The following is a 106,690-nucleotide window of genomic DNA, read 5'->3' on the forward strand; positions in this document are numbered from 1 at the left end:
AGTACTCTTGCAATCATTACAATTACACAATGAGATACATCTTCAAAGAAAAACTTTGAAACTCTTGAATAGGTTGTATCGCTCATTCTCTTTAAAGTGCTCATGCCGTCTAGAAATTCGTACCGTCTCTCTCCTTTTTTTTGTGTCGTTATGAAACCATTAGTCAACGTGGGGGTTTAAACAAACTTCAAATGTCAATATTGATGCATGTGTACACAGGAAACACGTGACTCTGTTCCTCTCCCTTTTACTAATGTTCACACCCAGCATGGAATGTCTGCAATAGTCTATTCATAGCCGTTAACTGAGATTAAATTATTGAGTTTTTATTAACTGAGATCTGGGTTTAAAACTATAGCGTTTGCGATGTAGCAATACCATGTAGGCCTAGTTGGAAAAATTGAAATCTTGTGTTTAAACTTTAGTGTCTTTCCTCTCTATTGCTTTCACACGCCCTTCCTGAAGTAGTGTTTGTCGTACGTTAAAGTAAATGTAAATACAGACTGCTATTAGCACAACAATGGCATCCCATTACTTTAGATTTTGTGAATCATTTGATCATAAACTTATAATCCATTGTTACCCAGTAGATACAGTAGTTTTGGACGAATTAACCAATTAATGAGGACAAAGAATAAAAGAAAAAAACTTATAAAACTATTGACTTCTAAAAGAGAGAGAGAGAGAGAGAAAATAGACACAAATGAACATTCCATTGATGAATACTGTTACCTCCCCTTCTATTTGTTTGCTCTATAAACTTGATCTGGTCAAGATAATTTTATTTTGTCAGGAATTTTCGTCTGTACATTTGAAAATCATTAGAGCATATTTAAAAACATTGGGTTCTTGACGGTAACTAACACCTTCCATTATAGAATGTAATCTACAACTTAAGAATTGGACATTTGATTGAGTGACTATAAAGCACCTCACTTTCATTCTGTGACAGACCAGCGCCATCTCCAATCTAACAGATTGATACCAGACAGACGAACTCAATGATTCTACAACTGGCGATGGTTTGGTAAGGTCAAGCGAACACGTGAAACACCATTTTGAACGTTTGTTAGCCAGTCAGATCCTTTCTACTCGCCGATGAAAAAAAAAAGGGGTGGGGGGGGGGAAGCTAATACTTCCGACTTTGACCAACACTGCACTAAACTTCTGTTAAACTTTCTGAATCGGACGAAGCCAAATAACTACTAAGGACGTCTCAAGGGATCATTGCGAATCCACACAGTTGGTAGACTACTGATGAAATAATTAAGAATACACAATTTAATTTGTATGTGCAGTTAATTACAGTTTGGCGCTCAGCTTTTATTAATTAAATGCATAAAATGTATGTTACAACAGGGCTAAATGTCTAAAAGCGAGCAACTCGTTTTGTCATCTCTCGAATATACACAGCGCCATTCTATTGAATTCTGGATAGCAGAAAAGTGAAGCCTGTTGAACAAGTTATGACTTAAAAAGACGCTTTTCACATTTTTCTTATAGTAAAATACTTATATTATTATTTTTCATTTTTCAATGATTAGACCTATTACTCTCTTTAAGTTTTGGATGGGTTACAAGAAATAGACATTGTGAAGCTCGCTGAGAATATAAAGGTTTTCCTGAGAGGGATTAACCCTAACAGGGCCGCAAACACCTGGTAAATAAAGGAATTCTGCCCATGTTGAAACAAGCAGATACAATTAACATTGCTTCCCTAGCAGGTCAATGGAATGAGTCCCAGTTCACGCGATCTAGTTAATTACTAAAGGATGGCACATCTAGACTCCGTTGTGCTTTTTTAAATTTAATTTCTGGACATAGCTTTCCTTTTTTTTTAAATACGATCTCCAATGTAGAGACAAATTGTAATAATGACTCTCTGTTGTGGACATAATGCATGAAGACAAGATGGCAAGCAAGATTCCAATTACTTTTTTTTTATAAAAGATTAGAAACACATTTTGACTTCAGCTAAAAGTTGACAGTGTTTATATTTTCTTGTCTTGTATATAAGGATGAAGAACTAACAGGGAAATGCAGCAGAGAACTTTGTTAGAGGTAAGGTACAAGAAACGTTTTTTCTTTCAAAATTTCAAATAGACATTCTTTTAAATGAAAGACTCAGATTGTATGGTTTTATTTATCGCTGCTCAGTTCAGGTTTGTTTGAATAATGTACATTTTTTTTCCTTATTATACATGTGTATACAAAAATGATGATCTAACTTCTTAACAATTTTAGTTTTAATTTTATGAAAATAATTTAAAAACTGTATGCAGTATCATTGATATTCAAGTTAAAGTGCTTTTTAATTTTATGATTAACAATTGGAATGAGGATCATATTCAATCAGGTGTTTACATACATTGTTATATGAAGGGAGTAGAGTCAACATGCAATCCCTTGCTATACACAACTGGTCATGGCGACTTAACATGTGCTTCTTTTCATATTTCATTAAAAACAACTTTTTTGTCCTGCAGGACACGAGTGACCAGGTCCTGATATCATCCCAAGCCAGACATGTTTTTAAAGCTGCTGTCCAGGTTGATTGCTGTCGCTATTATTGCGGGACTGTCTATCGCTCAAGTTGAACACTACTGGGGAAGTAACAAAGGTTAACATACGTTTTGTACCCTTTGAAGACACGAAACGTTCATGCTGTGGATTGATGGCATGGATGGATTAGAGAGGAAGTATAGCGACCTGACTTTGTTGGAGATTAGTGTGACAAACTAAACAATATCAGGGACGCTAAACTTCTGTGTAGCCAATTAAATATAAATAGATTGTAATTTTAACAATATCTCTAGTTGATCTTTATATTAAACTTTCTTTCGATCTATTACTGCTTGTTTTTATATACGTTTATAGACATAGAAGGAATGGTTCGAAGAAACTTCAAGTGGACTCTGAATTTAGAATCTACATCTACCAGGAACATTTAAACGGATCTTTACGTTTTTGAGGAACATAATAATAAGCCAAAATGTTTGTTTAGTAGAGAATGTGTGGCTGTTTTAAAAAACAAAAAAATATATTCGACATTATAAAACAAATCTGACGGCATTTTGGTTTGAGCCGTGAATTAAAATCTGCTAAACTACGTCTAGAGATTGGAGATTCGATGGGAACCAAATAGAGACAAGAAAATGAGTCGTTAGCTAGCTAGCTTTAATGTTGTTCACATTTTAATTAGAAAAATAAAGCCATTCTCCTAATGTAAGTTCTAGATCCTCAGGTTCCTAATAAAAATGTTTCAGGTCAATTTCATTTCATTTTTAGCCAGCAGGTTGAATTGGGTTCGGAATCACTTATCTATATGTATAGGCCCACTACTTCTGACACGATTCTTGTGTGATTAGTAGAGAAACCATCCATCACATTTTGACATTCATTTTCTAGTGTTGACTTATCTTTAGCACCTTGTCTTGTCTATTCCATGATCATTTGGGTGAATGATCACCAGTTGGGCCATTCACAAACGTAATTATCTGTCTCGGTACTCTGTGTTACGCAGAAGTGGCCATTTGGCACCCGGGATAGAAAAATTCTGTATTCTGCCAAGGATAGCCATTCCAGTCTTTTGGCTAATACTCATTATACAAGTTTGTCACCAAAAAATTACAAGACGAGTATTTTACACAATTTTGGCCATTTTTTAAAAAGCTTTTATAAGCTCACTCTATCTGACTGTCAATCTGTCTGTATGGCTGGCAAAAAGTTTGAACATAGTTTTCTCCCATTTCCCACTCTCGAATCAAGTTGAAACTTTGGACAATTATTCGTTGTAGCTAACAAAACTTGAATTAACTAAAACTATTAATCATTTAGTTAATTAATTATTAGTAATGAATTATTTTGTTTAATATTACAATTAAGGGAATAACTGCTACTTAATGAGAGATCTGGATGCATATATGGATTTATTCCCCTTATTACGATTTGTCACGTTTTTTTCTCTCCCTCTGTCCATTGTCGGATCAAGTTGAAATTATTCATAATTACTCATAATCGACGACAATATACGAATCAATAAAAAAATAACCAATTAAAAAATCAATTGCTAGTAATTAATTAATTTTGTTTCATATAGCAGAAAGGGAGTAAAACCCTGCCATCTTGAAATTAATGACAGTTATTAGAGTTCTTTCCCTTAAATAAGCTTTGTTTTTACAACAGTATTCTCCTTTGTTTTTAAAGTGTTAAAAATGAAATCCGTAGATGACGTGAAAACTTTGAAGTTTATTGTTCCACTTGAACACATTTCTTTCTTCTTACAGAATACAATGCAGCGTGTCCTCCAGGAGTTCTATTTGTGGCAGTCGGTTTCCCAGCTCATTTGTGTAACCCAAGAGGCTTTATCATGTGTTCTAATGGTAAGTATGTATTAACTGTATAATTTTTTTTATACAAAAGATACATTTATCTACAGAGAGAAAGAAACGGATAGAGAAAAAGGGAATGGAAAATGAGAGAGAGAGAGAGAGAGAGAGAACGGAGACATAGTCTAATTTAAAAAAAAACAACAGAGTAAGACAAAAAAAAAACACAAATACAGACAAAAATTGTGAGAATAAAGTCAAAAGACAAGGCTGATCGAGAAATAAAATGTTTATTCTTTGGCCGTTATCTATTCTATCATGAACTCTAACTGATCAATTGAGAGACATATTCATGCCTTTTTTTTTGCCAGGTAAAGCGATAGCCGTGAGTAAGTGTGGTATTGGTGAAACATTCAATAACGTCACTGGCTGGTGTGACCCAACAACCGACTTCAGTCTGCCGGCTGGATGTGTCAACGCCACCGCAGTGAAAAAATATCCAGGTAAGATACTGACATGTACAATCCCATAACATATGTCCGACTATGTTAATACCTGAGTCGTAGTTACTATATATAGCTGTTTAACCATTCGACATAATCTGTTTAAGGCGGGGATGGGGGGCTGTCCTTTGTGTAGCTTGAAAGACAGTTCGGTGCATGAGTCCTTTCTCGGTGTTTCATCATCTGTATTTCCTCATATTTTGGTTTACGATTTTGGGGTTGCAAACTGGTGGCCATAAAGCCCCTGCTCCTGATGGTGACCTAGGGCTTGACGGGGATCTGGTGTTTAACAAAAATATGTATGAGACTTGTACGAACGCTCTGTTGCGACATCACTCAAAGCCTCAGAAATTCTTATTTTGCTAAGAGTTCCACATTCTTTAATATCTAGCGCAGGTCTTTGCCCTAGAATATTTTGAAACATTTTAAAATAAGGTAATTTATAAATCAGTGGTTCCCAAACTCTCCTTAACGGGACTCTTCGTACATTCGGAGTAGTTATTTTTTAGAGAGATGAACTCACGTGGTGGCCTACTAGTTAATCATTCCAGTAGTTTGTGGAACACCTAGTCAGGCCTCGCGGTACACCAGGGTTCCTCGGTACACAGTTTGGAAAACATTGTTCTAAAGGATTTAATGAATAACAGAAAACAATTGCAATGATTTGTTGGTTTACAGTTAAATGCAGTGACCCAGGAGCAACGTACGTAGCTGCCAGAAATACCTGCAAAAAGTATGTTTGGTGTTTACAAGGGGGAGTGAACTATACAATGGATTGTCCAAGGTGAGCTGTACTGATACAAGTAGAATTGTGTACATAATGTTTTGTCAACAGGCAGATCTCATAGCAATAAAAACAAAACGTGGCGTCCAAATGAATTAAATACAAAATACATTGAAAAATTAAGTAGGGAAAATGTCCTTTATGGGCCGAACCTTAACACAAGCTCTAGCAACTTATCTAACTGGCCATATTGTAAATGATCTAAAATAAATACATTGATCTAGAATAATCTAGATGTATAAATAATAAGCCCAATTAAATAAATGGAAAATTGAATGGCCTTCAATTCTTGACTTGCCCATTTAAGGTAAACAAATTATCGAAGTAATCTAGTAATTAGTGAAGGGATCTGTCTAAAATTTTAATAATTTTTTTAGTGCGAAATTTCAGCTCGATAGGGTAATGAAAAGTATTTCATTTTTATAGTTTTAAAATGAGTAGAGTAATAGAAAGAAACTCTGGACAAAGAATGAAACATTTGGATACTTCATTCTCCAAGACAGAGCCTTTAAAACTACAGAAACTGCTCAATCTATGTGTATGTATATATGTTACTTTGTGTAATTGTTATGACCCTTGACATACAAGCAAAATTACTTGGCAATTTATTGAAATAAACCCCTCGGAAAACAATTGTTGGAAATAAAAAAAATTGTTTTGCTAGACGGATTAATTAGCTTTCTCACAGTTGCGAATAACATACAGTGCCGGGTCAACCAAAAGACCTTCTAAGTAACCATAAGGCTTACTTCTGCCCACTTCTAACTGACAATTAAGAATACTAATCAACTTTCAGACGTAATCAACTAATGGTAAATTTCGACTTCGAGAGTAATGTCCCTGCAATTGACTTGTCTGTTTCAGCATGTCTCTCTTCATCAAAGAATATGAACGATGCATGTACGTGGTCGAGCCATACCTCATAGAGATCCCACCTCAAAGTTTTGCTGAATGTCAGGCGTTAGATCCCATTGATTTCAACAAGACACGAACTTAAATGTTGGAATTAAACTATTTTATATGCTATTACATTTGATAAGTGGTAAATGCAATTGTTTTTGTTCTTATTATTTCAAATAATGTTAATGGAATGTCCATTTTCACACCAACTATTAGAAACTGATCTGTTCGTTGAGTGAATGATTCTCTTTATGTGTTTCGGACTTGTAATGAAGCTTGGAATAAATAAAACAACTCACATTTAAAAACTAATAGATAGAACAACTCACATTTAAAAACTAATAGATAGAACAACTCACATTTAAAAACTAATAAATAGAACAACTCACACTTAAAAACTAATAAATAGAACAACTCACATTTAAAAACTAATAAATAGAACAACTCACATTTAAAAACTAATAAATAGAACAACTCACATTTAAAAACTAATAGATAGAACAACTCACATTTCAGAAGTAATAGATAAAACAACTCATACTAAAGAAATAAAAAAAACATGTTATAACTCCATTCAGTAAGTACATTTGTAAATAGAATGAGTTGATTGCGCCTTCTTAGAAGACCTAAACTATGTGAGCACCAGCTGGAAAGAGGTGGAAGTCGCCTACGACCGATCTCCGTTGAGAGATCTTGCCGCCCTAAGCGCCAGAAGTGCTTAGTCTAAGTAAGTAAATTATTTGATGAGGTTGACTACAATTAAATAGTCTGGAACCAACCAGCACTGAACTATATATCTCTAACATTTTGTACAGCCTTCACTTCGTTCCTAAATGCAAATTTGATGTTTTTAATGTTTTTGTTATTTGCACTTGAAGTAGAAAAGAAAGAAAAAAAAGAGACCACAAGAAAAAAGTAGAAACGAAAAGATCAAGGAAAGAGATTTTGATATCATGTAGGAAAAGAGGATTCGAACTCGACCATCCACCGTCTTAATTTCGAAGCAAAAATTAATTTATAACCCTGATGTTGGTATAAATTAAGGAGTTAAAGGTCGATACTTTTATCAGTGATTTAAATTTATCAAAACTCAAAGTCTGGAAGAACTTAATGAGTTCCTATCCTATCAAGATTGTTGTGATTACAAATGGACCTTTTAAGTACAATGTCTAGCAATTATAAATGTTTTGATTTTTATGTCAAGAATATTTCCTATTGGACATTCTCATACGTGGCGGCTAATCCATAAATAGCCAGATTTGTTGGTGTCTCCGGTGTCCAGACTAAATGAAGGGTAGATAAGTCATCAGCTAGTCAGATGATTAATTTCTGTGCCACTTTGTAGCAGACTCCAATGTTCTGTCCGTCACGTTAGTAAAACGTGATATTGAGTTGGTCACTTTTGAAGTTCAATTTAGCGTTCTTGACCTGGTTTGGTTTTGAGTTGAAATCTCCAATAAGTACAAGTTTTTAAATTTGTTTTATTTGTATTTATTTTAACGAGATACATCGAGTACTAATCAGAATGTAAAATAATCTAATTAGCGCATGTACAGTGGCTGAGCTGTTTTCTTTACCAGTTTGGCGTATATGGTTTTTATTTAAGAGAAATATATTTTCTACCATATTGATCCATTATTATTTTATCTTATTAACAAATATGATTTATAATCTACAAAAAAAAATTGTGTACACCTAGCCCTCCTTCTTGATCAGCCATGTCCTTGCATACTAATCGTATGTTGTATATGCGAGTGTTTGTTGTCACTAGGTACTTGTTCACATATTTCCCATACATATGTAGATCTAATAGTTTTCAAAGAAAACCTACATCCTTGATGTGAGAAAGAGAAAAGACGCTTTGAAGAAAAGCATTCCCGCCCATCTGCGCTGACTTCCTTGTCCCAAGAACCAACAGACTCACTGACATAGACTGCACAATGAGCATGATGTCTTTAAACTACTGAAAAAGTCCATTTATCTTGATGCTAATCTAACTTCTTGTCTATTTGAATAGTTCACAAGACATTTTTTTTTAAAACGTAAGCATGACCTTTGCGTTGTAAGTCTCACTGTGTGTGTAAATCTGTTGTGTGTGTGTGCATAAGGGATAGTCATCAACAGAAGCAGAGTTTAGAGTTAAAATCAATGTCTAATAATATTTAGCTGCATTAAAGAAAACTGAAAGAAGATTAAAACATTTTACATCGCCTGTCTAGGCCTAGTTTAAACAAAAACAAGGTTACAAAAGACAGTTTGTGTGGAAACACAAACTCAAAATCGGCCCCCGAAGAGGTCCACCCAGGCAGGCTTCAATATTTTCAGAAAGAACATCCAAATAAAATTATATCAAAGACAAATGAGAGATAAGAATGGAGAAAGAATGTTAACAGATCTTGTGTAGTGCCCCAACGGTCCCGCAGATCAAAGCATAGGTGTAAGTGAATGTAAAGTTAGATGTGAACCTGGCCTAACTAGTTCCCCTTTTAGACCTTGTGGTCTATAGGGCAGATGTTGTAAAGTTCATCTGTTTTTGTGGCCTACGTTTAGCGAGGGTGTCATGTAGCCAGCACAACGATCAACCGCCTATACTTTTCCCCAACTAATGTCAGGTACCCATTAGAGCTGAGTGGACTCAGAGGCGCCCAAAGATTCCAAAGTTGAAAATCCCAGTCTTCACCAGGATTCGAACCCGGGACCCCCGGTTCGGAAGCTAAGCGCTTTACCGCTCAGCCACCGCGCCTCCCCTGGCCTAAATGATGTCTTATAATTGATCTAATAGTTTTGAAAAGTCTCAATCTCTTATTCGAATTCTCAAAAAAAAAATATAAAAAAAAAATTCCGCAATAAAAAAAATGTTCAGAAAAATGGAGTTTATAAGATTACTATTCAATTTAAATTAGGTCTAGCTTATAATGCATACTAATTAGCTTGCATAACTGATTTTAAAAATTAGATTTTTCGTTTTAAGAAAAAAAAAAGTAGCCGTTGCATCAGAACTTTGAATGGTCTAAAATATTGTGATGTCGGATTTTCAATATCTTTTCTAGTTTACGAGATCTAAATGGGACGGACGGACAGACGGACAGACGGTCAGACGGACAGACGGACAGACATTTCGCACAAAACTAATAGCGTCTTTTCCCCTTTCGGGGGCCGCTAATAAAAACCCTAGATAAAACAAGTGTAAAATATTCGTGTTACACAAATAACAAACTAGTGTTTAAGACGGAAGACATATTAGGAACTCCATTTATTACGTAAACACAAGCGGTGTTGCACTGACGCGCTAGTGTGCAAATGTACATATAATACTATTATGTTACATCTCTCCTCTTTAATTCAGAAAATCTATTTATCAGAATAACTAACAAACTAGTCAACTAAAAAGTCAATTCACAAATCAAGTCTCTTGGGTTTGTTAACTATTCTGCCTGAGTGTGTTACGTAAGGTTCATGTGGTTTAGCGGTGTTAGAAGAAGCAGTGTGTAGTGGCGGCTCAAAATCCAGTGTATTTTGTAATCTTGGACTCTCTAGATCTAGTGGTTCTGGTTGTTCTGAGATGTCATCTGGAAAGTCATAATTATTGTCAAATCTGTTTGCTTTCTCAGAAGACTTTCTGATGTGTTTTCTGTTTCTTCTGTAGACCTTATTTCCACTTTTGACATTATATGATCTAGGCTTAGAATGCTTCGAAACTACTGTTCCTGGTTTCCAATTAGAATTAAGTTGCATTCTGACTGCCATTCCGTCTTGTAGTGGATTATGACTCTTAACTCCATTCCTCTTATCATAATAATGTTTCTGAGACTGTTTCTCGGAGTCAAAGTGTTTCTTCACCACCTTGAGATCTGGTGTCTTAGGTGTGATTATTTCCTCGCTCGAAGGTAACAAATTTCTGGGTCGGCGTCCCATGAGTAATTGTGCTGGCGACAAATTAATATTACTCAGTGGAGTAGTTCTGTAGTCTAATAGAGACAGAGATTTGTCTTCGCTTTTCTTCCAAAGTTTCTTCACTGTTTGAATAGCTCTTTCAGCCTCGCCATTAGAACTCTGAAAATGAGGACTCGACATTTCATGCTCTATTCCGTATGATTTACAGAAATTCAGGAATTCCCTTGAAGAGAACTGTGGCCCGCTATCTGACCTTAACTTTCTAGGTATTCCATGGCATGCGAATATACTCTTCATTGCTTCGATGATATCTGATGTAGTTTCCTGTGACAGTTCTTTGACATCAATAAACTTTGAGAAGTAGTCAACTAGAAGCACATACTTTTTACCCTCAAAGTTAAACAGATCACACCCAACCATGCTGTATGGAAGGTCTGGTGTCTTGGTAGGCATTAGCGGTTCTGACACATTTTGATTCTGATGTTCAGCACACCTGCTACAATCCCTAACTGTCACTTCAATGTCTGCATTCATGCCTGGCCAATACATGACTTCTCTGGCTCGCTGCTTACACTTGACTATTCCTAAGTGAAACTTGTGAATCAGATTTAGCATGTATTTACGTAAGCTTGGTGGCATGACTATTCTCAGACCTTTGTATATAATACCATCAGAAGTTGATAATTGATAATTGGTCTCTTGAATCCCAATATGGCCTGACTTCAATTGGAGTCTCGCTTCTTGTGTCTGGCCAACCAGTCATAATTACTTCCAGAAGCATTGAAAGTTCCTTGCTTGTACAGTCTTTAATTTCACTATATTTCGAATCACTTACAGAGATCATATGCACTGAATCATCTGTAAATTCACATGTCTGTGTATCAGTATTTGGTAGATGTCCACGAGAAAGTGTATCAGAGATAAACATTTCCTTGCCTTTTCTGTAACAGACTTTCAGATCATACCACTGTAGTCTTATTAACATCTTCTGTATTCTCATTGGTGCTGACAATAGAGGTTTCTTGAAGATTTGCTCCAGAGGTTTGTGATCATTATAAACTGTTACTTCTTTACCAAATATGTAGCAGTAAAATTTGCTTGTACTATAAACAATTGAAAGCATTTCCTTCTCAATCTGAGCATATCTTGTTTCTGTATCTGTGAGAGCTCTTGATGCGTATGCAATTATACGACCTTCCTGGAGTAATACTGCTCCCAGTCCATCTTTACTTGCATCACATTCTATCTCTACGTTCTTGTTGACATCATAATATGCCAATACTGGAGGGTTTGTACAAAGATGTTTCAATTCTTTGAAACTCTTGTTTTGTTCATGGTTCCATTGAAATTCTACATCATCTTTTAGAAGCTTTCGTATTGGAGCATCTGCTTGACTTAGATTAGGAATAAATTTTGCTAGGTACTGAATTAAACCTAGAAATCTTCTGATTCCATCTTTGTCTTGAGGAGCTGGCATGTCAATAATTGCCTTTATCTTTGCTGGATCTGGTTCTAAAACTTGCTCTGACAAGATATGACCCATATAAGGTACTCTGTTTTGCCTTATCTTGCACTTGTCATAGTTCAGCTTTAGATTGTACTCCGTTGCTCTTTGCATGACTTGTTTCAAAATGTGATCATGATGTTCAACATCTCTACCAGCTACTAGAATGTCGTCTATGATGACATATGCTCCTTCAATACCTTGAAGCATTTCATCCATAATTCTTTGGTAAATTTCTGGCGCTGATTTGATTCCAAAAGGTAATCGTAACCATCTATATCTTCCCAGAGGTGTGTTGAAAGTTGTGAGAAATGAAGATTCTCTTTCAAGCTTTATATGCATAAACCCTGACTTGGCATCGAGAACTGAGAATATCTTCGAATCTGGAATATTAGTGATCACATCTTCAATAGTTTTCATCGGGTGATGTTCCCGTCTGATTGCTTTATTGAGATCTTTTGGATCAATACATATTCTCACTTTGTCATTCCTGAACGAAACAACCATGGAGCTAACCCATTCAGTAGGTTCATGTACTGGAGTAATAAATCCATCATCTTGCATTTCTTTAAGTTTTTCTTCAACTTTATTGCGTAGTGATGCTGCTAAGCGACGTGGTGGATGGATAACTCCTTTAGCATTTTTCTGTAACTGAATCTTGTATTCTCCTGGCAGTGTTCCAGTTGTTTTCAGCATTTCAGGAAACTCTCTTTGTAACTCGTCTTCTGCCTTGGATTCTATGCTGTCAATCCGTTGTAGTAGTCCTAAACATTCTGCTGTGTCACCACTCAAAATGTTCTCTTGACTAATGTCTACTACCTCAAACCTTGCTTTCACCTCTTGGATATTATTTTTCAAAGGTAGCACTACTGCTCCTAAAGTCTTAATAACATGATTAGAGTAAGACTTGAGCGACTTTGCTGAATAAGCAAGTTTTACTTTGTCTTTGAGCTTTTCAAACTCTGACTTGACAAGAATGTTACATCTTGCACCAGTGTCGATACGAAAAATTAATGTCTTGCCATGCACGACTAGTTTTACAGTCCACTTGTCTTCAACGACATTGTAAACTTCACGGCCTTGTTGACCTATCCACATTCCCAGCCATCCGGCTTTTTGTTTACTATCGGCACCAGCTAACGGTCCTTTGAAACAAAAGCTCACCTGCTGTTGAAACCTTAAAAACTCTTGATACAGATCTTTAGCATTCCAATTCAAGATTGGTTGCTCAAAATAAAAAGAAGCCATTATTAGATTAATAAAAACCTTTGTCTGGACAGCTTTTTAAGTTTTATTCTGACACCATGTAGAATATTCGTGTCACACAAATAACAAACTAGTGTTTAAGAGGGAAGACATATTAGGAACTCCATTTATTACGTAAACACAAGCGGTGTTGCACTGACGCGCTAGTGTGCAAATGTACATATAATACTATTATGTTACAACAAGATAGAAATAGATAGTAAGTAACTACACAAAATTTACATCCATTCTCATAGCAAGTGCTGGATGATCGTTCCCAAAGATAGGCAATCATAGAAAAGATAAATGTTTCTATCTTGTTGCTTAATACATACACATTCGAAAAAGCCCATTTTTGGGGAATCAAAGCGCAAGGCGCCACATAGTCCCTTTGACCCCCGAGAAGGATTTCTCTCTGCGAACTCTTGATCCCCCCTTTCCTCTCTGAGGGTTCCTCGATGTATGAGAACAATTACACACCATTATGCATAGAACGGACACAGGACACTTGCCCGCTAATGCGTAGGACGTAATCATCTTCTTTTTTGAAGTAACGTCTGCATCATATAAGATAATGGACAATCTGATATTTTCCCTATTATGTCACCGCCACGCTACCTGTGAGGACCACTCCTTCTGTTCCGTGTCTAAGAGCTGAGCCGAAGGCTCTTCAAGCTCTAGGTTTGAGAAACAAAAAACCCTGATTGAACAGGGAAAAAAAACCTGTGTGAACACACAGTTCTGTCTGGAAGAGATCCGAGCCAATGCCTATGTAAAGCATTGCTATTTCCGATATATCTGGCACTCCGGGCGCATGGGCTAGAACGCATGGCCGAAGGCCTAGTATACCAGGAACCTCCGTCATTTTCCTATGTTGTACCAAGCTAACCGTGTAGGACACGCCATTAATGTAACGGCCCCTTGAAGAAAGGCGCATGAATTATCGACAGCACCGTAGGAGCTCTCTTTTAACTCCGCTCCGTGCAATGGGTCCACTCTCGCGTACCCTTGGACACTCCCACGGGAGTTTTGTTTTGCTATTCATTTAGCCTAACCACTTCCTTTAATGGTCGTTTCCACACGAGCGCCACGTTGAGGCAGAATAGCCTGCTCGCGCTCCTTCTGTTCCTGCATCTGATGTTGGTCCCCTTGTAAAACAGTGTGGCAGATTTTTTTGGTCTGGGCGACTGGGTCTGTCGAGTTTCCACCCCGGAATTCGGATAAATTTGCTTCGAATGCATTAGATTTCAGGTTACCAAATTCCGCTACCCGTTGTTCGTTTATCCGCTAACAGTAACGCACAGGGCCGGATTTAAGGGACAGCAGGTGGGGCTAGTGCCTCTGGGTCCCCACAGAACAAATATCCACATATCGACAGGTCAGATACTTGAAGGTTTAAATGCTCTAAATGTTACGGTTGACAACACTGTCGTGGTTAAGATGTCTCCACTTGTAGCGTGCTCGTAATATATATAAATACAGCTCCGGGTTTACGTCAACCCTCCACAAACTCAACAATATACCTTTCTTTTACTTAAAAATACATTCTAATTATTATAAAAGGAAAATAAGATTAAATATACAAATACTCTATTTCGTTCTTCTAGAATATGGCTAGCTTTTAGCTTTTAATTATTATTAATTAATAAGTGGATTTTATTAAGGCTCTCCAAAAGGTAAACTGGTGGAAAGCGTGGTCGAGAGGCTAAGTGCATTTGAACTTGGCTTGTCTTGGCTACCTAGAAGGGGGCACAGTTGCTCTACTGCTGCAGCACGGAAAACCAACTCCTAGATACCCCCCCCCCAACTGGTCCACAAATGAGATTGGACCAAAACGCTCAGAGCATGCTATAAGCATGAAAGTAGCGCTATATAAAAGCTATAATAATAATAATAATAAAAAAGGTGTAGTGGCCTTCACAAAAATCTGCCCAGTAACCTACACTCACTTAAATCCGGCCCCGGTAACGCACGTTTCCACGAGGCACCACAGACAAAACACACACACACAACCAGATTAAATTCCTTAACAAGGAAAACAATCAAACAAAAATTTTGTAATGGTCACTATTTTATTTGAATTGTTATTTATAGCCTAAATGTCGATTCCTAATTCGATGACCCCATTATCCTTACTTTTTACTAAATACTACATCAGATAAATCTGATGTGGTCTGTAAAATATGATTGAAATATTTCAAGATATGGGAATTAAATATTTAGTTTTGCATTTATTGTTCCTTAAGGGTGAAAGAATACTTTTTGGCGGCCCTGGGAGGATGCACAAAGCTAATTTACTCTTCCATCCGCACACATTTGTGACTCCCTATTGTTGCTTTCTGCAATGCAGCATCTTCTGGCACGCCCATGTATTAATAGTATCTAGGTATAGATTTAGACGCGATTATTCTCACTAATGAATGCCGTTAAATTCACGCGTTATGAAGGAGGTTGGGAAAGGATTGTTCTAGTGTTGACTGATCTACGATCTTTGTAAATAGTCAAGTCATTTACCGTCTTCTTCCCTGTCAATAGACCAAGCTAGGTCGTAAAATAGTTGACTGTTGAGAAGCATTCAATCAGCCTGTCATCTGAAAGGATGCCGAGAGAACTGGTTTTGTGACAACCGGTATGACGTCAGGGTGGCCTTAACAGCGTCATGTATCGCAAACTTTAAAAACTAAAAAGGAAATGTTTCAAACAATGAGTCCTATTGAAATGTCTAGACTAGCTCACCTTAGGAATGGGTTACTTCGCTGTTTGCATTCTACAAAATAAATGTTGATACTGTCAAAGTGAATAGAATTATCTACATCCAAAGTAAGACATAAAATAAAGAAAAATTGAATCTTCTGTTGAATGTCTTTTGTCTCTTTGTGTCTTGGTCTCGTTCATTCACGCTTTCCTAAAGACCTATATCTGGTATATGTTACAAAAGCCCAAGTTGAATGACTAAGGACTCGTCACTAATTCTCCTACTTGGGCTGGATAAAAAAAATATGAAAATCGAATCTGTTAATTAATTGCCTTATGCCTAGAACAACCAAGGACCTTTCATGATCGAAGCGGAAGTGGTTAATTTTCCCCCAAACTTAAAATCTAGTGGCAGCTCTTCCACAACCACTGTGTCTCTGGGGCGCAACAGTACGATAATAGCACCTTCTTCACCTTCACATATCCTTTAGTCTGTTGAACTGTTGGGGCATCACACGTGATCTGTTGACCGTCTTTCTCCATTAATCTGTCTTTTAACTTGGGAAGAATCTCTTTCATTCTTATCCATTCTTTTATGTTGTCTTCCCATCGCTTTCTCTGTCTGCCTCTTCTTCTTCTCATTACAAAGCTTATATTAACTCACTCTGTCTGTCTGTCTGGTATTTCTCCCACAGCCATTCTAGGATCAAGTTGAAACTTTGCAAAATTATTAATTGGCAAAGACAAAACATGAATTAATAAAAGAATTAACCAATTATCCAATTAGTTACTGGTAACTCATTATTTTGTTTGATACCAACTAGGGAAATTAATACTTCAGTATTCACAGATACGACTGTATATGTTGGGCTTCGTCCCCTTACATAATTCAACACGTTAATTCTACTACACCCATAGTCAGATCAAATTGAAACGCTAAGCAATTTTGTATTGCACCTAACTAGACATGAATGTATTAAAAAATTAACCAATTGATAAAAAAAAGTAAAGTTCCCCTTTCAGACCTTCTGGTCTATAGGGCAGATGATCATCTGTTTCTGTTGTTTAAAGAGGGTGTCATGTGGCCAGCACAGCCTTTACTTTTCCCCTACTAATGTCAGGTACCCATTAGAGTTGGGTGGACTCAGAGGCGCCCGAAAATTACAAAATTAAAAATCCCATCTTCACCAGGATTCGAATCCCGGACCCCGGTTTGGAAGCCAAGCGCTTTACAGCTCAGCCACGGCGCCTCCCTAATCAGTTAATTATTGGTAATTAATTATTTTGTGCAATATCAAATAAGGAAAATTACTTCTACATTATTGAGAGATATAATTGTTAATTCTTTCCATTAGATAAGTTTTTTTTAAAAAATTAATTATTAGTTGCTTGTTGCTGATACTGTTCCTTGAAGGAAGGTCTTCGCTAGCCCTGAGGTAATCGTGGGGCCCAATTGCCGATGTTATCCTGTTTCTAGTCTCTTCGTTTGTGTTGCGGGTCTTTGTATGTGAGACCTAGGATCTTTCTGTAGCTACAGAAAATAACAGAAGTTGCAGAAGAATAAAAATTCCAGAACAAGAGAGGCATGTCCAAGTGTAGCTTCAACAAAGAATGCATACCACAGACTTCAAAACGGATTTTTGTTTTTAGGAGTTCCGAACAAGTGACGGGCCTCACAGCCGCGCCAGATCTCGACTCAGAAGTTAAATCGATAGAACTGCCTGACATAAAAACAATAGGGCAGCCGTGGCACAGGCCATGACTAATGCTGTCTGAGCTCTTCATAATGAAGGCGAAAAAGAAAGTAGTTCCCTTCCACTCTGTCACACAAGCACACACACACACAGCTAACATCATGTCTTTGAAATTTAGCTTAATTTGTTTTTCCTTCATACAACATATGTTTTTGAAAGGTTAGGCTCTGTTGATTTCTTTTTATCTTTAATTTTTAACATATCATAATTTAAAAAAAAACTTTTAATGTTGAGAAATATTTAAACAAAATTCTGTACTAATTGTAATCTACTACTTGTGTTAAGACATCCCCACACCCATGACAAATTCAGCGTCTACAAATAAACACTAATGTAAGACGCCTTTTTAAATTGAGCCCAGAAGACGTAAAGGCTCTCAGTGTGCACATCATCTACGCCTTATTGATTCATCAATTTGCCCATTTCATGTTTACCCAGGTGAAGAATGGGATGGGAAGAAATCTTGCCTTGCCTCCCCACCCGGCACCCACACACACAGCCACATTAGGGAGCCGCACTCTGGTCTACCTATATGACACCTTACGAAAACTGATGATATAAAAGCGGATGGTGTGGCCTGAACGAGGTAACGTTAAGCAGCACCACCCGAGGACTAACAGAAAGAAAGGTAAGGATACTAACGATCTTCATGAGGTGTCTAATCTCTAAACAAAAAACTTGAAATCTCTCTGATCTGTATAATCACCAAGCAATAACCAAACATATACAATTCTCTTGGCTTTTTTTATCTCGAAGTAATAGAAATAATTCTTACTAAAACTACAGATTTCAACGAGGTCGATAATCTCTAAGCAATTACTAAAACTACAATTTCTGAGTTGTGGCATGTATAAACTGGTGAAAATGATAATATCCAAATATTGCGAGTCGGCGACCCTTAGGCAGTTTGCAGTACCTAATGTTACAACCTGGCAAAGCCTCCGACGCCTCTGACTCAAAACTGTATTGGCACTAGCAGTTTCTTAGGATACATTAGCTGCGTGGAGAGGGGGAAACTGATGTGTGTATGACATTGTTTCGACCACAGCTAATCCCTAAGCATTCACCTCTTTTCCATGAGATGATCCATAGTCGCTTTGCAACTGAAGGAGGCCATATGTATATATGAAGGAGGCTATATGTATATATGAAGGAGGCTATATGTATATATGAAGGAGGCCATATGTATATATGAAGGAGGCTATATGTATATATGAAGGAGGCTATATGTATATATGAAGGAGGCTATATGTATATATGAAGGAGGCCATATGTATATATGAAGGAGGCTATATGTATATATGAAGGAGGCTATATGTATATATGAAGGAGGCTATATGTATATATGAAGGAGGCTATATGTATATATGAAGGAGGCTATATGTATATATGAAGGAGGCTATATGTATATATGAAGGAGGACATATGTATATATGAAGGAGGCTATATGTATATATGAAGGAGGCTATATGTATATATGAAGGAGGCTATATGTATATATGAAGGAGGCCATATGTATATATGAAGGAGGCTATATGTATATATGAAGGAGGCCATATGTATATATGAAGGAGGCCATATGTATATATGAAGGAGGCCAAATGTTTATAATTAATTTACTAGAAAATCTATAGTTAAAGACCTTAAAGAATAATTCGGTTCTTTTAAACTTTTGAAAGTTTAAACTATTGAAAAACCTGCCATTTCACGCCTGTTTGTCCAAAACTCAATCGTTCCTTCAGAGATGTACATTATAACGCCCTAGCACAAACGTCATCGATAGAGGAGTGTCTTTAGTTTCTAATTTTTAGCCTTTAGGAATTTCAAAATCAGCTTTTTAACTATAATTATTAAATTTGCCAGAAATATAAAGTTTTCGATTTTATATCTCAAGCCTCTTACTGTGATATAAAGATGTAGCTTGACTTGAAACCCCAATCTCGACTTACTGTGATATAAAGATGTAGCTTGACTTTAAACCCCAATCTCAACTTACTATGATATAAAGATGTAGCTTGACTTGAAACCCCAATTTCGACTTACTGTGATATAAAGATGTAGCTTGACTTGAAACCCCAATCTCGACTTACTGTGATATAAAGATGTAGCTTGACTTGAAACCCCAATCTCAACTTACTATGATATAAAGATGTAGCTTGACTTGAAACCCCAATCTCAACTTACTGTGATATAAAGATGTAGCTTGACTTGAAACCCCAATCTCGACTTACTGTGATATAAAGATGTAGCTTGACTTGAAACCCCAATCTCAACTTACTATGATATAAAGATGTAGCTTGACTTGAAACCCCAATCTCGACTTACTATGATATAAAGATGTAGCTTGACTTGAAACCCCAATCTCAACTTACTATGATATAAAGATGTAGCTTGACTTGAAACCCCAATCTCGACTTACTATGATATAAAGATGTAGCTTGACTTGAAACCCCAATCTCAACTTACTATGATATAAAGATGTAGCTTGACTTGAAACCCCAATCTCAACTTACTATGATATAAAGATGTAGCTTGACTTGAAACCCCAATCTCGACTTACTATGATATAAAGATGTAGCTTGACTTGAAACCCCAATCTCAACTTACTATGATATAAAGATGTAGCTTGACTTGAAACCCCAATCTCAACTTACTATGATATAAAGATGTAGCTTGACTTGAAACCCCAATCTCGACTTACTATGATATAAAGATGTAGCTTGACTTGAAACCCCAATCTCAACTTACTGTGATATAAAGATGTAGCTTGACTTGAAACCCCAATCTCAACTTACTATGATATAAAGATGTAGCTTGACTTGAAACCCCAATCTCGACTTACTATGATATAAAGATGTAGCTTGACTTTAAACCCCAATCTCAACTTACTATGATATAAAGATGTAGCTTGACTTGAAACCCCAATCTCGACTTACTATGATATAAAGATGTAGCTTGACTTGAAACCCCAATCTCAACTTACTATGATATAAAGATGTAGCTTGACTTGAAACCCCAATCTCGACTTACTATGATATAAAGATGTAGCTTGACTTGAAACCCCAATCTCGACTTACTATGATATAAAGATGTAGCTTGACTTGAAACCCCAATCTCAACTTACTGTGATATAAAGATGTAGCTTGACTTGAAACCCCAATCTCAACTTACTGTGATATAAAGATGTAGCTTGACTTGAAACCCCAATCTCGACTTACTATGATATAAAGATGTAGCTTGACTTGAAACCCCAATCTCAACTTACTGTGATATAAAGATGTAGCTTGACTTGAAACCCCAATCTCAACTTACTATGATATAAAGATGTAGCTTGACTTGAAACCCCAATCTCGACTTACTATGATATAAAGATGTAGCTTGACTTGAAACCCCAATCTCAACTTACTGTGATATAAAGATGTAGCTTGACTTGAAACCCCAATCTCAACTTACTATGATATAAAGATGTAGCTTGACTTGAAACCCCAATCTCAACTTACTGTGATATAAAGATGTAGCTTGACTTGAAACCCCAATCTCAACTTACTATGATATAAAGATGTAGCTTGACTTGAAACCCCAATCTCGACTTAGTTGCACTGAGCAAGTCTAGGGGACATTACTCTGCCTCCAGTTACTTCCTTTCATTATAAACTACAAAATAAAATTCTAAAATATTCAACAACACACAAACTCTATTCAATATTATATCATCATAGAATATAACCTGTAGGAAGGGTTTTAAAGCAGCAGCGAGACAGCATAGAACCCAATTCAAATGACTATTTTTTAAAATAAAAATAAGAAACGTATAAACGAAATCTCTTAGTTACTTCTCGGTTTTAAGTTCTGTCTCGAAAGGTTCTATATTAAAATACAAATAAGATTGATTTAATTAAACTATGTAGTCAATATTTAAAAATTGGGTCAGCACATATGACAGTGTGTAGACCCCATCACTAAGCACTATAAGCTTACGTGCCCTATAGTGTGTTATTTGTGAGATGTGGACATCTGCTGTTTTTGTCATACAGATAGTTAAATTTCTGTTATTGTACACTCCATTATAGTAGCATACATTAGTAATGTGATAAGTGTGAATTAACAAGCAATATATACAAAAATCCTTTAAAAAAAATAAAAAAAAAAAAAAAAAAACTTTATGTAAAGTGGAAAAACTTCGTCCTTAAAACTATATTTACCAATTATGTATAGTTATTTCCCTTATTTGATTTCAAACAAAATAATTAAATTACCAATAATTATTTGACTTATAAGAATTTGTGTTTATTGATTCATGTTTTGTTAGGCACAATAAATAATTGTGTTAAGATATCAATTTGATCGGAGAATACGAGATGGAGAAATAGTGTTAACAATTATTTAAGGGGACAAAAGCCAAAACTTTTAGCCATATCTGTGAATACTGAAGTATTACTTTCCCTTGTTGCTAGTAAACTAAATAATTAATTATCAGTTATTAATTGTCCACTTGTTTAAAGTTTTTTTTTTTAATTGATGCTTGTTTTGTCTATGTCAATGAATAATTGAGCAAAGTTTCAATTTGATCCGAGAATGGGTGAGGGAGAAATATCGTGTACACACTTTTTACCAGACAGACAGAGTCAATTGACATAAGCTCTGTTTAAATGACTGACGTTCCCTCATAAAATAGTTATTGCGGTTAATCATTCGCTTATTTTAAGAGCATTTACAGGATTATTTTGTTTTTATATTTCCAATGAAGTTCATGCAACCGTGTGTTGGCTTTCTTTGTCTAACCAAGTTTTTTTTATCTTTAAAATGTATTGTATTTCTCAACTAAATTATTTATTTATGCAGCCATACAGTTAGTTTTTATGATCTAAATATCTTCTGAAATAAAGATGACAGCTTAAACTAATTGTATCTATGCATATATCTTTTATGACTTATATACATACCCACTTCTGTATATGTCTACATTTGATTGTTTTACGGTAGAAACATCGAGAAATAAGAAATAAAGAAAATCTAAGTAAGAAACAAAAGCAACAAAGTCCAACGCAAGAATGGCGACATCAACACTCCTCGCTCTCCTGATGGTAATAGTAGTGATGGGTACATGTGAAGGAAGAGGAACAAGATATCTAATAGGTCTAGACCCACGTGAGTATATTAGACACACTACACAGACACACTTTTAGATTGCATTGTATATATGCATACATGCATCACACCACACCATGGGCGTCAGCAGGATTTTTTGCAGGGGAGTGCAAGTTGACACCTACGGTTCAACATAATAGATTCAATTTCCTTGATACGCAGAATATTAAAGAAAATAACTGGTACACCCTCCCCATCCATTTTAAGTGCACTGTAAATAGTTGTTCAAATAAAACATCAACCACGTGAACAAACTCTTTACTGTACACGCTGTTAAGCTTATCCTGGTCCCTCCCTGCGGTCAATTAAAACAAAAATTGCAATTGTCGACTGTGACTGCCGAAACTGTCAATAACTTTAGTAGTGAATTGCGTGTTGGACAAGCTGGCCATGAGTGCTTATCATGCACAGTGCTGATATTCTTCTTCACGTTCCAGCTCTTGCATCGTTTTAGATAAAGACAAAACCATATGAGCTGAGCATTATTAATACCTAAAAGTCGAGACGCAAAGGAAAACAAAATCAAGTTATGGAATGAAAAACCAAGTTCTGTAATAGCTGCTAAACTCCATATATGTGATCTTTGTTCGGCAGCATCCACACAGTATCAAGTTTGTCTGCCAGCAGTCTCGCCTTACAGGATGCCATCCCTTCAGTGTTTCTAAGCAAAGTCAAGTTGGTTTTTGAATGAGTCAATGAGACTGCTGCTGTTGAACTGCCACTATGTTCAGTTGGTTTTTGAATGAGTCAATGAGACTGCTGATGTGCTGTTGAACTGCCACTATGTTCAGTTGGTTTTTGAATGAGTCAATGAGACTGCTGATGTGCTGTTGAACTGCCACTATGTTCAGTTGGTTTTTGAATGAGTCAATGAGACTGCTGATGTGCTGTTGAACTGCCACTATGTTCAGTTGGTTTTTGAATGAGTCAATGAGACTGCTGATGTGCTGTTGAACTGCCATTATGTTCAGTTGGTTTTTGAATGAGTCAATGAGACTGCTGATGTGCTGTTGAACTGCCATTATGTTCAGTTGGTTTTTGAATGAGTCAATGAGACTGCTGATGTGCTGTTGAACTGCCCACTATGTTCAGTTGGTTTTTGAATGAGTCAATGAGACTGCTGATGTGCTGTTGAACTGCCATTATGTTCAGTTGGTTTTTGAATGAGTCAATGAGACTGCTGATGTGCTGTTGAACTGCCATTATGTTCAGTTGGTTTTTGAATGAGTCAATGAGACTGCTGATGTGCTGTTGAACTGCCATTATGTTCAGTTGGTTTTTGAATGAGTCAATGAGACTGCTGATGTGCTGTTGAACTGCCCACTATGTTCAGTTGGTTTTTGAATGAGTCAATGAGACTGCTGATGTGCTGTTGAACTGCCACTATGTTCAGTTGGTTTTTGAATGAGTCAATGAGACTGCTGATGTGCTGTTGAACTGCCACTATGTTCAGTTGGTTTTTGAATGAGTCAATGAGACTGCTGATGTTGAACTGCCACTATGTTCAGTTGGGCAGACTGCAACACTTGGCAATAGATGCACACTTGATGTAAAGCGTTAAGACATTAAACGTAAACCGGCACTTATTACAAATGTGCAGTTTGGTTTCACATGCAGTCGTTGGTTTAATATCCGCCAAATCATCTCCAAGTTGTGACTGGGTTTTTATTTCTCAGTACATCGTGTCTCACACAAAGATGTCAAATGGAACTGCTACGGGAAATAGATAGTCTTCTTGATGACACCAACAGCATTACGTACATCTAAAACGTCATTCGTGTCATTGATAACACGGTTAAATCTGTGAGACGCGCTACGGACAATGGCTGCTTTTGGATATTTTTCACGAATCCTTGCCTGAACATAGTTCTGAATGCTAGCAATCACGGAGCAGCAATCGTAGCCTTGGCAGAGAAGTTTGTCTATGTCTATACCGTACATCATGTATTCGCTAACAATGACGTTAGACACACCATGAACAACAGGAACAAAACTAACGAAGTCTTCTCAAATACAATCGCCATTAAGGAACCGAAATGTGTCTGAGATATCTGCAGTTTCATCACCAAAATACTCAGCCAAAGCAGCTTATTCATTATTTTTTTGCTGCTGCTGCCAGTTCTTAGTTAATCCAAACCAACGTTTTGACTCGAACTATGGCTGCGCAGATTAAACCAGATCCGACCATATTGGACTACGGGACCAACCAAAAAGCTATCTGATGCATTCACACTCTTCCATATTCCTGATGACAAAATGGCAAAACTGCAGCGAATTCAGAACAACGCTACTCAAATACTCTTACGGAAAACAAGACAAGATTCTGCTACTGCTCTCTGGCATGAAATATATAGAAACAAATAAACAAAGTCTTGGTCGCCACATTGAAAGCGAAACATAACTGTTGCTTACTAAAGGATTTTTTTTTTTTTTTTTTTTGCTACAAGCGAAAATCATATACACTAGACTCTCATGTGCTAACAATTTCACTCAAATTATGTATGTAGCTTATTAAAATACTTCACGTATCGGTGCTTCCCTAGTCTGTACACTTGGATACACCAAACAGCTTGCTATTCATGGAGCTGTCTCCAGGTCTGAAAATACAAATTTATATTTAATAGTTTTGTTTAGCTAAACTTTCATGCTTATAACATGCTCAGCGTGTAATTGCGCCTTATGGTTTCGTCACTTTTGTAGACTGTTGGAAATGAGAGGGAGATATCTGGGAGAATGTTTCCATGCTGCCCTTTTCAAAAGCAATTTTTAAAAAATTCGAAATCAAGCCTCCTCGATGGATGGTGACGTGCTATTCACTCAGCTACTCAATTACTTCTAAAAATAGAAAGTTTTAATAGTATATCGTTTGTTTAAAATTCCTAATTATTGTTAGCCCTCTCTCTACACATGGATTATCTTCTCTTAGCTTAGTACATTTTCTAAATAAAATAAAATTGATTTCAACTAATTGGTTAACAAATTTTTTTTCAGTTGATTGATTCATATGTTGTCATAAACAAGGAATAATTATGCAAATGTTCCACTTGTTCCAAAAACGTGGGCGAAATAACGTGTACAAGTTTTCACCCAGACAGACAGTGAGTTGATATAAGCTTTGTAAAAAAAAAGGTAGATGACCAGTCTTCTGCTCGATTTAACTCGACTTATTAGTAATGTCAGAAGTCACCAATCGGACTATCATTACTTAAACAGACGAAGCGATCCTTTAAAATTTTACATTGAGTATTACTGGTAATATTATAAATAATATAAAATTACATTATATCACTAGCGGATCCAGAACTTTGGAGTGGGGAGGGGGGGGCGATTTTTTTCCAAACCCTAACCCTAACGCCCAGTAAACCCTAACCCTAAGCATAAACGTGCGTTTAGCAAATATATATATATATATATATATTAGAGAAAAAAGAGCAGAAAATAAAGTCATGTTGAGGCCTTTCTCTTGACTGCTAAGGGGTCTGGGGGAGCCGTGTAAGCCCTTCCCCCAGTACCCCAGTACCCCGACGCCAAAAGCGGTTGTTGTTTTTTTTTTTGCATTATTCACTGCAGAATCATATTCTCCCGACATCTACAGCTCATTATTCATTATATTCAAAAAAGGATCTTTGAATAATGTTTTACTTGAAAAATATTCTAATATGAATTTATAGGCCCTTACTACATTGCAAATACAATCGATTTGTTCCACGAAAAAATAAGATACTTCACATATTTAGATTAAGGCTTTGAGGATCGCCGCCGAAAAAAAAATTATTCGAAAAAAAACAACAAAAAAAAAACAGCCATGTCGAGGTTTTTCTCTAGACAGCCAAAATCGTTTTCTTGCATTCTTCACTGCAAAAACACATTTTCCTATTAAGATAGGACCTTTTGAATAATGAAAAAATATTCTAATATGATTTTAAAGGCTCTTACTACATCGCAAATACAACCGATTTGTTCTTGAAAAGATAAAGATACTTAATAGATTTAAATTAAAACTTTGAGGAAAGCCGCCGAAAAATAATATTTAAAAAAATCATTGTAAGTGATACATTTTGTTCAACAGACATGTTTGTAACTTTGTTTTGTTACAGAACTATAATTCAAAGCTCTAAAAAAAAACATTTAGGAAGTGGGAGAAGAAATTAAGTGAACCTATTAAATCTACTCTAAATTATTTGCATTTTTAGGATTCAAGCATAAATCGTGAGTTATTGTCCCAAATTATTTTATACAACAGAAAAATATCATTATTAGTAAAGGTTGAAAAAGATGACTAGGAAAATAATATTTGGGTTCAGAACTCATCTCAATTGTTACTCTTATAATGAAAATTTTTGTATGAATTCTAAATTTACCAAAAGCAAGACTTTCTTAAAATAACTCAGATAAATTCGTATACAATTACATATACTCTGTCGTCATATTTGACTTTTCTGTTTTAAAACGTCATCTTTTCGTCAGGAAAGGGGAGGTGGCGATAGAGTGAAAACGATTAATCTTCGTCCCTTTTTATGAATTCTGCTAATGATTGCATTTTGGCATTAAAGAATAGGGATGGAGCGATTTGATAAAAGAATTTAATTTATAGCATATATAAATTATATTAGTGACATTTTTTTTGTAATTTCTTAACTAATATACAAAAAGAAAAAAAGTATTTGTTTGTTCTATGGGCGGAAGGCGATTGCATGTATCGCCCCTCCCACCTGGTACAACCCTTTTTCCTTTTATATTTACTAATGTTAAAATTTTTTAGATCGGAGTGCACACGTTGCAAAATATACCAATGGATTAAAACATCAATATTTACCTTATATTATATAGATATTCAACTAATTATGTTCACAAACTATAATTTCTCCATAAAAATAGGACCGCCCCCCCCCCATTCAGAGAGCTAGACTGGGGAGGGATGCAGAAGCAATCGCCCCCCACCCCACCCCACCGAATCGGCTATGATACCAGAAGTGTATCGACATAATATAAAAATTATATTGGAATTCAACTAATTTTGTTCACAAACTATGATTTCTCCATAAAAGTAAGACCGCCCCACCCCACTCAAAGGGTTTAGGTTGGAAGGGCAGTAGATGTATTCGCCCCCCCCCCCCCCCAATCGGCTAACATGGGAACGACATAATATAAAGATCGGTTAAAATATCAATAACAAGTTTTAATTATATAGATATTTAATTGATTACATAAACAAGCTGTGATTTCTACAAATATATTCGACCGCCCCCCCCCACTCGAACGTTTATGGTGGGGGGGGGGGGCGGTTTTGATGCCATCACCACCTCCCAATCCCACCTAATCGGCCAACATACTAGAAAGGGGGGGGGCGAAATAATCTAAAAATAAGTTGAAATATAAATAATTAGTAACATAACTAATAAATTCGTATACAAATTTTGTAATTTCTTTCCTAAAATTCGTCCGCCTTGGGGGGGGGGGGGGTGGTCAGCCGAGTGGATCACCCTTACCCCCCCCCCCCCATTCTTCCTAGATCGGCCAGTGCATTCTATATAGTGTAACTCTTTTGTGTCAGTCTCCTTCAGTCGTGGAACACATTTGGTGCATCTGTTAGAAATGAGTCAAATCCTGACATTAGCCTATGGTCTGAATGTTGTCTCCCACACAGACACAGCAGTTTCCCCCCCCTCTTTCCACGCATCCAATGTGTCCAAAGGAACTGCTGGTCCTTCAGACAGTTTGAGATCAGCGGCCTTGCAGCTTTTTTTCCAAGATGTAGCAATGTGTGCTGCAAGCTGCTAAAGGGTCAACGACTCCTGATTTTTTCATCAGGGTTTACTCCAGACAGCTTTCTCATGTTTGGGTGTGGCCGCCGAGATTTCCTTCTAGGTTGGTAGCGCAGATTTAGTCCTACATTAAAACTGTTTTTATATCTCTAGTTTACAACAAGCTGTGTTATTCATCCAATGAAACCAACAGAGTGGTGGGTCTACCAGAGAACGAATGTGAGCAGGAAAGTTTTTGCATCTGCTTTTACAGTAAGTAGGGCAAACAATTTCGTTTTTTTTAATAGAAAGTAGGGCAAACAATTTCGTTTTTTTTAACAGAAAGTAGGGCAAACAATTTCGTTTTTTTTTTACAGAAAGTAGGGCAAACAATTTCGTTTTTTTTTTACAGAAAGTAGGGCAAACAATTTCTTTTTTTTTAACAGTATGTAGGGCAAACAATTTCGTTTTTTTTTTAACAGAAAGTAGGGCAAACAATTTCTTTTTTTTTAACAGTAAGTAGGGCAAACAATTTCGTTTTTTTTTACAGAAAGTAGGGCAAACAATTTCTTTTTTTAACAGTAAGTAGGGCAAACAATTTCGTTTTTTTTTAACAGAAAGTAGGGCAAACAATTTCGTTTTTTTTAACAGAAAGTAGGGCAAACAATTATGTACATGTTAAATGGAATATTATGAACTTTCTTTTTTCACTGAAAGATTTTTTGTTTATTAGAGTTTGAAAAAATACACTACATACAAGTCTAGTGGAAGTTTTCTTGACAAACAATGAATTCAATACATTCTGGGAAGTTGTAATTTTTTGGCACTAAAAAAAAATCCAAAAAACTATATAGTGTTACAGAACGAATTAGAGTTGAACTTTTCATTCTAGTTTCTGTTTATTAGACAGTTGTCACAATCATACAAGCCAAAGCTCATTAAATTCCAATTCATAACGAGAGAGCTGATGGCATAGAAGCATTAGCATTTTATTGCAGCAATTAAGTATAGATCACAAAATGAAGCATCATGGAGATAAATGGCTATATCAAATATATATATATATATATAATGATAGATAGATAGATATTTCAATACGTCGATACTTTCATTATTTCATATTCTTATCTCCTCAGAGGAAGCTTACGCAATAATGTCTTGCAGAATTGGAAATAGGTTCGATCCAAAAGATGGTTTCTGTAAAAATGAAGGTGAAGTCCCCCTGCATCCTAATTGTCAAAGCAAAGGACCACCTAGTAAGTCATAACATGTGGTCTTCAGTTGAACATTGCCTATTTCCAGAATTTTGAGATCTTAGAGAATGTAACAGAATACGAGACCAGAGTCTTATACATTATGTATCTAAAAAACACAAACTTAAAATCGGCCTCCGAAGTGGTCCACCCAGGCAGGTAAAAAGGCAGGTTTCAATATTTTCAGAAAGAACATACTAATTAAATTCTATCAAAGACAAATGACAGAGAAGATTGACAGATCTTGTGTGGTGCCTCAGTGTTCAAACAGACAAAAGGATAGGTGAAAGTGAATGTAAAGTTAAATGTGAACCCGCCCTAGCTAGCCTGTTGTAGTGTGCAGTTCAGGAGAAATATGAAAACCTACTTATTAGTTGTTGTTTTAAATTATGTCTTACTTATATGCATATATGCATGCTAAATAGATTTTTTTCTCTTAAAAAAAAGTAAACATTATTTTTGGGTAAATGTAGTAGTTAGTAGGACAGAAATTACATAACGTAGCAATACAGATGTAAAAAAAAATATATTTTTTTAACAAAAAATCTAAAAACCGTTTGCATACATGTGCTAGAAATATGGTAAATGGTAATCTCCCCTACTAAAGAGCCTCCTGTGTTGAATACTATTAATAGTGAATAGTTTTAAAAGTGGTGTATTTTTATGGAAAAAAAACTGCTAGTATAAGTGATTTAAAAAATTCAATTTTTTACTTTTAGAAAAGAAAAAAGTAGCCGTTGCATCAGAACTTTGAATGGACTAAAATATTATGATGTCGGATTTTCACTATCTTTTCTAGTTTACGAGATCTAAATGGGACGGACGGAGGACAGACGGACAGACATTTCACACAAAACTAAGAGCGTCTTTTCCCCTTTCGGGGGCCGCTAAAAATGTGAAGCACTACTTTGCAATTTGAAACTGTCTATTAAGTAGGCCTAGTGCATTGTTTTTATTTTATATTACTTAGTATTAGCCCTTTTAGGAAATCTTGAACTATAAAATCAAGACTCTGCTGTATGCAAAAAATAAATTTGAGCTTTTGGTAATTTGAAAAACAAGAAACCCTTATTAAATGTGTATCTTTATATATATATATATATATATATATATATATATATATATATATATATATATATATATATATATTTAAAAAAAACATAAAAAAAACACATTTGCGTGATCTGTTGTTTTGTCATCCGTCCCCCGAATTTGAGTTGTGGCCGAGTGATATATAGCTATGGTTGTAGTCTCTTCCACAGCATAGGCTCAAATTCAATTTCTGCCTAAAAATGTATATTGCCTTTTTTTTTTCAAATCAAACCAGACTGGACAGATAAGGGAGACCACTACAAATGTGTAATAAGAATGTAATATGAGCAACCAGTTGGTTTTATACATGTAATTAATTGTTTACTTTATTCCTATTGAGCGGTTATTGGTCAAACTTTTTATTTATTTACAGATGCTACCAAATATATTTTTTTTTTACATTTGCATCACAATTTAATTTCGCATGTCATATTGTCTGTCTGGACTACATCTAAGTCTTAACTTTCAGCATCCTGTGAAGGAATCGATTCTTTCTACTTGCCCCACAATGAGACCTGTACCAAGTATGTCTGGTGCGTCAACTCACGACCTTACACAATGGACTGCCCACTGTAAGTATATTGGAAATGGTCATCTAACGTACATTGAATGTTTATATATATGTGTTAAGATCCCAATTTAAAAAAAGCTTCACTGCGTGAGAGATCAAACATCCACAGGATCGCGAAACATCAAAGAAATATCTAAACCAGAGGCTGACTGGCTATATGGGCAACCGGGCTAATCGCCGGTGGACCAGTACCCAAATGAGCCTGTAGTGTCGCCGAATGGGCCACTTTGAATGACATTAAGAACCGTATATTTGATTGACTTTCTTTAACCTTTCATAAAAAAACTTCACAGATTTTACTGTGTCATACTCTCTTAATAATGGAATCGCCTAGATCTATAAACATATACCATGCTACTGGTAATTTATAATCCTCTATTTACAATTAGCGATTTTAACATATATATTTTGTATAGTCCAGTAGAAGTTAGTTTGAACATAATCGGGCGAAGCTATTACGAGACGCTGAGCTTATAAATTAGTAAAGAATCTCGGTTACATTAGGGGTATTATTGCATACAGTAATCTATAGATCCAATTTACAAGAAAAAAAAATGACTCCAATAGAGCGTGTCCAGTCCAACGTGCATTCTATTTTATTGGGATGGAACATTACAAGATTCCAGGATTTCCACGCTACGAATTTTACTCCGTTAGGGCTAGAGATTGGTGGAGATGAACAGAACGATGTGAGAGATGGGAGGTGAGAGCTAAGAGAGTTGTCTTGTGAGAACGGGTCAAATGGTCATTACTGAATTTTAAAGAAGTACAATCAATTTATTGACAGGGGGCGTGTTTTGTAATCTTCAGTTTGGTTTTTTTTAAGTTAGCGCTTACTCAAGTAACTTGTGAAAGACGTTTCGGCACGTTCAAATGGTTAAAGAATAGGCTTACAGCACCTTAACACAAGAACACTTGCAACTTTCATGTTGATAAAGTTTGTTGATGGGGGACCTTTTATACCTCATAAATTAATATATTACAAGAACTTTCAAGTTGCTCACTTGTCAAGTGTTATGCTTCACTCTTTTAAATATATCTAATAGTTTTAAAATCATGTTATAAAATTCTCTTTTCTAACTATTCTATCCAAGTAATTAATGTACAATTGTTTTTTACAAATTGAGATTTTCAATAGCCTCTAATAGTCTAAGTCTATCTGGTTGTAGAAATACAATACGTTAAATTAGGTCTAGTTAAACCAAATTTTGCATGCTTGAATATAGTTTTTGATTATTATCAAAACGTTAAATTATTTTGAGGGAAGGTTACTAGATGCACGTCGTATGGCAATCAATTTGTTGGCCGGATGATAGGGTTATGCCAGGGCCGCTTTGAACACGCAGTCTGCTCCTGATCTAAACGTCATTCCCAAACAGTGAATGTTTATTTTCTCCAAAGCTAAAAGCATCGTCGCTGTATATTCACTATCCAGTTCTTTTGTTCTTTTGTCACTAATCTCTAACCTAAAACTGTGATTCATAGTCGGATCAAGTTAAAACTTTAAACCTTTAGACAATTCTTTAATTGTACCTAACAAAACGTGAACCAATTAAAAATTAAGCATTTTGTCAATCAATTATTTTGTTGGATGTCGAATACCGGAAAGGCCTCTAACATTATTGTAGATATAGTTGTAAGCGCGGAGTTTTTCCCATTAGATAAGCTTTTTTTTAAAATGGGTTTTAAAAACATATTTTGCTGGCTGACTCAAAATTTTAACAAGCCCACTAAATAAATATGTTTCCTATGGGGTGACTTAGAAGTCTATCCTGTTGAGAGAGAACTGAGATATTCGTCTGTAAATCCTTTTCTGATACAGCATTTTACATTTTTTTAAATCAATGACACATCATTATTTAAGATGATTTTAAGGTCATTGTTTATATGGCCGATAGTTAACAATGGTATGTTGTGGCCAACACAACAACCAACCACCTTTCCTTAACTAATGTCAGGTACCTACTATCTATCTATCTATCTATCTATCTATCTATCTATCTATCTATCTATCTATCTATCTATCCATCCATCCATCCATCTATCCATCTATCTATCTATCTATCTATCTATCTATCTATCTATCTATCTATCTATCTATCTATCTATCTATCTATCTATCTATCTATTTATCTATCTATCTATCTATCTATCTATCTATCTATCTATCTATCTATCTATCTATCTATCTATTTATATTAATCTAACTAGCTATCTAGCTATTTATCTAGCTATTCATCTATCTAGCTATTTATCTATCTATTTATCTAGCTATTCATCTAGCTATCAAGTTTTCTGTATACCATGGACTTAAAGTGGTCACTAATAAGCATAATTTTGTTCTCACCAAATATTGTTTCTCCCCGCAGTAAATCATTTTTTATCTCTGGAGAGAGTTTCAACAAATGTATGTACACGTACGTGCCTTACATACTTGAAATACCCGACGATCAATATCAAGATTGTTTGAAAAAAGAGGCATCAAGGGTGAGTAATATAAGTAGATACATCACATCAACATGTTTTTCATAATTTTTCCATAATGTAAATTTAAACAACACCGCTATTGATTAAAATCCTATAGGCTGCCAAATCTTGAATGACAGAAGTTTATTAAGTTTAATATTTCAAAAGGATATTTAAAAAGGGACAAAATTAGTTGATAAATCAAGTCGGCTACTGAAAGTTGCTCTCAACATTCCAGCATTTAATAACCTAATGTTTACTCTACATAGAGTATAAGTTAAAAGCCAGAATGAATTGATTAGTTATATCTCAGGAACTCAGTAGAGAACAGAACCAACTAAGATCTATCCCAATGTCTCATTGAAAATGTTTTTTTTGAGAATTAAATTTGGTGAAAGTTTATTTATACATCTGTTCTTATGCCTAATACATATCTTTAATTATGAATATTTTATATGTTTGTGCGTGCAACACTATTGCACTGAAGATAAGCAGTGTCAATAAAATACTATTACACTGGAAGGGAGACAGTTTCGTAAAATGCGATGATGTTTTCGAATAGATTTTTTGTGTATTCGATCCCAGTGTACTTCAGTAAAACACACATTCTGTAACATAACATTCAATAGAAAGTAACATTGTATCGATCGAATGTGCAAATCTTACATTTTAAACATTGAGGGCATCATAGTATTAAAATAAAACAATCTGTCTCTAAATATTCTGTTAAAACATCATTATTGCATGTTTTTAATTTATTTTTGTTATTGTTTTTTTTTAAAGAGTAATTCCATTTAAATTTTTGTTTTTGTCAGCCCCCAACAACAACAACAACAACAACAACAACAACCAGAAAACCTTGAGCCCAACCAATTCTTGTAGAGATTGAATGAAAGACTGAGCAGCACGAAGTCCATGGTGTTGTTAAGACAAGATCGTGAGCAAAACAAAAATGGCGATGTTAGGTGTGAAGGTGTTTTGGAAAACATGAACTGGTGACTTGAAATGAAAGAGAATTACAGAAAGAAGAATAAAGAAAAAGTGAGAACTTAAGTCTAGATCTAGTTGTTTTGTTCTTTGTACATCACAAGATCTACTCAGTAAAAACAATATCTAGCTCAATTCTCAATGCACGCGTGCACATATAATATAAGTATGTGTGTGTGTGTGTGTGTTAAGTTACAAGCAGCACATGTTCCAAAGTCTATTAGACTCTTGGTACACCACAAGTCACCTGTCAACTAGTCGTTTTTATGTTTATTTTTAAAAGCTTGATTTCTGAACCATGTAAAGCTCAATCATCGTTTGCTCAGATTATGTTTAGAATCTATGTCTAAACTACCCTAAACAATCAAACAAAATAAGAATTAATGCCTCTGGGTTTTAAATTTATCTTTTCCATTATTTTTTGTTTTACAATTGTATGAAGTTTGAATCCTAAGCTATGATTAGAATTAGTAATTTATTTCAGTATAAAATGATACATGTATCGTTTAATGACAATATAGTTTGTATGTCAGTGTTGACTAGTGTCTATGTTAGTCAGTGTTGACTAGCTCCTATGTAAGTCAGTGTTGACTAATGTCTATGTTAGTCAGTGTTGACTAGCTCCTATGTAAGTCAGTGTTGACTAGCTCCTATGCAAGTCAGTGTTGACTAGCTCCTATGTAAGTCAGTGTTGACTAGCTCCTATATAAGTCAGTGTTGACTAATGTCTATGACGCAATCGTCATAGAAGGCCTGGACACTTCAACCTGACTCAACCTGTGGGCTGTGGAAACCATTAGCTCGTTGTCACAATCACAATACAGGTCTGTACGACTTGGCAACAAGCTTTAGGACCCCACTGCCTTCAGGTGGCGTCGTCGCATGTCATTGTTCAGGCTTTCTATAACGAATGATCTGGTCTATGTATGTCAGTGTTGACTAGTGTCTATGTATGTCAGTGTTGACTAGTGTCTATGTATGTCAGTGTTGACTAGTGTCTATGTATGTCAGTGTTGACTAGTGTCTATGTATGTCAGTGTTGACTAGTGTCTATGTATGTCAGTGTTGACTAGTGTCTATGTATGTCAGTGTTGACTAGTGTCTATGTATGTCAGTGTTGACTAGTGTCTATGTATGTCAGTGTTGACTAGTGTCTATGTATGTCAGTGTTGACTAGTGTCTATGTATGTCAGCGTTGACTAGTGTCTATGTATGTCAGCGTTGACTAGTGTCTATGTATGTCAGCGTTGACTAGTGTCTATGTATGTCAGTGTTGACTAGTGTCTATGTATGTCAGTGTTGACTAGTGTCTATGTATGTCAGCCTTGACTAGTGTCTATGTATGTCAGTGTTGACTAGTGTCTATGTATGTCAGTGTTGACTAGTGTCTATGTATGTCAATGTTGACTAGTGTCTATGTATGTCAGTGTTGACTAGTGTCTATGTATGTCAGCGTTGACTAGTGTCTATGTATGTCAGTGTTGACTAGTGTCTATGTATGTCAGTGTTGACTAGTGTCTATGTATGTCAGCGTTGACTAGTGTCTATGTATGTCAGTGTTGACTAGTGTCTATGTATGTCAGTGTTGACTAGTGTCTATGTATGTCAGTGTTGACTAGTGTCTATGTATGTCAGTGTTGACTAGTGTCTATGTATGTCAGCGTTGACTAGTGTCTATGTATGTCAGTGTTGACTAGTGTCTATGTATGTCAGTGTTGACTAGTGTCTATGTATGTCAGTGTTGACTAGTGTCTATGTATGTCAGTGTTGACTAGTGTCTATGTATGTCAGTGTTGACTAGTGTCTATGTATGTCGGTGTTGACTGTTGATTTGCATGAACTTTTATAGAAACACATAAACTGTTACATTTTAAACCATGTTTGTTCATTTATTTTACAACTACACTCAGAGCTGAAACACAAGCAAATTAAAAGATTATTTTTTGCTTAAATAACATACAAAAATAAAAAATATATAGTATTATGGTTATATTATACGTTTTGTGGCAAGCCATTTCTTTAAGTCTTGTGTGCCCTTAGAGTTAAATGACCTACTCAATCCTAGTTCCAATGAAATATAGTCTTAGTGAAAAATAATTTTTATTAATATTACATACATATCAATTAATCTAGATTATACAGCATTGATTATCTACGGGGGATAACTCTGTATTGACGAGTGAATGCAAATAGAAAAGAGAGGTGACAATGACCTACTTAATTTCTCACTACGCAGCGGTTGTAGGTTGGTGGGAATTGACCAACCAGTCAAACATGTTAACAGCATGAGAGCCAAAACAATATGTAAAAAAAACAGCTAGATAAGAAGGTCAAGGCTTTATACATACATCGAAAGCTCACGAATATATGAGAATAAACCCTGAATATGGCTTCTTTGTAAATCTTGATTTTAAGATACATTGTATCATTTTGAATGAACAAAACAAACAAGTTAAAATATATAACACTTGAATGGTGTATGTCCAGAAACTTGGTTTGTGCCACCAAATTTTATTTTATCCGGTCACCCCAGCGACCTTTATTTTAAAATGGTTCTTGTCTCCCAGTTGTGAATATGTACACAGAATAAGACAGTCAATATTGATAAATACAAGTTCCTGTGGTGGAGTAGATTGAGATTGAGATCTAATATCCTGCACGACTGGCTAGTGGCTCCCTCTTGTTACCGTTTCCAGTAGTTTCATTGGTCAAATTGAATAGTTTCCGAGGTCAGAGGTCAGGCGTATACACGTGTACTAAGTTTTCAAAGACCCGTTTTCTACTTGATCAGAGAACTAGGGCTGCTCTTATTTTTTGTTGACCTCGAAGATACTGTGAAAAGGTATTCACCTCTTCAAACACCAATAAGGACAATAAATTGAATATTACAGGACATAGATGTAGTATTGCTTGCACAAACTAATTAGCAGAATGTAAAAAAAAAAAAGGTTTACATAAAGAAATTCAAACGGTTATTATTTTTTATCGTCATAATCAACCTCTTCAAAATAGTGAATAAATACCTATAGATTGTACAATACAGAATGAACACAATATTGCTTATAGCTAAACATGTAACTGGGCAACTAAAGCATGTTATGACATATAAAACATATATAGAGATAACACATTGACATATGGTTCGGTGGAATCATTGTTTCAATCAATATTTATACATAAAGTTATAGATAGCACACCCATTGAACATCATGATAACCATAACAAATAAAAGGCAATCAGGAAAAGTGAGTATTTAGGACAACATAATGTATAGACAATGTGACCGGCCAAAGGGCAGTAACTGGGTAAGCTGGTAGCATACTACCCACATGTGATAAGAAGCCCAAGGGAAGTAATCATTAAAAAAAAGGAACGTATGAGAAGTTATCCACCTTGTCATTGGAATAGATTTAAATAGAAAAAAAATGCGTTCCATAAATCAACAAGTGCTACACAAACAATGAACACAATGTATATGTGCAAGTCCAAAATAGTAGAAACAAAAAAAAAAACACCACAAACTTTAAGTTTGAAATATTTCCTACGGAGACCCCCTAAAAAAATACACTTAGATCTATGTCTAACAATTACATCTTTAATAACCCCACTGCTTCCATTATCTACATTTTCGCCAGTACCCTCAGGGGCGTAGCTAGGAAGTTTCCATCGTTTGTGGGTGGCTTGACCTCTTTGGGGACCTCTGCATTTTGCGTAATTTTTAATTTTTAATGTAAAAAACACTCATTTGGGGACCCTTCAAGTGGGGTCCTGTGGGGATTTTCAAATTCTCCCCCTCCTCCCCCCACCCTAGCTACGCCACTGAGTACGCCACTATCTAGAAAATATCGGTCTCCACATAGATTATAGATGTTTGCCTCTTTAAAACAGCAGAGATGAAAATTACCAAATTTCATGAAACACGAAGGCGGCTTTCTTGTCTTACCATATAGATTACAGACGTTACTTCAAACAGGAAGCAGAAACAAATATACATTGAAAGAGACTACTTTATATCAGGTCCGAAAAAAAAATATTCATAAGTGACAAAGACATTTTAAAACTATAAAAAGCGTCTGGCATATCATACAAGGGGTCAATACTTACTGGATGTAACAGTGTCTTCTTACTAAGATACTTGGGTATTGACAGAGAGGGCAGTTACGACAAGATTTTGTTGTATAAAAAATATGAATAGTTGACGAAACAGTAAAAAAAAATTTTCTCATAATGAGTATAAAATATTATATATTTAAATCATTAACTGGTCATTAATGAATATGCTTATATTAAATTTGAATTATAACAAGACTGATTCATTCAAATTTGAATGATTTCTTTTTCGATTGTATGGCTGGATAGAAGGAATATAAAGTTCTGCTCAACATGCAAGGGTTGGATAGCGAAAACTTATTGGGCCATTTACACTGTTAAGAACAGAAGCTATGAATTAGGTTTAGTTTGAAGTTTGGAAACCTTCGTATCAATAACGGTATTTGTAGAGTGCTAAATGAGTAGAGATTTATTAACATCTCCAGATAATGCATTACTTGTGAGCGAGTTATATCGAGTGTTACAAATATCATTCTTAGTGAAATAGATACTTTAAAGTGATGGTGAACTTTTGGTCTCGCAGTAGAGACTCCGTGCTCCTATGAAGTGAACTGATAAAACGCTGAAAGTCTACATTAGTATCGAATCGTCTGTCAAAGAAAATTTTAGAACTACTTCAAAAAGACATTTAAAACATTGAAATTTTAACTTAAGAGTACAAATTAGTTTGACTAAATAGCAGCAGGAAAAAATGGGAGAATATTGAGAAATTTTATTTCAATTTTGTTATTGTTTTAAGTTACAGCAAGAGCGATCACAACCTTAAGTCGCTCTTTATGAATGAACGCCAACTGGCTACTAGTCAGGATTTTCTTTTCTATGTAATAAGAAGAAATCTTTTTTTCTATTGACTATTAGGAGTTTATTTTCTGTGTTCTAATGGGGATTAGTTCCTCAATGTGTCAGTGAGCGCTAGCTATTCTTCGAATGTCATTTCTTCATTCACTAATAAAGATTAATTTTTTATGTACTCTTGAGGACTATTCTTTTGTCTACTAGTGAGTTTTTATTCTTATTTTTTATATGTACTGTTGAGTGTTCTAGTCCTAGTGAGACTGAGGGTTGGTCTGGGTACTGTTGAGGCTGAGGGTTGGTCTGGGTACTGTTGAGGTTTATTCTTCTGCATTGAAGTAAATGTTAGTTCAAAAGTTTTGAACACTGGTTATGGGCCTTTAAGTTTTAACCATAAGGAACATCTTGAAACCACACAGCAACAGTAAATAACCAAGTCCCGCCTTAGATCTGTGTCCATCACTGTGAACCTGATAGGTCAGTTCTGCTTTACCCAACCAGTTGTCAGCAATGCAGGAGTAAGTGCCGTAGTCATTGTCGGTTAAGTTGGTGATGACCAACTGAGCGTGACGAGTACCTACTACTGTGGTCATTTGAACATTACCATTTGCGGTCAGTATATCCTTTCCTCTTTGCCAGAAGATCTAAAAAACGATTAAAAAAAAACAAAAAACAATGACAATGACTAGTGCACTAAATAAGTCAACTATTAAATTTTCAAGATTTACAAAAACTATTTGAAACTAAAATCTTTTTTAAAAATATGCTTGAATCAAGTAGTTCTGTGGAAAACAAAACGCTATGAGATTTTCAAGCCGTTAAAATGATGAGTCGCTGAAACAGAAGATATGATTAACTTCCGGTCTCATTTTCATGTCAAATCTATACAAATATTTTTGAAGTGTTAGCTGCATAATTCTTTCATTGAAACTTATTTTAATCTAACCTTTCGTCTTGCGTCTAGAGGCCGGCGAACATTAAGACCAACTTTCCGGCTAGATATTTTATTATCGTTCGCATTCAAAGAAAAAAAGGAGGACTTTAAAGGAGCATGCCAAATTGTAAAAAAAAAAGAAAAAGATTAATCTACGCCAACGAATAATTGTGCAAACACTGGTCTACACTCCAGACCCAAAATAACAATTAAACTATAAGGTTATTATACTTAAAAATAATTCTGGATCAATTTGGGTATCAAACCCGACACTCAATCAGCTTAAAACTCGCATGTTTTGATTCGGCCAGAGAAAGGTCTACTTTTGTGTTTATTTATTGGTACGTTCATTATATGGAGATCTAGATCTAACACTAGACCTAAGGTTCTGATCTAGAACTCATAAAGTCTAGTCTAGATTTACTTCTAGATGTAATCTATATAAGATATAAGTAAAAATATAAGCAACGCTTATAAACTTCAATAAATTTGTAGAAAATTTAAATTTACTCAGCTATGGCATAATTACGTTAATACAGCTGACTACGCCATGTTGGCTCTAGACAGATATAAGTCTCCAGCCCAATTTACATTTATTTTATTTTTTTTTAATTATCAACTGTTACATTCCTAGGAAAATCTTTAGAGTCGTTTTTGAGATCATCTGTCCAGGTTCCTGAATCCAGGTTTCTAAAGGTTCCATGAAGTTCTGACTTGAATAGAGGAATTGTAAAAAAAAGAAGCTTGTTTTTGTTTATTTCAAGGTCTAGATTAAAATAAAATACGCCTAAATTTGTTTAGTGGAATTAGCTGTTTGAAGCTACAAACCAACGACCGGGCATTAACAGGTGCACTATTAATGAGAAATGACAATGCTTTTAATGAAGATAGATTTGCGTGTGTGTGTGTGTGTTTGTATATGAGCCTTAAAGGTATAAAGAGATGTTTTGGATTGAAGGAAGAGTTTTTTTTTACTTTTTTTCGTATCTTTATTTGTATCTATGACTTTAAAATAAAAAATCAACCCATGATGTTGTAGGACCAAGTGTCCAGACTTACCTCTGGACTTGGGTAACCGCCAACTGGGCAGGTCAAGATGAGAGACGTGCTTGTGACATTGGTCAGCGCTCCGGGCAGTATAAAAGGTTTAGCTGAAAATAAGCGGTATAGCTAAGACTTTGGGAATCCAACTACACGTGATGGGCACCTAGGAATATTTTACGATCTCATCAGCAACAATGGAAAAAAAAAAGAATATTAAAAAAAAATACGCTTATTGGAGATTTTCATTCAAGGCGGAAATACTCAAATGGCTTTTTTTTGGTGTATCCGGTGTACAAGAAATAAAGGACGTGTTGTTAAGCTATGTGTTTAGAAGGTATAATAATAATAATCTTTATTGTCCGTAAGGAAATTTGTCTTACAATTTGTGCATTACACCAAACAAAAAAACATTATAACTATAAGAAACAAAGTGTATATTCACACCAGACTCACTCATAATTTACATGTGACAAAGTTTATACCAGATTGTTCTTATTTAATGATTTGATTGCCAGGGGAACAAAAGAGTGTTTGTGTCTGTTTGTCTTTGCTATATAGGATCTTTTTCTTTGGCCCAGTTTTAGCGCTGCAGAATTAAATGTTCTTAGCGCTTCTTTTTGTGGCACGAAGTAATTTCAGTATTGTGAAAGCATTAGACTTTCATTCTACGACTTACAAGCTATTTAAATGAGGAACTAACTAGAGGTAATAAAGGAGATTTAATGCAAAGATAAACTGCTATGCATTGAGCTACGATTATAGTTCTTTTGATTCTTTTTTTTATATTTAGTTGGCAACTGTGACGTACATTTTGGCGTCCTTGACATTCTTTAGTTTATCTTGAAATACTCCAATATTGAGTGAAATTGCATCAATTATTTTGAATTAATTTGTAATTAATTTTAATTAGATCTAGACTTACAATAATAAATCTGTGTGATTGGAATTTTTATTATTATTTTTTTTTGTTTAGCGCAACATTCTTGCTTATAGGATGCTCAGTGCACTATGGTCTAAGCGAGTCTTAATTCGAACTCGAGGTTTTAACTTGATCCGAGAATGGTAAGCAGGAGAACATAAGTCATAGGTCTATGTACAACATTCCACCCAGACAGACAAAGAGAATTAATAAAATCTTTGTAAACAAAAAGTTACACTCACCATGAAGAAATATTTTTTCTTCTAGCACTTGCTTGGATGTATTGTGTTGCAGCATGATTCTACAAGTGTACACTCCACCATCCGAGGGTCCTAAAGCAAGAAAACTATTAGCCAACACCAAACCAAATAAAGCTTCTGGACCTGATGGTATTCCAGCTAGATTACTCAAAGAACTAAGTAATGAGCTAGCCCCAGTGTTCAAAATACTCTTTCAGGCTTCACTTAACCAGGGCAGAGTACCAAAGGACTGGAAAGAAGCTAATGTCACCCCCCTATTTAAAAAAGGAGAAAAATCTGACCCAGGAAACTACAGACCAGTATCACTTACCAGCATCACATGTAAAATCCTAGAACACATAATATGTAGCAACATCATAAACCACTTAGACAAACATAATGTCCTCACACCATACCAACATGGCTTTAGGAAATATAGATCATGTGAAACACAACTAATAGGACTAATTGATGATTTTTCAAAAGGTTTAGATAATAGTGAACAAATAGATGCTATCTTACTAGATTTTTCTAAGGCTTTTGACAAAGTTCACCACCATAGTTTGCTTAAAAAATTAAAATATTTCGGCATTAATGGTCCACTGCATCAGTGGATTAAAGACTTTCTGATAGGGAGAGAACAAACTTTAATAATAAATGGCTCTAAATCAACACCGATAACAGTAAACTCAGGTGTACCTCAAGGAACAGTCTTGGGTCCACTACTATTTTTAATTTACATAAATGATTTACCAAATTGCATTACTTCAGGAACAAAAGTCAGATTATTTGCAGACGATTGCATAATATATAGAACAATAAAAACAACACAAGACACAGATATTATACAAAGAGAATTAGATGAATTACAGAAATGGGAATCAAATTGGAGCATGTCTTTCCACCCAGACAAATGTCAGTTGTTAAGAGTAACAAAAAAACTAAAACAAATTAATTCCACTTATCTTATTCATGGCAAACCAGTAACACAGACTAAAAACGCAAAATACCTAGGTGTTATAATAAATGAAAAACTGTCATGGAATCCACATATTGATGAAACTAAAAAAAAATCAAACAAAGCATTAAGATTTATTAAAAGAAATTTCTATAAATCAAATAAGAACATAAAACTAAAATGTTATTTAACCTTGGTTAGGCCAATAATAGAATATGCATCCTCTGTTTGGGACCCCTCAACTCAAGAAAACATTAAGAAACTAGAACAGACACAAAATAGAGCAGTGCGATTCATAACAAACGAATATTCACATTTGACTAGAGTAACACCTTTAGTAAAATCACTAAATTTAGAAAGCCTTCAGGACAGAAGGCTCAAAAGTAAAGTAGCAATAATACATAAAACACTGAACCATAATCTTCAAATACAAAAACAAAATTTAATAAAATACTCTGAAAGACACAAAGATAAAGGCACATTCCTCGTCCCATATGCTAGGACAAATTTGTACAAATACTCCTTCTTCCCTAGTGCTATTAGAGCATGGAATGGGTTGCCTGAGCTAGCCAGGAAAACCAGTGACTTGGCAGAATTTAAGTCATTGGTTAATATGCATGACTAAATGCATGACGCGTAGGACGTAATCATCTTCTTTTTTGAAGTAACGTCTGTATTATATAAGATAAGATAAGATAAGAAAAGCAGTATCTTATTCAAGTTCTTGATGATTGTTTTATCTCCCTTGCCAAAACATGTATTCACTCCCTTTCATTTATTGTGACGTAGGCATGTATCGTATTTAACATTTGTCTTGTCAGAAAAACCCAGAACTACTAGTACTTCTAAATAAAATATGTTTTACACACACACACACACACGTACGCACGCAGGCACGCACGCACACACACACACTCACACACACACACACACATATACAAATACATATATATATATATATATATCATGGGCGTAGCCAGGATTTTGTTTCGGGGAGGGTTTTGGGGGGGGGATCTGTGCTGTTGGAATTTGGGGATTGTTGTTTGCATTTTTTTTGTTTTGTTTTAAGAAGAGGGGGGTTTAACTGCAAAAACCTCTGGTAGGGGGGTTAAAATTCAAAACCCCCTGTAGGGGGTTTTAAACTCAAAGCCCCCTGGTAGAGGGATTTGTATCTCAAAACCCCCTAATAGGGGTTTTTTAAATCTCAAAACCCCCTGGTAGGGGGATTTAAACTCAAAACCCCCTGGTAGAGGGTTTTTAACTCAAAACTGCCTCGGCTGTGCTGTGGTAAGTGATGATTTAGTATTAAAATCTCACCTAAAATAAACAAAATGAAAGCAAAAATCAGTCACTTAATTCCGTTCCCCCCCCCTGTGGGGGGGGGATTTCATTTCGGGGGGGGGTTTGAACCCCAAGAACCCCCCCCCTGGCTACGCCCATGATATATATATTTATATATATATATATATATATATATATATATATATATATATATTATATATATATATATATATATATATATTATATATATATATATATATATATATATATATATATATATATACATATATATATATATATATATACATATATATATATATTGATTTGCTTAACATGTCTTTTAGATGTCAACTGTCATCAACTTTGTAATGAAAATGTTCTTTTACAATCTGCCAACCTTCTCAACTCTCCCAACATTAAAAAGACACACAAGCTGTGTTGTGCACAACTAGGCTGCTTTCACACTGCTCGGTTTGGACCGTACGACGAATTTCATCATGACCATTGATGACAAGAAGCACATGGGGGCTTTTACAGCAAATACAGTAAAATGACTTCTTTTTGTTAGTTGTAAGGCAAGAAACTCACAAAGCAAAAAAAAGAAAAGAAAAAAAAATTAAAAAAATGGAATGGCTAGCTCGGAATGGCACGGCTAAATCGCGTCAAATTCTACAACCAAACGTGAAAAACTTGTCCAGTTGTTTTGTGGTAGGGTCAAACTGTGTAGAGTGCAACAACATTTAAGTACATTTTTTGTAGAACATTGAGGGTTGTGCACGTTGTCAGGGGGAGGTATGGCGAGAGTGAATATGAATATTTTGGTATGATAGTTATATCCCTTTGTTTATGTACTCCTAGGCCCAGGTTATGAATGTTCTTGCACGTGTTATGAACTAAATGGTCTAAGTCTAGTCGAGAGAGTGTGTGTTAAATAAGTAAGGTCTTGTCCCCGGTCCCGGAAGGTTGGACGGTTGCTTCCTGGACTGGTGGTTTCGTATTAATATTTATTGAGTTAATGTTATTGTGTGCTTATTGAATATTAAAGAACTATTTCCATGGATATCTATAGTTGGAGTAGAAGGTTGTTTACTAACAATTGTTCTTGATTGTAATAATTAAGTAACCCCTAACGAGCCTAACGAGCCTAGCAAAGCAAAAAAAAAAAAAGAAACCCGACACACGTAATCTAAATGGAGAAAATCTAGTGTCATTATTTAGTCTGGGTCGTACTGCTTTCATCGTCATTCTAAATATCAAAAGGAAACATAGAGTTACTCCCCTATAAAAAGACATAGAGTTACTCCCCTATAAAAAGACATATAGTTACTCCCCTATAAAAAGACATAGAGTTACTCCCCTATAAAAAGACATATAGTTACTCCCCTATAAAAAGACATATAGTTACTCCCCTATAAAAAGACATATAGTTACTCCCCTATAAAAAGACATAGAGTTACTCCCCTATAAAAAGACATATAGTTACTCCCCTATAAAAAGACATATAGTTACTCCCCTATAAAAAGACATAGAGTTACTCCCCTATAAAAAGACATATAGTTACTCCCCTATAAAAAGACATAGAGTTACTCCCCTATAAAAAGACATATAGTTACTCCCCTATAAAAGACATATAGTTACTCCCCTATAAAAGACATATAGTTACTCCCCTATAAAAAGACATATAGTTACTCCCCTATAAAAAGACATATAGTTACTCCCCTATTAAAAGACATATAGTTACTCCCCTATAAAAAGACATATAGTTACTCCCCTATAAAAAGACATATAGTTACTCCCCTATTAAAAGACATATAGTTACTCCCCTATAAAAAGACATATAGTTACTCCCCTATAAAAAGACATATAGTTACTCCCCTATAAAAAGACATATAGTTACTCCCCTATAAAAGACATATAGTTACTCCCCTATAAAAAGACATATAGTTACTCCCCTATAAAAGACATATAGTTACTCCCCTATAAAAAGACATATAGTTACTCCCCTATAAAAGACATATAGTTACTCCCCTATAAAAAGACATATAGTTACTCCCCTATAAAAGACATATAGTTACTCCCCTATAAAAAGACATATAGTTACTCCCCTATAAAAGACATATAGTTACTCCCCTATAAAAAGACATATAGTTACTCCCCTATAAAAAGACATATAGTTACTCCCCTATAAAAAGACATATAGTTACTCCCCTATTAAAAAACATATAGTTACTCCCCTATAAAAAGACATATAGTTACTCCCCTATTAAAAAACATATAGTTACTCCCCTATAAAAAGACATATAGTTACTCCCCTATAAAAGACATATAGTTACTCCCCTATAAAAAGACATATAATAACTCCCCTATAAAAGACATATAGTTACTCCCCTATAAAAGACATATAGTTACTCCCCTATAAAAAGACATATAGTTACTCCCCTATAAAAAGACATATAGTTACTCCCCTATAAAAAGACATATAGTTACTCCCCTATAAAAAGACATATAGTTACTCCCCTATAAAAAGACATATAGTTACTCCCCTATAAAAAGACATATAGTTACTCCCCTATAAAAAGACATATAGTTACTCCCCTATAAAAGACATATAGTTACTCCCCTATAAAAAGACATATAGTTACTCCCCTATAAAAAAACATAGAGTTACTCCCCTATAAAAAAACATATAGTTACTCCCCTATTAAAAGATAGTAATTTCAAACGGCTTACTGGCGTCCTTGAAGGAGACAGTTTTGTTGTCTTTTGACAAGATCAGCCTGTCTTGCAGACCCGGAATAGATTGGAGTGGTACGTTGTCTTTATACCAAGCCAAAGTGAAATCGTGGTTCAACGTGGGGTCGCACCTGATGGACGTCTCGTGACCTTCCGTGACGTTGGCTCCCTGGGTAAACACTAAACAATAACACATCGCAATAAAACACTAAACAATAAAATGTAGGTGTGGTTTACTTCAGATATTTGGATAAGACAACCAGTCTATTTCAAAATAAAGTCCTTCTTTTGTTCAGATACAAAAGTAAACCAAAAAGGATTTTTTTTATTTGCCCTTTTAACTCTCGCTATAAGCATCGCTACCCAGTCAGGCTACACTATCACTATAAACATCGCTACCCAGTCAGGCTACACTATCACTATAAACATCGCTACCCAGTCATGCTACACTATCACTATAAACATCGCTACCCAGTCATGCTACACTATCACTATAAACATCGCTACCCAGTCATGCTACACTATCACTATAAACATCGCTACCCAGTCATGCTACACTATCACTATAAACATCGCTACCCAGTCATGCTACACTATCACTATAAACATCGCTACCCAGTCATGCTACACTATCACTATAAACATCGCTACCCAGTCATGCTAAACTATCACTATAAACATCGCTACCCAGTCATGCTAAACTATCACTATAAACATCGCTACCCAGTCATGCCACTAGGTCCAAAAATTGTGCTTAAAATAAATGACTCATTCTTTTAACTCTCCACTAAATCTCTAATATCCATTTCTCTTTGTACAAGTCTCCCATTGAAAAACAGTTGAGCTAATAGTAGAACTTGTAGAAACAACTAGCAATAAATCAAATGTTCTTTTAATTAAATTATTGATGGGTTTAGCAAAATGCTCTCAACAGCATTAATGACACACAAAGAGGTGTACCTATACTATTTGACCTTCTTGACCTAAAGGAGACCAATGATCATGACACGCTGACTGGGTGGACTACGAGTTGATGATAGCATAATTTGCGTGTCTGTTTTCCATATTTGAATGAGATTGTGTTATGGACTTGTAGACCTAGAATCTATATACAGGCTCGAAGTTTATTAATAAAATTAGTTAGTGACGTCACTGTAAGCTGTTGAACAAGAAGCTCAGTTTTTTTTTTTAGTTACAGTGTGACCAGTGGATAAACGAAGGAAGCAGCATGAACAATGTAATAATATAGCTCTAGCTCTGGTGCATTTATTAGTTTGGTAAACAGCTGTGCAGCGCATACCTTAACGTCATCTGCCCTATAGATCGCAAGGTCTGAGAGGGGAACTTGTATAGTTTAACACATACACTTGGTATGCAGAGATGAAGCTTCGATTTAGTATGGATCTGTGTAGTATAGTTTTTAAATATAGCTGTGTGGCATGCAGGCTGCAGCTATATAGCTTCGTTTAGTAAACGGCTGTTTAGCTTCTAGCTATGTAACAGAGTTGGTTCATCATTAAGCTTTGTAGGATAGATAAGCTATAATGTGTAGGCTGCCAAAGAAACATTCTGGCAAAGTAATTTGACAACTACATGCTCACTGGTGATGTATAGAGACACCAAATTGTATACGGTGTATTATTGACAGAATGCTATATTAACCTTGGACAATACCATCAGTTTTTTAAACATGTTTTATATGTATGTACTGTAAGTATTGTTAAGCATTTCCATGAGCCAACTAAGTTCACCATGCCAAGTATTACCTGCATACACTTCATAGTTCTGAACGACAGTATTATGATACTTCTCTTCAGAACATAAATAGTCCGCCGAGTCGCCTTGAGATGCTGATGGCTTGCTGATGGTCATGTTAATCCTAAACAAGTCCTTGGGCAAAGTCTCCTTGGTCACTTCAGACTGGACAAGAACAGAACAGTTCGGGCAATAATAAATATAAGAGTGAACGTGAATTTTTAGAGCAGCCTAAAAGAAACTTGTAAACAGAAATGACAAGACGTAAGTGAACAAGACATAAGTGAACAAGACATAAGTGAACAAGACGTAAGTGAACAGCAGGGACTAGACATGTAAACAGCAGGGACTAGACATATGTAAACAGCAGAAACTAAACATGTAAACAGCAGGGACTAGACATGTAAACAGCAGAGACTAGACATATGTAACCAGCAGGGACTAGACATGTAAACAGCAGGGACTAGACATATGTTAACAGCAGGGACTAGACATGTAAACAGCAGGGACTAGACATGTAAACAGCAGGGACTAGACATATGTAAACAGCAGGAACTAGACATGTAAACTGCAGGGACTAGACATATGTAAACAGCAGGGACTAGACATATGTAAACTGCAGGGACTAGACATGTATATGTAAACTGCATGGACTAGACATGTATATGTAAACAGCAGGGACTAGACATGTATATGTAAACTGCATGGACTAGACATGTATATGTAAACAGCAGGGACTAGACATGTATATGTAAACTGCAGGGACTAGACATATGTAAACAGCAGGGACTAGACATGTATATGTAAACTGCAGGGACTAGACATGTATATGTAAACTGCAGGGACTAGACATATGTAAACAGCAGGGACTAGACATATGTAAACTGCAGGGACTAGACATATGTAAACAGCAGGGACTAGACATGTAAACAGCAGGGACTAGACATGTAAACAGCAGGGACTAGACATATGTAAACAGCAGGGACTAGACATGTATATGTAAACTGCAGGGACTAGACATATGTAAACAGCAGTTACTAGACATATGTAAACTGCAGGGACTAGACATATGTAAACAGCAGGGACTAGACATATGTAAACTGCAGGGACTAGACATATGTAAACAGCAGGGACTAGACATGTGTAAACAGCAGGGACTAGACATATGTAAACAGCAGGGACTAGACATGTATATGTAAACTGCAGGGACTAGACATGTATATGTAAACTGCAGGGACTAGACATGTATATGTAAACTGCAGGGACTAGACATGTATATGTAAACTGCAGGGACTAGACATATGTAAACAGCAGGGACTAGACATGTATATGTAAACTGCAGGGACTAGACATGTATATGTAAACTGCAGGGACTAGACATGTATATGTAAATTGCAGGGACTAGACATGTATATGTAAACTGCAGGGACTAGACATATGTAAACAGCAGGGACTAGACATATATATGTAAACTGCAGGGACTAGACATATGTAAACAGCAGGGACTAGACATATGTAAACAGCAGGGACTAGACATGTATATGTAAACTGCAGGGACTAGACATATGTAAACAGCAGGGACTAGACATATATATGTAAACTGCAGGGACTAGACATATGTAAACAGCAGGGACTAGACATATGTAAACAGCAGGGACTAGACATGTATATGTAAACTGCAGGGACTAGACATATGTAAACAGCAGGGACTAGACATATGTAAACAGCAGGGACTAGACATGTAAACAGCAGGGACTAGACATGTATATGTAAACAGCAGGGACTAACCACGTGTCAACACCTGTGATCTGATACAAGATTTTTTTAAAATAAATTAACACTCTCTGCTATGTTCTTCGCGTCTGATCTCAATTTGCGTCAACATTCCCAGGAGGCATTGGCACAACACTGCACAATTGAATCACATTGAAAACAAAATTACAAAGAGAGTTTGTGTTCGTTTTAACTCGGATGCAGTCCCTAAATGGTCCAGTTAATGGTATTCTGTTTGGAAAGAATTAAATGTAAAAAGGTTTGAAGCACGAATTTCAGAAATTCTGAAGTTCAAACTGCCAACAACTCTCCCTTCATCCCAACAAGATAGACGTGGCTGTATTTCTGACCGGCTGACTTTGTTATTATTGTCACGACTTATTTTAGTAAGTAGTCTACTCTCTCCAAATTACAAAACATATGCGAGTTTGAAGGGGCCTCTATGCCTCTTTTACATCATTATTTGTTCAATTGTTTTTCAAGCTTCTTAACCTTTTATCTAGAGACCTTCTTTCTCTTTCTCTGTACATCAATATCTCTTCAACATTTCGAGATTTTTAAACGTGTTTTTTTTTTCGAGCACATCCACAATGTGACCAAATAATCCGATCATTTCTCGTACGGACCTAGTCAGCTGCTATGTGAGCTGTCAAGCGTGATTATTAGTATTATTAGTATTACAGAGGTAATAATAATATTCATAAGTATTCACTGAACTGATTGTTATGAAGACAGGATTCAGCGCGCAAGGAACATGGCCAATCTCTCATCCATGGTCTTTAGAATACGTTCTAATAAAACTTTACATGGTTCATGGCCTTTACAGCAGCGGTTCTCAACCTTTATAGTTCCGCGACCCTCATTTACTATTCTCCAATATTCGGCAATCCTAAACCGTCAAATTGTTTTTGTTCATAAGAAACTGCTTTTGCTTATGATATAAAATTGTAATCATAATGTACATACCTGAAATGTATGATGTATAATCATTTTAGCAACTGTACGATACCAAAGCTATATGCTTAATTAAGAAGCAATCTGTATTATTGTAATAAATATTTCTGCTTTTATATATTTATAAATAAATACACTTTTATCCTTATAACTTACCTCTATTTAGTTTTATATTGTATATTCCAATTGCATAATACTGTGACAATTTGAAAAACTTAGCGGAGTATGACTAACGCTCTACTCTAAGCTACATTAACTATACTGTGTTAAGTACTAGTTTAGAGAGTAGGTTAGTTTCGGTACACAAATATAGTGTGTATTGTTTTTAGCGAAGGTAAAAGTAGTAACTTAGTAAGACAGACGAATGACGTTAGAGGATAGGCGAACAAGAGAGAACAATATGGCGATAGCGTAGAAGAAGATTGTTCAGTAGTAGATAGATATATAGCGACAATTAAGAGGAGTAGACAGACTTCCCAGTTATGAATAAACGTGTCATTTGCAACAGTAAAATTCTTTATTAAGTTCATATCGTTAACCTGTAATGTTCTGTGGCTAATGTGGAGTAATCAATGAAATAGATGTGAAGTTGAACAAGGCATTAGCCCACAACATTATTTTTGCGACCCCGAGGCCAGAACGAGCAACGCCTGGACAAGCAACGACCCAGGGTCAGAGGTCAGAAGGAACTTTATAAATTCGTCATTAGAGATTCGCCGCTAGAGATTCGCCTCTTGCCTGATTCGCACGTCTGCCTGAATTGATTGAGAACTTAGATCTACTTGCCTGCATGTTTAGCAGAAGTTGAGCCGTTACAGCCCGAAGTGAGCCAGAAATTTTTAGCTGTTGAACCAGAGTTCGTGAGACACTGAGAAGTCGACAGTTTGTGCAGACGCCATTGCTAAGGTTGATTTTGTTTCCACATCAGGATTTCTCTAGGCAGTTTATGTCAGAGCACTGGGAATGTCATCTTATGCATCAAGTCTACCTCAGTCTTTAGACATGATAAAACTAACAGGCCGGGGAAACCTGGGTCGCTGTTGTTGGAAATGTAAGAAAAAGGTGAATCACAATTTCAAAGTGCTCGGCTGCAAAACAAATTGTTGGAAATGTAAGAAAAAGGTGAATCACAATTTCAAAGTGCGCGGCTGCAAACAAATTGTTGGAAATGTAAGAAAAAGGTGAATCACAATTTCAAAGTGCGCGGCTGCAAACAAATTGTTGGAAATGTAAGAAAAAGGTGAATCACAATTTCAAAGTGCGCGGCTGCAAACAAATTGTTGGAAATCAATCTGCCTCGGTTGTTATTAAAAAAAGAATATCTTTCAATGGAAAAACTTTGTACAATGCCAAGTTTTACGTGGTGGAATAGACACAAATCCACATTTCCAATTGTCTTAAGCGATTCCCCGGAAAATCGTCATTTGAGTCCCATGGATTGAGAACAGTGCACAATCAGCAGGCCAGAAAGACCACACGAAACTAATAGCGACTTTTCCCTTTCAGAAACTTAAAACTGTATTCACAAAAAGATTTAGTCACTAGCATGTACTTTTAAAAACAGACCCGTTGTAAGCTCATACTTACTCTTATGCTTCAAGTTAATTATTTAATACTTAATTAGTCCAGGGATCATTAATTAGGTTCTAACTAAAGAATTGGTTAGTCATAGTTCTGTCCTTTCATATTCTCATACCACTAATCGTCTTCGTCATTGGCTCTTAGTAACTTAATTGTTGTCAGTGCCAAAGTCTTAGTCAGAGTAGCCGTTTCTTCATTTACCTTAAAATCTTTATCTTTCAAACCAACATATGTGGTGATTATCAACGAGGCCTCTGAATTATTGGTGATAAGGCTACATGTGATGCTGATTGGCATGGTTTCCTTGACAAAAAGTGTACCAAAAGGCTCTCCCGGATCAAAGCGAAGCTCTGCAAATACCTGGTCTTCAAAAAAAAAAATTATTTTATTATAATTTTTTTATTTAAATAGATGCTGTATTGCTAATTTTTCAATATTCTTTTTTTGTAGGCCAGTGAGGGCAGGGGTGAAGGCAAGGGGTATATGGGAGAAAGTATCTTGCTGCCTTTAGACATTCATAAAACACAAACTCTGCTTGAGTCTAGATTCGAACTCAAGCCCCCAAGCTGTTTTTGCCACTCAGACACACATCGCACATGATATTTAATTAAACTAATAAAACACGCTCACACACAAAGTAAACTAATTTTAAATAACATGCATATTGCATAACTAAAACACAATAAATAGTTTGAGCAGTTATATTCTAGAGGTTTAAATCTGTTGATTAGCTGAATCGAGAGAAAAGTCAAGAATAATTCAAATAAGTGTTTGTTCTACCAAATAAATGATGTTAAGGAATTATTCTTGGTGTTTGTTCATCTATATGTACGCATGTTGGGCTACAGGTGCAGACAACAGATTTATTTAGAGATTCTATATATATACATATATATATATATATATATCAATTTTTAAGAGAATATATATTATGAACAATCTTAAAATTCTTTTGCACATACTTATATATATATATATATATAATATCACAGCACATTTTTCACATGAAATAGAACATTTTTGTTACCGTGATAGTTTTTTAAAAGTATTTTATCTAAAAAAAAATGTGTACGACTTGAATTCGAACTCGAGGGTTCAAGCCACGTCAAGCCAACACACTAACCACTGTGCCACCGAAAAGGGAAGGTTTCATAGTTATCTATTATTAGTTTCAAACTTTTAATCGACGACCTAATTCTCTACACAAAGTATAAAGTATTAAGTACAGTTTCTTTCCCTTGTTCGATACCAAATAAAATAATTAATTACCAATAATTTATTAACTAATTTTATTGAATTTATTTAATATATAAATAATAATATAACTTTAATAAATAAATTAATAAAATTTATTTTAATGATTCTTGTTTTGTTATGTTTAAGAAATAATTTTTTAAAATTTCATCTTGATCCCAGATTGGTGTAGGAGAAAAATTGTACCAGACGGTCAGACAGACAGACAGACAGAGTGAGTTGATACAAGCTTTGTAAAAAGACAAACTAAATGGTTATGATTATCCATGGAAAACAGACCTATATAAAAATGTTTAAGAGAATATATATTATGAACAATCTTAAAATTCTTTTGGACTTACTAGTGTTATGTGTAATGCACATTATAAGACACATTTTCTCACCGATAATAAAGATTTGTATTAATACTATTACTTTGAATATATTTATTACTATATTATATCTAGTCTGGATGCACAGATAAATTTCTTGTTAAGCACGTAACTTATTTTCTCGTGAAAAAGGAACTGAACCCTAACAAATTATTGGAATCCATTCTCCAGCCTGAGTCAAAATCTCGAGTTTTCAATGTTTTCAAAATATTCCAAATTGCGGAATTAGTTTCCGCATTTTTAAAAATAGAACCAGCACTCAAAGACATATTTATTTATGCATATTTAAGGTATAAAACTAATTTTATTTTAGTCTTAATGAATATAATTATTAGAAATAGAAACTACTGGAACAAAATCTATTTTTGTGGGTGTTAGCATTTTCCAGGAGATCGATACGTCTGCTCAAAGTAATTGCGTGTCTGATTAGAATATATTTACTGAGGCCTCGTTTTTTTTTTACCCAGGGATCTAGAGAACATTCTGAAAATGTCTTTGTTACTTGACAATGAGATCACGAACCAATGTTACATTATCGTGGGGGTAGATTGTCTGTTAGGAGGCATTGTGCATTGAATGTTACAAATTCTATGTATATGTTGTCCAATAACATAATAGTTGTTTCTTTTTGTGTGGCAAATAGTATATCTAATACATTTATAAAAGAACTTTAAAAATATAAGCTAAAACAAATTATAGCATTACAATGTTATAGTTAAGTCAGGTCTAGGATTAGTTATATGACTTTTTAATGTTAGAGTTAATTCAGATCTATGTCTAATTATTTGAAGCATTCATTGTTTTATTTATGTTAGATCTAGCTATCATCTAAGAGTATTTCTTTCATGCGTTCAAAGTTGTAAATCAGTCAGATGATGGACTAATAATTCGACTCATTAAGAGGGTTACCAGACACCTGCTCGCACAATTATTCATTGGCATAGACAAAACATGAATCAATAAAACTTTTAGTCAATAATCACTGATAATTAGTTATTTTGCTTGATACGAACAAGGGAAATTAATCCTTCAGTATTCACAGATATGGCTAAATATGTTGGGTGTGGCCCCCAAGATCATTGTACACTTTATATCTCCCGCACTCATTCTCGGATCAAGTTGAAACTTTAAACAAGTATTTATTGCACGAGTAATTGGTATCTTAGTTTTTCTAGGAATTCAGTTGTCTCAACCTTGAAATGTAAATGATTTGACCAGTGCCTGATTTAAGTCTGTGTTGGAGCCAGCACTCTATTGAAGACATTTATGAATATGGACGTAGGAAATGCTCGGGTAAGGACAAAACTTTGCAATGGAATCTTAGGTTTTTTTTCTTCTTAAAGATACATTTATTTTTTATTTTTTTTTTGGGGGGGGGGGGAGGAGGGGGAAGGCTAGGGGCTACATGACTGGCTAGGAGCGGCTACATGACTGGCTAGGAGCGGCTACATGACTGGCTAGGAGCGGCTACATGACTAGCTAGGAGCCGCTACATGACTGGCTGTGCCGTGAACCCGACCCTGTTTTTTAACACATTATTTTCTAAAAACTAAATGAAGAGTAGCTTTCAGAAACACTCACACATAGACACACACACACAAAATATGGTTTCCAGACAAACAAGTTTTTTTTTATGTTATTCTCATTACAATAAAAACGTTTATAAAAAAAAAAGAAGGTGTGTCCTCCAATGTGCAAATCATTTACTTTAACTTCCTTTTCTTAGAGATTGAAAATCCATTTTTTTTCTTGAAGAGCTACATTGCATTAAGTGGGTCAGGTTGACTTGGCTAATCGATTTATTCAAAGCCAGCGTGTCCTACTTGCCTTTCCAGATGTTAGGAAGTTATTAGAGGCCCAAGAGATACACACATTGTCTAAGTCAAATCAAATAACGGCCAGATGTTACGAAGTTATTAGAGGCCCAAGAGATACACACATTGTCTAAGTCAAATCAAATAACGGCCAGATGTTAGGAAGTTATTAGAGGCCCAAGAGATACACACATTGTCTAAGTCAAATCAAATAACGGCCAGATGTTAGGAAGTTATTAGAGGCCCAAGAGATACACACATTGTCTAAGTCAAATCAAATAACGTCCAGATGTTACGAAGTTATTAGAGGCCCAAGAGATACACACATTGTCGAAGTCAAATCAAATAACGGCCAGATGTTACGAAGTTATTAGAGGCCCAAGAGATACACACATTGTCGAAGTCAAATCAAATAACGGCCAGATGTTACGAAGTTATTAGAGGCCCAAGAGATACACACATTGTCTAAGTCAAATCAAAAAACGGCCAGATGTTACGAAGTTATTAGAGGCCCAAGAGATACACACATTGTCTAAGTCAAATCAAATAACGGCCAGGTCCTGAAATTTGGTTACATTAGGGGAATGAAGTCAACAAATGGTGCGGAAATGAAGTGTGTGTGTGTGGGGGGGGGGGCTGTTAACACATTGATACATCTACAATGAGAAAAAAAATACCACTATCAAGCGTTTACAAAGCGTGTTATCCTTATTGCTTGTATATTGCTTCAAGAATTTTAAAATTATCTTTTTTTTTCCGGAAATTATAAATAAGTTGGTTACAAATGACAATGCATATTTGTGTACCATTGTCAATAGATGTACGAGAGTACAAGGCAGTACGAGATTCTTCCACTACGTCCTTAAGTCAGAATGGATTCTGGTGGGATATTCCTCTACCTCTAATACAAAAGTGTTTCGACGGTAATTGGGTCATTCAGACCTGTTGTCATTTTTTGTCGTTGTCAGTGATATAATGACAACGCTATTTTAAATTTATGTTAGTAGTTAATACCGTTCTTCTAATGAATTCGAGGTGAGTAGGAGTCAGATAGTTGAAGATGAGATTTAAGACCAAAGGCTTGATATGTTTTTAAAGACATTTAATGCAGAGATGTAAAATAGTGTAATTTTTTTCAATTAATTATTGTTGTTCCTTTTAATAAGTAAATGTGTCATACACACACACACACACTTCAGATAAACGAGCTTACCATTGACAAACAAAAGTACAAAGGGGAGTAGGTCAATCTCAGAGGAAATGTGTTTCTAGGGACAAAAATGTTTCTCAAATTGTTTATTTAGAAAGTGACTATTTTTTTTTTTTTAGAATTTCTATTTTATTTTTATTTATTTTATTTTTTGGTTCACTCTTCTGACTGAAGACAAAACTATAGAGACGCCAAAGAAAAAAAAATGTTTTTTAATTAAATTCATTGACACATTTGATTTGCCAGTTGTTGTTTTTTTCAACGCTTTTTTCCCCCCCTAACCGGAAACCTATCAGACATTTGGAAGGAGAAAAGAAGGATGGGATAGAAAATAGAAAGGTCTCAGGGTTCCAGTCAACGGCAGAAGGGGAATATTTCTCCTGACGTCTTATCGATCTCAGAAGGTCAACAGCTGCCTGGCGTTGTGGGCAGGGAAGCTGACGTGGTAGTATTCATCCCCCTTCCCCTCTTTGCCCATTCTGGTGTGAGTGTTTAGTGCAGAAGGCAGTGGTATAGTAGGCCAGTGTGAGTGTATAGGGCGAAGGCGTGGAGCAGAAGTGAAATATGTCCGAAGATTGTATCATGTTCTGAAGACTTGTACCGTCCATTGTTTCACAAGGCCGGTCAGTGCTATCCCAGACAGTGAGAAGTACATGAGAACTAACTGCTGGACAGAACGTGATGACCAGTGACTATATTTGCTCATTCATTTATGAAACAAATAGTTCTCTATATAGCAACCTGTTACCAGACATTCCATTATATAACAAATAACTCTCGATTTAGCCACCTATTACCAGACATTTCTATATAGAAAAAATAGTTCTCTATATAGCAACCTATTACCGGACATTCCTATATAGAAGAAATAGTTCTCTATATAGCAACTTATTACCAGACATTCCTTTAATGAAGAAATAGTTCTCTATATAGCAACCAAATACCAGACATTCCATTATGTAACAAACAGCTCTCGTTATAGCAATCAATAGCTATAACAGATAAACAGAAACATCTAAATCTTGTTTTATTTTTACAAAGCTTATATCAACTCTGTCTGTCTGTCAGTCTGCCTGTCAGCCTCGGTACACATTTTAATATTGTGCACGTTATTTCTCCCACTTCCCATCCTCAGAACAATTTTAAATTTCGCACAATTATTCAATGTTTCTAAGAAATATGAATAAATAAAAAATTAAAGAGTTAATTAACTAGTGGTAATTAATTAGTTTTCTTTTGATTTAAAAAGGAAATAAATAGTACAATATTAAGAAATAGGGCGTTAAATTTGCAGTTCTTTCCTTTGCATTTATTAAAGTGAAGTATGTCCGAAGATTGTATCATGTTCTGAAGACTTGTACCGTCCATTGTTTCACAAGGCCGGCCAGTGCTATTCCAGACTGCGAAAAGTACACGAGAACTAACTGCTGGACAGAATGTGATGACCAGTGGCTAAATTTATATTTTGCTTTTTTTAATGCATGCTTTTTTACATGTATAATAACCTGATCTGGGTAGGGATAAGGATAATAAGTGAAAATTAAAGTTTTGTATTAGAAAATAAATTCGTGTTTGCATTTTATTCATTCTTTACTAATTTACAAAATCACGATTAAATTAAATTTACTTTACGAGCCTTGCATGTAGCGAAGTCAACATTGTATTTGTAATATAGATCTTAAATTTTAATAATTTCAGAAGATTTCCAGGATTTTTTAAAAAATTGTGTACATTTGGAATTCCAGGAGATTCAGTTATAATTGTATAATTTAATAATTTACACATAGAATTAGCGCGGGGCCTACGAAAGTGCGGGGCCGACTGCGGCCGCATAGGTTACAATGGCCTAGGGCCTGCGCTGACTTGTAGTTCATAAGCAGATGTCATTTAAAAAATACGTATTTAATTACAAGCATATCAGGAATAGCGAAAACATTATACCCATATTTTATATATGTAGAGAAGACATAGCAGTTTATTGTTCATCTATGTATGACAATATGCTGTAAGGTCACTTCACCGTTTTAAGTTCATAGTATTTACCATATTACATATGTAAAACTTAAGATGTCACATGACTGATTGACTTATTGTTTTGTTGTTGTTGAAGGCATGGCATCCTGTGACTTTATTAAAATAACACGAGATGGATTCGTTCTACCTGATACTAACAACGAACACAGTAGAGTTTGAAGTTCAATCGTCATTTCACTCGAAGCACACACACACACACAGTGAAATCTTGAGTGAATACAAGAGTATCAAACTAAACACATACACATACGCAGATTACTCACCCACACACACATATAGACACAGCGTACACAACAAGCTTATAATGTGTAAAATTCAGAACATCATGTCAAAGACAGGACGCCACTCAAGTCCATTTAATTTCATCGATTTAGCTCGAGGACGTAAGGGAGGCTAACTGTTAAAAACATCTCTAGGGCCTTTTTTAGCAGGGCTTTAAAGAGGGGCGGACACTAGACTTGTGAGTTAATAGCTTCTATCTCAGGAGGTAGAAAATGCTGGCAGGAGCTATTAGAATGTCAAACTGAATCTATTTAGAACTATGCGCTTTACTTTTCAATAATTCAGCAAAATAAATGTAAAAGTTTAGTCTCTTTTAATGTTTAAGTGATGTAATTTTCAATTCATCATATATATAACGTCATTGGTCATAGGTTGGAATTATGAAATTTATAGTAAACTACGGAAGGTGAAAGCCAGGGGTCTAACATCTCTCGAACAACTTTGTGACGCAATCATTATATTTCAATCACAAGATTAAAAAGTCATGCTTTCTAAATTGTAAACGAAAAGATATCTGCTTAAGAAATTGGAGAGGGGGCGATTAATCGCTTTTTTTGGGGGCACTATAGATAGAAACTGGTGTGACTGTATCTTTACATATAAATTGTTGGTGTCTTACCATTAAAGACAGCGTTGTTGTTTTTTAAATTCAGTTTCTACTTTATGAAATAATTAGCATTCACATGTTGGCATTGAAAAATTAAGTTTAAAAAAATGGCTAATATTTGGATCGAAAACACGGCATTCGTTCTATCAACTTAACCAACAAGCCATGCAACTATGTGCACAAGTTGAACCTGAAATAAATCCTTTTTTTTTTTTAACTTGAGTTTCTGACTTGTATTTTGATATTCCCTCGCCATTGGTCTTCTGATTAGGAAGGACGTATAAATTAATAGTAGGAATGGAAATTAATGGAAGTAATTTGTGTTTTGACAACTTTTCTTACAAAAATATTTTTACAAGATGAAGTCTTCATATTAGTCGCCCCCTCTCCAATTTCTTAGGCAGCTTTGTGGCAGAACATGCTTGTTTTATTTATCTTATCTTATAATTTAAGACATCTAGTCACTTCCAGTTTCTGCTACTGGCTCAATAAATATTATTTGCTGAACGAATGAATGCGATATTTTCTGATGTTCTTTACGCAACTCGAGATTTGTGTCGCTCTAATAGACAAGCCATGGGAAATCCTACAAATGCGACGCTCTTTGATGGATTTGGCTCTAGGCTTAGATCGATAACAAGGTGAAATAAAAGCGTGTATACGATAATAATCCAATACAACTTTTGATTAAATGTAGATTTTCCTATTGGAAAAGTGACCCTGATCATCGTAATAAATTATTATAAGCGTGTGACCCAAACTAGACGACTTAGTGACTGGTCTTATCTTATCTTATAAAATACAGACGTTACTTCAAAAAAAAAAAAGAAGATGATTACGTCCTACACGTGGTCAATCTAGTCATGTATGTTAATCAATGATTTAAATTCTGCCAAGTCAAATGTTTCCATGCTCTCGTTGTATTAATGAAGAGAGAGCATTTGTATAAATTCGTCCTGGCATATAGAACGAGAAATGTGCCTTTATCTTGGTGTTTTTACTGAGTATTTTATTAGGTTTTGTTTTTGTATTTGAAGATTATGGTTCAGTGTTTTATGTATAATTGCTACTTTTCTTTTGAGTCTTCTATCCTGAAGGCTTTCTAAATTTAGTGATTTTACTAAAGGTGTTACTCTAGTCAAATGAAAATATTCTTTTGTTATGAACATCACTGCTCTATTTTGTGCCTGTTCCAGTTTCTGAATGTTTTATTGAGTTGAGGGTTCAATAAAACCGTAACCGCGTGAAAGGTTGACACACTTCTGTCTTAGAAGAGAATAACAAAATATTATAAAGTGTATTCATTAATTCACATGAGAATACTGACCCCCCCCCCCCATTTAAATCCATCTTGTTTCTCTCTCTTGTATCTGTAAATATTTCTCTCTATTCTGGAAGATGCTCAAAAGGGAAAGAAGAAGAAAGAGAAAAGTAAACATTGTTTCTCGACTTTTTCATGAGGATCCTACGTTATTTTTTTATGGAGGGTGGGTGGACAGCTGATCTCAAAAACAGCTCTAACGATTTCCCTAGAAATCTTGAGTTGATGTATATTGCTGAGAAAATAATAACTATCTCGTTGGCCACTCGGGAAAGTTTTGACCGTGATAATTTTTCAAAGTAAATCTAAATGCTGATCATTGGAATATTAAAAGGTGTACTAGATCTATACATTCGCTTCACCAAGATTCATTCTCAGGGATAAGGCGGAAAGGGGGGGGGGTAAAAATGTTTTAAAATGTAACCTTTATAAATTTTTAATAGAAAAACAATCGCTCAATAAGCTACATAAAGGAGGTATTGTGTTGTTTTTTTTAATATTTTAAATATTTTTCTTGTTATTTAGTACAAAATAATTTCGAGTTTACGAAAAATAATGTTTTGACTTAACGCACTCCGTGTTTGCTGTTTTTATTTTTGACAATGCTATTAGAAATAATAATTTGAGAGAGAGAGAGAGAGAGAGAGGTTGAAGATGTTATTTAAAAAATATGATTGTTACTTTAACATTTTACTGTAGATAATCTAAATGTTTGCTCTCTATTTACACCACTGTCGTTTACGCAGTTGCAAAGACTCCACTATTTTATAGATCACTTGCAAGTGCTCTGTAACATAAGGAAGTTACGAAACAAAAAATAAATTGAGAAATGGAAACAGCAAGCACAAGCCACAAATCAATCAGTGCATGCTTTGGCCTCTTTTCAGATCAATACGCATGTAAACCTCCAAGAGGAGAAATAATTAGAGTCAGCTCTTCTAATGACAAGCTCCGCCTAAAATTGTTGATGGTTGTTGGTGTTCTTTCAACAACCAAAATGTAAAGTTTGATCAAGTCTGTTACTTTTTAAAAATATATTTGATAAACTTTAAATCATGAATTAAATTGTGCTTCGTTAATACAAATAAATGACAAATCCATGACTTTCAAAACGCAGTTACCAAACATTGGCAATCTTTTCAAAAGACAGGAATGAAGAGAGACGGTGGACAGATCATGTGGGGTGAACCAACGGTCCAACAGACTAAGATGAAAGTGTTCAGAATGCAGGGACCGTTAATACGCTATGTATTGTCAAGGGCTACACTAAATTGAATGCATTTTTTAACACTTAAAAATCAAATTTCTAAGTACTTCCGCTTGTAGTACTAAGTACTTTTTATGATTTAGTTGGCAGCGGTGATCTTTCAGTATACCTAATATTGCCTCTACAATACTCCATCTCGCTTTCTCCTTTGTTTTTTTTTTTCTAAGCTACTATAGTAGCTTGTTTAAACCTGATATTGAAAACCCGAAAACTGAGCCAAGCTTACGATGAAAAGTCGACCCACATCCCCCCAAAAAATATATTATTAAAAACATAAATACACCATTTTCGCCTTGTGAAATTATCTTAAATTAATCAAGTAAGTTTCCAACTAAAATTTAAAAATCTTCATTTATGGTCTGGTTACAAAATCTGTTTTTAAATTTTAAATCTGTACACTCACACGCTCATGTAAAACATTGTAAGATCTTGATTCAATCGCTTTTCACTTTCTATGGCTACTTTCAGTTGATATCGGAGAGCATCGCTTAATCGAATACTACTTATGCACAAGTTCTACCAAGAGTTTGATCATCAGTTAAGGAAGTGTTTATGTTGAAGTGTGCGGGGAACAATTAGGAGGATACAAATGAGATCGCAACATTCAATCTTCGCACTTTCTGGGCTCCCTCACTAAGCCTTCCCAGCAGCTTACCAAGAACTATACAATAGACAATAATAATTGTTCAATTCCTTTGCAGATAAAAAGTAACTAATTAATTGATAAGACAGGACACGTCTTAGGTAGTTGGAGGCCCTAGACAAAATGAATTAGGTGGTCCTAAATGAAAAAGAAAAAAACACCGAAAAATATAATTAAGCAATGAATTAAAACCTTCTTGTATCTGTATCTTAATCAACAAATAAAATAAATTTATCTAGCACGATTGCCGTAGCGATCCGTATGGCATCTTGAATCATAGAAGACACTTAGAGTTAGGATAGTAGACGTGTCATAGAGTTTTATGAGATTTAATCAAAGCTTCGCAATTTGTTATTTTAAAAAAAATCTTTTGAGTCCTTGCGAGGCTCCACCAATCAGAGGCCTGAGGTGGCTGCTTAGTTTGCCTATGCCTGAGACCGCCCCTGGATAAGAACTAATAATTATTACTAGTTCTAGGTAATACATTTCTTTTATTCTTGTGCTACTTAATTCAATCAAAATTTAATATACTAACATAAAACAAGCAAAATATTAAAATACTTTAAAAAAAAACAACAATCAAAGCTTATCAAAGAGGAAGAACTCTTCATTTACGACTATATCTCTCAATAATGTAGAAGTTCCCTTTTTCGATATCAAACAAAATAATTAATTACCAATAATTAATTGACTAATTAATAATTGTTTTAAATTTATTCATGTCTGTTAGGTACAATAAATAATTGTTTACAGCTTCAGATTGATCCGAGAATGAGTGTGGGGGGGAAATGACGTATGCAATTATTTCAGGGGACAAAGCCCCACATATTTAGCCATACATCTAAATAGCAATGGATTCATTCCCTGTGTTGGTATCAAACACCAAAATTAATTACCAGTAATTAATTGATTAATTGCAACGTTTTTAATTGATTCATGTATATTATCCGCCATTGAATAACAGTGCAAAGTTTCAATTTGATCCGAGCATGGGTCTGGGAGAAATAACGTGTTCAATTTTTTTTTTACAAGACAGGGTGAGTTGATATAAGCTTTGGACAAATTAGAAGCTCATTAAAAACAGACAAAAGAAATTCTTATTAATTCATGACCCATTCTGTTTTTATTTCAAAGTATAGAACAAAACAAACAAAGGATACGCTCTCTCTCTCTCTCTCTCTCCTTTGGTCCCACCTCCTATATTATGAAAAAAAAACAACTTTTTGAAAACCACTATGTTGGAATTGAATGATTACATTGATGAAATAATTCATTGGGCTTATTAAAAACATAAGCCAAATCTATTAATTATTTCTCTTCTGAAATAATTTGTCTCATATTAATAAATATTCAAAGCATTGAAAAGAATACATAATTCAGCAATGTTTATAAAATAAAAGGTCTTTTGTTATTGTTTTAATTACTCTCCCACAAGCCAGAAATCTCATTGTAGCGATGAATAGCTCAACGGAGAGAAAATAAATCGATAAAATATTCATCCTTTTGACAACAATAAAACCAAAGCCTGGTCTATTTGAAGACTACATTGGTCCCTGCTTTAAATCCTAAGATATGTGATGTTAATCTCTGTGTTAGCTGGCGTTCAGAAGTGTATTTTTACTTACATAGGATAATGCCACGTATAGAACCTTGACATCCGCTTACTATAACTAGCCTGCAGCGAGAGCTATTTCCTCGATTCATGGATCATTTGTTTGGATGATTTGCTTTAGTCTGTGGTTGGTTGTAGATTTGAGTACTTTTTATTGCATTCATTTTTGTTGTCAAAAGAATTAAATTTGTTTTATTTTTTGTATGAGTTTAGAAAATATTCAACTTGGTCCCTTACTCTCAGATCGAGGTGCACAGATTAAACCCACCCAGCAGAGTTATTCTCAGATTGAGGTGCACAGATTAAACCCACCCAGCAGAGTTACTCTCAGATTGAGGTGCACAGATTAAACCCACTCAGCAGAGTTACTCTCAGATTGAGGTGCACAGATTAAACCCACCAAGCAGAGTTACTCTCAGATTGAGGTGCACAGATTAAACCCACCCAGCAGAGTTACTCTCAGATTGAGGTGCACAGATTAAACCCACCCAGCAGAGTCACTATCAGATTGAGGTGCACAGATTAAACCTACCCAGAAGAGTTACTCTCAGATTGAGGTGCACAGATTAATCCCACCAAGCAGAGTTACTCTCAGATTGAGGTGCACAGATTAAACCCACCCAGCAGAGTTACTCTCAGATTGAGGTGCACAGATTAAACCCACTCAGCAGAGTTACTCTCAGATTGAGGTGCACAGATTAAACCCACCCAGCAGAGTTACTCTCAGATTGAGGTGCACAGATTAAACCCACCCAGCAGAGTTACTCTCAGATTGAGGTGCACAGATTAAACCCACCCAGCAGAGTTACTCTCAGATTGAGGTGCACAGATTAAACCCACTCAGCAGAGTTACTCTCAGATTGAGGTGCACAGATTAAACCCACCCAGCAGAGTTACTCTCAGATTGAGGTGCACAGATTAAACCCACCCAGCAGAGTTACTCTCAGATTGAGGTGCAAAGATTAAACCCACTCAGCAGAGTTACTCTCAGATTGAGGTGCACAGATTAAACCCACCAAGCAGAGTTACTCTCAGATTGAGGTGCACAGATTAAACCCACCCAGCAGAGTTACTCTCAGATTGAGGTGCACAGATTAAACCCACCCACAGAGTCACTATCAGATTGAGGTGCACAGATTAAACCTACCCAGCAGAGTTACTCTCAGATTGAGGTGCACAGATTAATCCCACCAAGCAGAGTTACTCTCAGATTGAGGTGCACAGATTAAACCCACCAAGCAGAGTTACTCTCAGATTGAGGTGCACAGATTAAACCCACCCAGCAGAGTTACTCTCAGATTGAGGTGCACAGATTTAACCCACCCAGCAGAGTTACTCTCAGATTGAGGTGCACAGATTAAACCCACCCAGCAGAGTTACTCTCAGATTGAGGTGCACAGATTAAACCCACCCAGCAGAGTTACTCTCAGATTGAGGTGCACAGATTAAACCCACTCAGCAGAGTTACTCTCAGATTGAGGTGCACAGATTAAACCCACCAAGCAGAGTTACTCTCAGATTGAGGTGCACAGATTAAACCCACCCAGCAGAGTTACTCTCAGATTGAGGTGCACAGATTAAACCCACCCAGCAGAGTCACTATCAGATTGAGGTGCACAGATTAAACCTACCCAGCAGAGTTACTCTCAGATTGAGGTGCACAGATTAATCCCACCAAGCAGAGTTACTCTCAGATTGAGGTGCACAGATTAAACCCACCCAGCAGAGTTACTCTCAGATTGAGGTGCACAGATTAAACCCACTCAGCAGAGTTACTCTCAGATTGAGGTGCACAGATTAAACCCACCCAGCAGAGTTACTCTCAGATTGAGGTGCACAGATTAAACCCACCCAGCAGAGTTACTCTTAGATTGAGGTGCAAAGATTAAACCCACTCAGCAGAGTTACTCTCAGATTGAGGTGCACAGATTAAACCCACCCAGCAGAGTTACTCTCAGATTGAGGTGCACAGATTAAACCCACCCACAGAGTCACTATCAGATTGAGGTGCACAGATTAAACCTACCCAGCAGAGTTACTCTCAGATTGAGGTGCACAGATTAAACCCACCCACAGAGTCACTATCAGATTGAGGTGCACAGATTAAACCTACCCAGCAGAGTTACTCTCAGATTGAGGTGCACAGATTAATCCCACCCAGCAGAGTTACTCTCAGATTGAGGTGCACAGATTAAACCCACCCAGCAGCGTTACTCTCAGATTGAGGTGCACAGATTAAACCCACCCAGCAGAGTTACTCTCAGATTGAGGTGCAGAGATTAAACCCACCCAGCAGCGTTACTCTCAGATTGAGGTGCACAGATTAAACCCACCCAGCCGCGTTACTAACTGGCTACTCGTAAACACAGACCTTGGCCTGCTAACATGTCTGTGACATACTTCAATATTTGTTCTAATTATGCAATACACTTGTCTAGCAAAGCAAGCACTTTTAATTAACCTTATAAGTTTGCCTTCTTGTCTTGAAAAGATCTTTTTTGTTTTTCTTTCTTGTTAAATAGAAATTCTTATCAAAATGTGTTTTGCTCTTGAAGTATACATACCTTTTTATTTCAAAAGAGAGTCGATAATTTGAAAAGCCTGGTCCCACGTTGAAGCCCTGTGTTGTTGTTTTTTGTTGTAATTATATCGGAGAGCAGGGTGTGTGCGTACACGCAGTCAGGCTCAATATTTGAGGATTGAAGCGAGTTCACGTGTTAGTGACTCATTCAGCCTCATTTCCGACATAAAACAACTTTATGGCTGACGATTTAGACGAGGAGGGTGCCGAGGGAAGTGGCGTCGTCCTTTCAATTGGGTTTCACATTCACATATCAAATCGGAAGACATCAGTCACACATCATTTGGTTAGAAAAAAAAAACAGTCTTTTTGATCGTTACTTCTGGTGAAACTTGTTTTTCTATTATTTCTTTGACAAACCAAGACAAATATTTTCTTTCATTGTAATTCAAACTGGCAGTATTCATTGGAAATTAGTCATCACTAGTTCCTCGGTTTCGCCAGACTAGTATATTTATAGAAATACTTGTTTACTCTAGTCTTTGTATGTTATTCAATACTTTTGTATAGTTCAGGAACAAAATCAGAATCAATTCGTGAGATACACGAGCATAAAGGGATAATAATAAAATATAATGTTCTTTCACTGAGAGTAATCATTAACAAACATTTCAGTACCACTAGGTTCATAACTTGATAAGCAACTCCTATTTGGCAATAGTGTATCAGTCACGGGGTAGAGTAGAGTCGGAATAAGGGGCAACCTCTCCTCTTATTTGCTAAATAAAAACTTTACTTTGAATATTCACAGAAAAAAAAAATAGAAAGAAAACAACAATTAAAATAAAATTACAATTAAAAAATTTAACAAAAATGTTTTACAAGTTTTATTTTTTTAAACCTATATGTAATAAAACAGTGAAATATAATACATTAGCCATATATTATCTGCAGCCCGCGGGTCTTAATTTTCATATCACTGATATAGTCACCGCTATAGTGTATTAGAAACAGCTATAGCGAACGAATTTATGTAAAAATGGTTTTGAAACACAAATTTGAAGGTTATTTTTATTAAGTAATGAAATATTTTGTACGTTTATATATTGGACCTAGGGTTCGAAAGATTTAAGTCCTGCGCATGCGTAGCCTTTCGGTCTTGTCTAATGAAAGAAAAGCACAATGAATAGGATATTAAGTAGCCCTACCCCAGGACGTCTAAATTCGCAGATATAAGGAACGAATTTATGTAAAAATGTTTTTGAAACACAAATTTGAAGGTTAATTTTATTAAATAATGAAATCAATGGACAATATTTTGTATTTTCATGTGTCAAAGTAAAAAACTTAAAAAACTATCTTTGCAAAGTGTAGTTCTTAAACATTAGATATAGATCCTTTCGGTCTTGTCTCGTTTTAACATGGCTATATGTGACGAAGATCCATGAAATAGTAGGCCTAATATTTTCATAGAATTGGGCAACGTTTTTTTTGAGAGTCTTTAGCTTGTTTTTGGTCTACTTTACATAAGCTACTATTACAGTTAGTACCCAAGGAACATTTATGCCAAGTTTTATCAAGATTGGTCAAACGGTTTTGATTTCTATTCGGGACATACATACATACATACACCTTACTTTATGCTTTATATGATAGATAATACCTGAGATGAACTCCAATTGGTGACAAGGCAGGGAGACCTAGGTCTCCCGTAGTGCCCTGGTAAGGAACTCTGCTGTTTGGCGTAGTGCCTCGTAGCTTCCATACAAATTTAGTAAACCACTAGATACGTCCTCCCGCAGCTCGCGGAGCTGCGGACACTCTTGCAAGACGTGCGCCACCGTCTCTTCTGATTCCCCACAGTGTCGGCAACGGGCATCAAAATTTGGCCGGAACCGGGCGAAGTACGCACCTATGGGGCAGTGTCCCGTGCGCCACTGCGCTATTGTTGTTTGTTCCGACCTTTTTAGCCTCCACCACGGGTCCTCTCGATTTGGGCGGCGCATGTGCTGCCAGACTCCCCTGGCAGTGTTGGAGTCATCCCAGGATTTCAACCACTTTTCATGTACCCACTCTCGTATTATTGTCGTAGCCTGTTGGAACGTACTTGGCGATTCGAAAGCGGGCACGGCCAGCGCTCCTTCTCGTGCTAGAGCATCAGCCACGGCATTGCCCCTCACGCCGCAGTGCGAGGGCACCCACTGCATAACGATGACAGCTCCAATAAGCAGGCGGATGTTATTTGCGGCGCCTAATGCCTCTTCCACCAATTTGGACTTTCCCCCGAAGCCAGCCATGGCTTGGAGGCAGGACTGGGAATCGGTAACCATTACAACGGTAGTCGCAACGGTTATCTTTTCGCGCAGTTTTTGGAGCACGTGTTTTAGGGTATTCGTAATCGCCGTTAATTCAGCATCAAAGCTACATGCGGCGAGGCCGCATGTGCCTGATAGCTTTTCAGGGTCCAGGTCTGGGTAACAGATATAGGCCCCATACCCAGCTCTTACGGGGTCCTTCATGACCGACCCGTCTGTGTAACAGTATATGGCATCGGCCGGGTAGGTCTTTAGTGTTTCCAATGCCATTTTTCGAAGTAGGTCCGGGTGTGTGTGTCTTTTTGTGGCCCCCTCCAACCCATGTATAGTGAAATTTATGGGAGGGATGGGCTGTCTCCTCCAGGGCGGGCACGTGTTTATCCGTCTAATTGGGACCCGGTCAGTGGAGAGGCCAGCTTGTGCACTCAAATTTGTAGCGCAGTGCATAAATGAGGTCCGTTTAATCCTATGTTTTTCTCTCCAATGACTGACTAAAGTGTGGGTCGGGAGCCCTGGTTCGCCCCTTTTGTAGCGTTCCAGGGCAGTTAGCACGGCGCGCTCTCTCCTCAGGCTGAGAGGAGCCACGTTGGACATAATTTCTGCAGCGGAGGTTGGGCTCGTTCTATAGGTGCCGCAAATGAATCGGAGAGCCTGGGCCTGTACACGGTCGAGTGATTCGAGGGCTGTCTTGCTTGCGTACACCTGCACGGGCAGGCTGTACTCAATTTGGGACCTGACAGCCCCTGTATACAGTGTGCGGAGCGTGTCAGCTCGGGCGCCCCACTTGGTACTGGCTAGCTTTCTGAGTAACCCCAACTTCTCCGAGGCCTTTCGTTCAACATCCTGGATGTGCAAGTGCATTGAGAGCTTCCTATCTAGTGTGACTCCTAGATATTTTGGCGTGTTTTCACGTTGGAGTCGCAGCCCACCGAGTTGGAGCTCGAATGGGGCCCCAAGAATGTCGATTCCCAGGCTGAACAGGCTCCAGGTCGTTTTGGCAACGTTTATCTGAATCTGCCATTTTGAACAATACGAGGAGATGGTTTGGAGGTCGGCTTGTAATGCTGCCTGAAGTTGGTCAGCTTTCTTCCCGGTTGACCAGAGGACAATATCGTCAGCATATAGCAGTTTGCGACACCGGAGTGAGCTGGGCAAATCATTAAGATAGGCCATGAAAAGGATACATGAGAGGGCGGATCCCTGGGGTAACCCTCTTATAGGGGTGTTTTCCCCACTAAGAGAGTACTGGAACTGTGTTCGTGTTTTCCTCTCCGTTAGGAACTGTTTTATCCAGTTGTAGGTCCGCCCGCGTACGCCCATGGCTCTAAGTTTAAGATAGAGGCCTTGCTTCCACACCCGGTCATATGCCTGTTTTAGGTCAATAAAAACTGCGTATGTGCTCTCGGACCTCTGGAACCCGTCGGCCACCTCCTGCATGAAAATCGTGACCTGGTCGATCGGGCTCAAGCCTGCCCTAAAGCCAGCCTGCTCTGGCGCTAGGATACCGGCACTCTCAAAGCTCCACACGAGTCGCTCGCTGACCATCCGTTCTACTATCTTGCCGATGATAGATAATACCATACAATGTCTACATTAGACTAAGAAAAAGCCCAATTAACAATTTAGACATGTGCCTAATTTATGACAGTGGAGACTGAGCCCAGGGCTTCACGTTCCAGAGGAAGGGACAGGGAAAAAATAATTGTCAACATCTTCCATTTGTAACAGATCTGTTCCAACGTTTCATGTATCGAAACTTTTCTAGCAATATTTAGTCGATATTTTCTTTTCAAAGCAAGTGAAAATGATTGTTAACTTGTGCGAGTATTTCAGATTGATAAACCTAAAGAAAAAAAAAACAAAACAAAAAACAAGATAACAAAGGTAGTTTCTGTTTCCACATAAACAGTGGATCCGTTTTTTTTTCTTTACAAACACGAGAGTGAAATTGCCTTATATTCATACTATAAATACGTAATTATTTTACAATAACTTAGAGGCAGAAACGTGAGCTAAATATGAGGAAAATGAAAAAAGGAGTGACAGAAAGAGAAAATGTGTGTGTGTGAAAATCTGTGAATATATGTGTGTGTGTTTTTGTAATGTTCCATATATTCCCCTTCGTAAAACTCATCACGTCTAGTTGACAACATTATAAATTTAATTTCTTTGCTTGTATCTGCGATTTTTATAGAGAACATGCTGAAAGAGACTAAAAATGGAAGACATTAAAGAATGAAAAAAAGTTGATTAAAAAAGAGTGAAAGAGAAATAACAAACAAAAGTGTGTATTAGAGAGAGAGAGAGAGAGAGAGAGTAAAAATGTGTAATTGATGAGTTATTTACACTTTTTAAACAGAATATATTCTAGAAAGGTAAGGAGTGAGAGAGAGAGAGAAAAAAAGAGAGAGAGAGAAAGAGAGTGAGAGAGAGAGAAAGTGAGAGAGAAAGAGAGAGAGAGAAAGAGAGTGAGAGAGAGAGAGAGAGAGAGAGTGAGAAAGAGAGAGAGAAAGAGAGAGAGTGAGAGAGAGAGAGAGAGAGAGAGAGAGAAAGAGAGAGAGAGAGAAAAAGCTCTAGTTTTGTTTCCTGTTCACTAATAACTATCAACTTTAGTTGCTAGTCCTTATCTACCATTACAGTAGAAGGAGGTCCAGGTCCTACCTTGGGACATCATAAAACACCACACCAGTGAGAATGCAATAGTTCTTCTATCCTCCATCTTGGAAATAAAGAACGAGAACTGTGAAAGAATCACCACTCTTGCCTGGAGGGCGCCATGGCTAGTCTACCACCAACCTCCCGAAATGTAAAGGGCTGAGGGCGGAGTGATGGTCAATATCACTACAACACGAGAGAGGACACGTAACTACCAAGGCGCAGACAACTTCTTCAAATAAACTACATTGAAACTGCTCACTTGTATTTTAAACTCGTTTTTGTTTCTGCCTTTATTTTCTATTGCCCCAATGCTACTATATTTTTTTGTAGTATTTCTAATAGAAAAGAAAAGATTCTAATATATAATAACATAGAATTCTTAATAGCATTAATTCTTAATAATAGAATTATTATATAATAGATAGAATCTTATATCAACTGGAATTCTTATACAAGAGGACTCTGATATAATCGATATAATATCCAATGGATAGTGATTGAATCCTATGCATATAATAAACACAAAATCTTATATAATAAAATTCTGATGATATTGATATGTTTCTTATGTGATAACTCTTATCTAATAGAAAGAGATTTTATATTTTATATATAAAATTCCATATATCTGTAATTGCGAAAAATATTTCAAATATTTCCTCTTCAAAAGTTTAAGTCCATTGTATTCAACGAATCGCCAAGTCGTCTGGTGCTCTCATGATAAGATCTGGGCCCCAAGGCAGACTAGTTTCCCTTTAAGACAGATAGGTCCTAACACTTTTTTAAAAACTATTTTTGTAAAGTGCTATGTGGGTGGAGGGGGTATCTGGGAGAAGGTTTCCATGCCAACACAACTCTTCTAGAGTCGGGATTCAAACTCGAGCCGCCTTGATAAGTAGCCAAGTGGTTTTTACCACTCAGTCATACACCCCAAACTTGTTCTGGTTTATGTTAAAACAAAAAAAAAACAAAACAAGGAAAGTGACTAAAGAGCAAAATATACAAACTTTAATTTGGAGATTAAGCGAAAAGAACAAAATATACAAACTTTAATTTGGAGATTAAGCGAAAAGAACAAAACATACAAACTTTAATTTGGAGATTAAGCGAAAAGAACAAAACATACAAACTTTAATTTGGAGATTAAGCGAAAAGAACAAAATATACAAAATTTAATTTGGAGATTAAGCGAAAAGAACAAAATATACAAACCTTAATTTGGAAATTAAGCAAAAAGAACAAAACATACAAACTTTAATTTGGAGATTAAGTGAAAAGAACACAATATACAAACTTTAATTTGGAGATTAAGTGAAAAGAACAAAACATACAAACTTTAATTTGGAGATTAAGCAAAAAGAACAAAATATACAAACTTTAATTTGGAGATTAAGCGAAAAGAACAAAATATACAAACTTTAATTTGGAGATTAAGCAAAAAGAACAAAATATACAAACTTTAAATGGAGATTAAGCAAAAAGAACAAAATATACTAATTTTAATTTGGAGATTAAGCGAAAAGAACAAAACATACAAACTTTAATTTGGAGATTAAGCGAAAAGAACAAAATATACAAACTTTAATTTGGAGATTAAGCGAAAAGAACAAAACATACAAACTTTAATTGGAGATTAAGCAAAAAGAACAAAATATACTAATTTTAATTTGGAGATTAAGCGAAAAGAACAAAACATACAAACTTTAATTTGGAGATTAAGCGAAAAGAACAAAATATACAAACTTTAATTTGGAGATTAAGCGAAAAGAACAAAACATACAAACTTTAATTTGGAGATTAAGCAAAAAGAACAAAACATACAAACTTTAATTTGGAGATTAAGCAAAAAGAACAAAATATACAAACTTTATTTGGAGATTAAGCGAAAAGAACAAAATATACAAACTTTAATTTGGAGATTAAGCGACTGTAGCAGTTAAATAAAATGACAACATTACACATCGTGATATCAGCCCAAATGGTAATGACTAGTGACAGACATCTTCGTGACTCTGAACACTTCTAGATGTTGTAGGTTGTCCAATTATAACACTTCTACACTTATTCTACTGCGCGAGTTCAAACTAACCAAGGGACATCACTATTAAATACAATATACTTAATAAGACTTCTGATGAATTCAACAGATGTATTTATCTACAAATGGGGTGCTCGTCTTGTCTCACTCTCCGCCGTTTACTTAGCAGTCTCTATCAACATTCTTCTTTCTCTAAGCTCTAGCCATGTTGTTCTCCTTCAGGTACCCGCATTCTGCAACGTCATTCGTCTGTCTGACTACGTCACTACTTTGTCCGTCGCTAAAAATAATGCACAATAGATTTATTTACAAAACTCACATAATCTCTTAACTAAACTAGGTCACTGCAATATGTAATTCATCTTGTAAACTCTGTCAGCCCACATGTTCCATTAGAGTTAAAACCCCTGGTTCTTCATCAAACATTTAATTAACTGACTCATTGAAGAAAACCAACAACTTTCTAACTTAAGAAAATCACAATCGAGAATGTGTCTTATGTTTTTAGACTGAGCTTAAATTAAAGAGTGAAAATATCAGAGAGCTAGGCGCTGTTGATATTTAGAAAACAGGGTCAGAAAAACACTTTTGGTTAAAGAGATTATTACGTTCTGGAATTTTCTAAACCTACATTTGTACACAAGAACATTCGTCTGCCCCTCTTTTTTTTTATATTCCACAGTCATTCTTCTAATTGTACTATGTGAAGCTTTGTGACCAGAGAATCTATCTATCTATCTATCTATCTATCTATCTATCTATCTATCTATCTATCTATCTATCTATCTATCTATCTATCTATCTATATATCTATATATCTCTATCTATCTATCTATCTATCTATATATATATATATCTATATATCTCTATCTATCTATCTATCTATCTATCTATCTATCTATCTATCTATCTATCTATCTATCTATCTATCTATCTATGTGTATGTCCGTCCGTCTATCTATCTATCTATCTATCTATCTATCTATCTATCTATCTATCTATCTATTTTTATACACTTTCTTTCTAATTTTCGTCTATTTATTTTTCTAGCTCCCTAACCCCATCCCCCCCTCATGTATATGCTTGTTGTTCAATCGAGATGGCCCTAGACTCTCGTATTGATTTATCATGTGCCTGGTTGGCCTGCGCAACTCGAGCGAGGTTGGCACTGGTTGGCAACTTCCTCTAATTTCGATCACAGTGTTACCGAGCCGGCCTTTATCCCCAACCTTACTCTAGTCAATTATCTAGTCTCATAAAAAGCAATTCAGTTTGCCCAGGTCCCGTCCATCCTCAATCATAAACTCCAATATTTACGGCCCTTACTTTTCTACTCTCCTTCACTAGGAGAGTTACTTACTGCTTTTCTAAACAAGATGCTAATGTTTTCGGTCACCTAATAAATAACAATGAGTTATGTGCTCATGTTTGTGTGGGTCCGAAGATTGATGCATTGTCTCTACTGAAACCTGTAGGGAAAAAATGTGAACATATAAAGTGTGAATAACATATTTTGTGTGCAACAAAGTTTATTTAGTTAACATGACTGACTTTGTTAAGAGAAGGGAATGAGATAATATTTTGATCGATTTCATTTTTAGCGGCCCCCGAAAGGGGAAAAGACGCTATTAGTTTTGTGCGAAATGTCTGTCCGTCTGTCCGTCCGTCCCGTTTAGATTTCGTAAACTACAAAAGATATTGAAAATCCGACATCACAATATTTTAGACCATTCAAAGTTCTGATGCAACGGCTACTTTTTTTTTTCTGAAAGCGAAAAATCTAATTACACTAAACAATTAGATCAATTATAAGACATCAGTTAGGCCAGGGGAGGCGCGGTGGCTGAGCGGTAAATAGCTTGGCTTCCGAACCGGGGGTCCCGGGTTCGAATCCCGGTGAAGACTGGGATTTTCAACGTTGGAATCTTTGGGCGCCTCTGAGTCCACTCAGCTCTAATGGGTACCTGACATTAGTTGGGGAAAAGTAAATGTGGTTGGTCGTTGAGCTGGCTACATGACACCCTCATTAACCGTAGGCCACAAAAACAGATGAACTTTACATCATCTGCCCTATAGACCACAAGGTCTGAAAGGGGAACTAGTTAGGCCAGGTTCACATCTAACTTTACATTCACTTTCACCTATCCTTTGATCTGCGGGATCGTTGGGGCACTACACAAGATCTGTTAACTTTCTTTCTCCATTCTTATCTCTCATTTGTCTTTGATATAATTTCATTCGGATATTCTTTCTGAAAATATTGAAACCTGCCTGGGTGGACCACTTCGGGGGCCGATTTTGAGTTTGTGTTTCCACACAAACTGTCTTTTGTAACCTTGTTTTTTCATTAGAAAATGTAACGTGAATTGTATTAACATTATTTACACAGCATTCAGCTTCACTGTAGATGTATGTAGAAACACAAGTGAAATCATGAGAATTGAAACACAATACAACTCACCAAGAAATTACACGTCTTGGTGTCACTCGTCTCCAGCCTGTTCTCCCTACTACAACTTTCAAGCCCCTATCTATGGACAGACTTCCTCGTGGTCACCCAAGAATCACGCACATACCCCATGAACCCTCCATAACACCCTCCATGACACCCTCCATGACACCCTTCCATTTGTTGTTTGTTATTTTTACGTCATCGTTACTAAGTAAACCTTCCCTCTATTCCCGAAACCATGGGCGTAGCCAGGAGGGGTTGGGGTTCAAAATTTAATGACTGATTTTTTTGCTTTGATTCTGTTTATTTTTGGCGATATTTTAATACTAAACCATCACTTGCCCCAGCGCAGCCAAGGGGTTTTGAGCTTAAAACCCCCTAACTGGGGGTTTTGCTGTCAAATCCCTTTCTTCTATAATAAAAAAGAATGCCCCTCTTCAATATAAGACTATCCAAACATGTCACCAGATTCTATGAGCGTAGCCAAAAGGGGTTTTGTGTTTAAACACCCCTTCAGCGGGGTTTAAGCGAAAAAAATATCTCTTCAATATAAAATAAAGTAAATTACACAATCAAAATTCTATGAGCGTAGCCAAGCCAAAGAGGGGGGGGGGGTGAGTTTAAACCCACTCCTCCAGAGGGCTTTGTTTTTAAGTTTAAAACCCCTCCTGATGTTTTTGAGTAAAAAATACCCACATACAGAGAGTTTTGAGGTTGAAAACCTCTCTCTTCAAATTTATTCTAAAGAAAACAGTCACCAAATTCTATGAGCGTGTTATGGGGGTTTTGAATTAAAAAAAAAAACCACAGATCTTTTATTTTAAAATCCCCCCCAAAAATGATTTTGACGGTAAATCTTCCCTTTTCGATATAAAATCTAAAGCAAACTACAGTGACCTAATTCCAAGAGCGTAGCCAAGAGAGGTTACAAATTTCTACCAGTGGCTGGGCTTCATTACTAAAGTGCAGTGAATAGTCATCTGCCGAAATGACTAAATGACTAAATATGTCTCAACAAAGATGGCTAAGACGGATTCCAGGAGTCAGTTATAGAGATTGGGTCTCAATCAAGGCAATCCTATGCCGAAATGGAAGTCGACCCTTTAGTAAGGTTGTAACAGAGGTTTGTTTGCGGGACATGTTCTCCGACAAATGAATTACGCATAATAAGAGTTGCGATGACATGGAGGCCATTACGAGTAAAGCGCAAACAGGGAAATCCTAGTACAACTTGGCGCCACACTTTCATGGAGGTCCTCAGAGACGGTGGGAAGAGGCTTCAGACATTGCCAGTGACAGATTTTTGTGGAAGCAGCTTGCCGCCCAATGCGCCGAACTTTTTAATAGCAGGATAATGCACTGTAGATACCCCAGAATATGCATTTTGTTGGCTTTCATTAGCGAGAATAGTGTTCCCCGCGCTGGGGAAGCTCGCAGCGCTCCCACAGATCCCTTTGCTGGCAATGGCGGGGAGTCTACAATTTTTCCACTAAGAACCGATTCTAGAGTACAATAAACGTCTTTCGCAACAATGAAGGGTCAGAATGTAATAAAGATTAATTATGTATACACACACGCACACACACACATTTTTTTCGGGAGTGGATTCCCCTCCCCCCAATCCCCCCCCCCAAATATATATATATATATATATATATATCCTCCCTCGTGATTGAAGATCAGCGCATTTCTCATATCCTATAAGAATCCTCACTTTAAAAAGCCGCCGCATACGTGGCATCGGTGTGTTTGGTCAGTTGCAGATGGATCTGCTTCTTTTCTCAGCTTTTTGTTGGTTCGGCGCTCTTTCACGCTGACCACACTTCTTACTGTGACAAGTCGGATTAAGATTTGGCCGTTTTGGGTGTCTAGGGGATTTTTATGGTTTGAGAATCCTTACTTGCACATATAAACTACAAGCACAGCGTTATAATGCAGGCAACAAATACTATATTTAGATGTAAACTTATGTACAGTTTATTATACAAAATAAGGTAATGAAGGGTGAAATGCTGTACAGTTGCTAGTATGGGATCTAGCGTATTTACATATATAGGACTATCATCATCAGATATTAGAACCAAATGGTCTGAGTGTCATTAGGCTGGTTGCTTAGCTTTTGGTCCGGTGCTGCACTGGTGAGACTGGTGTGGCTGATACTGATGCTGTCTGCTTGTGGGCTGGCGTAGTGGATCCAGGCTCCGTGTGCAGTCCAACTTGTATGGTTGCAGAGCTAAGCTGCGTCTACCAATCAGTTAAGCCAGTGACGAGTCTGTGGCTAGCGTTGTTACTTGGACTCTTGAAGGATGAGTAGGTCTGATGTCTACAGATCTGGTGCCAGCAAATCTGTTATCAGCTTTAGGTTGCTAAGATTTCAGGCAGATGTAGCCTATAGATAAAGCTGCAACGATATGATGTATGCGTCGGTTTAGCCATAATGATAACACTGGGAGGTAGATGCCTTTCCGTGAAGGACATCTTCAGACTGGTGTATAGAAACCATAAGCTAGTTTCATATTTATCAAAGGGACCTAACAAATGAATATAGTGTCCCATCAAGGGAGATAACAATAATAATGGGGACTCCCATAAAGGGAAATAACAAACAGTAACAAATGATATATGATAAGTAATATAAGTGACGCTCACCAATCACGGTGAATTGCAAGTACATACATCACTAAGATAAATGAGATGAAAGGGGAAGGGGAGATCAACGTCTGATACTCGCCCGTGCTCTCACATAAGTAAACATAGAGCATAAGTAAATACATACTCAGTAATAAGACATGTTTACAGAGGTGTTTTGATAATTCCCTGCCAAGGAATTAATCAATGATACTATATTGAGGGCTCGTGCCGAGCGCTAATATATCCGAGTTAAATTAATAATAGTTAAAGAGCTAAATACATCTGGTAAGAATTGTTAATAGAATCTAGTCCAGATGGCTTGAACATTTAGCCACAAAGTCATGATATAAAATATAAGTATACAGTAATCTACTTACATTATCCATAATAAGAATGCACAAATATGTACACAAATAATGTAGTAATAAATGCACAAATATATATTTACATTGCTAAGTAAAATGGTTGTCAAGCACTTTACTAAGTTACATACCACCAATCCAAGTGAAATAAGGGAATGAAAATAGTCTAGAGCTCAAGCAAGAGATAGATGTGCTCCCTGTGGGCTCTCCAGCGTGAATGAGATCGGACGATGAAGTTTGTCCATATACACGTGGATAGAAAGGGGGGGGGTGAGTGGCGGGAGATAAGTGCAAAGGTGGTCTAGACTATCTGGCGTCTTTGACAAAGAGATCCTCGCTTGACCGTGACGGCGTTTCCGGGAGATAGACACCGCGCGAAGGCGCGAGTTGAAAGTCCAGGAAATCAGCCCAGGTGGTCAGGTGGATTATGAAGGGGAGATTATCAGAGCTGGGTACATCAAGGGAGATTATATTATGATAATGGCTAGTGCTAGACGAACAGCGTTGCCCGAGGCGTTAAGTTGAAAGGGTACTTTGAAGTGACCAGCCGCTCCCGGAAAAGGGGGGGGGGGTCAACGGATGTTTGCCACGATAGATGGAGGGAGTGTAATCTTGTCAAGAGTCTAGTGTGACACGTGTCAAAGTGGGGATAGTAAAATGTGACATCGATGCCAAAGGGGTGGGGTTGGATTGGAGGGGTGGTGGCTGTGTTTTTAGCGCTTGATTGGCTAAATTAATAAAATTGATGATTAATAGCGAGTAAATAAATTAATTAAATGCTTAGACCTGAGTGATACCTCGAGTGAGCTAAAACGGTTCGTCACAACCCTCCCCGCGTAAGATAGGTCTTGGTTAAAAGATCTATAAAGTGCTCACGTTGGTATCGCTCAAGTTTCGTCTACTGTCGGTCGTAGCATTTAAGAAAACTTTCCCAGTAGTTAAGAGGTTGCCAAGGTCCAGAGGGGTGTCCGTCCTAAGGGTCCGCTGTCGCCTATGTTCTGTCCGCAGGCGGATTGCCACGTGGAAGAGGCAATTCTGGAAACCTGGGGAAATAGGCCGGGTGAATAGGACTGGGTACATCTCCTTCTTGGGGCAGACCAGTAAGTGGGATGGGTGTTATGGCGGAGTGCCCAATGCGCGTATGTTGGACGGGGCTTATCTCTGAAGCCATAGTAAGGCGTTTCTTCGTGAGTGCGATTAATCGGCTTACCTCTAGTTTTCCAGACACGGTCAATGTCAGGGAAGAGTGGCCTTAAAGTGTGGGTGGAGCCGTGATGAGGTCCACTTTCGCGAGAGTGAAAGTTTACTTTCCTCTGTGACTTCCTGGCAGGATCAGTGCCAGGCATGAGTGGTTTGATACCTGAAGAGCGGGAGTTACAAGGACTCTCACGAGTGTAGGTATTTCGCTTACCTCGTGACTTCCTAGCAGTGCCAGTGCCAGGGATGAGCGGTTTGATTTTGGCTGAAGAGCCAGTAAAGGGTTTGTTAGAGTGGCGACCAGGGCTTCCAACCGGCTGGTTGCTGCCACGTTTCTGCTTTGTCATTCTACCGACAGGCAGAGAGAAGTATGGTTTATTGACAACTCCTAGAGGTATGTACCTGGAGCCTAGAACAAAGTCGTATACTGGCGAGTCCATGACTACTGCATCAATGGTGCCATGTACATACTTGCATTCTACGTGGACCCGAGCGATAGGATACACCTTCGGAGGAATGCCACGGTCTAGAGATTGAACCGTCACTGATCCACCAGTGAGATCCGATGGGTCGACCAGTGCTTTGCTGATGACAGAGCTCACCTCACATCCGGAATCGAATAGTGCCTGGACAGGAGATCCGTTAATCAGAATAGTCTCTACCCCAGGAGGTGATACGGTGGAGTGAGGCGGTATCGGTTGGGTAAGGCCACAAGCAGTGGGTTCAGGGGCCACGGTCAGCGCCGATATGACGTAATAGTCCTCCTCTTCCTCATCAAGAGGCGATGGCTGATTATGCAAAGAGGGTTCAGGGAGCTCAGTCATGGCTGACACAGTACGTGGGGCCTGATGCTGTCGATTGGGCCTGTGATCACTCGTGCTGTTCCGGTCACGGTGATGGTTATTGGTCTGGCCATGTCGAGGCGGGTGGCTTCGTCTGTCGTAGCTAGTAGGCGTGGCTGGTCGTTGGATTGGTGCTTTTTGGTGATGAGGTTTAGTAAAAGGAGAGGGTTGGCTAGAAGGAGCGTGTTTGTTGGAAGAAGTGGGCTGGTCCTCTGGTTTGTCCGAGGCTGAGGTCTTGCTTTTGATGTCCTTAACGTCTTTGCGGGCAGTCGCGTACCGGTCTGCAGCTGAAGCTATGTCGGCTGGTGTAGCGGCTTGCTGCTCCCTAACAAAGATTTTGACATCGTTAGGCATGCACTCTAGCAACTGCTCTGCGAGTATGAGGCTCACTAGGCCGTCCAAAGTCTCTGGCAGTTCGCTAAGAGTGTGCCACCTCTTCAGGTATTTGTCCAACCTGTCGCAGAGATTACCGTAGGTCTCTCGGCGCTCTAGGCGGGATGTCCTGAATTTCTTTTGGTAAGCCTCGGCCGTCAGCTCGAATTGGACGAGTAGCGCCTGTTTGAGGGCTGCATAGTCTTCCCGCTGGCTGGAGGGGAGTTTAGAGTATACTTCGTAGGCTTTGCCTCTGAGGCATTGGGATAGCCGGAAGCACCATTTCTCCTCTGGCAGACCGTAGTAGCTCGCAACTTCTTCGAAGCGGACCAGATAAACTTCGATGTTTTCTGTCTTGTCGTCGAAGTGCTCCATTGGCATGTGTGGTAGGCCGTTTGAGGAACTTTGCTGGGAGGCAGGGCTAGCCGGGCGAGATCCGGAGGAAGCTTGACTGGCGGTTCCGTTCTCTTTCTCCGCGGTTATCCTTTCTCTCTCAGTTATTTGTTTTTCCCTTTCTCGCTCCGTGATTTCCTTTTCTTTAGCTATAGCTATAGCTACTTCAGCTTCCCTTTTCTCTCTTTCCATAGCTATTTCATGTTCCCTTTCCTTCTCCTTTCTACTTTCTTCCCTCTCCTTCTCAAATTCTGCCCTCACATATTCTTTCTGCTTTGCCTCATCGTCATACATGACGGCCGCGAGTTCTCTGAGTTCAGCTATTTTTTGTTTCATGTCAGAGTCCGCTTTGGAGCGTGTGCCACTGGCCATGGTGGTAAGGGGTGCTAGTATGGTGAGGGGTGGGTAGTGAGGGGGAAAGGCAGAGGGTAGAGTAAGAGGTGGAGACGATGACGGAGCTGCTGAAAGCAATTACTTAAGAGTTATAGGAAAGGTGGTTGTCACAGATTACATTATAGAATTGTTTGTACATTTCACTTTTGAAAGTAATATAAGCCCTCGACATGAGTCTCGGGATTTAATCCTCAAATTTAGACACTTGACATTCAAGTCAGGATTTACCCAAGGGACATAATTAGTATGTTTGAAATCTATTGGTTGATTTGAATTTAAACAAAGACATTTTTGAAAAGAGTTAGCGCCAGAGAATTGGCGGTAGTAAAAGTTAGTCGATAAAAGAATGTTCTTGTAGCTAGTCACGTTTCTAAGAGCTCTGTTTGAAAAGCCTTTGTAATATGCTCATTGATTTGTAATTTGTACATAACTGTACTTACGTTATATTTAAATAAAGTTCCAGAGTTTTGTCTTATCAAAGAGTCGTCAATTTGTGAGTCTAGATCGTCATTTTTGTTAACAATTGAATTCAAGTAAAATCCCCGGCATAACAACACATCGTAACATCGTGCATGTTGTTACATCTGACACAAGTGTTGTCACATTTGGCACTCTCCGACGAATAAAAGTTCATGGACAACTTTTAACGAAATTTATTCAAGATCTAGATCTAGGACCAATTTCTAAAACTCTTCAAAGGAGCTTCATTCTTATTTAACGGAGGACAGAATTTCTGTGTTTAACAGGTCAGTTGGTTATCGATAATTCTTTTATAAAGATTTTCGTTAGAGTTACGTTTAACTCACGAAATCTATTATTATATGTAATTGGCAAAAGGAATAAGACCAATATACATAATAACTGGCATTATAAAAAAAAAAAAGACCAGTAAAGTAAATAACTGGCATTATAAAAAGACCAGTAAAGCAAATAACTGGCGTTATAAAGAAGACCAGTAAAGCAAATAACTGGCATTATAAAAAAAGACCAGTAAATCAAATAACTGGCATTATAAAGAAGACCAGTAAATAATCATTTGAGCAGCACAAAGTAAACAGAAGACCAGATTTAACCAACTGTTAAACCAGTAAAAAGTACATCGGCTCAATAGATCTATATATCAATCATACGACTCCAGTAACTACAAGTCTACTGTCAAGAATTTATTAGCAAATTGAGGCTTCAAGAACTTTGTCATTATATTATTATTATATCTGAGATAAAGCCAAAATCCAGATATTGTAAATTTTGCTCCAATACAAGAAACTAACAAAAAAAAAAATTAAATATGGCTTCCAGTGCTAGAACACAACGATTCTTCGAATTAATAGAATTTGCCAAAGAAAAGCAAATTTCAAAGCCAGACCAGTGGGCAGAGAAACAAGAAGAAAAAGAATATCAAGAGCAAGAAGCTGAAAGACAAAGGCAAGAATCTGAAAAACAAAGGCAAGAAGCTGAAAAACAAAGGCAAGAATCTGAAAAACAAAGGCAAGACGCCGAAAAGCAAAGACAACATGAAAAAGAAAAAATGGAATTCGAAAGGCAAAATAAAGAAAATAAAGAAAGCATTTCAATTCAAGATCACTCAAGTATGTTTGACAAATACAGATTAATGAACAAAATATCGGCTTTCAACGAAAACATTGACAATATGGACTCGTATCTCATAAGATTTGAAGAAATAGCTACAACATCCGGTCTACCTGAAGCACATTGGTCGAGCTCACTCCTCACCCTTTTGACTGGCAAAGCTGTCAACATTTGCTCACAACTGTCCATCAATGAACGCAGCACTTACTCTGATATCAAGGAAGCTCTACTGCGCCAATACGGAGCAACTTCAGCCAACTATAGAAAGAAATTCTATAATGAAAGAGCCATTTCATGTCTTGCAGTCATACCAGAAGAAGATGAAAACGACACGTCCGAATTTGACGACATACCCAGAGTCTCTAGCAATGATACAAAAACTCTAACTGGTCAAACTGAAGTCCATCAAGACAAGTCATATTTCACACATGATGACTTCATACATCAAGACTTGAATAAGACTACATCTGCATCAAATACTATGATATGCATTGAATATTTTTGCTACAATCAAGACAAGTCTCATGAACCAGAAGCAGATACTTATATTCAATCAACTTTGGCTATACCAGACAAAAGAAAAACTTTTCAACTTGACTCTACCACTCATACAAGTATTCCTTATCTGAAAGAATGTGAGTCAACTCAAGAAGCCATCACAACCAAGAACGTTGAAAGTCAAAGAATATTACATGAACACATGAAATCAAGACATTTTGCTCAAGGAGATCAAGTCAATTTACTGTTACCAGATTGGAGTAACAAGCTATTCTACAAATGGCAAGGTCCATTTACCATCACCAGAAAGATTTCCAACCTGCTTTATGAAATCAATGTCAACAAGGTTACCAAAGTATTTCATGTTCATATGTTTGAACATTACCATGAAACAGATAATGAAGACATCAAAGCAGAAGTTGATAATTTTACAAGCTTAGCAACTATTCCTGAGGAAGAAGAAACATCATCAACACCCATTCCTGAGTTAGATGTTTCATTACCTACATCAAATAACATTGACATTCCCAAGGTCATCACTCTGGATGACATAGCACTACAGAAAGTGAAGGACACTAAAGTGTTTCCAGACCATGCAGATTTCCTTACCAGTGTTTCTGAAACATTCCCATTACTGCAATTTGAAAACAACTCAGAAAGCAATAACATTGACAACACCAAGTTTCATCCTCCATCCACTCAAGGGGCAACTTTTCTTCAGAAAGGAACAAATGAACTTCTTCAACATTGCTGTATCGACCGATTGAACTCAGACATGTTCAGTCATTGCTCTATCGAACATTCTAACGCAAAGCATTCCGCTACCATTGTTCTACAGCGTCAAAGTTCATCAACCAGAAAATTGAGTTTTGGTTTCGGACAGTTCTTATTTTCACCAAACTCAAGCGCGGTTCAATCAGACATTATATGTGAGATCATTATGACATGGAGACAACAGCTTCATAAACTGAAAGACCTTTTCTTCAAGTTTAGAAAACGCACATGCACATCCATGTCGGCAATTCAGAAGGGTTCCGAACTTTACATTTCTACTCTACATATGTACTATAGCATATTTAGTGCCACTTGATCCATTATCATTCATACTCGTCAAGGAAGAACAGTATTCAGTTGTACTTAATCAATTAATTTGTCTACTCATTTTTTTCCACAGGAGTTCTATATCAGATGTTGTATTTATTTCAGCACCAAGCAACCCACTGAGGAAGGTCACTCATTCAAGATACTTTTTTAATTATGTTTCAGCATCTTTGCATATGACATGCATTAGTCATTTTAATTTTAAATCAGGTATTTTATTTCAGGTCGAATATTATTGCATATATCCTATTATAATAGTACAGATACATGACAGACAATTGGAATTTTTCATTGCTTCACACATATTGAGATTTATTTCACATTGAGTATTATTTTCTCAGAAGATTGTCATGTACTATCACAATTATTTTTCTATGTCAATTTTTCATATGCAATATATTTTTTCCCATGTACACATTTTCACAAATGAGTTATAATGTCATATTTTAATTTCATCATGAAGCTTCATAACCTATTCAATTCAAGATTTAATTTATCCAAGTATTATGCTTTGTACAATTTTTGATATTGTTCATGACAAGCATTGTCTCATTTTCATAACCACTTGAATAGCGGAACAGGTGTTCAAAGTCATCAATAATTTTATTCACTGCATTTACATATTTTTTTATCTCCAAGTTGACTTTATTTTGTCATATGTTACCTCAACCATTTTTCTTTAATTTCATGTATGGTATTTTGTGTATATTTAAATATTTTAATACATATGAGCATTTCTATTACCATACAAATGCTAAATGGAGAGGGGGGTAATATGTCACAGATTACATTATAGAATTGTTTGTACATTTCACTTTTGAAAGTAATATAAGCCCTCGACATGAGTCTCGGGATTTAATCCTCAAATTTAGACACTTGACATTCAAGTCAGGATTTACCCAAGGGACATAATTAGTATGTTTGAAATCTATTGGTTGATTTGAATTTAAACAAAGACATTTTTGAAAAGAGTTAGCGCCAGAGAATTGGCGGTAGTAAAAGTTAGTCGATAAAAGAATGTTCTTGTAGCTAGTCACGTTTCTAAGAGCTCTGTTTGAAAAGCCTTTGTAATATGCTCATTGATTTGTAATTTGTACATAACTGTACTTACGTTATATTTAAATAAAGTTCCAGAGTTTTGTCTTATCAAAGAGTCGTCAATTTGTGAGTCTAGATCGTCATTTTTGTTAACAATTGAATTCAAGTAAAATCCCCGGCATAACAACACATCGTAACATCGTGCATGTTGTTACATCTGACACAAGTGTTGTTACAGTGGTATTAACCTTTGTTTGGTGCTTAAGAACCTGTAAATGAAGTACAATCACAGCAATACAAAATTAGAAAAATAAAATATCTCTGAATGACACTCTATAGTCTTGTGCTCTAACAATGATGATAGTTAAAATACTGGGGAGTTGCCTGCTGTGCTTGCAGTATTAGTTGGGTAAATCACGGACGAGGCTCGCCATTGTGACAAGTCGGATTAAGATTTGGCCGTTTTGGGTGTCTAGGGGATTTTTATGGTTTGAGAATCCTTACTTGCACATATAAACTACAAGCACAGCGTTATAATGCAGGCAACAAATACTATATTTAGATGTAAACTTATGTACAGTTTATTATACAAAATAAGGTAATGAAGGGTGAAATGCTGTACAGTTGCTAGTATGGGATCTAGCGTATTTACATATATAGGACTATCATCATCAGATATTAGAACCAAATGGTCTGAGTGTCATTAGGCTGGTTGCTTAGCTTTTGGTCCGGTGCTGCACTGGTGAGACGGGTGTGGCTGATACTGATGCTGTCTGCTTGTGGGCTGGCGTAGTGGATCCAGGCTCCGTGTGCAGTCCAACTTGTATGGTTGCAGAGCTAAGCTGCGTCTACCAATCAGTTAAGCCAGTGACGAGTCTGTGGCTAGCGTTGTTACTTGGACTCTTGAAGGATGAGTAGGTCTGATGTCTACAGATCTGGTGCCAGCAAATCTGTTATCAGCTTTAGGTTGCTAAGATTTCAGGCAGATGTAGCCTATAGATAAAGCTGCAACGATATGATGTATGCGTCGGTTTAGCCATAATGATAACACTGGGAGGTAGATGCCTTTCCGTGAAGGACATCTTCAGACTGGTGTATAGAAACCATAAGCTAGTTTCATATTTATCAAAGGGACCTAACAAATGAATATAGTGTCCCATCAAGGGAGATAACAATAATAATGGGGACTCCCATAAAGGGAAATAACAAACAGTAACAAATGATATATGATAAGTAATATAAGTGACGCTCACCAATCACGGTGAATTGCAAGTACATACATCACTAAGATAAATGAGATGAAAGGGGAAGGGGAGATCAACGTCTGATACTCGCCCGTGCTCTCACATAAGTAAACATAGAGCATAAGTAAATACATACTCAGTAATAAGACATGTTTACAGAGGTGTTTTGATAATTCCCTGCCAAGGAATTAATCAATGATACTATATTGAGGGCTCGTGCCGAGCGCTAATATATCCGAGTTAAATTAATAATAGTTAAAGAGCTAAATACATCTGGTAAGAATTGTTAATAGAATCTAGTCCAGATGGCTTGAACATTTAGCCACAAAGTCATGATATAAAATATAAGTATACAGTAATCTACTTACATTATCCATAATAAGAATGCACAAATATGTACACAAATAATGTAGTAATAAATGCACAAATATATATTTACATTGCTAAGTAAAATGGTTGTCAAGCACTTTACTAAGTTACATACCACCAATCCAAGTGAAATAAGGGAATGAAAATAGTCTAGAGCTCAAGCAAGAGATAGATGTGCTCCCTGTGGGCTCTCCAGCGTGAATGAGATCGGACGATGAAGTTTGTCCATATACACGTGGATAGAAAGGGGGGGGGGGTGAGTGGCGGGAGATAAGTGCAAAGGTGGTCTAGACTATCTGGCGTCTTTGACAAAGAGATCCTCGCTTGACCGTGACAGCGTTTCCGGGAGATAGACACCGCGCGAAGGCGCGAGTTGAAAGTCCAGGAAATCAGCCCAGGTGGTCAGGTGGATTATGAAGGGGAGATTATCAGAGCTGGGTACATCAAGGGAGATTATATTATGATAATGGCTAGTGCTAGACGAACAGCGTTGCCCGAGGCGTTAAGTTGAAAGGGTACTTTGAAGTGACCAGCCGCTCCCGGAAAAGGGGGGGGGGTCAACGGATGTTTGCCACGATAGATGGAGGGAGTGTAATCTTGTCAAGAGTCTAGTGTGACACGTGTCAAAGTGGGGATAGTAAAATGTGACATCGATGCCAAAGGGGTGGGGTTGGATTGGAGGGGTGGTGGCTGTGTTTTTAGCGCTTGATTGGCTAAATTAATAAAACTGATGATTAATAGCGAGTAAATAAATTAATTAAATGCTTAGACCTGAGTGATACCTCGAGTGAGCTAAAACGGTTCGTCACACTTGCTTAAATTCAATACTTATAGTTTATAGTTCTATGACAAAATGAGGTTTTATAAGCATTAAACGAAATTTATTGCTTTTGTACGATTATTTAATATGCATGATTTTTAATATTTAGGAGGCATTTTTAGGAGGTGGGGTGACCACCAAACTCTCTACCTATAAATTAACGTTTCTCAAACTGCGGGAACCGACATGCTGACATTAGGAAACTTTTGAAGGAGACTTTTGATAATAATAATATTCTAATATAATAATATAAAATTTAAATAGCTTTGCATAAGAAAGTTAATTTAGGCTCAAGGCTCCAAGGCCCCAACCCCCTCATTTACACAGAGAAACAACACATTTCTCAAAAGCGTCTAACAAACGATGTGTTGACATCTTCAGGTCGGCTACAAGTCTCGAAGATGATCGTACGACGTTGTGACGTACTAACACTACTTGTGCCCACTTGTGCGTTCATTGTCACTGACTATTCAGTATCCACATGGGCCCCCGCCTCACATTATTTCACTTATTTTGACCTGTGCTTATTTTTTTTTTACTACGATGAATAATCAGATGTAGATGCCCAGAAAATGCACATTTAGGCAGCTCAAAAGGCAAAAAAAAAAAAAAAAAGACATACTGGGGAGCTAAAGGCGCTCTTGCATAGCTCTCTAAGGGGAGTGCGAACTTTTTTTTTCTTCTTGGTGGCATCACAATTTCTTTATATTTTGTTTCGCAAGTGGAACAATCAGTGATAAGTGAGTAGTGCGTGAATGAATTTAGTGTCAGGGCCCTTAGGAATATATAAAAATATAAAGGAAATATTGATATTTTTTTTAATGTATATGAAAATTTTTGCTCACTTTTTAGCACTGCAGAATCCATTGTTTCTAAGTTCTTTTGTTAATAAAACAAGAATAATTTAGCAGGCAACAGTGAAGTTCCACTTAGCGTCCTTGACATTGTTTGACTTACTTGACTTAATCCTGTGCACTCCCAGGGCAGCATTGGGCGCAACCGCACCTCTCCACCGAACTAGGTTCTGAGAAGCTTTCTTCATCTGCACCCATGTCATTGTTCTCTTCAACTAAAAAATCTCCAATACAGGCAGTCGACTAGAGGGACTATCTGATTTATTTTCACTAGTCATAGTTGGTCGTTGGTATGAAAAGTTTAAAACCGGCTTTTTTAAATTGTAGCCTACTGCTTATCAAACAATCGACAAACATTTTATCTGCTCCTGTTTCCCCACAAGATTTTTAAGCTAATAAACATTAAACAATGAAGGTATATTTAACCTCAGTCAAGTGATACGGTAGAGATTCTTAACAACCCCATTAGGGGTCATAGCTAGAAGGACAAAAAAACAAAAAAGCCCCGGTAAAGAATTCAAGACGGAAGGATGTGGTACTTAAAAATAAACTGTAATGAATACTGTGTTGCTCAATAATAAATCATTGTTTATGGCTATCTTTTTAAAAGAAAGGTATAGCTATAAAAAGAGAGTAATAGGCTACAAGAAGAGGAAAACAACAACAACGTTATTCTGTTAAATTGCATAAAATAACTTTTTTTTTAAATATATGAATTCGAACGTTGACATTGTCACATGTTATCCAACTCACTGACCTGTAACAATAAAAGATTCTGGATTTTCCCTAAGTGATAAGCCTTCAAGGTAGTGTCTATATACATTTTATGTATTTCAATTAGCATTAACTAATAACGTTTAGACATGTTTCTCTCGTCAAAATTAGCAGCTTGTGACGCTAGAACAAAGTAAGTAATATTTATTAGCATATGGAAAATCCGACATCATGATATTTTAGACCATTCAAAATTCTGATGCAACGGCTACTTTTTTCTTTTCTAAAAGCGAAAAATTTAATTTGTTAAAATCAACTATGCAAGCAGTTTGTTCATAAAGATATACCAATTTTACAACTTTTCACTATTAGTAGTAACAAACACAGGAGACTTTCTAGTAAGAGGACCACAGCCTCAGCAATTTTTAAACACAATTGCCTGTTTTACTTTTACCTATATTTACACACAAAAAAAGTGTTTACTTTTATTTTAAAGAGAAAAATTATTTAATATGCATACAAGGGAAACATCATTTAAAAAAAAAACAATTAATAAGTATCGTTTTTTGTATTATACAAGTAGACAAACACAGGTAATCACCACCACAATGACACTAAAATTAAGGATTTTTTTTTCTAATTGAAGGGAAGAGTTTAATATTATGAGGTTTCGATTTAGAGATTCCCCCTTTACAAAAAAAACAACAACATATATTAGATAGTCATTCAATAACATCAGTCAGGCCAGGTTCTCATATAGCCTCACCTTCACCCATCCGATAGTCTGATAGACCATTGGGGCTCTACACAAGATCTGTCTACCGTCGTTCTCCTTTTCTCTCTGTCCTTTGCCTTTGATAAAATTTAATTCACTGTCTTCACATCGCTTTCTCTGTCTTCCACTTCATCCTCTTCCTGGTACTGTTCCCTAAAGAAAGGTCTTTGTGAGAACGAGGACTTTGTGATGTGGCCATAGAATTTGAGTTTACGTTTTTTTAACAATGGTTAGCAGGTCATCGTGGGGTCCAATTGCGGTATTAATCCTGTTTCTAATCTCTTTATTCGTGATACGGTCTTTTTAAGTGACACCTAGGATTTAACTATACCTTTATAACTATCAGTTCATCGAATACACATGAATATTAACAATGTAATAATAATAACATTAATAAATCTTCGTATCCTGGGGTATCAAGTCGTTAGTCAAACTAACAAAACAAAAGCACGTCTCTTATTTTTGTATCGACGGAGATAGAGTTGAAGTTAATGATAGCTTTGAGCTCATAGTTTCTGATATTCTTTCTGAAAATATTGAAACCTGCCTTTTTATCTACCTGAGCGGACCACTTCGGGGGCAGTTTTTGAGTTTGAGTCATTTCTGGTCTAACACAAATGCACTATGAAATATGCCAATTGTGAATATTGATTTTGTTTGGGAAAAAATATACCGTTGAAATAAATTGTTTTACGACATTTCCTTTTACATTTCTTCAATAACATTATTAATAAATTCATTTATTATTCAGAAATCTACAGATTCCAAAGATCGTCCCTTCTAAAAAAGGTAATAGAAATTTGAAAATTTCAAGTGAAGTTCTTATTCTTCAGTCGAGGCTCGAACAGAGAAATGTTTTGCGACTTCACTGTCGTGGTAGAAGAACGTGAGTTTCCCTGTCATAGATTTGTACTCAACGCATGCTCTGGATTTTTTGAGGCTCTGTTGAAAGAACGTCGAGAAAATAGAGTCTTTATCCAAGGCATTACTCCAAATATTTTTGAACTTATCCTCGACACGATCTACAGCGGCTCTGATGTTCCAACTCTGGAGACCATACAAGAAATATGGAAGGCTGCTCATCAACTCCAGATTACGTTTTTGATGTATTTATGTGAAGATTTTGTTAAGGAGAACTTGAATGAAAGTAACTGCTACGAAATGTACATCTTGGCGAAGATTTTATCTTCAGAGAAAATTGTCAAATTCGCAATCAACTTTATGGCAACCCAATGCTATACTTTTAATCCTGCGACGTTTGCAAAAATCAAATTTGAAGATTTAAAAACAATCATGCAGATTCAAGAATCAACAGCTTGTGTTCCCTACATAAGTTTAAGTTGGTAGCTGTAAAATGATGATCTCCTAGAAATATTAATTGATACAAACTTATTTTAATTCACTTTGTCTGTCTGTGTATTTGTCTGGTAAAAAAGTTTGTACATGTTATTTCTCCCACATACATTCTCCGATCAAGTTGAAACTTTGCACAATTATTCATTGGCTGAGGCTAGACAAGAATCAATTTTTTAAAATAAAAAATTAAAAAATTAGCCTATTAATTACTGGTAATTAATTATTTTGTTTGATATCAACAAGGGCAATTAATTCTTCAGTATTCACAGATACGGCTATATAAGTAGGGTTTCGTCCCTTCAGATATTTGAACACGTTATTCAGCCCACACTCATTCCTGGACAGTAAAACCAAGTACATCACAATGACAAGAGACAATCAAACAGAGGGACAAAATATCAAAATCAAAGACCACGAATTTGAAAACGTCCAAACTTTCAAATATCTAGGAAGTACTATTAATTTCAAAAATGACCTACTAACAGAAATAAAGGAAAGAATAGCAGCAGGCAACAGGGCATTTTATAGCACCCACCATCTACTTAAGAGCAAAATGATTTCAAGTAAAACCAAGAAAATAATATACAAAACTATAATAAGACCAGCAGCAATGTATGGAAGTGAGACCTGGACACTGACAAAGACATCTGAAAATTTACTTAACACTTGGGAAAGAAAAATCCTTAGGAAAATCTATGGTGCCATACAGGATGAAACAGGGTGGAGGACACGCATTAACCATGAGTTATATCAATTATATGAAGACCCACCAATAGTGAACGAAATAAAAAAGAACAGACTACGTTGGGCAGGTCACCTTGAAAGAATGTCAGACATCAGAGGGGCGAAAATCGTATACAGGCAAAAACCAAAAGGCAGGCGACTCAAAGGCAGACCCCGAATGCGATGGATAGATGACGTGGAAGCAGATCTGAAGCAGCTTGGGGTTAGGGCGTGGAGAGGCGTGGCCCAGGAGAGATCTGAATGGAAGGATGTGTTAAAGCAGGCCAGAGCCCTCCATGGGCTGTAGCGCCACTGGGATGGATGGATGGATGGACTCATTCCTGGATCACGTTGAAACTTTAAATAATTATTTATTGCACTTTACACAGCATAAATCAATTTGAAAATAACCAATTAGTCAATTAATTATTTATATTTTTTTAAATTCGAATAATTTAAATAACATCTACATTCTTGAGAGATATAGTTGTTCAATAAACTTGTGTAGGATCGAGGCATTAAGGATACACTTTTCTATTGCTGTTATCTACAACCAGCAGTCGGAGGCGCGGTGGCTGAGTGGTAAAGCACTTTGCTTCCTAACCGGGGGATCCTGGGTTCCAATACTGGTGAAGACTGGCAATTTTAATTTTTGGATGTTTTGGCGCCTCTGAGTCAACCCAGCTCTAATGGGTACCTGACATTAGTTGGGGAAAAGTAAAGGCGGTTGTCCGTTGTGCTGGCCACATGACACCCTCGTTAACCGTAGTCCAAAGAAACAGTTGATCTTTATATTATCTGCCCTATAGACCACAAAGTCTGAAAGGGGAACTTTACTTTTTACAACCAGCAGTAGTCCCTTATTTCTGAAACTACACGGTATCTGAAAAAAATGTATCACTCGATGTTACTTTTGAAACTGAAGCTCTATTATCACAATATATAAATGTAATTGATTGTTAGGATGTTTTTTTGCACACTTTAAGTGTTCTCATTAAAACATAGATTAAAAGTAACAATCAAAATAGTAATTCTATGTTCATGTGTAATTTTTACTTTTTAAAATAAAATTGTGACCTCAAGAGACATAGTCCTCAGATATAAAATAAATTAAATCAATTTAAAATTGTCCAATGCATCATTCACTCCATTGTTTATACAAACTAAGCCAAGAACAAGATGTAAATACATGTAAGCAGTACACTTAGTCACTAGGCACAAAAGAAAACGCTACCACACGATAAAGGACGTAGTTTGAAATGTCCCAAGAATTCTCGCCGGATCGGCTTGGGTGCTAAAAACAAATGTCAGTCCTTCATTACTGAAAAAATGCATTGAGAAAAAAAATACATTGAGAAAAAAAATGAAATGAAAGAAAAACGAATTTTAATGAAAAACTTTGAAAAAAAAATCTTTAAAAAAGAAAAACGTTATTCCATTATATGCCGTAAAAGAAAAAAATTGCAATCATGATCAGAACTCGTAGCTTTCACTGTTACGCGACCTGCCAAGTACATTCAGTTTTTGACTTTTTAAAAAAAGATAACAACTTTTCTAGGTATTGACAGTTTCAAGATTTTCCCGAAATGATTTGACAAAGGTTGTTTCAATATCATGTGATTTCAATTATAAGCAAAAGACTTCAACATGAATTCCTCTTTTTTCTCAACTCCAGGACAGGGATTTGGTAGTGGTGTAAAAGCTTCAATGTAAGTAACGTTTAGATGTCAATTTGTTTCTTATAAAATTCAAACCGTTTGACAAATTTACTAGTATGAATGTTCTTTAGACTTAGAGTATTGCCGTAAAAGGGGTAGGGGAGATAATATAAGTTCCCTTAACACCATGAAGCCCGTAAATAAAACAAATAATTCCTAAATCTATAGCCTATCTATGATTGAGATCAACTACTATTAACATCGAAAGATGCCTTAATAAAGATTGGTCATGATCTCATTTTCTCGTGATAAAATAGCTTGTTAAAAATTTAAATATTTTCAACCAATATTACATTTTTTTAAAATCGCCAGAATTTGTTTTCAAAAATTATATTGTATTTACACATGTATGATTTCATGTATGTACTACCAAATAATCACTGGATTGAAGGATTGAAGAATTCGGGTGAAGATTAAGCTTCATAAATAATAGTACTAGAATATTAGTATTTCTAAGATTCAAAGGCCTTTAACAAAAACTACGTGTACAGCCAGCAACGACATCGATGTCACGTGTGGGCCCCACAGGGAACATGTAAACCGGACCTAGATCTAGAAGTCTCCAACTTTGATAATGCTTTGAGATAGGGAGTTACCTTATAACTCAGGCCAAACTAGAAGAAAAAAAATTATTTAAAAAAACAAAACAAAGCTTTTAATAAGTGTAATTGTATTAATCATGTAATTAAATGTGTAAAAGATCTAGATTCTAGAATAACAATGATAAATCTATATGAATAGAACTTTTTAAATAGAAGTATTTTTACCAATCGTTTTTGTTTAGCGCAAATTCATGCTTTTAGCTTTCCTATTACGCTATGATCCTATCACTTGTCTAGACCAGTTAGGAAAGGATGGGTGGAAAAAGAAGGGAGTATCTGTATGAATGTTACCGTGATCGCCTTTTAAATGCATTTATAAAAGTTGAACGACCTGAATTCAAACTCGAGCTCAAACCTCCTCAAGCAAACACACTAATCACTTTGAAAATGACGATTTCATATTTATCTATTGTTAGTTTCAAACTTTAAAGCGGCGGCCTCCAAAGTATAAAGAGGATGAATTCAACTTATACCACCACATCAGTCAAATACAATTTCTTTCCCTTGTTCGATATCAAACAAAATAATACCTTACCAATAGTTAATTAAATAGTTGGTACAAAAAAATTATATATTGTTACGAATCTCACTATCCAGGCTCTCTGCAAACTGCACCATACACCACCAACTTAAAGAACTTGACAACTCAGGGCTCCAAAGTAACGTAACACTTTAATAGTTGAATAAATAACAGCCAATACTGTACAATTGGCAACACGTACACTGTACAAATATCTCTCCTGTTAATAGCCGTACCGCCGTATCAACTCTTGCACTGGCCTCTCCGTCTCGTTCCGGGCTTGAACTGGGTTCAACAGTTCAGGACTGACTTCACACACTAGGCTCGTTGTGTCGGACTCGATCACAGACCAAGATCAAGACGCCGTTCGTCTCAACTGTACTTGATAGTACTCCGCACTGAACCGTCGTAATGCTCCGTACAGAACCACACCGCTGAAATGTGCTGTAGTCGACCGTGTTCTGAACCCCTGTCGTGAACCTCCTTTCTGAACCGTCTTGACTGCGTCAACTCCGCTCTTATATAGGGTCCCTAGTGGCCTTCTCGAACCGGACAGAACGCCGCTCGACGTTTCTAGGTGGTCAGATGACTACAACTCTCGTGACGCTCCTGAGCTCTGTTCACGACGGCGATCCTTCCCGAACTGTCCTGTTGACACTCGACTCGGCTGACAGTCGTAGCTCGTCACGGTTGACCGCTCGTCTAGCCTTGGCCTGGGGCGATTTGCGTCGGCTGACTACACACACACCACTACCCCTCTCTGTGCCTCCACCAAGTTTATAACAATATTCTTGTTTTGTCAGCTAAAAGAAATAATTGTGCAAAATTTCATCTTAATCCGAGATTGGGTTTGGGAAAAATAACTTGTTCAAACTTTTTACCACACAGAGTGTTATACGTTTTTTTTTTAAATTACATCATACTAAAAGCAAAAGCCGTCAGAAATTTTTATTCACCAGTGCTGAAAAGTGCAAAAAAAAAAAGGTTATTAAAAATACTTTGTTTATCTCTACTTCCGTATTCTTCACACCGGATACACCAAAAAGCTTGCTATTTATTAATTTGCCTCCAAAAATGATAGCCTCCATATATTCTTATTTAAAATCAAAGCTCATTTAATAATATTTATTAAATTTGTAATAGATCTACATTTCCATTATGCATATGTGTGCCATGGGCGTAGCCAGGGGGGGGTTCTTGGGGTTCAAACCCCCCCCCCCCCCCGAAATGAAATCCCCCCCCTGGGGGGGGGGAGTCGGAATATAGTGACTGATTTTTTGCTTTGATTTTGTTCATTTTAGGTGAGATTTTAATACTAAACCATCACTTGCCCTAGCACAACCAAAGGGGGTTCGAGTTTAAAAACCCCTACCAGGGGGGGGGGGGTTCGAGTTTAAAAACCCTTACCGGGGGGGGGGGGGTTCGAGTTTAAAACCCCTACCAGAGCGGTTCGAGTTTAAAAACCCCTACTAGGGGGTTTGAGTTTAAAACCCCCTACCAGGGGTTTTGAGTTTTAAACCCCCTACCTGGGGTTTTTGCAGTTAACTCCCCCTCTTCTATAAAACAAACAAAACAAAAAATGCAAACGAAAATCCCCTAATTCCAAGAGCACAGTTAAGGAAGATTTTGATTTTAAAACCCCGTCTAAAATTTGCATAAACCCCCTTATTAATATAAAAAAAGCTAATTACGCACTCAAAATGTTATGAGCTTAGCTAAATGGGTTTTGACTCAGTTTTGAGTTTAAACCCCACTTCAGTGGGGTTTGAAGGTAAAAAATACCTCTTTAATAATAAAAAAAAAGCAAATTATACACTAAAAATGTTATGAGTGTAGTCTATGGGGTTTTGAGTTTAAACTCCCCTCCAGTGGAGTTTGAAGCTAAAAAGTACCTCTTCAATATAAATAAAAGAAAATTACTCACTCTAAAATCTATGAGCGTAGTCAAAGGGGTTTTGAGTTTAAACCCCCCGCCATCTTCAGTTTAAGAAAAAAAGCAAATTACGCACTCAAAATGCTATAAGCGTTGCCGAAAGGGGTTTTGAGTTTAAACCCCCATTCAGAGGGGTTTGGTGCTAAAAATAAATCTTCAATATAAAAAAAAAAGCAAATTACACACTAAAATTATTTGAGCGTAGCCAAGCCAATCGGGAGTTTTGAGTTTCTTCTACACATGGCTTTTTTTTTAAAGTTTAAAACCCCTCTAGATGGTTTTGAGTCTAAGATCCCCCTACAGAAGATTTTGACGATAAAACTTCTCTTTTCGATATAAAATCTAAAGCAAACTACAGTCACTTAATTCAAAGAGCGTATTCAAGAGAGGTTACACATTTTTACCAGTGGCAGGGCTCCATTAATAAACTGCAGTGAATAGTCATCTACCGAAATCGAAAAACACTAAATGTAGCTCAACAAAGATGGCTAAGACAGATTTTAGGAGTCAGTTATAGAGATCGGATCTAAATCAAGGAAATCCTATGCCGAACTGGGAGTCGACCCCTTAGTAAGATTGTGAGAGAACGACGCATGAGGTTTGCGGGACATGTTCTCCGACAAAATGAATTACGCATAAGAAGAGTTGCAATGATATCCTAGAACAACTTGACGCCACTCATTCATGGAGGTCCTCATGGTAGGTGGGAAGAGGCTTCAGACATTACCAGTGACAGATTTTTATGGAAACAGCTTGATGGCAAATGCGTCGAACGACGAGGGAGGGTCTAAGTCAGTAAGAATAGCACATTAGGTTTTTGAAATAGAACTTTTTAATAGCAGGAAAATGCACTGTAGATACCTCAGAATATGTATTTTGTTGGTTTTCAATATCAGAAATAGTGCTTGGGGGCGGGGCTTCGCCCCGCGCTGGGGGAGCTCCTAGCGCTCCCCCAGACCCCTTTGCTGGTAATGTCAGGGAATCTACAATTTTTTCACTAACTCATGGAAGAACCTATTCTAGGGCACAATAAACGTCTTTCGAAAGAATGAAGGGTCAGAATGTAATAAAGATTATGTACATACACACACATAAATACATATAATTTTTTTTCGCGGGGGGGGGGGTCTGTGGGCAGAAAAAAATTCACCCCCCCAAAACCCCCCCCCCCGAAAAAAAATCCTGGCTACGCCCATGATGTGTGCATATGCAGGGCCGGCCTTACACATTGTGGGGCCCAATTTTATAGATGCTTGCAAGGTCCTTCTTCTAATTTTTTTTTTACAATAAAAACTATTAAAAAGATTCTAGAAATAAAAAAATCAGCCTTTGGGTCAGGATTTTGTATTTTACCATCACATCAAGGATACAAGACACCAATAGCCAAGACAAACAGGGGCAGAAACTCTTTTGTTCCCCTGGCAATCAAATCATTAAATAGAAACAATCTAATATAAACTTTTCACATGTAAATTATGAGTCTTGTGTGAATTTTTTTTTTTAGTTATAATGCACAAATTGTAAGACAAATTTCCTTACGGGCAATAAAGATTATTATCATTATTATTATTATTATTATTATTATTATGTTAGAAAAGAACGAGTATTCATTCTCTGGCGAAGCCAGGGTTGAGTTTCGTTAAAGGGAAACAAAATTCATCGTAGTCCCTTTATAAGTTTCCACCGAGAAATTTTCTGGTGATGTGGCAGGTCTGCAGAAGTACCGTCCTCTGACAGGCAACGAGATTATTATTATTATTATTATTATTATTACTTTTAACTAACCCATTACATCAACATTTATTAAACAAGATGCAAAGGAAGCAATTCAAATGCAATAGGCATCAGTGGGTTAATTAAAGCTACATCAATCATACGTTACACTATTATTATTAACCCTTTCAGTCAACATCCTTAGAGCCTGTGACAAGAGCCATAACTGATAATGATATGCAAATGTAAATTGCAGAGACCCAGCCATGCGCAGGGCCCTATTTGGAGCAATCGTAAAATCGGCTTAAGGCCGCCCCTGTGCATATGTATTAGCTAGTTACGTAGTGTATCAATGTAATTTTATGTATTATTTATTTATTTATGAATTATTTAATTTTAAATGGCTCGTAAATAAATATATTCTCCACTTTTTCAATTACTTTTGTAGACACATGGAAAGAGGGAAGGGGGGGGGGGGGTAATCTGGGAGAAGGTTTCGTGCACTCTTAGGACTCTCAATAAACACAACTGGAGTCAAATCTCTTTTTAAAAAAATTCCTAGACAGAAAATGGCGTATTACTTTCTTGTACCTATAAGACCTGGTTCACAAATGTTTATGACATTTAGAACGTAGCCTATATTTGATTATTAGAAAAAATGGAATAAACATATTTACCTATAAAGATTGCTAAGAATTCATTCACACTTGAGGCCGAAAGAAAAGCCCTTGTAGAGAACAGGCGAAGAAGACAACGGCTCTGTTAGCTTCAGATGTGTTGTCAATAGTTATAATAAATAATAGGGCTACTGAAGAAAAAATAATTAGGAATACAACTACATTTTCAGTTCTTGAAATCAATAAAATTATCTTGTGTTATTTTATCTTTTAAACAATGTAATGATAAGTATTTTTTATTCAGGTATCCACAGCCTTTTAATGACAACATTTCTAAGAAGAATGACAGACAACTGAAAATTGCTAAGGACGTTCTGAATTGCTTCAGTCAGGGCTCAAACAGAGAAATGTTTTGTGACTTCATTGTCGTGGTAGAAGAACGTGAGTTTCCATGTCATAGATTTGTACTGAGTGCGTGCTCTACATTCTTTGAGGCTCTGCTGAGGTCAGACATGAAAGAAAGCAGACAAAAGCGAGTCGTAGTCAAAGGAATGTCCCCAGATATATTTAAACTTATCCTCGATGTGATCTACAGTGGCTCTGATGTTTTGACCCCGAAGACCATAATAGAAATCTGGAAGGCTGCTCATCAACTCCAGATTGTCTTCTTGATGTCCTTATGTGAGGATTTTATTCAGGAGAACTTGAATGAAGCCAACTGCTACTAAATGTACAGCCTCGCGCAACTTTTATCTTCCGAGAAAATCATCAATTTGGCGATCAACTTTATGGCTAAACACTTTTACAACTTTGCTCAGTCGGGGATGTTTGAACAGATGGAAGTTGAAGACTTCAAAAAAGTTTTACAATTTCAAGAATCAACAGTGTGTGTCGATTTTAAAATCGAGACTATCATAAACTGGTGTCAAAAAGATAACATTAACTCAGATGGCTCAGAAATGGACAGACTAAAATACCTTGGAACATTGTTTCATGCTGTGAATCTATCTCAAGTTAGTAAAATATGTTTGGCCTCCCTTATGACTAATAAGCATGTCTTGGCCAACACAGCGGCAATAACAGCAGTCAATATGCAAGCTTCTCAGATAGTAATAAATCCTAATTATGAACTCGTATTTCAGAATATAAAGGGATTTAATTCACCATTTCTGCAAACAAGTAATACCTGTCTGCACTGCAGTAACAAATCAATGAAAGGCTTTCGCTGCGGCAAATGACCGGCCCTAACTATTGCTGGGCTCTATGCGAAACGGATTGCGCCGTCTGGATAGGGATAAGGACAATAAGTGAAAATTAAGATTTTTATTAGAAAATATATTCATCTTTGCCTTTTATTCATTCTTTACAAAATAACGATCAACTTTACTTTCCGAGCATTGCGTGTAGCGAAGTCATACAGTAGATCATCAAAATTCTGGATCACATTCAATAGCAGGAATTGCCAAATTGTTCAATCTATCTTCGTGAATTGTCACCCTCAATTTATTTTCGATTAATTTGAGGCGCGAGAAGCTTCTTTCACCAAAACCACAGTTACGGGTATTGTTAAAAATATTCTGAGTGCAACAAAGTAATTTGGAGAAGCAGTGTATCTAGTGGACAGATATGCTAAAAGTTCTACCGAGTTTTAGCGGTATTTTGTAGAATATGCCTTAAAGATGACAATTTTGTCTATTTTTCCTAGGAGATTTTTATGAGTTTTCAGTAGATTTTAATGATTCTATGAGATTTCTAGGCGCTCCTGGAAAATCGGGAGGCCGCGAGAACCCTGTAATATAAGTTATAATGTTTAATTTAACGATATACACTTCGAATTAGCGAGGGGCCTATGAAAGTGCGGGGCCCACTGCAGCCGTATAGGTTGCAGTGACCTAAGGCCGGTCTTAATGAGGCCCATCGTGTCAAGAGAATGTGTATCTTAAAATTAACTATAAGTGAGCTTATCTTTCGTGGTTATAGGAAGCAGTGGAGTCCATGTTTCGCTATGAAAATATATCTACATTCAGGACATGGTTAGTTTGGGCTTATTAATTCCATTAATTGCATTTCGTTTGCATTTTTTGGCTTGCCGTTTTCACTTCGAAGTCGTCTATCCTCTTTGCCTTGTAGCATTTGTCACATTCAGCAGCACATTTCTGTTACCGAGCGGATACAGCCTAGTCATGATGCATAGAAATGGGAAGTTCTTGAAGAGATAGTTTTGAAACAAGCAAGTGGGTCACTAGAAAAAAAAATATTCCTTAAGAAAGTTTGCAGGAAGTGTTAAATATAACGTATTCACCTAGCAAAGTCTTGGGAGACTATATAAGAAATACAAAGACATCGAAGTCATAGGTCATTTTGATCAGCAGTCGTTAAATAGTAGTTATTCACTGTGCTTTATTTTATACTGATATTATATTGTCAGACAGTCAAGGTCAGGGACGTTTCATTTCACAAAATTGTGTGTGGAGCTTTATAACGCAGACAGACGATAAGGCTACATCTATTGGGCCAAAAAAGTGTTTATGCATAGGCTACATTAGAGAGTTGCGGGCCCTAAGATTCAAGGATGAAAAAGACACACACACACACACACACACAAAGAGAACTTATAGAATTTGAGGACCAGAAAAATTGTGTTTGGAGTAGAAGAGCATTGTAATGCGGGCTGTTTTATTAAAGCTTAGGGGCGTAACATAAATTTTGATTGATGTTTGTTTTACACATTCAGTTCTTTCATTCATACATACCTATAACATCCTATAACCTTACCATTTAACGTATAAATTAGCTTCAAAGCCTATTAGAAGCTTCACTTTGAACATCACAGCGAGTGATAGGTATTCAATACTATTTATAAGTTTAAAATAAATTGTAAAAAAAAAAAAAATAAACTTAAAATCGTAAATCATATAGCCATGGATAAATTGTGGGTCAGAGTGGAGTCTGTTATGTTTACTTCATTTAAGATTCTGTATTGTTATTCTAAGTGGACCAGATACTTCAGCTCATGTATGATTCACTGTTTGGTTGATGGTTAGCAAAGTCCATTTTATGGCTTTTTTTTTTCCGCGCAATAAAAACGAATATAAAAGATACTTTGTAGATTTGTAATTTAAAAAAAAATGTTAATTTAGCATAGTCATTGTTGAAAGATGTTTGTTAAGGAGTTTATTTGTTAAGTCTTCTACATCTTTCCATTCTTCACGCTTTTATTTATTTCGCATGGTTTTTGTTTTATTGTTTACCAAGTCAGCACATTGGAGGAGAAATGAATATTTGTCAAAATTATGGTGTTGTGCTTTAAGATTTTAATTTCACTCTTGTCAATTTCATACTGTCGTCTTTCAACATTGTTACATTGTAATGAGTATACAAATAAATGCTTTTTTTAAAATCACAATCGCTTTTCAATATTATTTTCAAATTTTAATGTGTTGTTTATTTTTCAATTATCTTTCTCGTTTTTCTTTGTGAATGTTCTGCTTTACAGGAGACTAGGGTTTAGACGTTGCTAGAACCAAGTTGCAAAACTAATTCATCAGAATATGGCATAACAAATGATTCTCTGAGTAAAAGTAGTCCTACACCTCCCTACTACATAGCTAAGTCTCCAATAGTCCAAAGTCAGGACTTGGTGGACAACTAATTAGTCCCATAGTTTTGTTTTATCATGACGAGTCTATCTTTTTTCTTGACAAAATAAGGAAGAACTTAGAATCGGTACAATCAACATTATACTGAGTCATTATATCGACTTCACTGTAACTCTTCTACTTATGAAATTATTTCGGTTCATTCTGTTTGGCTGAAAAGAAAAGTGACTTTTCACTTGAACTAGATTAGTTAACAAGGAAATGGAAACGCAACGGCCTACTTGAGCAATAAGAAAACGGGCGAGAGGAGATGGTTTAATTTAGGGCCCCATCGTGAATCGAACCCTTCACTTGGTGGCTATTTCCGTTCATTTTTG

The 106,690-nt window shown here is 36.5% G+C and overlaps 4 protein-coding genes across 7 annotated transcripts; 3 read left to right on the plus strand and 1 right to left on the minus strand.

Annotated features, from left to right (window-relative positions):
- The first annotated feature begins 1,938 nt into the window (after nt 1-1,938).
- On the plus strand, nt 1,939-6,662 carry LOC106065349 (uncharacterized). 2 transcript variants are annotated; one of them, XM_056034398.1, is made up of 6 exons: nt 1,939-2,061; nt 2,487-2,620; nt 4,287-4,382; nt 4,700-4,831; nt 5,510-5,615; nt 6,480-6,662. In XM_056034398.1, exons 2-6 carry the CDS (start codon nt 2,527-2,529, stop codon nt 6,610-6,612), a joined length of 561 nt encoding a protein of 186 aa, XP_055890373.1. In that variant the 5' UTR covers nt 1,939-2,061; nt 2,487-2,526; the 3' UTR covers nt 6,613-6,662. The 2 variants fall into 2 exon arrangements, with proteins under 2 accessions (XP_055890373.1, XP_055890305.1); XM_056034330.1 differs by having other exon boundaries at nt 2,028-2,162.
- Nucleotides 6,663-18,091: 11,429 nt separating this feature from the next.
- On the plus strand, nt 18,092-34,933 carry LOC106057709 (uncharacterized). The gene is made up of 7 exons (XM_056013157.1): nt 18,092-18,234; nt 22,590-22,754; nt 28,673-28,771; nt 29,635-29,754; nt 31,313-31,415; nt 33,784-33,901; nt 34,696-34,933. Exons 2-7 carry the CDS (start codon nt 22,658-22,660, stop codon nt 34,741-34,743), a joined length of 585 nt encoding a protein of 194 aa, XP_055869132.1. The 5' UTR covers nt 18,092-18,234; nt 22,590-22,657; the 3' UTR covers nt 34,744-34,933.
- A 3,849-nt stretch (nt 34,934-38,782) lies between these two features.
- On the minus strand, nt 38,783-74,021 carry LOC106057710 (hemicentin-2-like). 2 transcript variants are annotated; one of them, XM_056013165.1, is made up of 7 exons: nt 73,853-74,021; nt 54,142-54,305; nt 49,644-49,797; nt 47,875-48,057; nt 42,909-42,998; nt 41,763-41,854; nt 38,783-40,413 (listed from the first exon to the last, which is right to left on the minus strand). In XM_056013165.1, the coding sequence occupies exons 1-7, from the start codon at nt 73,908-73,910 to the stop codon at nt 40,150-40,152; spliced, it is 1,005 nt and encodes a 334-aa protein (XP_055869140.1). In that variant the 5' UTR covers nt 73,911-74,021; the 3' UTR covers nt 38,783-40,149. The 2 variants fall into 2 exon arrangements, with proteins under 2 accessions (XP_055869140.1, XP_055869147.1); XM_056013172.1 differs by lacking the exon at nt 73,853-74,021 and adding an exon at nt 68,920-69,048.
- Nucleotides 74,022-92,861: 18,840 nt separating this feature from the next.
- Nucleotides 92,862-106,120, plus strand: LOC106050355 (kelch-like protein 24). 2 transcript variants are annotated; one of them, XR_008775125.1, is made up of 3 exons: nt 92,862-92,950; nt 94,284-97,320; nt 103,019-106,120. XR_008775125.1 is itself a non-coding variant. In XM_056013181.1 (2 exons), exons 1-2 carry the CDS (start codon nt 97,259-97,261, stop codon nt 103,440-103,442), a joined length of 486 nt encoding a protein of 161 aa, XP_055869156.1. In that variant the 5' UTR covers nt 97,164-97,258; the 3' UTR covers nt 103,443-106,120. The 2 variants fall into 2 exon arrangements, 1 of the variants encoding a protein (XP_055869156.1); XM_056013181.1 differs by lacking the exon at nt 92,862-92,950 and having other exon boundaries at nt 97,164-97,320.
- The last annotated feature ends 570 nt before the right edge of the window (nt 106,121-106,690 follow it).

This window comes from Biomphalaria glabrata, chromosome 1 (genome assembly GCF_947242115.1).
Source record: "Biomphalaria glabrata chromosome 1, xgBioGlab47.1, whole genome shotgun sequence".
NCBI lineage: Eukaryota > Metazoa > Mollusca > Gastropoda > Planorbidae > Biomphalaria > Biomphalaria glabrata.

Excerpts from the sequence above, each read along its gene's own strand:
- LOC106065349 (XM_056034398.1), top strand. The coding sequence starts at position 2,527 with ATGTTTTTAAAGCTGCTGTCCAGGTTGATTGCTGTCGCTATTATTGCG. Across the intron at positions 2,621-4,286 it reads CTACTGGGGAAGTAACAAAG|AATACAATGCAGCGTGTCCT; the intron begins GTTAACATACGT and ends TTCTTCTTACAG. Across the intron at positions 5,616-6,479 it reads TATACAATGGATTGTCCAAG|CATGTCTCTCTTCATCAAAG; the intron begins GTGAGCTGTACT and ends TGTCTGTTTCAG.
- LOC106057709 (XM_056013157.1), top strand. The coding sequence starts at position 22,658 with ATGGCGACATCAACACTCCTCGCTCTCCTGATGGTAATAGTAGTGATG. Across the intron at positions 22,755-28,672 it reads TCTAATAGGTCTAGACCCAC|TTTACAACAAGCTGTGTTAT; the intron begins GTGAGTATATTA and ends TTATATCTCTAG. Across the intron at positions 29,755-31,312 it reads TCAAAGCAAAGGACCACCTA|CATCCTGTGAAGGAATCGAT; the intron begins GTAAGTCATAAC and ends CTTAACTTTCAG.
- LOC106057710 (XM_056013165.1), bottom strand. The coding sequence starts at position 73,910 with ATGGAGGATAGAAGAACTATTGCATTCTCACTGGTGTGGTGTTTTATG. Across the intron at positions 48,058-49,643 it reads GAACTATGAAGTGTATGCAG|TGTTTACCCAGGGAGCCAAC; the intron begins GTAATACTTGGC and ends GTTATTGTTTAG. Across the intron at positions 41,855-42,908 it reads AGAAAAAATATTTCTTCATG|CTAAACCTTTTATACTGCCC; the intron begins GTGAGTGTAACT and ends GCTTATTTTCAG.
- LOC106050355 (XM_056013181.1), top strand. The coding sequence starts at position 97,259 with ATGAATTCCTCTTTTTTCTCAACTCCAGGACAGGGATTTGGTAGTGGT. Across the intron at positions 97,321-103,018 it reads AGTGGTGTAAAAGCTTCAAT|GTATCCACAGCCTTTTAATG; the intron begins GTAAGTAACGTT and ends TTTTTTATTCAG.